The following is a 130,757-nucleotide window of genomic DNA, read 5'->3' on the forward strand; positions in this document are numbered from 1 at the left end:
GTATTTCGTATTCGCTATAAAACATAGTGAAGTGTCAATGACTTTTACACCTATTGACGATAGTTTGAAATTCTCTTTATGTAGGTCGTTTTAATATTTGGTACCACCAAGCAACAAAAAATGATAGGCCTACAGCCATTGCAGTAACAGCTCTGGTACAGACTGTTAAGACACGCTATGTCGACGCATTTGATTGCTGTCTATTGGTGGTCGGGTAATGGCATAGGAAATCATTCTCCGTTTCACTGCTGGACAACCAAAACTGACAAGCAATGGTAACATCCAGAATTATTTTGTCAGGGCTACAGTATATAGCACTTGATGTGAACGTCTGCCTACGGCACGTTGGACGACACTGAGATAAGCACAGGTGCCCGAACACTGGCTTGTTTTTTTACTTTACGTTTTGATCTTCTAAGGCCCACGCGAGTTCGGATAAGCTTCTTTTATTCTGCTTTTCATCATTGTCCAATATTATTTCGTTCTCATCTTCTGTCTAGTACCCAGCTCCGCGGAAACTGAATGCCCTCCGGAGGTAATGGACCTAGATGATCGATAGAGGGAGTGCTCTCGCCCAACACTGAACTCGCAGCGCAAGCGCGCCACTCGTCTCACTGCATGAGTGCATTGGCTCATAGTGTTCCTTGTGGACGATATAAATACGACTGTCAAGCGACCGTTCAGACACCTCCCTTACATCTTCTCCAATAGGCCGATGGCACCGCCTTCCGTGCCCTCACCCCAACCCTGCAATGCTCCCAGCACCTTCTCCAATCCAGTCTTGAGCGGTTCACCACTTGGTGTAACCAGTGGCTGCTCAAGATCAATCCTTCCAAAACCCAGGCGATCATTGTAGGCGAAAACAACCCTTCCTTACACCTCCTAGATTATTATCTCACTGTCTACGGCCGTCCAATCAACCTCACCCCCATCCTCAAGTACCTTGGCGTCACCCTTGACCGTCGCCTCTCCTGGGCTCCCCATCTCTGGACGATCCAAGCCAAGGCACGCTCCCGACTCCGCCCCCTCAAGCTCCTTTCTGGTCGCACATGGGATCTGGATCCCTCCACAATCCTCCACACCTATAAATCCCTCATCCGCCCCATCCTCTGTTATGCCCATTCCTCCTGTATCTCTGCCCCTCCTACCTTCTACAAGTCCCTTCAAATCCTGGAACATCATGCACTCTGCCTCGCCTATCACATCCACTTCCCATACCCCATGTGGCTCCTCCACGACAATTCCTTTCCCACACCTCCTCCTCTTCCTTGAACAGATATGGATCCTTTACACCTTCCGTAAACTTGATCCCCCTCACCCGCTTGTGTTTCCCATCCTTTTCCACCCCCATCCGCTGCCACGCCTGTACACCTGCATCCCACCCACTCTCCATCTTACTACACTCCATACCCTTGCCCAAGGTGGCTTCCACCAACTGCCCCTCCTGGATGCTGTCCTCGTACCCTCCATCTACCCTTCCTACCAGATTTAATCCTCCCATTCCTCCTCCTGTGTTTTTTCTCCAGGGCACCCTCTTTCCCTTCTCTCCCTCCTCACTTCCTCCCTCCTCTTTCCCTCTTCTCCCCCTTCCCCGGGCTTTCACACCCCTCATACGCTCTCCCCTCTCCCACCCATCTTCTCTCCACGTGGCATCCTTTCCCCCTTTCCCCCCTACCCTCCCATATTTCCCTGTGGCAGCCCCGCTTTTTTACGTGCAACATTGTGTTTATAGTGTGCTGCGGATTGCCATCATTGTGTTAGTGTTTCTCTTCGTCTTAGTGCAACGGTGTTTCTTCGTCAGTGCTGCTACATTCACGTGTTCAACCATCTGTCTACGTTAGTGCACTGAGCTGAACTTCCCTGTGCGACCAGTGCCTTCCGTGAAAGACTTCATTTCTTTTACATTTGTCTGTCTCCTGTTTTTATAGTACATGTACATCTGTTTTTATGTCTTCATGTTTCTTGTATGTTTTATTCTGTGGCCGAAGAACGGCTTGGATAGGACGCTGCCGGCCTGCCTTTTGTAAAGGTTTAAATAACAATAAAGAAAAAAAAACCGGTCAGTTAGTTCTGTAGCCACCTCTAGTATTGTCGGTTACTATCATCGCTGTGCTATGGGCTATTGGATAACAGCCCGGCTTGGCACTTGGTCTTTCACTCTGGCCACGATTCGGATTGTGTCTCTTGGCCTGCTGACATCGTTGTGGCGAAGGTTTCCCATATGCGGTTCATTGCTTACATCATTTGCTTTGGTCTTGTCTTTCTTGTCTATGACCTGTCTTCCATCAGTCAGTCGTGTTTAGCTCGGCTACCGCTTGGTGTCATGTTCTCTTCTGCATGTGGTCCTTACGGTTTGTGGGTTCATGTGGTTTTCACCTAGGTTCTGATGCGTGCACTGTCTGGCTGCTCGTGAAAACAGCATTGGCGCCGATGAAAAAAGGAAGTTGTTCATTAGAATGGACACTACATTGGAGTTGCCTGCTGGAGCAAGAGCAGCAGATAATACAAGAGCAGCAGCTTCAGATAGGCTTGTTATAAAAGTCGCTTCAGCTTCAGAGGGACAAATTCCGAGTGTCCGAGGTCACTTTGTTGCAGGCCTCAGTGCCCCCTACAGTCGACGCTCCGATTCGTTCTCCATTGTTTCCGCCTTTCAGTGAGGCTATGGAGGACTAGGACTTGAAAAATTTCCCTGAATTGCAGGCTTTTTGTGCCAAAATCAACTATTATTCCAAGTTCTTATCCCACGACTTTTAAAGATATGGATGATTCATCCCAGCGATCGTTATTTCTGTTTTGCGCGTCGTCAAAGAAGTTCTTTCTGCTCTGCAAATTGGTGCCTTTGTATGACCCATCGCACCCACCTTTCGTAGAACGTGCGCTCTGTTGACTAATTATTAGTTACGTGGTTGCCTCCAGGCTCGAGATTCACCAATACTACAAAGATTATGAATAATCATACTGCTTCCAGGAACTGACTTGCAAGGTCTAAGCCACAAATGGGATTTCCTTTGCTCCAGATAAGGCTGCAAGACTTCGTGTGCAGACTCCTTGATTCATGATGCCGTGGTTCAGCTGGCATCAGAACCTGGGGTTCACCCTGCAGCAGTGAAACCGAATAACCTACTGTTGGAGGACACCTTCACTTTGCTCACTAGTTTGGGATTGTGCATGTTGCTAATGAACGACATATGGCGAGGCCTCAAGTTGCTGCGATTAAAGCGCCACCATGGATTACAACCCTCTATGGGGCAACGCCCAAGTTGCAGCACCATTGTGATTCGTCATTGTCCGATGTCTCTATAGCGCCCAAGCCTCCTGTCGCCCTTGTCGATGGTCACTCACTTCATGCCCGCAGTGTTTTTGTGTTCACTTCTGAGCAGGCTGTCCAGATAGGTTGGTCTCCTGCACATGCTTTGTTACAGAGGGTGTAGAAGCCACGCAGTCCACTCCCATCCAACTCCATGAGTGCACCAGGACACCATACATGCAGTGCAGCTGATAGTTCCCCCACGAGACTGCTTCACACAGTAATTATTTCTCAAGCTTCGCATTTTTCATCAGGACGTCCGTTTCCAGGTGGACTCTGGCGCCACCGTTTCTTTGATAAACCAGGTAACATACGCACAACTGGGCTCACCCAAGTTGTCCCCATCCTTGCGGTGTTTGGTGGCCTACAGAGATAGTTGTGTTCCTCTTCATGGGCATATCTCGGTCACTTTGGCCGACAAAAGCGGTACACGCCTAATCACATTTGTGGCGGACCACCCATCTGCTATCAACATTTTCGACCTCGACGCCTATACATTTTGTGTTTTCTATTTCTGATGAAGCCACGGTCGTATCAACTGTAGTTCCTTTTCAGACACTGGAAGATCACTGCACTGCGTTTGCATATGTATTTCAGCCATGTTTGGGGTATGCCTCAAACGTTCATGCACTCATCACTCTTCGGCAGGATGCAACGCCTCGTTTTTACTGTGCCTGATCAGTTATAATTACCTTACAAAGCTGATGTGAAGGAGAAGCTTGATCGTCTCCAGGCTGCTGTTGCTATGGAACTGAAGAAATGCAACACATGGGCTACTCCGCTAGTCATCAGAAAGCCCAACGGTTCTCTCAGATTGTGTGGAGATTTCATGGTTAAAATCAATCACAGGTGGAAACTTATCCTATCTCCCACCTGGAAGAATTCCTCACCAAACTTGCTGGAGGAGAATACTACTCTAAGAGAGACCTCAACAGTTTTTTGCTCCAGTTATCCTTAGATGAGGAATCATAGAACATCATTGTCATTTACATGTTTTTCTCTTTGTACAAGCACAAGCAGCTCCCATTTGGTATTGCCTCTGCCCCAAAAATTTACCAAAGGTTTTTGGAACAGCTGATACAGCATATTCTGGCTTGCATGAACTAGTTGGATGATATTGTCACAGAACTCTTCAGCCAGGAGCATACACAAAATCCCTGTAAACTCTTTACAACCCTGTGGGATGCAGGCCTATGTTTCCAATTACAGAAGTGCAGATGTTTTTAGCTAGAAGTGCAGTATTTGATACACTGGCTCACCAAAGAGAGAATCAGGCCAACTGATCAGAACGTCACCATAGACTCCTTACCACACTTGAAAAATTTACCTCAATTGCAGGCTTTTTGTGCCAAAATCAACTATTGTTCCAAGTTCTTATCCTACATGGCCCACATTAAGGAATCTTTCAATCAGTTAAGTTGAAAGGGTGTGCCTCACAACTTGATCTCCACCTGCGGGTGGGCTTTTACCCAACTGAAAAACGTGCTGAACCTGCCCATCGCCTCATGACATTTTCTTCTGGTGGCCTGTTGGTTGTGGCAGCTAACGCGTCTGCCTATGGCATTGTTGCAGTCTTGGTGCACAGGAATGAGGATAGCTCTGAACTTCCTATAGCACATGTATGAAAGTCATTGAATCCTGCACAGTGAAACTGTTCGCAGATCGAAAACGAGTCGTTGGCCACAATGTTTGCTGTTAAAGGAATTCATGTCTACCTTTTATGAATCACAAGTCGTCCGTTTTTTATTTGAACTGCACTCCAGCCTCCAAGAATGAATACTCCAATACTTCCAGCACTGGGCCTTGCTCCTGAGTGCAAGGAAAGCCCACGGCACAGCATTCCAGTGCCGATGAACTGTCATATCCATCTGCTGGCTCAACCAAGCCAACATCCACATCGATACCGAGCAGCAACATACATGGGATAGTTTCCCAGTTATGTCTGCTCGTGTCACTGTTCTCATGCGCTGGGACACAATTTTGCTACTGGTACTCTGCTATGTGACCCTTCGCTGGCTAACTCACATCACCTTGCTGGTTCAAAAATGGTTCAAATGGCTCTGAGCACTATGGGACTCGATTTCTGATGTCACCAGTCCCCTAGAACTTAGAACTACTTAAACCTAACTAACCTAAGGACATCACACACATCCACGCCCGAGGCAGGATTCGAAACTGCGACCGTAGCGGACTCGCGGCTCCAGACAGTAGCGCCTAGAACCGTACGGCCACTCCGGCCGGCTCACCTTGCTGGTTTGCGAACGAGTTCAGCTCCTTAAAACATTTTCTCTCAGGTTCTCAGTTGTCAGTGATGTCATTCTTTTGGACGCTGAGATAGACACACATTGATTGGCCGTTAGTGGGCTGGGTTTCGCGGCAGCACTGCAGGTGCCACTCATCTTACCACATGAATACGGCTGCCCATAGCGCTCTTTGCATCCTATATAAGTGTGGACACCCAGCGAACAGTCAGTCAGTTTTGTACTCGTATCTAACACTGTTGGTTACTATCATATCTGTACTACAGATTATTGGATAACGATCTCGCTTGGCACTTGGTCTTTCTTGTGATTCAGATTGTGTCTCTTTTCCTTTCATAGGATATTTTAATCCCCTAAGTGAATCATGGTTTTTTATGTGGCTGTTTAATGTCCCTTCTGAGTAGCTTATGTGGAAAGATATTTTCACATACTGATATGAATTTATCATGGAATAGATCAAATTTTATATTGGTATTTCGTTCATTATAGATTTCATCCCAGGTTGTTTCTTGTAAACTACTCTTGAAAACATATGCCCTGTAGTCATTAATGATTCTGACTTCCACTGAGGTGTACCCACACTCTGAGGCACCATGTCATTTATCCTGACTAACTGAACATCATGATGAGAGAGAGTATTTGTTACAGGGCAAGCAGTTATTTTCTTACTTTGTGCCTAATCAAAGAAAACATTATCAAATAGGGACCTACTGTCTTTATCCACCCATGTTGGAAAGTTAACTACTGAGAGCAAATTGTAGAATTCAAATAAGGTTTCCAGATCATTTTTCCTATCAGAATCCTTTACAAATTCTACTCTGTAGTCACCACAGACTATTACCTGCTTGCTGATGTCTGACAGACAGCACATTAACGATTTATAGTTCCTCATAAATAATTCAAAATTTCCCAGTGGGGATCTATATACTGTTACAATTAAAAACGAACAGTTTTTCAGCATTAATTCACAAGTGAAAATAGTGGTTCTGTAGCCTGTTACAAACTATTTTCACAATTTTTTTGACAAAACAGGAGGTATGGAGATGAGTTCAGAACAACTTCCTTATCTCCACAATTATAAATGGGCACTATTCCTATAGTGCATCCATAATGCCATATCATGATCCATGTTACGATCATTCAGGAACTACACCCTGACTCATTGATGTACACTATATAGTAATTTCAGATAAGTGCTGTCGAAGTAGCACAAGATTTTGATATGTTCATTGAAATACCATCACAGCCAGAAGACTTATTTGTTTCTCAGTGACCAACTGATTTTTGTCATAACTGTTGAGATGGCAAAACTGATGTCTGCTGGTGCAGTATGCATGGTCTTTCCAAGAAAATCTAATTACTATTCATGTTCATTTTTTTTCTCTGTGTATTTCACTGAATTTAATGTCCATTAACTGGAGGAGGAGGACATTGGGGTTTAACGTCCCATCGACAACGAGGTCATTAGAGACGGAGCACAAGCTCGGATTAGGGAAGGATGGGGAAGGAAGTCGGCCGTGCCCTTTCAAAGGAACCATCCTGGCATTTGCCTGGAGTGATCTAGGGAAATCACGGAAAACCTAAATCAGGATGGCCGGACGCAGGATTGAACCGTCGTCCTCCCGAATGCGAGTCCAGTGCCCTACCACTGCGCCACCTCGCTTGGTGTCCATTAACTGCATTGCAGCTATTTTCATTGGGGAGTTGAATATTACTTGCCTTACCAAGTTTATGTATTTCAATGATGTTTCGAATATCCTTTGCTTTGATTTCAGAATTTTGATCATTTTGTGTACAGTGCACCACAGCAGCACTGAAACTGCAATCCATGGCATCACAGTCACTCTCTCCAGCATCTCTGTCATTTCAACCAACAAAGGAGAGCTGCTAGTCATGTGTCAGGCTATTGAATTGTAACTTCAAAGCAGTTACTGGTTTCAGAAGGGCACCTTTCTTAGGTTAGAATCAAGTTTCAGGCAACCTTTTTTGAAAGAGGTCACTATAACAGAAGAGCCACACAAGAATGCACAGGAAAGTATGGTTAGATTCTTTCACCAAAATATTAGAGGACCAAGTAATAAGGTAGAAGAGCTTCTTGCCTGCTTGCAAAATTTAACAGAAAAGATATACATCCTGTGCCTGTCTGAGCACCACATAGCCACAGAGTTAGATAAGTTACATATAAAAGATTACATTCTTGCAGCTTACTCATGCAGAATTAATATGGGAAAAGGGGGAGTTGCTGCATATATTAAGACAGAACACAAGTTCAACAGCATTGACACAAGTAGATTTTGTAGCAATCAGCACATAGAAGTGTGCACTTGTGGATTAATGCTGAAAAACTGTTCATTTTTAATTGTAACAGTATATAGATCCCCACTGGGAAATTTTGAATTATTTATGAGGAACTCGAATTCCTTACTGTGCTGTCTGTCAGACATCAGCAAGCAGATAATAGTCTGTGGTGATTTCAGAGTAGAATTTTTAAAGGATTCTGATAGGCAAAATGATCTGGAAACCTTATTTGAATTCTACAATTTGCTCTCAGTAGTTAACTTTCCAACATGGGTGGATAAAGACAGTAGGTCCCTATTTGATAATGTTTTCTTTGATTAGGCACAAAGTAAGAAAATAACTGCTTGCCCTGTAACAAATACTATCTCTAATCATGATGCTCAGTTAGTCAGGATAAATGACATAGTGCCTCAGAGTGTGGGTACACCTCAGTGGAAGTCAGAATCATTAATGACTACAGGGCAAATGTTTTCAAGAGTAGTTTACAAGAAACAACCTGGGATGAAATTTATAAAGAACGAAATGCCAATATAAAATTTAATCTATTCTATGATAAATTCATATCAGTATGTGAAAATATCTTTCCGCATAAGCTACTCAGAACAGACATTAAACAGCAACATAAAAACCATAGGTCACTTAGGGGATTAAAGTATCCTGTGAAAGGAAAAAGGGAAATGTATCCTTTGGCAAGAACAAGATGAGACCCTGCAGTAGATGCACACTTAGACTCAACTCAAAATTACTAAGAAATGTTATTAAAAAAGTCAAGAAACATGCACATAATGTCAGAAATCAGCACATCTGACAATAAAGGCAATATCTAATACAGCGAAGCAAGAGACAGGACAACCAACCACAGAAGAGGATGACATTACTAATGAATTGAATGGAAGGGTTATAAACAACAAGTCACAGGTAGCAAATGTATTTAATAATCATTTCTTAAACATAGTAGAAAGCATACAGACCAACAGTTCAAGAGAAAGATCACATCAATATGTTGAACTCTCATACAATTACATCATATGAATGTACCACCAACTTCTACTTCTGAAATTAAGAGGGTCATACATTCTCTCAAAAGCTCTTCTGGCTTTGATAGTGTTTCCAATAGAATACTAAAGATTTGTTCCAATATAATAAGTCCCATATTGTCCAAAATATGTAAGGCATCACTGACTCAAGGCATTTTTCCAGAGGGTCTAAAATATGCCGTTGTCAGTAACTTCCAACCTATTTCACTGCTGACATCATTTTCCAAAAAGTTTGAGAATATGATGTATTCTAGAGTAGCATCTCACCACAGCAACAATAATATCCTCAGCAAATCACAGTTGGGGTTTCAGAAGGGTTGCTCTACTGCGAATGCCATTTACATCTTCACACACCAGATATTACAAGCATTAAATAACAAAACAGCACTGGCAGGTATTTTCTGTGACCTTTCCAAGGCGTTTGATTGTGTGAATCATAGTACACTCCTTGATAAATTGAAGTTTTAAGGGATTGATGGTATAGACAACCAATGGATCATGTCATATCTAACTAAAAGAATGCAGAAAGTTGTACTTAGTTGTAATTCAACCAACAGAATCCAGGGACATAATTCTTACTTGGGGGGGGGGGGGGGGGGGAATCATGTATGAGGTTCTCCAAGGCTCAATCTTAGGTCCACTACTATTTCTCATATATGTAAATGATCTGCTGTCTAATGTACAACAAGCAGAATTAATTCTTTTTGTAGATGACACAAGTACTGTAATCACTCCTATTAAACATACAGAAGTGGGAGAAATGGTGAACAAGTTCTCAAAAGTATCACTGACTGGTTTTCTGCCAATGGTCTCACCCTGACTTTCACAAAGAGATATCATATTTAGTTCTGCACCTCTAGGAGTACTGCACCAGTGATAAGTGTAACTCATGGTGATGAAATAATACACAGAGTGGAAACTTCAAAATTCTTAGGTGTCCATATTGATGAGAATTTAAACTGAAAAAAAAACACATTTTGGGACTCCCAAAATATCTTAGTTCAGCCACATTTGCACTTAGAATAATAGCAAGTTGCATATTTTGCTTATTTTCATTCAGTAATGTCATGTGGAATAATGTTCTGGGGTAACTCATCTTTAAGAAGGAAGTTCTTCATTGCCCAAAAATGTGCTGTAAGAATATTATGTGGTGATCACCTGCAGTCGTCTTGTAGACATCCTTTTAAAGAGTTAGGCAATCTGACTGCTGCTTCACAGTATAGTTATTCCCTCATGAAGTTTGTTGTAAATAATCCACTACAGTTCAAAAGGAACAATGAGGTACATAACTACAATACTAGAAAAAAAAACACATTCATTACTCAACATTAAGGTTGTCTTTACCACAGAAGGGGGTGCACAACGCTGCAACAAAAATTTTTGACCACTTACCAAGTGATATAAAAGTCGAACAGACAGAAAAGAAAAATTTGAAAATAAATTGAAAAAGTTTCTCCTTGACAACTCCTTCTAATCTGTAGAAGAATTTCTATGTTTGTAATATGTAAAAGGTGGTGGGTGGGAAATGCTAACTCAATCTCTATATCTTGTTTTTATTTCAAGGAAATAATAAGAATAATAATAATAACAAGGTGATCATTATAGTACAAATAGAAGTACAAATTAATTTGAAATATGAATGTAAAGTGACTTGTTCCTCATCATGACAATTTATCATGCAAAATGATCCAGGAACATGAAAGTAACTAATCAATTTTAAGGTAATAGGCTCTTTGACTCATTATGCATTTATTCTCTCATACTGTGGTTGTCAAGGGCATCAGTTGCTCACAAATCTTGTTTGATTGACATACCCTACATCTTTAACTTTTCAACAGGGAATATGATATGTTAGACACCTATAAAAATGTGGTAGCATTTCTCCTGAAATATCATCAATCCAAAAAGCTGCCTCAGCAGCCATATAATGTGTTGATGGCTGATTTTCAATACCTAAGTAGCAAATGTTGTCTCACACATCAGAAGTGAGACTGCAGATACTGCTATATTGAGTACCATAGTAGGTAGTTTAGTTTAAGAGGAATGAAAATCCTTAATGAGGCTAATCACAGAAGTTAGACAAATGTTGATAGAAGGAAGATAACTGTGAGGAAACTTTGGGTCATGGAAAAATACTTCTATTGATAGACAAAATACAAAAATTTTCAGAGAAAGAAAAGGATAGAGCAATATAAATCACTTAGGCATGACATCAAGTGAAACTGAACTGGCTGGATGAAAAATGTGAATAAACTGGAAAAGGAAATGGTCATGAGAATGATAGATTCAACATACACAAAGTCAAAATTACGTTTGAGAAAATTAAAAGCAAGGGTGTCTACACTGAGAGAGGGAAAGAAACACCATTGTTAAATGCAGAGGAGAGAGTAAATATGTCAAGCAAATATGCTGAGGGTCCCTATGAGAATAAGAAACTGGCTGCTGACACAGTAGAATAACAAATGGGTGTCAGTTTGGAAGAAATAATGGGTTCAGTGCTAGAGTCAGAGTTTGACACAGTTTTGTAAGACGTGTGATCAAACAAGGCAGAAGGGATACCTAAGCATCCTTCATAATTCATAAAATTGTTGAGGAAGTGCGAACCAAACAAATACTCAGGTTAGCACTTAGAATCTCTGAGACTGGAGACATTCCATCAAAATTTCAGGAATATCTCACTCGCATAATCTCAAGGGCAGATAAATGTGAATCACCATACAACCAGCTCAACAGGTTATGCATCCTAGTTCATGACAAGAATAATATACAGATAAACAGAAAAGAAAATTGAGGATCTGTTGCGTGACAGTTACTTTTATTTTAGGAAAGGTAAAGTCATGAGAGTGGTGATTCTGACATTGCACTTGATCATGGAAATGGTACTTAAAGAAAACTTAATACAGTGTCATAGGATTTGCAGACCAAATAAAGAGCTTTCTACATTGTAAAATTTTGCAAGAGGTTTGAAGTTCTCATGAAAATATGTATATAAGCTGGGCTGAAAGACAAGCACAATACGCATAAGAACTGTGAGGAAGCAATGAGAATGGAAGGCAAAGACAAACGTTTTCAGACTAAAACAGGTGTAAGGGAGGGACACAGTGTTTCTCCTCTGCTGTATAAACTGAATAGTAAACATGAAATAAAAGAGAGGTTTAGAAGCCAGATTAGAAATCAGGTGAAAGAATATCAACAATAAGATTTTTATCCTTAGTGAAAGTAATGCTTATACAAATGAACAGTCTAATGAGCACAGAACTTGGACTGAGACTAAAGAAAGATGAAGCTAATCAGAAGTAACAGAAATGAGCTCAGTAATAAAATTAAGTTGAAAATTGGGGACCACGTGGTAGATGAAGAGGAATCAGTATATCATACAAGGGCCTTAGTAGTAATGATATAAAAAATAGGCAAGCAAAGTCAAAGAGGTCATTCCTTACTAAAAGCAGACTGCTGGTATTAAAGATACTCTTTAATTTGAGGAAGAAATTTCTAAGAAGTGCAGTATTGCAAGAAAATGAATAATGGACTGTTCAAAAACCACAAAAGAAAAGGATGAAAGCATTTGTGATAAAGTATTGCAGGAATAAGCTGAAAATAAAGTAGAGTGATAAGCTAAGAAATAACGAGGTTCTCCACAAAATCAGAAATGAAAAGAATATGTGGAAGACTCTGACTAGAAGAAGGGGTAGGATGATAGGACAAATGTTTGGACATTAGGGAATAGCTTCATGATACTAGAGGCAGCCAAAGAGGGAAACATTGTAGGAGAAGGCAGATACTGGTGAACCTCCAACACACAGTTGTGGACTTTTCTTGTAAGTAATACTGTGGGATGAAGAGTAGCAAATCAGCACATCCAGAATAGATCTACACCACTGTAGTTTACTCAAGTGCATGCCAGTAATACCAAACTGACTGTACCACCTTCAATTCTAAACTGTGCTCAAATGTCGATCAGTTGGGTTTCCTCTTCCAGATATAGTTTTAAGTTTCATACATTATATGAACTGTAAGGTTTCTGTCATTCATAGAAAATGGTGAAATACGGCATGTCTGTTAAGGCAACTAATGAAATAGCACAGGAGTGCAGCACATGATGCTACAGTTGGGAGATGGGTATATGTTGGTATGACCTGCACTTTAATAACTAAGGGAAACATGGGTTGGCTGAGCTTCTTGCAGAAAATTTACATGGGGGCCACCATCACATAGTGCAAGATGTGTGTGGTTACAGTTGCCAGAGATGCATCTTTTTGGGTCTGAGTCAGCATTCAGGTACTCTATAGTGAAAGAAGTTAAAATAACAGGGGAGTCACACAAAATGGTTAGGAATTCACAGAAAATGAGCTCACCAATAGCTTATTTCATCAGAATATTAGAGGACTGAGTTCAAACGTAGAAAAGTTTTGTGTCTGTTTAAAAAATTTAGTCAGTTCTGAAAAGGCAGACATCCTGTACCTGTGTGAGCACTATACAACCACAGGATTACAGAAGTTAAATGTAAAAGGTCAGACCCTAAAATATTACTCATGTAGAAATAATATGGGTGAAAGGAAGAGTTTACTGTATATATTAGGGCGGAATACAAATTAAAAAATAATGACTGATTTAAGGCTTGCTATTTTGGGATGGTAGTTTCACAACTGTATAGTATTGAGAAAACTTTAATAAATTTTTGTATTGTCCCTCTCAATTGCATGAATATACAGCTTATTGCTGCATGGTAATTGATTTCAGACTGAACTCTCATTTCTCAAACCAAACATCTTGTTCTTAAACATAACAAACTATACAACATATTGCCAAAATACATGAATAGTTTTGTACAAAGAAGTACAAAGCAACAAATATTCTCATTGGTAAGGCAGCCTATACATCTTCTGTAGTACCTGAATGATACAACCAGAATGTTTCCTGACCTGATTTCCCACCAGAATCTCAGGTTGTAGAGATTATTTGAATGTTGAAGGATATGAGCTGAAAATTTATGCTGTTTAAAGGAAAAATCAAATAAGCTAACCTTCTTCCCAATTCACGAAATTTTTGAAGGTAAGTGAATAAATATTTTACAGAAAACATTTATAATGTTTATCAAACCATTTGAGTATGAAAATAATGGACAACATAACCTATCTTTTCATAACAATAAGATTTGTTAAGAATTACGGACATTGACTTATGAGTGGACATAGATTTAAATCAACGGGGAAACTTGAAAATTGTGACTGTGATTCAAACCCAGGATCCTACTTACTAGGCAGATGCTCAGACTGCTAAAGTGGCCATCCCAACTGCACAGACTATCCTAGCATGCCTCTCATCAAACCAAACTCTCAACTTAACCACTCACTACTGTAGTGTCCTTACTCATTATCCTTATAACTTGTGGCATTTTGTCAATCCCTGTAAGAGCTCAAGTCTGTTGTGCATATGCACAGAAGAGGTCATTGGCTGTCCTTGTGTTAATTATATATATATATATATATATATATATATATATATATATATATATATATATATATATATGTGTGTGTGTGTGTGTGTGTGTGTGTGTGTGTGTGTGTGTGTGTGTGGTGTCTGTTCTTTTGGACATGTCCAAAGGAACAGGCGCCACACATTCATATAACTATGCTATGTGTCAGATGGCAACGAGCAGTTAAAAGTCTGTTTCGATTTCAAAGTAGAGTTTTTAAAGGATTATGATAGGAAAAAATGATCTGGAAACCATATTTGATTTTTACAGTTTAATGTCAGTAATTAATTTTTCAGCAAGGATGGGTGAAGACAGTAGGAACCTAACTGATGATGTTTTCTTTGATCATGCTCAAAGAAATGAAATGTCTGTATAACCAGAACAAAAATCTCTCTGATGATGATGATGCACAGTTAGTTAGGATGAGACAGTGACTTACAGTATAGATAGTTTTAAGTGGAAATCAGAATAATTAATACCTCCAGAACAATTGTTTTTAAGAATAGTTTATAAGAGAGAACCTGGGTTAAAATTTATAGTGAACCAAATGCTGACATACAATTTAATCCATTACACGATGAATTCATGTCATTGTTTGGAAATAGCTTTCAGCATAAGCTAATCGAAAACGATACTAAACACCTTGTAAGAATCCATAGAGCAATAGAGATATTAGAGAAAAAGCGAATTGTGTCTGTTGGCAACAAGCAGTAAAGACGCCACAGTAGTTGCACACTACAAAAACTACGCAACATTACGAAGGAAAGTTATTAAAACTCAAAAAACATGCAGATTACGTTAGAAATCAGTAATCTTGACAACAGACTCGAGGTTTTATGAAATTTAGAGAAACAAGAGACAAGTCAAGCAGCCAAAGAACTGGATCATATCACTGTTGACTTAAGTGTAAGCTGTAAACGAGAAGTCACAGGTAGCAAATTTGTTTAACAATCATTTCGTGAATATAGCAGAAAATATAGGAACAAGCAGTTCAAGAAATCAAGTACAGCAATGTGTTGGAAAAGTAATGCATAAAATTCAATCAAATGAATGTGTGGCGTCTCTGGTGCAGAGCGCCCTATCTTTGTGACTTTTTCTTTGGACTGCTTTGCTCTAGTTCTCACTTTTGGTGTATAGCTTGTACTGCCATGTTTGTTCGTTGTATGTTGTTGTTGTTGTGGTCTTCAGTCCTGAGACTGGTTTGATGCAGCTCTCCATGCTACTTTATCCTGTGCAAGCTTCTTCATCTCCCAGTACCTACTGCAACCTACATCCTTCTGAATCTGCTTAGTGTATTCATCTCTTGGTCTCCCTCTACGATATTTACCCTCCACGCTGCCCTCCAATACTAAATTGGTGATCCCTTGATGCCTCAGAACATCTCCCACCAACCGATCCCTTCTTCTAGTTAAGTTGTGCCACAAACTCCTCTTCTCCCCAGTTCTATTCAATACCTCCTCATTAGTTATGTGATCTACTCATCTAATCTTCAGCATTCTTCTGTAGCACCACATTCCGAAAACTTCTATTCTCTTCTTGTCCAAACTATTTTTCGTCCATGTTTCCCTTCCATACATGGCTACACTCCATGCAAGTACTTTCAGAAACCACTCCCTGACACTTAAATCTATACTTGATATTAACAAATTTTTCTTCAGAAATGCTTTCCTTGCCATTGCCAGTCTACATTTTATATCCTCTCTACTTCGACCACCATCAGTTATTTTGCTCTCCAAATAGCAAAACTCCTTTACTACTTTAAGTGTCTCATTTCCTAATCTAATTCCCTTAGCTTCAACCGACTTAATTCAACTACATTCCATTACCCTAGTTTTGCTTTTGTTGATGTTCATCTTATATCCTCCTTTCAAGACACTGTCCATTCCATTCAACTGCTCTTCCAAGTCCTTTGCTGTCTCTGACAGAATTACAATGTCATCGGCGAACCTCAAAGTTTTTATTTCTTCTCCATGGATTTTAATACCTACTCTGAACTTTTCTTTTGTTTCCTTTACTGCGTGCTCAATATACAGGTTGAATAACATCGGGGAGAGGCTACAACCCTGTCTCACTCCCTTCCCAAACACTGCTTCCCTTTCATGTCCCTCGACTCTTATAACTGCCATCTGGTTTCCATACAAATTGTAAATAGCCTTTCGCTCCCTGTATTTTATCCCTGCCACCTTCAGAGTCTGAAAGGGAGTATTCCAGTCAACATTGTCAAAAGCTTTCTATAAGTCTACAAATGCTAGAAACATAGGATTGGCTTTCCTTAATCTATTTTCTAAGATAAGTCGTAGGGACAGTATTACCTCACGTGTTCCAGTATTTCTACCGAATCCAAACTGATCTTCCCCGAGGTTGGCTTCTACCAGTTTTTTCATTCGTCTGTAAAAAATTCGTGTTAGTATTTTGCAGGCGTGACTTATTGAACTGATAGTTCGGTAATTTTCACATCTGTCAACACCTGCTTTCTTTGGGATTGGAATTACTATATTTTTCTTGAAGTCTGAGAGTATTTAGCCTGTCTCATACATCTTGCTCACCAGGTTTTCGAATTTGGTCAGGAATGGCTCTCCCAAGGCCGTCAGTAGTTCTAATGAAATGTTGTCTACTCCTGGGGCCTTGTTTCGACTCAGGTCTTTCAGTGCTCTGTCAAACTCTTCACGTAGTATCATATCTCGTATTTCATATTCATCTACATTCTCTTCCATTTCCATAATATTGCCCTGAAGTACATCACCCTTATATAGACACTCGATGTACTCCTTCCACCTTTCTGCTTTCCCTTCTTTGCTTAGAACTGGGTTTCCATCTGAACGCTTGATATTCATACAAGTGATTCTCTTTTCTCCAAAGGTCTCTTTAATATTCCTGTAGGCAGTATGTATCTTACCCCTAGTGAGATGAGCGTCTACTTCCTTACATTTGTCGTCTAACCATCCCTGCTTAGCCATTTTACACTTGCTGTCGATCTCATTTTTGAGACATTTATATTCTTTTTTGCCTGCTTCATTTACTGCATTTTTTATTTTCTCCTTTCATCAATTAAAGGCAATATTTCTTCTGTCACCCAAGGATTTCATCAATTAAATTCAGTATCTCTTCTGTTACCCAAGGATTTCTACTAGCCCACGTCTTTTTACCTACTTGATCCTCTGCTGCCTTGACTACTTCATCCCTCAAAGCTACCCATTCTTCTTCTACTGTATTTCTTTCAACCATTCCTGTCAATTGTTCCCTTATGCTCTCCCTGAAACTCTGTACAACCTTAATTTAGTCAGTTTATCCAGGTCCCATCTCCTTAATTACCACCTTTTTGCAGTTTCTTCAGTTTTAATCTACAGTTCATAACTAATAAATTGTGGTCAGAGTCCACATCTGCCCCTGGAAATGTCTTACAATTTAAAACCTGGTTCCTAAATTCTATCTTACCATCTGATACCTTCTAGTATCTCCAGGCTTCTTCAATGTATACAGCCTTTTTTTATGATTCTTGAACCAAGTGTTAGTTATGATTAAGTATGATTAAGTTGTGCTCTGTGCAAAATTCTACCAGGAGGCTTCCTCTTTCATTTCTTACGCTCAATCTATATTCACCAACTACGTTTCTTTTTCTCCCGTTTCCTACTGTCGAATTCCAGTCGCTCATGACTATCAAATTTTCGTCTCCCTTCACTACCTAAATAATTTCTTTTATCTCATCATGCATTTCATCAATTTCTTCATCACCTGCGGAACTAGTTGGTATATAAACTTGTACTACTGTAGTAGGCATGGGCTTCGTGTCTATCTTGGCCACAATAACGCGTTCACTATGCTGTTTGTGGTAGCTTACCCGCACTCCTATTTTTTTTATTCATTATTAAACCCACTCCTGCATTACCCCATTTGATTTTGTATTTATAAACCTGTATTCATCTGTCCAAAAGTCCTGTTCCTCCTGCCACCGAACTTCACTAATTCCCACTATCTCTAACTTCAACCTATACATTTCCGTTTTTAAATTTTCTAACCTGCCTGCCCGATTAAGGGATCTGACGTTCCAAGCTCCAATTCGTAGAACGCCAGTTTTCTTTCTCCTGATAACGATGTCTTCTTGAGTAGTCCTCACCCGGAGATCTGAATAGGGGACTATTTTACCTCCGGAATATTTTACCCAAGAGGACGCCATCATCGTTTAACCATACAGGAAAGCTGCATGCCCTCGGGAAATATTATGGCTGTAGTTTCCCCTTGCTTTTAGCTGTTCGCAGTAGCAGCACACCAAGGCCGTTTTGGATAGTGTTACAAGGCCAGATCAGTCAATCATCCAGACTGTTGCCCCTGCAACTACTGAGAAGGCTGCTGCCCATCTTCAGGAACCACACATTTGTTTGACCTCTCAACAGATACCCCTCTGTTGTGGTTGGACCTGCGGCAGGACTATCTGTATCGCTGAGGCACACAAGCCTCCCCACCAACATCAAGGTCCATGGTTCATGGGGGGGGGGGGGAGGGGTACGTTATATATCAGTGATTAGTAAATGCATATTCGATACTTAGTGTGTGTTACCTCCAACCCATCATACATGATAATCACAAATGTATCATCAACTTCATCCTCTGAAATTAAGAAAATTATGTCTTGCCTAAGAAAAACAAGCTAATTTGAATTTTTTGGTGTTTCTAACACACTACTAAAGATTTGTTCTCATGCAATAAGCCATGTTTTGTCTAAATATGTAATGCATCGTTATCTAAGGCATGTTTGCAGAGATACCATCATCGTATCATTGCGAGTTATTTTTGTGCTCATTTTCGTCTTTTAAAAACTTCGTGTGCCAGCCTACATTGTTTCCGCCATAATGGATTTACCAATGTCTTTCGGTGCAAGTGTAATGGATCACATTAACTACGCTTGCGATCATGAATGGACAAGTGTGCCTAGATCGAATTTGGTTAAAAGTGAGCAATTATTTTCGCCCAGCCATGTCGGCAGCAACCTAACCTTATCAGGCACAACATGGCCACCACCTAGTGTGGCAGCACGACAACAGACACAATGTGGACAGTGCAAGCCGCCTAATGTGGACGACCTTCCAGTTAAAGACATTGTGGTTTATCCTTTATCTATGTCATTATCTTCAGTATGGTTTGATGTGCCGATGAAGTGCCAGAAATATGAATCGAACATGTCTGTGAACAGAGTAGCACATTGTAATATGCATTGTGTCGCAGCACCCTCCCCCCTCCCCCCGCCATCTCGTTACTGCTGGTCGCCTCGACCGCACTGGCTTCCGTGACTGTTGCACTGTGGTTGCACCATACTGCCTTCCACTCGCTTTCATAATGGTGCCATCTGTTCCACCCATGCTGGTTACTGGGTCAGCCCCCCAGTGGCTTCACCACGACTGCCTCCTGCCTGCTGTAGGAACGGCACCAGCTGTTAAACCCGCGCCGTGTTCTTCATCGGGCTTGCAGATTGGACACACCATGCCAACTTATACGCCCGCTTCCCCCGCACAGTGTGCTGCATGCAGCCACCGCCCCATGCAGACTTTGAGCGACGCACCATTTACTGCTACTACAGTTTCAGTGTCGTAGGCGTCCTGTTCTGCTCGAACCAATCTCCATCTGCCTTTCTGGGTCAACATGTGTCATGCGGCATGTTTGCTAAGCTACCTGATTTGCAAAAAGATAACTCAGAGACTTGGTTTGCCTTAGTGGATCACCTACTGGACATCCACGACATTTCAGATGACGATGTCCATTTTTTCTGCCTGGTGAGCCACCTCCACGCTCATACAGACCTCATCAGCGAATTGCTTCTTTCACCACCTGCCTCGCCCAAATATTCGATGGTGAAAGCACTGCTTATCAAGAGCCTTCCTTGCCCTCAGGCGGAGGCTATCCACCACATTATCCATGATGAGCACCTCGACAACCACATCCCTTTGGGACCGATGACCATAGTAGTCTGGTCCCTTTAATCCCCCAACCAACCAACCAACCACATCCCTTTGCAGCTTTAGCGGCGCCTACGTGCATTAATTGATGATCAAGCATTGCCTGGCACCGCACTTTGAACATTTTGGATGGTGAAGATGCCTTCGGGTCTGCTGTCTCATGTTGCTGACCAACTAGAGGTTTGTTTAAGCATTGTGGATCAGACTTATGCTATCATTCATCACCATCACTGCCCATCACGAATGACATCTCCATCATGCCTGCACCTTCCGTTCCGTGCCCTGCTGGCAGACATCGCACTCACCTCAGCGCCTCAGCTGCTAGTCAGGAGCTGCCACCTAGCAGCCTACAGGAGGTACTGACAGCGGGCTCCTGACAGCCGCCAACCTCGCCCAAGCAGCAACCCAATCGGCTACCGGCCCAGACGCAGTCAGCTGCGGCCCTCTTCCACACTGCACTGCCCCGCCAACTGGACTACCTGCTGTGCTGGTTCCACGCAACTTACAGAGATGCCGCCCACAATTGCCACGTGCCTTGTGCCTACCCAAACAATGCTGGCAGGCTCGTTTGGGCACCACATTCCACCACGTTCCTTCACGGCGCCTATCGTCTGACGCTACACCACTCGCGTCAGTGCCCCAACGTTTCTATGCCACAGACATGTCAACGGGCATCCGCTTTCTTGTTGTCACTGGAGCCAACATTAGCGTAATCCCGGCCAAGCACGCTGCTGATGCACTATCACCTTCTACCTAGCCTTGATCGACATCAATCATTCTTCTATTGCGGTCCATGGCTCCATCAAGATGTTGCTTCACCTATCACCAGTTCATCCTACCCTTGGACCTGCAGGCCGCCACGCTCCACAACGCATCTGGCTCTACTGTTCTGTGCTTACACAAGTTCATGACTCTGCTCTCTGCCTCCTTGGCTACGCTTCCCACCTGTGTGTCCCTGGTCGAGCACATTACTACATGGTATTCTGACCTGTTGGATGTGTGCTCACAAATCGACGGATTCCGGAACACCACCTTATGCACCCGCATAACCTGTGCTGAATTATCACATGCATGGCGTACCATACATTGCCTATCTGCAGACCTGCAATGAGGCGGCCCATCACATGCCTCTATTGCATCTTTTCACTAGTCTGCTCCTGTGTCTAGTATTCCACCACCTGTTGTTGTTTTCTCACTGCCGCTGACGTATCTACAAGATTCATCTGCATATTCCACTCCTGCAGTGCATCTTCCATTGCCGACTTCTGCTGACTCTCCGCCTACGCCGCCCCACTTCACCAAGGTCAGTGAACTGACTTTACCTGTGGGTAGTTTCTTTACCCCTATTGCCAACTCTCCTCCGCGAGTATGAGCCATCAGTAAAGGCACTTCTCACAGGATTCGCACCACCGATGGCCCACCTGTTTGTTGTAAGGCCAGGTGCCTTAACGCGTCCAAACTTCTGAGTGCAAAGGAGATCGTTCAGGATTGTTGGCTTCGGGCATCCTCTGCCCCTCTGATAGCAGCTGGTCTTCACCTATTCACCTTGGTCCTAAAAACGACGGCACCTTACGCAAGTGTGGGGACTACAGGTCCCTTAATGCTTGCACCATTATTGATAACTACCCCATTCCTCATATCCAGGATTTCACACAATTACTACATGGTTCTAATTTTTTCTCTGTTGTAGATTGTTCCAAAGCATATCATCAGATCCCTATGCATCCACCTGATATTCCGAAGATGGCCATAATCACACCCTTCGGCCTATTTGAATACTGTTATATGACTTATGGATCGAAAAAGGCTGTGCAGACGTGGCAGCGGTTCATTGATTCCGTTTTGCTCCCTTTGCCATTTGCTTATACTTACTTAGATGATATGCTGATCTTTTGTTCCTCTGTTGAGGAGCATCAGGTTCACCTTGATGCAGTCAGTTTGGCCCTCGCTGCCAATTGCGGGTTGATCAATCATGATGTATCTTAACTGTGTTCGACATCAGTTACCTTCCTAGGCCATACTGTCTCGGCCGACGGCGTCTGACCAACGAGTTCTCGTGTTTAAACCATACTTGATGGCTGGTTCAAATGGCTCTGAGCACTATGGGACTTAACATCTTAGGTCATCAGTCCCCTAGAACTTAGAACTACTTAAACCTAACTAACCTAAGGACATCACACAACACCCAGCCATCACGAGGCAGAGAAAATCCCTGACCCCTCCGGGAATCGAACCCGGGAACCCGGGCGTGGGAAGCGAGAACGCTACCGCACGACCACGAGATGCGGGCATACTTGATCTTCCTCCCCTTGAGGATTATGCTTAGCTGTGTCGTTTTCTGGGTATGGCAAACTTTTACCACCACCATATTTCTCACGCTGCCTCTGTCCAAATGTCCCTCACTGACACTCTCTCCAGCAAAAACACCACTGGAAAACAGAAGTTGGAGTGGACCAAGCCAATGCTCGACTCTTTTGGTAACCTTAAAACTGCCCTCGCCAAAGCTTTCACACTCTCCCGCCCTGACCCTAAGGGTCGTGCCTCGATCACAATGGATGCCAGTCCCTCAGCTGTGGGCGCTGTTTTACAACAGCACACTACCGACTCCAGCCAACCACTCCGCTTCTTTTCTAAGAAACTGACTAAGAACCATTGCAAGTGGTCCACTTTCGACTGTGGGCTCCTCGATGTGTATGAGGCGATTCAACATTTACGTAGTGACCTCGAGGGGCCACCTTTCACGATCTATGTAGATCACAAGCCACTGGTGGGCGCTATTCGTAATCTGGCTACGGACCTTCCGCCGAGGCGTTTCCGCCAAATGAACTACATCTGTCAACATCTTTCTGACGCATTCTATATCCGGGGCATAGAGAACGTTGCGGCAGACTACCTTTCCCACATCTATGTGCCAACTGCACCGCTGAATCTGGAGGAACTCACCCGACTACAAGCCGACGAGGACGATATACAGCAAATAATATGACAACGAATCATCGCTCTCTGTCCAGCCCCATATAGTACATCAGTCGACGATGTCTGTCCTTTGTGACACCTCTCTGGGAACACTCTGCCCCCTGGTCCCTACTGCCCTTCGTCAAAGGGTCTTTACTGCCTTGCACAGCTTAGCCCACCCTAGGACGTGAGCCACATTGTGGCTGGTTACGGTGCACGTTGTCTGGCCTGGAATGAAGTATGACCATCGCACTTTAGCAACGCCGGCAGGCATACTCAACCGCCACTGGGAAAGTTTGACATTCCAAAGGGGCGTTTATGGCAAGTCCATATCGATGCCACTGGTCCCCTGCCCCCTTCAGAGTGTTACAGATACATCTTATTGATCATCGACCGTGTGACCTGCTGGGTCAAGGTGGTCCCACTTATTGACATCACAGCTGAGACCATCGCCCATTCTTTCATCTCAGTGTGGGTTGCTCGCTTCAGCTGTCTCCTGTCTTTCACGACTGACCAGGGATGCTAGTTTGAGCCTGCCCTCTTTGCACGACTCTGCGAACTCTGCAGCGTAGCCAAATTTCACACCACGGCTTATCACCAGCAGGTGAACGGACTGGTCGAATGGTGGCGCTGCACACTCAAGACCATGCTAATGTAACATAGCGGCCTGTGGTTGGAGGCCCTCCCACGGGTCCTGCTGGGTATTCGCTCGGATTATAAAGAAGATTTGAATGCGTTGCTCACTGAGATTCCATACGGCGAACCCCTCCTTCTTCCCGCCGAGTCCGTTGAGGATTCACCGTCAGCCTCAACCGAGGATTTTCATGCACTGGTCGAGCGGGTTTGTACGCACATCGCACACCTTCACCCCCCCCCCCCCACCTCCCCTAGTTTCTCTGCCCCCACTCCACCCCGTCTGTGTTCATCCACGAAGACTTTGCTTTGTGCGACTTTGTGATAGTGCGGGACGACACTGTGTGAGCAGCCATGAAGCCTCCTTATTCTGGCTCTCACCGCATGCTTCGTCATGGTACGAACACGTTCGTCATCCACCTTCATGGACAGCCAAAGACTGCATCTGTTAATCAACCAGCGTGGTCACTAACCGAGCTGCCTCCAAACGCTGCTGACCTGCCTTCGGCTGATGCGTCTCCCCTTGTGCAGCCATCGGAACCACAGGACTCCTGCACTGCTGACCCTGACGCTGGCGCCGACATTACGAATTCGTGTAATGAAGCTTCCCTCAGCCGCGCTCCACACTACTGTGAGGGGAGGGCTCTGTGGCATCTCTGGTGAAGAGTGCCCTATATTTGTGACTTTCTCTTCTTTGAACTGCTTTGCTCTGTTTCTCACTTTTGGCTCATAACTTGTACTGCCATGTCTGTTTATTATATATCAGTGATTAATAAATGCATATTCGATATTTAGTGTGTGTCATCTCCAACCCATCACACGTGATAACCACAATGTACCATCAACTTCATCCACTGAAATTAAGAAAATTATATCTTGCCTAAGAAAGACAAGCTAATTTGGATTTGATGATGTTTCTAACACACTACTAAAGATGCAATAAGCCATATTTAGTCTGAATATGAAATGCATCGTCTACTCAAGGCATGTTTGCAGTGAAATTGAAATATCCCACTGTTAATCCTCTCTGTAATAAAGATAATAGGAGAGATATCAGTAACTATCAATCTGTTTCACTACTGACATGATTTAATAAAATTTTTGAGAATGTGATGTATTCCAGAACAGTGTTCCACCTAAACAACAACAATACCCACTTCAATCACAATGTGGATTTCAGAAGAGTTGTGATACTGAAAATGTCATTTACATCTTCACTTACCAAATTTTACAAGCATTAAACAATAAAATAGCACTCACAGATATTTCCTATGATCTATCTAAGCCATTTGATTCTGTGAACCACAATAAAGAAAATGTAGAAAGTAGAAAATTGTACTTGGTAACTCAAACAATGTCTTCTGGAGATATTACTTGAACTGGGGAGAGATTATGTGTAGGGTTCCCCAAGGCTCAATCTTAGGTCTACTTTTGGTCCTCCTATATGCAAATAATTTTCATCTATTTTGTGAATTAGTTCTTTTTGCAGTTGACACTAGTATTGTAATCAATACGAGCATACATACAGCAACAGAAGATGTGGCGTCACCGCCAGACACCACACTTGCTAGGTGGTAGCCTTTAAATCGGCCGCGGTCCGTTAGTATACGTCGGACCCGCGTGTCGGCACTATCAGTGATTGCAGACCGAGCGCCGTCACACGGCAGGTCTAGAGTGACTTCCTAGCACTCGCCCCAGTTGTACAACCGACTTTGCTAGCGATGGTTCACTGACAAAATACGCTCTCATTTGCCGAGACGATAGTTAGCATAGCCTTCAGCTCCGTCATTTGCTACGACCTAGCAAGGCGCCATCACCAGTTACTATTGACACTGAATCATGTACCGTCAAGAGCGACGTTCACCATTAATGGATTAAAGTTAAGTATCCCACCAGCTACGTCCGTTTTTTCTAAATTCTAATTTCCTTGTCCTGTTCCACCCCTCACGCCAGCCTGCGTGAGCTAAAACGCGCGCCTTTCGGCTTCCTCTAGTAACACGGTGTTGGCTCTGTGCCAACCACAACAGAAGAAATAGAAAACAATGTTCTTAACAGTATGACTGACTTGTTTTCTGTGAATGGTCTCACTTTCAATTTTAAAAAGACAAGCATATTCAGCCTTGAAGATCTGGAGGTATTACATCAATGATAAGTTTAACACGCACTGAGGATATAATTGGACAGAAACTTCAAAAAGTTTAGGTGTCCATATTGATGAGAATTGAAACTGGAAGAAGCTGTTTTGGGAACTCCTTGTGGTTCACTTTTCCTGTTGGTATAGCAAGAACTCTGAAGATGTGTAATAACCCTTTATTATGACAGAATTCGATTAAGCACATCCACATTACATGGGGTCCTAGACCAAACTGTCTTTGCCATGTGGAGACACTCTGGTCAGCAGTGTTGGTAATGCTGATCTCGCTACAAGCCCATCATTCCTCGCACACTGTGTGGAGCACTTTGGGTAGTGATGGTTGGTAAGTGCCATTGGTGGCAGAGAGCATGCACAGAAGCATTTGGCCCATTTTGTCATCGTCAGCTGCAATGCAGATCATAACTGGACCATTTCTCGAGAGCTGCTGCTAGGTGGCAGTGGTGTAGAGATGATATGACACACAGCCATATTATTCTGAGTAATGCCACAGAAGTAGCTGTGTGTCAGTCAGAGAGGATTGTAATTGTATCCCTTTGTTTGTATCAATAGTTTCAGGACAGCTAAAACAAGGTAGCCACACAACAATGAAAGCTTGAGCAGTAGATTCCACTGTGATGTCTTTGATTGGCACTGATTTATCCTGTTTGAGACTTGATCAATTATTGACTATAGGTGTTTGTGGTATTCTGATTATGGGAGAGGATTGATGAAGTCGATGTGGACATGTCGAAATCGAGCATACTGTGACTGACCTTGGTACATTGGCCCACTAAACAGGTCTGCAACCAGGTGTGGCAATCTTGTTTGACACTCTGCCAAAAGAGTCGTTTGGTTTCAAGCCAGACCATTGCTCAGACATGTGGGTGCGCCAGGTTGCGGGGCTGATAACAGATCTGCTGACGCATTTATCAGGGGATGAGAGGTTGTATCCTGTTCTGTCAACCGTTACACAGGATGTGGGCATTGGTACCAAGAATCATTCATCATTCAATGTGCAAATTAGAGCTGTCCAGAGCATGGTCTTGTCTGTCCACTATCTCTACAAGTTGAGGTGGAGTGAAATAGTATTAATGCACAAGAGACAGTCGATGAGTATGTTGTTGGCACCGTATAAGTGACGTCTATTGTGTATTGTGTGATTAGGTCAATATAGCGAAAGTGGCAGGAATTCACATCCTTTGACGGATGCCATATCGCATCAGCAAGTTATTTGTGATCTGTATAGATCTCAACGTGTCCGCCTTTGATATTCTACCTGAAACATTGAACTGTTTCATGCACAGCCAGTAGCCTGTGATCAAACACAGGTCATTTTGATCGTGAGGAAGTAAGTTTCTTAGAGAAGAAACGGAGTGGCCGTGTTTCACTTGTGAGAAATAGTTGTAGAATCATTCTTATGGCTGAATTGCTAATGTCCAATGTGACCGTGAGTTGTGCGTCTAGTATGGGGTGTACTTGGGCGTCGGCTTTCACGTGGCCAACTTCGGCGCATTCAAAAGCAACTTCCATGGCAGAAGTCCACTTGCGTCCTCTTCCCTTGTGTATTCGACCTGGCGAGGTCATTGGTGAGTAGCTCCTGAATTGCCACTGCATGGAGAAGATCCCGTAAGTAAAAGTTAAGGATTCCTAGAAAGTGTCATAGGTTGTAATAAGTTTGTGTGGGTGGTAATTATGGAATTAGTTCCATCAATTTGGACATATATTTGACGCCTTCGATACCGACGATGTGTCCGAGGAAGGTCACTTAGGATTTGTACAATTGAGCTATCTCTTCGTTAATGACCACCTATATGTCATGGAGACCACTGACAACTAGTGAGAGATGTAGTTCATGATCCTGGGGTTTGACAGAAAAGATTAACATATCATTAAGGTACACATAGTAATAGCATAATTTGAAGAAACCACCACTGACAAACCATTGCTATGTTTTTCAATAGAAGAACTTCGAAGAGGCTGAAAGGTGTTATGATAGCCATCTTAGCGACATTGCCTAGATGCATTCGTATTTTGGGAATGTCTTTTTGCGGTCAGTAACATTAAAAACAGTTGCAATTGCAACTGGAAGTCTTGAATGTTTGGGATGTGGTAACTGTCATACTGCAGCAATTATGAAGACTTTTTATGTGAGTCTGAAGGTGGTGTTATAGTCAGCATATGAGCGATGGAACACCACAGTTCCGAGATGGTGATGAAGTGGGAATTTTCCCGTGCGACCATTCCAGGAGGGTACCGAGACTATCACGAATCCAGTAATCTCTGACTACTGTGGCTGGAAAAAGATCCTGCAAAAACAGGACCAACGATGACTGAAGAGAATCGTTCAGTGTGACGGAAGTGCAACCCTTCCTCAAACTGCTGCATATTTCAATGCTGGGCCATCAACAAATGTCAGTGTGCGAACCACTCAACGAAACATTATTGATACGGGCATTCGGAGCCAAGCCCCCCCCCCCCCCCTTCCCCAGGTATCCTTGATGACAGCCCGACACAATGACACAATGCCTGGGACTGTCAATACCGACATTGGACTGTTGATGACTGGAAACATGTTGCCTGGTCGGACGAGACTCATTTCAAATTGTATGGAGCGGATGGACACGTATGTGTATGGAGACATCCTCGTGAATCCATGGACCCTGCATATCAGCAGGAGACTGTTCAAGCTGGTGGAGGCTCTGTGATGGCGTGGGGCGTATGCTGCTGGAGTGATAAGGGAGCCCTGATACGTCTAGATGCAACTCTGAGAGGTGACACGTACATAAGCATCCTGTCTGGTCACGTGCATCCATTCATATCCATTGTGCATTCCGATGGACTTCGGCAGTTCCAGCAGAACAATGCGACACCTTACACATCCAGAATTGCTACAGCGTGGTTCCAGAAAGCTCTTCTGAGTTTAAACACTTCCGCTGGCCTCCAAACTCCCAGGCATGAACATTATTGTGCGTATCCTGGATACCTTGCAACGAGCTATCCAGAAGAGATCTCCATCCCCTCGTACGCTTCCGGATTTGCGGACAACCCTGCAGGATTCATGGTATCAATTCCCTCCAGCAGTACTTCAAACATGAGTCGAGTCCATGCCACGTTGTGCTGCGGCATTTCTGTGTGCTCGTGGGGACCCTACACAATATAAGGCAGGCGTACCAGTTTCTTTGGCTCTTCAGAGTATTTAAAAGAGGAAAACATATTTTTGTAGAAACCATTCAACCTTGTATCTCTCTATCCAAGGTAAACAAGCATACCTGTAACATACACAACTTCTCTGAAACAACAGTGTAAATGTAACGTGCAGTGGAGATTACATACTTCAGGCAACAGTATTCAGACCTTTTACAACTCTACCGTCCGTGTAAGTACACTTCACTGCCAGAAATTGATGTTTTGTAACCTCTAAATTGCCTTTAAAAATTGTTATCATTAGCAAAAGATGCAAGATAACTACACTACCCTTGATGTGCGACTGTGAAAAGACGTCTGTACTCTTCACCAACACCACCCATGAAAATGAACAATTCTCCACCTTAAAATGGTGGTGTGAACCATCGAAACGTTTAACGGGCAAAATAAACAACTAACTGTCACAGAACTATTTTCTTTGTATCTGCTGCAATGTAGATAGAGTATATCGATATTTGTGTATCAGTGCTCATACCTGGTAAGTAATGCGACAATGACGATGACAATAAGCAAATGAACCATCAATTTATTTAGAGTATTTATGATTACATTCTTCAGCAACATTGTTGCGTTTTTCCTGGAGGCATACTCATTGTTCGTTCTTGCCAACATTAAAAGCATGAACTGTTGTCTCATAAATGAACAATAAACACAAAAATGTATAAAATGAAGTTGAATCTTAAAAATAGTATCATTCTTCAAGATGCAAAGTGGTTTGTGTTTCGACATGACCCTCGATTTTTTTTTTTTTGGGGGGGGGGGGCATATGGGTTCAAAGTTTTAGAGCATAATACTGTACTATACTTAATGTTGGCGTACCGCAGTTCGTTTATGATTTTAGGAAGCTCCCTTTCCAAAATGGGTAGACACACATTTACGAGATATACTGGATCTCGGCAAGCGATGGCAGAATTATCATTGTGTACTTACGAGATTCTATCCCCAAATGTGCCTCAAATTACTGAGAAAGTTAAAGCTCTTGTGTGGTGTATCTCATGCTGGTTGATGCTAAAATGATGGTTCGAGAAACTGATCATAATTAGTATTTTACCATAACTAGCAGATGTTTATGGTTAAGGCCAAGGTGACTGTGACATTGTCAATTTGCAGGTCAAGGACATCATGACGACTATGGTCCAGGCCTGAATGTTGTTTGCACAATACCTTTTCTAGACAATTACAATATTCCTATGTAGAAAAAACGAAATTGATAAGATGTGTGTGTGTGTGTGTGTCTGACGATTTTGAACTTGATAGATACTAACGATATGCACGTGTAAAAAATTTTTTTTGTAGTTACGTAAGATTTCATTGGCGTCAGTATCACTCCTTGCAGATTTCATCCCCTTATCAAGAGGCTCTAAAATGGAGTGCATCTCGATAAGATCGACTTTTAGTTGGACAATGTCATTTGCTGTGGAGTCAACCCATTCAGACATAATTATATCATTATCCAGCATCCCAGAAGCAAAACATTTGATACCTATCGTATTGAAGCATAAATTATTTTTGTGAAATGACCTTTGCGAATTATTTCTTACATTCTTCCACAACCAGAGACTAGCCCTTAGAGATAATGGTAGAAAATGGCATCATAGATTTATTTTCGAGGTCTCATCTGTTTGGTGATTCATCAGCCTTATCATCGATGACCTGGCTGACCCTCATAAATATCAGCATTACATGCAACCAATATTGTGATCATTTACATAATTTAAAAATTTTAGTAAAAAACTCAACGCACCATGTGCAATCATACATTAGATTGTCTGCATGCACAAGTGCACACAAGCACACACAAACACTTATATACATATATATGATACTCCTTTATATCGTGTGGACTTCGTGGATATCGTGGACTTCGTTTTGCCTGGCGTAGTGCCAACTTGGCATAGCATGGTCTCCACAAGTTGTTGGAAGTTCCCTATTGAATCATTGAGCCATATTGCCTCTATAGCCGTTTATAATTGCGAAACTGTTGCCAGAGCAGGATTTTGTGTTCGAACCGACCTCTCAATTACATCTCACATCAGGCGATCTGTGTGGCCAAATCATTTCCCCGATTTGTCCAGAAAGATCTATAAACCAATCGCAAAAAGTGTGGTCTGGTGATGTGGCACATCTTTATCCATAAAAATTCTATAGTTGTTTGTTGACATGGAGTCCATGAATGGTTGCAAATGGTCTCTAAGCAGCCGAACATAACAATTTCCAGTCCGCTGGACCAAAGGACACTGTCGATTCCACATAAACATAGCCTGCACAATTAAGGAGCCACCAACATCTTGCTCATTGCCTTGTTGAAAATTTCAATGGATGGCTTCGTGAGGTCTGAGCCATACTCTAATCCTACCATCAGCTCTTACCGACTAAAATCGGGACTCGTATGACCAGGCCACGGTTTCCCAAGCATCTGGCATTCAATCGATGTGGCCACGAGTGCAAGAGATGTGCTTTAGGCGACGTTGTGCTGATAGCAAAGGCGCTCACTTCGGCCGTCTGCTGCCATAGCCCATGAACGCCAAATTTCATCTCGCTGTCCTAACGGGTACGTTCCACATTGATTTCTGCAGTTATTTCATATCAGTGTTGCTTGTCTGTTAGTACTGAGAACTCTATGCCAACGTCACTGTTCTTTGTCATTAAGTGGAGGCTATCTGCCACTATATTGTCCGTGGTGAGAGGTAATGCCTGAAATTTGGTTATCTCGGGACACACTTGACACTGTGGATCTCGGAATATTGATTTCCCTAACAATTTTCTGAGTGGAAAGCCAATGCGACTAACTCCAACTATCGTTATGCTTCAGACTCTGTTAATTCCCGCCGTGCAGCCATAATCATGTCTGAAACCTTTGATTCACATGAATCACCTGAGTGCAGATTATACCTGCACCAGTGCACTACCTTTTTACACGTTGTGTACGCAATACCACCCCATCTGTAGATTTCGCTATCATTATCCCATGACTTTTGTCACCAGAGTGTTTATGCCCACTTACATGTAGGGTGTCTCCCCTATGAGTCGTCAGGTGCATTTTTTCTGGTACTTCGGCAGATATTTGCAAACAAATACTATTCATTAAGTCTTTCACGCTATGCCCAGTGTCAGTGGAAAGCTTTAGTTTGTATCCAGTAAAAAGAAAAAAAAAAAAAAAAGAAAAAGAGAGAGAGAGAGAGGGAGAAAAGAAAAAGTGGAATTTTATGTGCCCATTCGGCACAGCGGTCCCAAATTAGTCTAGTGCTTTATTTGTTTTACCGATATACATTAACAGAAACAGTAAAACACGGAGAATAACCAGCATTCCAACAAGGACAGTACCAACATGGTCTGCACTGACAGCTACCACCGTGCACCAAGTGCTGCTATTTCACTGCTGGAGTACTTGATTTTTTAGCGTTTTAGTATTCATGTTAATACGCTTCGACAAAACAAATAACGCAATAGTCTAATTTGGGACCTCTGTATCGAATAGACGCATAAAATTCCTATTTAAAAATAATTTAGCTCGTAAGAGGAAACAATCCGATGCCTTTTGGTCGACATCGCATGACAGACGTGATGAGTAGGATTTGTTTGAACTGACTCCGTCTACACATTGGGATAATAGCATCGTCTCAGACCAGCCGACATCTTCTAGGGCATCTAGAACTTACATCAGTATGGTTAAAGTATTATCATTTATCGGTGCTGACAGCATGCTGCCAAACATAACTTAAAAAAAATCATTCGATCATACATACACATAAACCTTTCCCCAGCACAGACAAAGCTGCGTCGTCAAGCGTTTTCTCCGCGAGATTGATCACAGAACGTCGAGAATTAAAATTAGAATTAGAAACTGAGCCAAGGAAACGTTCAAACTTCACCGAATGACGAGAAGTTACAGATTGAAATTACCAGTCAGACTGCGACCAAGAGACACCGTCCACCTAATCCCAAGAAAATTCAAAAACATTAGACGGCATCATTAAATGAAGCTAAAGCAATTCCTTAGAAACAAAGTCTATTTGACGGCGAGTATAGTGGATCCTTTCACGAACAAGAGCTAAACCAGCACGTTGCTTGATTCGATTGGCGACAGAAGAGTTAATATGATGCGCAACCTTAGCAAATGTCGGAAGCACACTATGATTTCGACACTTCAATAAAAACGATGATGCACATTCCAACCTTACTCTACTGCTGCTAGCAACGATACATTGCTGTACTCAGCGGAACTAAGGAATAATCACGAGGCACCGTCAATGGATTGAGGAGTCTAATACACTGTCCAGTCACATTAATGTGGCCACTGCCTATGTTGAACATGAACTTGCAGTAACCACTCGCAGTCCACAGCTCGTGGTCGTGCGGTAGCGTTCTCGCTTCCCGCGCCCGGGATCCCGGGTTCGATTCGCGGCGGGGTCAGGGATTTTCTCTGCCTCGTGATGACTGGGTGTTGTGTGCTGTCCTTAGGTTAGTTAGGTTTAAGTAGTTCTAAGTTCTAGGGGACTGATGACCATCGATGTTAAGTCCCATAGTGCTCAGAGCCATTTGAACCATAACCACTCACAGATGGCAGGTGGTAGCACTATCAGTGAAAGTGTCGGCGGGGGATGGGGGGAGGGGGAGGGGGGGAGCAGAAAACCGTATAATCGTTGTCGTAATGAGAAAACGAAATATATCTGACGTCCAAGCGGGCATGGTCATGGTTTTCGGACCAAGGGTAGAAGCATTTCCGAAACGGCTAAGATTGTAAACTGTTCAACGGATGAATAGAGGTGCAGTTGAGCACTCACATGAGCCAAGCGACTACTATCAGTGTCTCCCCAATGATCGTTTAACTAACATTACTGTGTATGGGCATCCGCGCCTGGTTCATGCGCCCATGCTGACGGCTGTTCATCGCCGACGAAGACTGGAGATTGCAAGCCAGTATCGCAACTAGACGACCACTGAGTGGGAAAAGTGATCTTTTAAAATGAAACATGTTTTATGCTCTGTGTCCGTCGGCGTGTAATGTTTCTGAATTTTCTGGGGATTGGTTCAAATGGTTCAAATGGCTCTGAGCACTATCGGACTTAACATCGGAGGTCATCAGTCCCCTAGAACTTAGAACTACTTAAACCTAACTAACCTAAGGACATCACTCACATCCATGCCCCAGGCAGGATTCGAACCTGCGACCGTAGCAGTCGCGCGGTTCCGGACTGAAGCGCCTAGAACCGCTCGGCCACCGCGGCCTGCTCTGGGGATTAGGTGAACGGTGTCTCTTGGTCGCAGTCTGACTGGGAATTTCAGTCTGTAACTGCTCGTCATTCGGCGAAGTTTGAACGTTTCCTTGGCTCAGTGTCTAATTCTAATTTTAATTCTCGACGTTCTGTGATCAATCCCACGGAGAAAACGTTTGACGACGCAGCTTAGTCTGTGCTGGGGAAAGGTTTGAATTTCGCACCGATCGCCTAAGAGTTTGCCAGTCGTTGATTTTATTAGTTCTATTGAACAAGCTGCTTATAAACTACCTTCCGAAGCTGCGGAAGAGGTTAAGAGGGAAGCTTGTCGTGTGTTAACTGGGGCCCGTCCACCCAAGTGTAACGTTACAGCAGCTGAGGCGGCTGCCTTACGTTCACTCAGAATGGATCCCGGTGTTGTTATTTTACTGCGGACAAGGGAAATGCCACGGTTTTGTTGAAAAAGCACGTTTACATTCAAAAGATGCAGTGCCTACTTTCTGATTCGGCGTATCGCAAAATCGGTGCTGACCCTACTAAGAGTGTTGATAGAAAGATTAATAACCTCCTGAAGAAAAGTTCTTTGTCACTGGAGACTATCAAGAGTCTTAATTCTTACTGTGCTGTACCACCTAGCTTATGTGACCTCCCTAAGGTCCATAAAGAGGCTGTTCCGTTGAGGCCTATTGTTTCTAATATTGGTGCTCCGACATATTGTGTAGCTAAACATCTTACTAGTTTGTTGAGTCCACTAGTAGGTAGGAGTGAACACCACATTAAGAACTCTGCAGATTTCTTACTTTGATGGCAGGGATTGCGTTTGAAAGACTCTGATATTTTAGTCAGTTTTGATGTGGTTTCTCTTTTCACACGCGTTCCTCTCTCTGATTCGTTGTAGCTAATTGAGGTTAAGTTTGGTGTCGAGTTAACAAATTTGTTTCAACATGTGCTGACTTCCATTTACTTTTTATTCAATGGTCAGTACTACAAACAGACTGATGGAGTTGCAATGGGAAGCCCTTTGTCACCTATTGTGGCCAATTTGTTTATGGAGGACTTTGAGGAACGTGCATTGGAGTCAACGACCTAGATACCTTCGTGTTTTTTCAGATATGTAGACGATACTTTTGTTGTTTGGCCTCATAGTGGTTTTTGGAACACCTGAATTCAATCCACCCGAATATTCAGTTCACTATGGAGGTGGAAAAGAATGGATGCCTTCCCTTCCTTGATGTGTTGGTCAAAAGGATGACTGATGATACGTTGGGACATTCTGTTTATTGGAAGCCTACTCACACTGACTTGTATCTGCGAGCTGATAGTTGTCACCATCGAGCTCAGCGTGAAGGAGTACTTCGTACCTTGGTTCACAGGGCCCACGTTATCTCAGACCCAGAAAGTTTGCCACCTTTCGTCAGAATGGTTATTGTGAGAAGCAGATCAAACGTGCGTTGCGCTATCAGCCTTCTGTGCAACGGATGAGTGATGATAGCAACGAAGTGGCACCTAAGTCCAAGGCCCTTTTGCCTTACGCAGGAAGCATTTCCAATAGGATTGGCCGTATTTTGCGGAAATATGATATGAAATGTGTTTTTCGATCACTGTCTAAGATTAAGGCCCTGTTGGCGTCAGTAAAAGATGATCTTGGTTTGCGTAAGGCTGGTGTCTATCGTATTCCTTGCAGCTGTGGCATGTCATATATTGGTCAGACAATCAGGACTGTGGAGGAGCGGTGTATTGAACATAAACGGACATACGCTTACAACAGCCAAGCAAATCCGCTATTGCAGAACATTGCCTTGACACCGGTCATCCTATGGAATACAACAACACGGAGATTCTGGCTTGCACGTCCAGCTATTGGAATAGTGTTATTAAGGAAGCTGTTGAAATCAAACTATCAAGCAACCTTATAAACAGAGGTGGATTCTGTTTAAATTCTGCTTGGAATTCGGCTCTCTCTCGTCAAAAAACATAGGGACAGAATTAGTGCTACCTCACCTGTTGATTAATAGTCACTATCGATATATCTGATGTTGGTTATCTTCGGTTGTGTGTTGACTCTGCAGTTACTTGTCCTGTGTGTGGTGTCTTCCTTGTTTCTCCTCTGTGAACCGAGGTATTAAATTCCCTTGCACATTGCTTCCTTCTTGCAGTTGTGCCTTGAGAATGCCAGGGTGTGTTCCTGTCGAAATATTGGCGGTGGTCGATGAAGTGACCCGGCAGCAAACCAGTAAGTTATTTCAACAATATTGAAATTGATATATTTTCACCCTACATTTTATCCTAGTCCTTTTTATTTCCGTCATTCGATGCACATGCTGAACAGTGAGGGGAAAAATCCATGCTCTTGCCTTGTGCGCATTTAAGCCGAACACTTGCCTCATGGTCTTCCATTCATATAATTCCCTTTTGTTTCTGGTACATTTTTGTGTATTATCTGTCTTTCCCTATAGCTTGCACCTGTCATTCTGAGAATACAAAAAATCTTGAATATCTTGTCATCATAATCAAGGGCAGCGCCAGCAGTGTCCGTTTGATTCCTCTATGTTTCCTTAAGCGTAACTGATCGACATCTAGCATATTCTCAATTTTCTTTTGTATTCTTCTGTCTATTATTCTTGTCAAGATCGTGGAAACATTTATTTGAATTTTCTATATTGGTATTGTGTGGATAATTCTGTTCCGAAAAGATAATGGTATATCTTAATTCTCACAGTTTTTACACATCAATTTGAGCAACGGTTTGCTTGCCACTGCCGCCACTGATTTTACAGATCCTGTTGGAATGTAATCTGTGTCTTCGGTATTGTTTATTCGTTATTTTTCCGAAACTCCACAAAATCTAACTCTAACGTTGACCGTCCTATGTGTTTCAATTTGCCACTCCGTTTTGTCACGAGCCTTTGCATCGCAGGGGCTCTCAGGTTGCTATTTTCACCTATCCGATCACTATTTTGCGTTTAGAAGTGGAAGTCTTTCTACACTCTTAATGTTGACACCTGTAGTTTTAATTTCATATTTCGAAATTTTGGATTTTTTTGTGCAGGATCAGTCCTTCCGACGACCATTTTCTTTCCGATTTTTTCTTAATTTTGCTAAAGCTATTTTGCCTTCGTTTCCCTGCGGTTCCTATCAGTTTCATTCTTGAGTGACATTTTGTGCTGCATATCATTTATTTCGTGAAACTTTTGAATTTCCTTCTTGCATCGACCAAATGAAGCATTCTTATGTTACTCAAGATTACTTCGCATATACTTTCCTTGTACCATGCGGCTGTTCGACGTTCACATACTGTCTCTTCACGATGTCCGTCAATCGACAAACTGTTCCAAGACTAATTGGGTCGGTATCACCGTCACCCCTTCCGAAGAAAGCCGAGCGAGGTGGCGCAGTGGCTAGCACATTGGACTTGCTTTCGGGAAGACGACGGTTCAATCCCGTGTCCGGCCATCCTGATTTACGTTTTCCGTGATATCCCTAAATCGCTCCAGGCAAATGCCGGGATGGTTCCTTCGAAAGGGCACGGCCGACTTCCTTCCCCGTCCTTTCCTAATCCGATGAGACCGATGACCTCGCTGTCTGGTCTCCTCCCCCAAAAAAACCCAATTCTTACGAAGAAATACTTTATCCTAGCAGGTTCTTGCTTAATAGACAAGCGAGCATTAATTGCTTATCTGTAATGAGTAAATCTGCTCATAATATCAAGCAATTACGTATTTTTCACACATTAACATAGAGTTGTTGTCGTCCGTTGCTAAGACAACAAGTGATATTAGCACATGCAACTCATCAATCACCAGCGCAATTATTTAACTCATATCCCTGAGCTGACGTTAAAAATTATGGCGCTTTTTCGTTTTCGAAAACTCTAGATCACTTAAACAACTTGTAACAGCCTTTCAAAATGATTGTAGATGTTAATATTGCCTCCAACACCCGATGTCACTTACCGAAATTCATCCGTCTCCACTTCCCTCTTTCTCAACCTCACTCAGTTATCAACACGGCTTCTGTTCAATAACCACTGTTGTGGACTGGCAAGACAGCCAATCCACAGTGACGGGTAACCGAAAGGCACGCGCTTAAACTCACGCAGGCTGGCGTGAGGTCTGAAACAGGATACGTAATGAATGCTATAAAGAAAAGTACGTAGCTGCTGGAATACTTAACTTTAATCCACAATTGGTGAACATTGGTCTTGTTACTGTACATGCTTCATTAGATACATAGCAAAGGATAAATGGCGCCTTGCTAGGTCGTAGCAATTGACTTAGCTGAAGGCTATGCTAAGTATCGTCTCGGCAAATGAGAGGGTAATTCTCAGTAAAACTTTCCTAGCAACGTCGGCTGTACAACTGGGGCGAGTGCTAGTACGTCTCTCTAGACCTGCCGTGTGGTGGCGCTCGGTCTGCAATTACTGACAGTGGCGACACGCGGGTCCGACGTATACTAATGGACCGCGGCCGATTTAAAGGCTACCACCTAGCAAGAGTGGTGTCTGGCGGTGACACCACAACCACAAACACTCTTACAACAATAACTTCTCAACACAGATTGTAAGTAGGCTGTTTATGTTTTCTTATTGGCAACGTTACGTAGCGGTCTGTATGAAAATCACTGGCTGTGCTGTGTGCAGTCTGTGGCTAGTTTGCATTGTTGTCTGCCATTGTAGTGTTGGGCAGCGGCAGCTGGATGTGAACACCGCGTAGCGTTGCGCAGTTGGAGGTGAGCCGCCAGCAGTGGTGGATGTGGGGAGAGAGATGGCGGAGTTTGGAAATTTCTAAGACTGGATGTCATTATCTGTTATGTATATTATGATTTTTCAACACTATTAAGGTAAATACATTGTTTGTTCTCTATTAATATCTTTCATTTGCTAACTATCCCTATTAGTAGTTAGTGCCTTCCGTAGTTTGAATCTTTTATTTAGCTGGCAGTAGTGGCGCTCGCTGTATTGCAGTAGTTCGAGTAACCAAGATTTTTGTGAGGCAAGCGATCTGTGAAACGCATAGGTTAATGTTAATCGGGGCCATTCTTTCGCAGGGATTTTTTGAAAGTCAGATTGCGTGGCGCTAAAAAATATTGTGTATCAGTTTAAGCATAGTCCTGCACAATTTTTCTAAGGGGACGTTTCATATGTCGACCCTTAGCCGAGCATACCTCACTGGAATCTTCTGATTTTTTCCTTGTAGTTTGTGTAATTATTAGTGTAGCTTTTGTGTATTGCTAGCGCGTAATTGTAGTGAGAATCTCCTTTGTAGTTGCAGTCTTTCATTGTTGTACAATAAAACAGTTGTGACATGCATGTAGATTTGCACCAAGTATTTCGCAGCTGCGCTTGCAATTAAGTAGACATTATTTCCATTTCTATGTTAATGTGTTATCTTATTTTGATCTTCAAATTGTGCTTTTCTGTGTTATCGTGTGAAATATTGTGACAATAATGGCGTGTGAAAAACGTAATGCTAGGCTCCAAAGTAAACTGAGAAAGGACAGTGAAAACGAAAGCAGTGTGTTAGCGCCACCGAGTAATGAATTAACTGATGTTCAAAGTAGTAATTTGGTAATTGTGCATAGGGAAATGGAGCGGGCTGCAAACAATGGTGTAGACAGTGAAACAATTAGTGAACAGGGAAGCGTTATCGATCGATCGGTCGGCAACAGCTCGTCTCAGGAATCGGGAATGACAGAACACAATATTGCAAATACTGCAGACTCAGGTTTTGGGTTCTCACCGTTTTCTCAAATGAGTCAAGACACATTTTCCGCTTGTCAAAATGTGAATGTTGCCGGTGCAAATTCACTGCCGAAAAGCACTGAGGAACATGTTTCAGACACCAGTGCATTGTTATTACAATTAATGCAACAAATGGGACAAAGGCTTCAAAAGTTAGATACAATGGAACAAAATCTTCAAAAGTTAGACACAATGGAACAAAATCTTCAAAAGCTAGACAAAATGGAACAACACCAGAGACAAACACAGCAACAGTTAGACGCAATGGAAGAAAAGCTTCAAAAGTTAGACTCAGTGGAACATACGCTTGAACAAACACGTGAAGATTTAACTACTGAGTTACATAACATCGAATCGAAATGTCAAAAAGTCTGTAATGAGGTAAAAACTCAAATTTGTGAGCATTTTCAACCTATTTTTTCGCGGCATGAAAATGCATTACAGAATCACGAAGCAGCCATAAAAGAACTGCAAATTATTGTTCATGAAAATCATGAGACCTTGCAAGCTATAATTGACTCAGTTGCGTCTACCGATTCGGTTATGCAACTTGCAAAAACTCAGGAAAACTTAAAGGACACAGTAGAAAGACACATATAGGAAATTAGTACTTTATCAGAGAAAGTAGTTGAACTTTCGGATCAGCTAATTAATTTATCTACGAAAGTAGATGATAATCTGAATGACACAAAACCGGTAGTCTTTAATGACACAGAAGAGTGTGAACAAATTAGGAAATTCAAACAAAATCAGAATCAAATTAATACGCAACACCAAAGAGAAATCCGCGAAGTACAAGATCAGCTGACACAGGTAGTACAAGAATTACGTATTTCAGAGGACACTCGCGCCCCAATACGGGAAGAGGGACATAGAAATACGGAACAGCCACAAAACAATAACACAGCGCATTTCGGAAATTATGAAAGAAATTGGCAAGGTGCACCGAATTTTGAAATGGAACCGCCAAAACGACGTAACAATGACCGATATGCGACTCGCCGACATGATGATTTTGACTATAAGCTGTTCATTACTACACGTAAATTCAAAACCTTTAAGAATTCTGCCAACGACATTCATCCACAAGCATGGCTCCATCAATTCTCTCATTGTTTTCCTCCCAATTGGTCGTTAGAACACAGATTAGAATTTATGTGTGGCTACTTAGAGAATGAACCAGCTGTAAGAATGCGATCGGTCATTCACGATTGTCACAGTGAAGGAGATTTTTATCATGCCTTCCTCTCAGCATATTGGTCTCAAGCTACACAAGACCGAATAAAACATAGCATCATAATGATGAAACGTTTCGAACAATCTGAATTTTCCAGTGTTATGAAATATTTTGAAGACATGTTGCATAAGAATCAGTATCTTTCAAACCCATACAGCCCCTCAGAACTCATCCGCATTTGCTTAATCAAATTGCCTGAACATTTACGGCATATTATTTTGGCAGGACGTTGCAAAGACGACATTGAATCTTTTCAAGGACTCTTACAAGAATTAGAAATTGACACAGACAGTCGCCGGATGCGAAAACAGGAAAATAATCACTACAGGTCACATACGTCACAATTCCGTGACGACAGAAACAATAACTGGACACGACAAGGCTATTCTTACAACGCAAATCGTGACCAAAACAGACACCACCCATATGACAACCACTGGCAGAGTAATAATAGTTACAGAGAAAGATCGCATTTCTGTAGTAATGACTATCACAGAGACAATCAGAGAAACAGACAATATGGGAACCAAAACAATTATTATCAAGGGAGGCAGAATAACTTCAGACGCAACAGTTCGGCGCACAGTTACGATTCAGGGAGAAATTCTCCACCTCGTGACCGACAAGAAAGAAACTATGGAATCTACCGACATGACGACAGACGATATGATCGTAACGACAGACCTGAAATGCATCAGAACTGGCGGGATTTAAACAGGGCAGGGCCTTCTCCGCAAGGTGAATTTGTAGAAGTTAGGTCTCCAAATCCCAATAACGACGCGCGCCAACAAAGGGACAGACAATGACTCGCACCGCAGGCAGCCGCATGCGCCGGCTGGTTCAGAGAAAAATAACATAGACGCTAACCTTGAGAAAAAATTCCAGTATTCTTTACCGACGTATAAAACATGACATTTGCTTTTCAGTTGAAACTCTGCGTACTAGGAAGAGTAAAGGTTTACACCACATTTCACATGTAAAACCGTTTATTGAAAGATAATCTGCTTTTTAACTTAGTCTTTGGTATAAAACTTTTCACTTCACATTTCTAGTATGCTTTGTCAGACTTAAGAAACTGTTAACATGCAACAATGTTTGAAGTTAAATATCCAGTCTATAACCTAGGGAACATTTTTAAACAGAAATTATGAATGCATTGTTATAATGAACAGACGTCACAGTGTTATTGTGTGTGTACATACTTGCTTGTTAGTTGCACGATTATGTAACGACTATAAGGCTCACATACTTAGAACATTTACTGGTACTGCTAATGAGATTTTAATGCAACATTTTGGTTTACTTGAAATTTGGTGTATCATCAGGTAAGTACGTTGGCTTCTGCAGAACTTAGCTTTCGGAGGACGATAACTACGACACTTCCACAGAGATTATCTTACAGCAAGACGCACATTTAGCGCTACAGGACACGTATTTGAGTGATTAATTTCGCACTTAAAACATGCATTTTTAAGATATTTGAAGTACAATGATACAAGGGTTTTCCGTGATATATTTCATTCCATTGCTGTAATCTGTAACACCTGAGGGTATAATTACATTAATCCTCAGGGGGGTACACGCCTACTTTGTGTACCATGTGTTTGGCAAGCACAAGGAGCCCTAGCTAATATGGTATTTGCTTATACAACTTTACACATCGGTACCATATTTCTCTAACACACAAATTACACAGCTATCTGATCATTTAACTGAGAGATAAACATTTTTTTTACTACATCAGTGACACATGTTTACGCAATTACTCAGTTGGGTAACTTCACACTTACGAAATGGTATTTTGTCTGTAGTTTGTGAAATGCTCATATTTTTCGGAACCATTGTGATACTATGAGAGCTTTGAATGATGTATTTGATATGGGATTATGATTTTTAAAGTACGTTTGAGGCAGATGACACTTTTGACATGAGCAGAGAATTTTTTTTAGGTTTTGAAATTATTGGAGGAAGCTACGACGATTTTGAGAGTTGACTGCGGTGTTATGATGTTATTATTATGATGACTATGTGTATTATGCTGTTGTGGTATGTTTATGATCAGTAAGCTGATGCTATATGAGTTATTTTATTATGCTACGTATCTGTTATGATGAAATATTGAAGAAGTGTTGACGAATATGTATATGTGTAATAAGGTAAGGAATAATGAGTACTGGTTAGGGACTCTGGTTTGTGAAAAAGAATGTTGGAAACCAAGAATCGTACTTTAAGAGTTATGAAATGTGTGCGTATGCGTGAATGTATCACAATGCTGGCGAAAATTTTTTGGACGCTGTTATATTTATAGGATTTTGTTTCTACAGATTTGTAACCCAAATTCTTGACCTGTGAAATATTTTTATATGAGACTGTCACTGTGGCGGAAACTGCCGTCGTAAATATTTCAGCAAGAAAGGTAAGTGACCTTGGTGTAATGCGTTTTGGGTGCCCAGCTGAGAGGTAGACGCCTGACAACAGAAAGCCATTAGGTGCAAAAAAAAAAAAAAAGTGAGGCCATTATCCTCGCTATTGACATTCCTTTGTAGAAAGCATCGCAAATACGACACGCTCGAACTTGAAAACATATGATTACACTGTGGAGCTCTTAATTTATGATATTTACTAAAATGCCTAATGAAATGATGAGAAACATTTTACATCCATTGTCTTTCTAGTTGAGAGATTGCTCATTTTGTTTAATATCTAGTTTCTAGCGGCACTGCAGCATTGGTTAAAATAAAATTTTATAGATGTACTAATATAAATATTTTCTGTCTACAGATCGAGAAAATAATAATTTTTTTCAAAAAAATGAGGGAGCACAAAAAGACATTTACCTTCACAGGAACTGCATTCATAATTTTCTTTTCAAGTACTTAGTCATTTCTTGTAGAATTAGTTTTTGTGGTGCACCACTTTAATTACATAGTCATTAAGATGTGAATAGACATTTCCCTTATATGCAGTGTTGTCTATAGTGTACTATTTTTTCTGCTTGAGCGTTGTCATGTTTAGGTATAAGTTATTTCATTTTCTGCTACTGTTTGCCAGGCATAATGTTACTGAATTTGACTTTGTATTACTCTGCTAAGCCAGTTTACTACTGATTTATTTTTCTTGTTTGCTGCTCATTGCCTTATGTTAGTTGTAATTTATGCTGCTTGCTTTGCCTTTTGTATTCTTTATCATTGCTGTTTGTGTTAATTGTTTTGTGCTGCTGCATTGCCTTGTCCCTTAGTTCAGCATCTGAGCTCAGTAGATTTAAGTTAGCTTAAGAGAGGGTAGACTATATAAGAAACTAACTATGATGAATTGGAAGAAATGCATTGAGAAGATATAAGAAAATGGTTTGGTCAAAAAAAGTAGTGTGCAGTGGAGAAAAACTATTTTGAAAGAGGATGTGAACAGAATACAGAAAGCAGGCTTAGATAGTACTTTTGGGAATAATGATGAACAAAGGGAGATTTCCATGCAAAATACTGCAGTAAAACAAACCCTGTCCTTTCCTTTTGTGTCATCCCTCTATATGTTTGTGTACCCTTGTGTATTTGTGTTTTTCTTGTCTTTATATATTTAGCTGATATGAGTTATATTGTGGAATTTTTCTAATACTATGTTATTTACTTTGTAAAGATGTTGAGACATTATTTATTCTGTTTTGTTTTAATGCTCATGTGTGAAGTTGACGTTTCGAAAGTTATTCTGATCTTTTATGTATGTACTCATGTCATAATTCCTGTAACACTGACGTATATGTCTATTTCTATTCTTTTGTAACGCCTGTTTTACTACAAATGTTATCTGTATTGTTATGTTCTTTAATGATGTATTTTGTACCTTTGTTATTGTATTCTTGTGTTATATAATTGTATAGACACCAGTTCTTCAAATTAAGTTGCATTTCACTGCACACGTTTCTGTTGGTCATAGTATATGGACAATATGTGAGAAGTAGGGACTGATAGTGTTTGCACATGTGTTAATAATTCAGCAAGGGACTGGATAACAGCATTGCTGGTTCTAAGGACATTTCAAAAAAAATTTTCTGTGCGTGCACAAGTAATGGTTTATGGACTTGCTATATTCTCTGCAAGACTCTTCAATGGCGATTGTGTACCTGCACAGTCACAACAGATGGCTGCTGGCCATCTCTACAAGGATTACAGTGGGTCTACACCTTTGATGATTCATCAGTACCATTATTTCTACAAGGACTGTAGTGGATCTGCACCTTTGGTGGCCCACCAATACCGTAATCTCTACCAGGACTACAGTGGGTCTGCTCTGTGATGACCTACCTACCAATATTCTTCAACTGTGACTGACTCTACTGTGGGTTTGCTCTGTTGTGGCCCATTACATGTCAGCATGTCAAGAGTCAGCACTGTCTTTCCGTTGGAAGGACAACACTACTTCTTCAAGACTGCATGGAAATCCACTACTTCTGTGTGCATTGTCTTTTACTGCTCAGACTTTGAGAAAAGAAACGGCAGTTTTACTGTGATGAATGATCAGGACTGTCTGTATGGACTGTGAGAAAATTTTAGCTTTTGACCAACATTGTATCAATAAGTGTGTGCCTTTGATTTCTTTGTTATTGTAATTATGAAAAATTTTATCAACTCATTATTGGCCACTGCCCAAAACAATTTGTAAAATTTTTTGTGGGGAGCATGGGGGCTATATAAGTAGGCTGTTTATGTTTTCTTATTGGCAACGTTACGTAGCGGTCTGTATGAAAATCACTGGCTGTGCTGTGTGCAGTCTGTGGCTAGTTTGCATTGTTGTCTGCCATTGTAGTGTTGGGCAGCGGCAGCTGGATGTGAACAGCGCGTAGCGTTGCGCAGTTGGAGGTGAGCCGCCAGCAGTGGTGGATGTGGGGAGAGAGATGGCGGAGTTTGGAAATTTCTAAGACTGGATGTCATTATCTGTTATGTATATTATGATTTTTCAGCACTATTAAGGTAAATACATTGTTTGTTCTCTATTAATATCTTTCATTTGCTAACTATCCCTATTAGTAGTTAGTGCCTTCCGTAGTTTGAATCTTTTATTTAGCTGGCAGTAGTGGCGCTCGCTGTATTGCAGTAATTCGAGTAACCAAGATTTTTGTGAGGCAAGCGATCTGTGAAACGCATAGGTTAATGTTAGTCAGGGCCATTCTTTCGCAGGGATTTTTTGAAAGTCAGATTGCGTTGCGCTAAAAAATATTGTGTATCAGTTTAAGCAGAGTCCTGTATAATTGTTCAAAGGGGACGTTTCAAGATTTTAAATTTATATTAATAACATCATCTGTTCAGTTTTTATTCGTTCTTCATAATGCATTTGTATCGCCAACGTAATAAAAGAAACTTCGGTTGCTCACACCTACGAGTGCTACTTAAAGCTGTGGAAACAACTAGACAACAAGTGAAACATCAATTAAGATCATATAAAGCTATTTTTCTTTTTTATTTCTACAATACAGTACAATACACTGTGGTGACAAAAGTCATAAGACACCTCCCAATATCGTGTCGGACTTCCTTCTGCCCAGCGTTGTGCGGTAACTCGACGTGGCATAAACTCAACAATTCGTTGGAAGTCCCCTGCAGAAATATTGAGCCATGTTGCCTTTATAACCGTGCATAATTGTGGAGGTGTTGCCGGCGCAGGATTTCGTGCACGAACTGATCTCTCGGTTATGTCCTATAAATATTCGATGGGATTCATTTCGGACTATTTGTATGGAAAAATCATTCGCTCGAATTATCCAGAAAGTTCTCCAAACCAATAGCGAACAGTTGCGTCCCAGACAACTAATGCACTTCCATCGATAAAAACTCCAACGTTATTTGGAAACATGAACTCCATGAATGGCTGCAAATGGTCTCCAAGTTGCATAACAGTTTTCAGTCAACGATCGGTTCAATTGGACCAAAGGACCCAAACCATTTTCATGTAAACACAACCCACACCATTATGGATCCACCATAAGATTGCACAGTGCCTTGTTGAGAGCTTGGTTGGTTGATTCGGGCGTAGAGACCAAACAGCTATGTCATCGGTCCTATCGGATTAGGGAAGGATGGGGAAGGAAGTCGGCCTTGCCCTTTCAAAGGAATCATCCTGTCATTTGCTTTAATTGACAGCTTGGACCCATGACTTCGTGGGGTCTGCACCCATGATCAGCTCTTACCAACTGAGATCGGGACCAGGTCACGTTTCTTCAGTGGTCGAGGGACCAACCAATATGGTCACGAGCACAAGAGAGGTGGTGCAAGCGATGTCTCGCAGTTATCAAAGGCTCTCGTCACAGTCTTCTGCTGTCATAGCCTATTAACGCCAAATTTAGCCGCTCTGTCCTAACGGATACGTTCGTCGTGCGTCGCAAACTGATTTCTGCGGTTATTTCAAGCAGTGTCACTTGTCAACTAGCACTGATAGCTTTATGCAAACGCCACTGCTTCTGTAGTTAACCCTTTCGTGGGCACGTTTTCCTGAACTTGTTACATGTGACAGTTGATGGTTCAATGATTGCTATGAAACACCTGTGCCATACCAAGCAACAACAAAAAAAATCGCCCATTTTTTTTGAAAATTTGCATGTAAAGATGGCCTCCCATGGACCGTGAGATGATACTATCAAATTCTTTAGAATTTTTTTATTGTGAAAATGGACACTGCAAAACAAAATAAAAAAAGAAAGACTGATGGATTATCTTTTATTCACAAAATACTAGGGGAAATTTAATTACTGTATGTTATGGAACAGTCTGCCACATGGATCTAAACAGAAAGTGACTTTAGAGTTTGAGTTTATTATTCTTGTTCTTTTTTCCTCTTTTCTTGTACTGCACGTACGACAACCAGTATACTTAACAATTTTCCGTCGTTTACTTGATGACAATCCTGACAGTAATTCCCTTGCTAGTTGTAACCGGAATATTAGCTGCGCTCCTGCGAGTCCTGTGTGCATTATGAACGTATTCACAATGGCAGCTTCAACTAAAAAGTACATTCAGTGCCACCGGTTTCGAGATCGGCATTAAACTCCATATCGTTGTTGCCTCTGATAAAAGAGATCCGCACGGCCCATTACACTGTTGTACAAACGTATGGCAATTGGACAAGCTACGCTACACATAGACTAATCCCTTCCTTTCCTGGAAACGAATGATACATCTTTGGGATATCTTGATGTCTTGCCACGTTATTGCAACGACTCAATCTTTGATCTGCGCCTTGAACTCACTTCGTGAAAATTTGATGTTTTTCATCGTCATTTTCAGGCGACCTTTTATGTTGACTCTGTCAGTACTCACAGAATATATTTCATTATCCACAAGTGTTTTCATTATGTCCTACGAAGTTTAATAATTGTCAAGTGCATCAATCCATTTACTCTTTTTAAAAGGTGAACACAAATCAAATACAACCCTTGACCAACAGGAATATTGGCGTTATTGTCTTACACTTTTCCACAACAGATCTGGAGCTTCAGTTGATAGCTCGCCTTAGCTTCAGCCAGGCACTAGAACTTGTACCCGTTTTTTATATGCTTCATGGGCATATATTGTTTTATGATCGATCTTCCCTGGAAAGGTGTCATAACTTCATCGATAGGTAATCTGCCTGAATGATTAGCCTCTACGAAATTAGTATTTAGGGCTTCAGGCCGTGGTGTCACTTTACATAACCAGGAGCACCCATCCCTACTGACTTTGAATTGTCGTTGAGATAAAGGTTTTCTGAAAGGTTTTTGATGCTTTTAAAAGTCACCACTTTCGACACTCATTCAACGTATATCACATTATTTGTGCTCTAGTAATTTGATAAATATTGCAATTTATGGATGACGACAATGATGAAAAGCTCAATAAAAGCTTTGATTTTACATTCTGTCGTATCCATCCAGTTACTTGTTGTTACAGATGTGTTGGAGCTCAGTTGAAAATTTTGTCGCTCTAGGGATGCATACAAATTTGTTTGTTCAACGTATCATTCAGAAAGATAACAAGAAAGTAGTCATATGGATGACTTGTTTTGGAGAATGCTTTCTTTGGCAATGCTAAACTTACTGTAACGGAATCTATGTCTAAACACAGAGGCAGCTTGGGGCACTCATCTCTGTCATTCAGACCTGGAATTTTTGTCGACTCTGTGGGAGAACATGCAGAGACCGAACACCCTACATGGACTGAAACATTGTCCACTAATGAGGGCACTTGTTGAAGAGTAGCGGGAGGCTGTGGATGGATGTTCAATGTATTACTTTTCTCATCTGTTGAAGTACCGTCTGATTCAATGTCAGAAACTGACTCATCCTCAGGAAGTGAGAAGAGATACTCTAGCATGTCTTATCACCCAGAAATACCTCAACTAAGTGAATATGCCTAATAATACCTCAGTAAACAGGTATATTGCCTACACTAAACGTATGGAACAGTGCTAGACGTTATGGCCAATTTGGACCAGGCGAGCAAGTATTCGCACATGTTTACAACACATTTTTGATGTATTAGAATCGACTAGAAACTTTCTTTCTTGTATTAGCATCAAGAGAATTGCATAAAATAAGTAATAAATTCCATGGAGCTACATAAAAACGCCACTGTCTACAGATATACAAACAAAACCACAAAATAACACCAAAACGACATCATCCTGCCGCCACGTTGAGCACAGCAGTCACATAAGACTCCGTCTATTGTTGCCAGTGCGACTGCTGGCAGTGGCGGTTTTTTTCACTTCGTTTCTCATACTGATCTACATATGGCAGCACCACATAGTCATGGTCCTCGTATGACGCTAAAATATATCGGAAGAAGGCTCCCATGACGTACTCTTCCCGCTGGTGAATCCAACTTCGAACATAGAACACATCTCCGGACGTAACGCGTGATTGGTCCACCTTGGAGCCCTATCCCAGATGTGACGTGTTGTGGATCCGCATCCCAACATCGCTCCGGATATAACGCGCGGCAGATCCACCTTCAAATCCTATTCCGGACGTGGTATATTGTGGAACCGTATCCCAACATCGCTCCGATGGATCCATACTCGAACGCTAATTCGGGTCTACTGCGGGACCCGGGATCCATCTGTGACACATCCATAGAGACAGACACACAGAAAACAGAACAACCGTGCTGCAACTGTAGAATATGTTGTTGGAGGTGACTGGATACATTCCAGTACAGTGCTATACTATGCAGCCCGACTAGAAAAATAGTGAATCTGCGCTAGGTGTTGCCATGTGTACTACATTTACAAGCAATTTTAGGACACGGAACGAGAAGTGATGTCATGATCGCATGGATAGAAGTGACGTAAAATCGATAAAATGACGGAAAATACGTATAAATTGAGGGAAAAATATGCCTAAATGCAGAGCAATTGAGGGAGTACTTGCATGTCTTCTGATTGGTGCAGAGAAATTCTTGTAGATGGGAACGAGTATACAACAGCAAGAGGAATATGGGGAAACGCTGAGATGGAAGCACCGGAAACCAGGGAAGCAGTCTATTATTTTTAGTCTTGGGAACATTCTACTGTTTGCCTATTGAGGTAATAGTGATACACGAGATAGACTGCTGTCTTTGATGTTTTCCTGAAAAAAAAAAAAAGAGAACCATCTGCCTCTAAACTTACTTGCATATGCGTTAAAGGATGACAGAGAGTGGATGGAGTGATAGGGTGCGATGGAGTTGTAACGAGATAGGATTTAATGGTAGACTGATGATGCATTGCAGAGAGAGAGAGAGAGAGAGACATGGTGCTGCTGGTCATTTGACCATTTTTTCCGTTGTTCTGTCGGGATGCATCAGTTGTGGGACATAACTTGGGTTCGACTCACATACAACTGCGTGTTCTGTGTGTCAGCAAACCTCTCGGTCATCAGAGGACTTCCTTCCTATTTCGACACATTGCTCTAGACGAACAAAGATTTATGCGACGTACTCCATTCCCCTGACACATGTTGAGCATAAAATCGAGTCTTCCGGTTCATGACTACGGTGATTCTAAGTTAGCGAGAGGTGTTTGTGAGGTACTACAATCCCCGTGTGTATATCTGCTTGACAGATGTCCTATTTATGGAGTTAGTGGCGGCATGATGTGTAATGTCACATGTCAAACACCGCTGGTATGCTTTTGTCTCTTTCTTTGTAAGAGGCGTTCTCCGTTACTAACTATCATTTTATATATTGACTGATGTGAGCACAGTATAATTTCTGAACCGTGATCGGACGTGAACAGTGGGGGCCATACACCTCTGGAAAGCTATATTGTACATGTATCACAAGGAATCGATGTTTTACGGAAGTAGTTCTTCATTTTAAAGTTTGTCACCATAGTTTATTGTAGAGAAATCTGCAAGGAGAATGTATATCATGCACTGGAAATATATTTCTTACATTGGGATAGTAACAGCGTTGCATTCCATATGACTAAACGGATGGAAACCGCAACGATCTGACATTATAGCTTGTTTTAAGTGCAGAACTTGGTAGCCTTAGGGTGCATATGTTTATGTTCTCTCTTAATAATACCTTCTTGGACACCAGACGCCAGAACCGTACTTTAGAAGTGATAGGGAGATGATTTACGTAAAATGCAGCAAACTCCTTCCGTCTGGAACTCAATCAAGCATAAAAACCATCTGTTATATCATCTCAACAGATTCATATCTACTATACACCGATAAGGGGTGCCAACCTCCTCGACATTCGCGCATCTGGAGAAATCTTGTGCTCTTCGACTGGTGCAGGACAGCTGTTACAGACTCGGTTCGCACTGTTCCTTCACGAAACATGGATTGTAGCGGTCTACTTCTGGTCAACTTCTGGTTAAATCGGTGCCAGTGTTGCAGGTAGCGCTGGTCAAAGACAATACGAGGAGATCTTGAGGTCTCTAACTTTATCCTAGGAATGCGAGAATGCCCAGTGACACCCATCCACATAGAGAAAGACTGTAAATTACGCACTATGATCGAAGTGCTAGAAGAGATATGTAGGTTGCTGTCTTGTACACTTTGGTGTATATGTTCAAGAATTAACAATGAGTGAATATACTGCACAGTCATCTATTTACATTCGCATTTGTTCTCGCAAAGTAGTCGAGGGGTTGTTTAGCGATGATACAGAAATCGGTAAGCATGCTGCCGCGTCATTGGGCAGTGTTGAAATTATGATAAAACGGCTAAAACTGATCGCACTATGAACTATGATGCTTATTATTACAGCACACCGACGGTGTCTTTTCCACCCCAACTGTCCACTGATATGCTGTTGCTTACTACATGATGATTGACTGACATCGCTTGTTTGAGATGGAGAAAGAGTCTTGGTGGAGAGGGCAACACCCTCCGGGAATGGCTAACACCGAAACAGTGAGAGCCTACATGGCAGCAATAAGAGGAATCAATCAAATGGAACACAGTGTCATCAGCTATCCCGTCACTATGAATGATGAGTTTAAATGTAGAGGTCGTCAGTCACCTTCGGACAGCAGTTTGGAAACGCTCCACAATGCCTCAAAACTCTTCCAGTCTTCTTGTGTTGTGACTGTCTTCTACTTCAGTCACACAGTGTGTGGGTGTGCTGTGAAGTTGGCAGCAATAACATCATTTACACCGTGCAATGTCTAGCTTTCTGGGGAAGCCAATGGACCAAAATGTGTTACTGTCAGCTTAGAACCTGACAGAGGTCGAAGTTGTGACGGGAAAAACAATGTGTATGGCAGGGTACAAAGCGTGTCATAGCAGAAAAAGCAGTGTATCAAACAACGAAACAGGTGCCCTCTCCTGCAACTGATAATCTATGAGAGATGGTCATCGTACAGTACAGGCGATGAAACTTTACACCGGTCTGTGAAAACGACGTCGATCACCGGCTGCCTGCTCCAATAGATCAATACCTGTAAATTTAATAGGCACGCAGATGGTATTTGTTTTCGATGTATCAGAAGAGAGAGATGCAGTAAAAATCTATCAGATGAAGTTAGCAGGGTTTTTATAGTTTGTAATTTTTCTCTGTTGGATGGTACAGAATAACACCAATAAGCAGCATTTACAAAGTGCTCCACTTTACTCTGTGCCAACTGCGTCCATGTGGTGTCAGTTAACTAATAATTAACAGAACAGTTGCTCTGTTGTGGTGAACAACGTTCTGCAGTTTGCCTACTGGGATAATAAGAACACCCGAAAATTGACTGGCGTGCAAGTAAATCTACAGGACTCACAAGACAGTGAAAAGCTTGCAAGTTATGCTATGTATGCATACAGTTTTAATTACCTACCTGCAAACTACATGGCGGTTCTTAACTCTGACTCCAACAAAGGCGATATAAGTATTACGCAGAAGTTGAAAGGTGGCTACACTGAGCCACAGCGCCAGAGATTGCGCCAAAGAGTATTATTCAGCCGCCTCCACTGACAGTTCTTGTCGAGAAGTCGTGGTGGAGAGTGCTTGTTGAGATGTAGCAGTAGCGAGTCGTAGTTGAGAAGTTGCGGTAGTGAGTGCTTGTTCAGAATTTGTAGTATTGTTTTGATGGGCTAGACACCAGATGTTATTGGATTGGGAGGTTGTAATGATTAGAGTGTGCTTTTCGTCAATATATATGAAGGTAAAAAAATTCCGTTTTTTTTATTGTTTCAATGTCTTAAACAATAATGCCTCTTGGTCACAGGTTCAGTCAACAAAGCATCTGGCTCGTGTTCTTGTATTAGACTGTATTTCTGGTTTCTACGTGCAATTATAGTAATTCAGGTTTTTTTAAATTACTTCAGTGTAAATGGTGTTTAAAATATCTGGTCTTATTGAGGAGGAACCGTGCCAGATGTGTACGTTGAATCACACTTCCACACACAGAACAGCTACTCTTGTGCTTGTTGTTTCGTAGGTTTTATAGTTGCTGGGGACTTAATTAATTAATTGTGTTAACGGAAATTTCCTTTCATTCTTTGTTGTTATTCTATGCAGTCAGATTGCGTACTAATACCAGTCAGGGCCAACCGTTTACGAGACTGCGTAATCGGACGCACAGCTACTAAAAATATTTGCATTTTATTTAATTAAGCCCCCATGCAAAGTGTAATGTTAAAGCAGGAGAAACTTATTTTTCTCAGTCTAGAACACTGTCCTCCACAGTACCGTCTGATATAGACATCGCCGAATTGAGACTGGTTCCTACGGATAATGTTATACCACAAGTCTTAAGTAAAAGAACCAATGTATCAAACAGACTTAAACCATTCCCCATTAAAGAAATCACTCCTTTATGGGCAGTTAATGTATTAAGAGCACAGAAAGGAAAACTGGAAATGGGGAACCTCAAAGCAAAGAAAAGGAAACTGAAGAATATGGAGAAGACAATTGTCACACAGGAAGAAACGCACTGTATGGAAAAATCTGGCTATGAAGGGGGAATACAAAATAATAGCATTTACAGTAAACAGCAATGGAAACTGGTCACGTGTTGGAGTACTGGCCGAAATCAATGGATGCAAGAACGTTTACTGTATTAAGGGATACATGACAAATATCTTTTTAAGCTCAATTTGCATTTGGATCGGCTTAAAACAGATAGTTATATTCCTTCTAAGAATGGAGAGCTAGATGTTGCCCACCTAGCAACAGAACAGAGGTTTTCCGAGTTTAAAACTGATGGAATAACTACGTTTAATGGACACTCGTTTGTAAAAGTTGTAAACTTAAAGCTCTATACAGAACTCTCGCAAGAATGTAGAGCAGAAGAGTTGCCAACATACACACAGGGAGATGTGGAATGGTTAACAATAGCGTCATGGAGAAAATAGAGGAAAAATTAAAATCTCCGAATGCTCTCGCCTAGAAGAACTGCAAGAAGGAACTGAGCTAATAGTTAAAGCCATAAAACAAGTGTTTTACAGGAAGAAAATTAGGTATGTATTGGAATTCGAGAATATATCTTCTCTGTACTTATCAAATTACTGGATGGAGAAAGAAATATTTGATTCAGATGTGGATTTAAGTTATATGTTAAACATTAAATTGGATATTATTACTGGTTATCACTGTTAGCATTCAACCGCGATTCTTATACATATATTTTAACAACGCATTTCAAGAGACAATGCTCCCATCATCAGGTTGTAAAATCTATGTCATGAAATTAAACGGACTAAAAAGACAAAATACCATCACAAATAGTTGGGAAGTCCATATAGTAAAACAGAATTAAAAGTATATTGGACCGTGGCTCCTCGTCTTACGTTGAAGTTGTTGACACAAGTCGATGGCCGTCCCATAGCTACCAAATATGCTGTCGCACTGTGCCGGCTCGGGAGCTGTTGTGGACTGACGTGCCTAGGTGTTGTGGCGTGGTTACAGCCGTGTGCTTGACGGTAACGCTATGCTATTGGGCGCCTGATTTCCTTATTACATTGGTCTGCCATCGTTAGCCTCTCGCAACTCTGTCAGTGACATGCTACAAGTTTAAAGTCGCATACCTACCCTAAAATAATTCTAAAAACCCGCTAAAAAATATCATTTCTTTAAAATTATCTTGTGCATTTAGAATATTGCTTTGTTTCTTTTCATGGATAGCTATCTCGAATTCCTCTAGTAAATCAAGTTTCCTCCCCTTCTTTTCTACATGCAATATTTCTACGTAGTCTTCTATGCTATTAAGGGGATGGCCTGTTTCATATATATGGTTCGCAACAGCTGATTTGTCATAATTTCCTAACCTGAACGCATCTTTATGTTCTTTATACCGGATCGCGAATGATCTTCCTGTCTGCCCTATATATTTTGCATCACAAGTTCTGCACTGAATCTTATAAACTCCCGATCTTTCAAACTTATTTCTCTTCTCGCCAATATCGCGCTTATGGCTATACCTCACTAGGTTATTAGTCTGAAATGCTGTTTTAACATCGTATGGCTTAAAAATATTTGCTATCTTTTGTGAGACTGTTCCGTAGTATGGCATCGTGATAATTTTCACTTTCTCTCCATCAGGTTTATTCTTTTTGCGCTTATTACTTTTGCGTAACAGTTTTTTAACCATATCTATTCTGTAACCGTTGTTCATCGCTATTCTCTTAACGGTATTAATTTCAGTCTCCCTATGTTTTTCGCTCATAGGTATATTGATTGCCCTATACACGAGACTACGGAAAGCAGCTTCTTTATAAGCCTGCGGATGGCATGAATCATTCGGGATCACGGCATCAGTCGTAGTTTGTTTTCTATAAACGGAGAACGCGTGTTTGTTGCCCTGCTTTTTTATATTCAGGTCGAGGAACTGTAAACAATTGTCAGTTTCATACTCCACGGTAAATTCTATTTTATTATGTGCGTCGTTGAACTTTTTTACTATTTCCTCAATGTCGTCACGGGAACCATCGACGAGTAACAGAGTGTCGTCTACATAACGTTTGTAATAAACAATTTTATCCATAATGTTATCGTCAGAATTTAGAACTTTATCTTCAAGGTCATTGATAAAAATGTCCGCCATAGTTCCTGAAATACTGGACCCCATGGCTAACCCATCGTCCTGAATATAAAATTTGTTATTAAACGTAAAATAATTAAAACTTGTAATGAGCTGTAGGAGTTCAATAAACTCAATTGTCTCTTGCGTTGAAATTTTACCGCAAGAGAGAATTGAATTTATTGAACTCCTCGGCAAGACTCACCGGAGGAGAAACACCCCTCTGAAGATGTCCAGCGCAGCTCTGGACGAAACGTTAGGAGCTGAAGAGTTTCATGGACCACGACCTTACATCCCGGAAGGTTTACCAGACTATACATATTGTTGTGTAATTAGACCCAATCTTTATGACTTATTACATAATTAGTACCCATCTTCAGTTTCCTGACCAAAATAGATGCTCACTAACCTTCCTCTCCTGCATCTGGACAGTTCCCATGTGTTGGGGGCGTGCATTTGGGCCTTCCATCCACTAGAATCAGGTTTTGAGCCCCAGAAATGGCATCACATTTTTAATTTCCCATCAATTCCGAGCACCTCTGGTGGTTTAAATGTGTTAGGGGGGTGCACTTGAGGTTCCCGTCCAGGAGGACCAGGGTTCGAATCACGGGAGGGGTACCGCCAATTTTAATTTTCCACCTTCCTAGGTGGGAAGGGGTGTGGGGTAGGACACCAGCACAGCCCTGTGACAAAGAAATTCCAGCCAAAATTCGAAATTTCCATCAATGAGGTAGGTTGAGGAAGGGGGAGGGGGGAGTGGGGAGGGGCCTGGGGGCCAAGTGCAGGCTGAGAAAAACACATGACATCATCGAGGGGTGGGGGTGGGCGTGGTCGGGCTGGATGGTCGGGTTTGGGGGTGATTAATTGATCAACTTAATTTATTTGCATATCAATTTGATATCAAAATTGGACTCGTAATCCCATCTCTCTATACTTGTATGTTAACCTACCACGATCAATCTGTATAGCTATGTTCACCTTCTTCGTCTAAACTGCCTTTTGTGCTACCGATTATCGCAGTATCTACAAGCTCAGTGAACTTCAAACGCACGTAATCATTTCTGAGTATTTTGGTATTGCATTCCTTTACACATTGGTTCTTCCTCATGATTCAACCGGCTTTTCATGATTACAAAATTTTTATATGAATCTATGTCTGCTCCTGCGTATGCCTTGCCATCCAATGTATATCTGAATTTATGCCTCACCATGACTTAATCTAGGAGGCATTGAACAGTGCATTTTCTATTATTAACTAAAATTCATTGTAGAACTCAAAGAATCTTCAGCCCCTCTCATTCCTGCTACGTACTATTGTCTCTTAATTCTGTCTTACGTTCCCGGCACCATGACTGTAATCCTTTCAGCTTCATTTACACATTGAGTTACCCTTTCAATTCCTTCAAATACTCTCTCTCTTTCTTCATCTTCTTGATTTTGTGTTAGTGTCATGAGAACAATCCTATAAACTATTCAGTCCTACCTTTCCATTTATAGTGAATCCTACTCCCGTTATACCGTTTTCTGCTGCTGTTGCCGTTATACCATTTTCTGCCGCTGTTGATATGAACCTATACAAGAGTGTGAGCCGTGCGTGGCTCGTGTTCCCGCCATTATGTATTTTACACCCTGTTTTTAACGTACTTCCACCTCACTACATTAATTTAAAATTACTGCTGTCACTGAGTTGCTGCTTTGCCTGACCGTCAGTGGCATTAGCAGCGAGTATCGATAAATCCACTTTCGTAGTATCTTTGCTCGGCTGCTATTACTTCCCGGTTGTCATAAGTCGTGGAGTCAGTCGGAACGTGCGAGGAGGAGAGTTCACGGCGGCAGTTCGGGTCGTGAGTTGGGCCCTGCCAGGGAGTTGCAACGCGTCTGTAGCGCTGCCCGGGCCAGCCAGTCGCCGGCTGGCAGCAGCAGTGAGTCCTGCGTGGACATCGCCCGCCCGACCGTTGTCGCCACGCATCGCGTAAGCCGGGTCTGACTTTTGGTGGATTGTTGGTCGGCCGATTGGTCCGAGGACATCTCCGTGCGTCATAGTCGACTGGGCCCGTTGGCGGTATCTGCGCAGTGTCGGACTGTGTCTGGAGCTGTCCGATCGGTACGAGCATCGTCGCTCGCCGATACAGGAAGTGAAGGTTGGGTGGTTTTGAGCATTACGTTGTTGGTTCCGGCGTTGCTGTTGTGGAGGTTTTCCTATGAGCAACAACGAGTGAAGTGTTCGAGACAGCCGCCGTCAGGGGGAATTGATCAAATTACTTTATCCACAGTCAAGTGCACCAGCGGGATTTTCTGCCCTGTGGCCGTTAATGTTCTGGTTACCTGTCCTTGCCGCTAACGTATTTTTTAGGCAGTGTCTTTTCCTCACCAGTTGTTGCTGTCCAACATGGTGTGTAGTTTTGGCAGCTCAGTTCACATGCGCGTTTGTTTCGGGATAGTGATACTTGTAATTTTTTTTTTTTTTTTTTTTTTTTGCCTTGAATTCTCGTGTACTCCGTCGTGGCAAGCAACCGGTTGGTTGGTCGGTCCGTGACTGTTCCTTGGTTGGGTTCGCACGAATTAAGTGTAGGTGGACTCACCACCAGTCTCGCCTAACTGAACGAGGGCAGACCGATCCACTGGAGACTCCTGAGTGCCATTCTCTTAGTTATCCTTTTGGCAGTGTTAATGTTGTTGTAATTTAACTGTATTTTATATTTTTAATTTGGCAAGGTTAGTTGTGGGTCTTCAGCCCTGGAAACATGTTCTGAGAGTTTCCTTCAAGTCCAAACACTATTGCCTTCTGCTATTGAAAGGTTATTGTAATTTCCTCTGAAAGATTTTACGAGTTATTGTGGGCTTTCCGCCGTTGGTGTTGCAAAAGGAAATTTGTAAACTTAATGTATTGTTTTACCGCTTGTTGCAATATATATATATATATATATATATATATATATATATATATATATATATATATATATATATATATCCTTAATTTTTAGAATTTAACTTTGCGGCCTTCAGCCATCTTATTGCGTTTGTTTATCTCTTTCTGTGCACCATTGCGGGCCATCAGCCCCTTTAGCATCTTTAAACATTGTGACCTTCTGCTTCCAATAATCACCATAGTATATTTTGAATTTTGAAGATTTAATCCGGCGGCCTTCAGCCGCTCCGCACGCTGATCTGAAAAATGTATACGATTTATCTTATTCGGTAAATTTAACTGTGTGTCACGTCTTTTCAAAATTGAACTTATTCTAAAGCATTTGTTTGGAGACCTTCAGCCGCGAAGCAAATTTAATTCTTTCAAAAGTGTATTTGTGAACTAAATGAAAATAAATTAAATTGTGAAATGAATCCGACCTCAACTCCCTTGGCCCTTTCCACAATCCTAATTACCTGTTAGCTCTGCGTAATTTAGCGGGCGTTTCAGTGTGATCAGAAATATTTACCTTCCTTCCATTTAATTTCATTCACTTCTACTACATCTAAAGTGAACCATTATATTTCCGTTTTGAAACTCGTAGGACAGTATCCTGTAGTTAGTTTTTCAGTGCTTTCTTATGGTCGTATGCCCCCTTGACTGTCCCCTCCAGCACTTGTGAATGGGGCAATAATCTGGAATATTTTGCTGATAAAGAGATGCCAGTTGCACGGAATCATGGAATCTTTGTCGTGAGTATCAGTTATGCGTACTTACTGCAGTGGTTCCTATTGCCTTCTGCTTCCTCAAGCATTATTGATTAGCCCCAAAGCGAGATACTTGCACTGAACTCTATGCACCCCTTCCATGTTTTGGACAAAGTTGCTGGTAAAATGAGAGTGACTTTTTATACCACAAGTGGCTCCGTGGACGATATGGAACATGAGGCGCCTAACATTATGGTTAATAGTAAAAGACTCTACCTCTAGATCAAAAGAGAAAAAGGAACTTAGAGGAAGGTAAATGACCCAATGAAAATACTGAAATTTGTGCTACTTACACATCATAATTTTTATCAACGTCTTTCCTGGTATGCTGATGTAGCTGAAGGATGTGAAAATCTGGAAATGTTCTTGAATTAGGTATTCTGAGTGTTAATCTCCTAAATCAAAAATAAATGTAATTTTTCTGAAAATGAAGTGAATGTAAAATATGTCGCTATTATTCAAAGTGGAGCACGTCTGTTTGTGTCACGCTAACTGCTGGGCCAATTAATTGTGTAGTTTATCTATTTAATTATTGCTGTGTTATATGTGTTTGTGGTAATAAATTTAATTATAGTAGTAGGACAAAGACTGTTAGCCTTTAAAATCAGTAGTACACTAAGTGTAATTCAGTCAACTCAGGTACTTTCTGTCAACCCAGGTGCTCTATGCTAAGCAATATTTTGTAGTAAATCGATGTTTTCTACAAGCATTGCATCTCGCTGTTGATAGTAGGTAAACAGTATCGATTTAATTAATTAGTACTAATGATGCAAAATTTCCTGTGTTCAATACAGCTGACAAAACAGTGTACATACACAACTGTGAGTATGAATATTTTCCTTGCAACGTTTTTGTTTCTTGCTGATCTGCTTGGTTTCAATGCAGTACCAGAATTGTATAAAAAGAGTGTTGTTTCGATTTTTGTAGGTGATATTTAGTATAATAACGTTGTACGAAGTAGTTTAATGTTCAGTTTTTAGTACCACATAGTATCACATTAATTAGTTGAAAAGGCACCATGTATGTAATGCTGAAAGGCTACATAAGAGAGTGGAAATATATAGTTTTCAGCTGTAGTCATGTCTTGTCTACTAACGAAAAAATCGTCAGCTTCCTTTCCTTTTCTGCACAGCGCTTCGTTGCCACTACACTCGTTCACGAATTCATTGATTTGTATTTCAGTTTAATGAACACACTTACACAAACTAAGATGGTCTTGAAAACACTCTTCACACCGAAACACGAACGATGCGTATGTGTACAACGCTTTCCATCGGGTTGCAAACCCTTCAGTGCTCCAGGTGACAAAATGTACACTGAGGAGCCAAAGAAACTCTCACACCTGTGTAATATCGTGTAGGGCCCCGCCGAGCACCCGGAAGTGCCGCAACATAACGTGGAATGGATTCGACTAATGTCTTTAATAGTACTGGAGAAAATTGACACCATGAACCCTGCAGGGATGTCCATAAATCCTTAAGAGTACGAGGGGGTGAAGATCTCTTCTGAACAGCACGTCGCGTGACAGTGTTCATGTCTGGGGAGTTTGGTGACCATCGGAAGAGTTTAAACTGTGAAGAGTGTTCCTGAAGCCACTCTGTAGCAATTGTGGACATGTGAAAAGTCGCATTGTCCTGTTGGAATTGCCCAAGTCCTTCGGAATACACAATGGACGTGAATGGATGCAGGTGTTCACACAAGATGTTTACATACGTGTCACGGGTCAGAGCCGTATCTCAACGTATCAGAGGTCCCATATCACTCCAACTACACATGCCCCACACCGTTACAGAGCCTCCACCAGCTTGAACGGTCTCCTGCTGACATGCAGGGTCCATGGATTCATGAGGTTGTCTCTATATCCGTACACGTTCAACCACTCGATACAATTTGAAACGAGAGTCGCCCGACTAGGGAACATGTTTCCAGTTATCAACAGTGGAATGACCAGGGCGAGGCGTAAAGCTTGGTGTCAAGCAGTCATCAAGGGTACATGAGTGGGCCTTCGGCTCCGAAAGCCAATATCGATGTTTCGTTGAATGGTTGGCACGCTGACGTTGATGTCCCAGCATTTAAATCTGTAGCAATTTGCAGAGGAGTTGCACTTCAGTCACGATGAACGATTCTCTTCAATCGTCGTTGGCGCCGTTCTCGCAGAATATCTTTCCGGCCGCAGCGGTGTCGGAGATTTTATGTTTTATCGGATTTCTGATATTCTCGGTATACACGTGAAATGGTCCTACGGGAAAATCCCCACGTCATCGCTATCTTGGATATGCTGTGTCCCATCGCTAGTGCATTGATTATAAGACCACGTTCAAACTCACTTAAATCTCGATAACCTGTCATTGTATCAGCAGTAACCGATCTAACAACTGCGCCAGACACTTGTTTTCTTACAAAGGTGTAGCCGACCGCAGCGCCGTATTCTGCCTTTTTACATATCTCTGTATGTGACTACACATGCCTATACCAGTTTCTTTGGCGCTTCAGTGCAGATGGAGAAAGGGGTAGAAAAGAAATTAAGATAGTTTTTGTTTCATAATTTATTGGTCTTAATTTAAAATTGATTTGACCAACGCTCTTGACTTGCTATGTGGGTTCTAGCTGATCCACTGGGCGACTAGCTGCGCAATCCTCTCTCGGGCTGCCGTCAGCTGTGGGATGTCCAGAAGTGACGGGGAGTACAGGTCCGAGCAGTGAGACTCGTCTGTAAACAGGAAACAACACATCAATTCGAGGACTGTAGTAGTAACACGAAACATTTGTTATCAGATATTGTGATTCGCAGTGGAACATTGGACCTCCAAGAGATTCACCAGTGCACTTTGTTGTTTGTTACGACTTTTCATTTTCCCATGTCTTAGTCAGAGATGACACTTCCCGGTCTGTAGATCTCCCACATATAACCAAAAGTCTGTCTCATTTCTTGTGTAGAGGCCTAATCGAGGGCGTTCTTTGCTGAGAATACTTCATCATCTCTGTGAGTGTCGAATTATGTACTTATCATCGAACCGTAAGTATACAGTTTGACGGTATTTTATGGTCAATAACAGTGTACGACCGGACAGTAGAAGTTGTTTGTATTTTCACATATACGCAAATTGCGTCTGCGTGCATTCAGGAGTGTTTATATATACACACATCAAAAAAAGTTTTGCATCACGTCCGTTCCGAGAGTTCCGGAAACTGCACAGAAAATTGGAATAGAAATCAACAGATACATTGTTTCCGCCTTTTCTATTGCCCAGGAAAACCACACATTGCATGTTGTGCCACCATACAGCGATACCTTCAGAGGCGGTGATCCAGATTGCTGTACACACCGATGACTCTAAAATCCAGTAACACGTCCTCTTGCATTGATGCATGCCTGTATTCGTCATGGCATACTATCCACAAGTTCATCAAGGCACTGTTGGTCCAGATTGTCCCACTGCTCTACGGCAATTCGGCGTAGATCCCTCAGAATGGTTGATGGGTCATGTCGTCCGTAAACAGCCCTTTTCAATCTATACCGAGCATGTTCGATAGGGATCATGTCTGGAAAAAATGCTGGCCACTCGAATCCTGAAGGAAGTCATTCGCAAAATGTGCACGATGGGTGCGCGAATTGTCCATGAAGACGAATACCTCACCAATACGCTGCCGATATGGTTCAATATCGGTTGGACTACGGTATTCACATATCGTACAGCTGTTACGGCGCCTTCCATGACCACCAGCGGCGTAAGTCGGCCCCACAGCAAAACAGCAGGGAACTTCCACCTTGCTGCACTCACTGGACAGTGTGTCTAAGGCGTTCAGACTGACCGAGTTGCCTCCAAACACGTCTCCGACGATTGTCTGATTGAAGGCATATGCGACACTCATCGGTGAAGGCAACGTGATGCCAATCCTGAGCGGTCCAGGACGGCTTTTTGAAACTAAAGTAGGAAATGGAAAGGGCTGGTCGATAAGAGCCAGACTGGTTTGCGCACTGTACAGCGAAAACGCTGAGATGTTGAACAATGATGTAAAGATCTACCTATTGTGCTTCTTCTTTTCTGTGACGTTACATCTACGAAAATAGGGAGGGTCCTGGGAAGAAGAGGCACGAGGCCTGTTTTCGGACCAGCTAAGAGGATGGAGGAACTGTGTACGTTTAGGGACAATCTGGCTCTCAGGGTTCTGGAATTTGCAAAATTTCTTGAGCTGCAGAAGCTGTACTCAACGCCAAACGTACAGAAACTCGATAACATGAGAAATGATCAGTTGCTGAGCACAGTCTCACAAATAAACACAGAATAATGCGTGATGGAATTAGAATTCTGTCCCACTCTTCTACATGCTAGTATTATGTTGTTACAGAACCACTAGAAGTTAGAAAATGCGAGAACAGCTTCAACTGGAACAGCGGAAGTAATCTTAGTGACGCGTGAAAGGGAGCTCTGGACGCTGAGCAGTCTCAGAGAAGTGCTCTGGCTTGTTTACTGTCCTACGATAGCGGTGGCACTGCCAGCGCGTAAAAACATGGGCAGTATATCTGGTAGCATTACGTAATGATGACGTACGCCGAACACCCTCAATCTATAGGCTATGAATAGTCACCATAACAACAACCTCGACAGTCAGTTGTTTCTGATGAGGATGACGGAGCATTTCGACTTAAGCTCGAGTTCTAACCTAAATTTGACACTGTATGTAAACTGAGAATGGTTTATGCAAGGATTTTGCCGCGAGAAACTTCGATCTCAGACAACAGAGATATTTCAGAGAATTCAGCAGAAGTTTTTCTCTGGCTTGTGAGGTATGCTCTACGACTGTTGACCTACTTTGAAAAGTTACTGTGAGTTTCAGCTGTAGAAAAATATGTACACTCCGAATGTTAGTCTCTTGCTTCAGAGAGCTCAGTTTTGCATCCCCTCCCGTATGCATAATTTTCATCAAAAAAATCTGAGATACCCGGTGCATGTTTTATGGTGAATGTATAACACGATCATACACGAATCATTAAAGTCTTATAAGATCCTGACTTGGAAGTGGGATATCGGTCGAAATTCCCTAATAGATTATGCAGCCAGAAACGGACTTCTTTTAAACATTCTAGTGCGCATTCCGAGTACGAATGTAAATTAATCACAGAACTCGGACTAAAGTTAAGCTATAGAAATGTATACAGTTAATTATATGAATACAGTGCTGGTGTGAGATACTAACACTCAATGACGATGGCTGGAGACGACTCGTTGATGTCCTCGAGGACTCCCAGTCTGTGCCACGGGTCCAGGCCGCCGTTCACGAAGGCGACGTTAGTGACGTCGGGGTTGCGACCCCCGTACAGCAAGTTGGCGTTCGTCACGCCTTCCTCCACTCGCTCCGCCGTGTACCTGAAACAGTAACATCATGGAAACGCTGTGTCAAAGTTACTCGAAGGGTACCTACACTTCACCTATTCCCTATCTAAACATGATAGTTGACAAACTTCAGTTTCTAGGCGGCACATGTCTACCCCAAATCCCGGAAAGTCTGTTGTAATGTTATGAAAACGGAAAATACTAGCGGCATCTTGAAAACTGCTGACATACTGACCAAATATGTGTACAATTTGTTTGGAACCCCATAAAAGAGACTTTTGGGAACTCTGAGCACAAATATAAAGCAGAACTATGAAGTAGTACCACAACGGGATCTTCAATATCGGGAACGTATTCATTTAAAATGGAAGAGTTTGCATTAAGTTTGGTACATGTGTTTTTATGAAATCACTGAAAATACAGGACAGGTAACAAAGTTGAAAAAAAAGTGCGTTCGATCAAGCAGTCGAAGTAGGGAGCAATAGTTCAATGCTGAATGCACTATATGAGTTACTGTAGGAGCCATGTAAGAACCCAGCCTTATAAAACATATTACAAAAAAATTTGACAAACAGTTTAAGAATAATAATTGGCGATACTTCACGGAACTTCTTCCCGAAGAAAACCGATTTACCCTGTGACATGACTTGTAATTTTGAAACTATTGAGGCTTACCTGTTTGTGAAATCTATAAACGTAGACGAATACAGATCAACTTTGTAACAGTCTTTTGAAATGAAGAAGCACTTTCACTATAACAATGATTAAAAGCCACTTAAACAAATTTTTGGACAATTTTCAACAAGAAGATTTTCAAATGAATTGTTTGTATAACGTAAAACTACTCCGCGGATTAGTTGAAGCTAGATGATATCTGCATTTTGATCACACAATTAAGACTTTCACGCCGGCCAAGCGGTTCTAGGTGCTACAGTCTGGAACCACGCTACCGCTACGGTCGCAGGTTCGAATCCTGCCTTGGGAATGGGTGTGTGTGAAGTCCATAGCTTCGTTAGATTTAAGTAGTTGTAAGTTCTAGGGGACTGATGACCTCAGAAGTTAAGTCCCATAGTGCTCACAGCCATTTAAGACTTTCACGACTGATTGTCTTGGTTGCTAATGGGCCTTCTTGGTTGTAAGGTTGAAGTCTACTAAACCTGTTGTCTGGTGTCGTCCAAAGATCACATTGCCACACCATAGTCGACACCGCACATCGTTACCACAGAAGTTGGCGATGTTTCGCAATAAATCGCAATGACGAAGGGACGTACTCCTAAGGACCACGCTTCTCTCAGCACAGCAGTGCCATCCCACAGAGGTCAATATACAGCCAAGCATGGAAATACTCTGCTCAGTGTGTCACCGCAACTGAAGCAGTCAAGATTATCGAGTAAGACTGCAGCGCTATTCAAGTCTCAGATGGAAACATACTTTTCTAAGTGTTGAACATTGTACTTCCAGAGAACAGTTAGCAAGTGCATCAGGTGATACTTTAATAGCAACTGACACTTGTAGATTATCAAGCACTTCCGTGGCAAAGGATTGAATCGAGTTAAGTAATTTTTCTATTCATTCATATGGTAAAGCGAACTACTATTTCATATGTTGCGGTTCCAATGAGCCATCTCTCACAGCAATCAAAGAACCCACAGTTATGGCCAGTCGATTGTGGTTACGTCTGGTCATATCATTTTCATTCCTAGTTTCGTCCATAGCTGTGTTGGACATCTTCAAATGAACCAGGAGAACATCTGCAGATGTCCAACGCAACTGTGGACGAAATGTTAGAAACAACAAAGTCTCACAGACCATGACTGCACAGCATGGAACATTCACACTTTCACGGGTATATATGGTCCAGAAGGATTGTACATGTCGATATCTTTACGAAACAGAGGATGAACGCCGCCAGATGCTTCTGAGAAAACATTTACATAAAATTACACAGTAGCCACAATTTTTCACTGGCGATGTTCTAATCCCGATTCGTCATCGTTTCTGTACTGCTCTCACTGTTTATAGACTCAAGAATGTAACTGATCAACTAGCTTGTCTGATTTTTTAATTACGGCCGCCATCACTTTTCCAGAAGATTGTACCATTAATTTCATTTGAAGCTCAGTTGTGGCAGAGTTTTCACCTGCTTTGGCTAATGAATCTTCCGTGAGTATTGAATCTTAGACGAAATCGAAGACTTTGATTGGAGTAGAAGGGACGAGGGAAGCAAGGTTGTAGTTTGTCTCGTCGGCATTGAGGTCGGTAAATTGGGACTATAAGCTCGGGTTGGACAAAGATCACCCTTGGTTAGATAAATAAATTCTTCCAGTATTCACTAATTACCGATGGACGTTAGGCCTCTGTCACTATAAAATTTTGGATCATGAATGTGCAGCAGACCGCACATAGCAACATGAGAATGACAGAATACTCTCCGTCCTTGAAGTATAATAAACTGGTTGATGTGAGGGTGTTCCATATTTTATTCCCTAGTTGGTGTTTTCAACTGACCAGAAAAAATTCAAACTTGGCAGAAAGAGTCACAGCCCTGGGTATTCATGTTTACTTGAGTATTTTCTAGTGACTTCTCTCTGTTTCTTTATTTATCCCAAAATCCTTGAAACAAGCGCTTTATTCCTCCCCCCTCCCACCACAACCGCCACCACCACCACCTACTTCCTTTACATACTCTCACGCCCAGAGAGCACAGTGATAATACTGAAATTCAGTAGCACATGAAAGGCTGTTGGCAAAACATAGAACGACTGCTCGGCAGTGTCTCACAGATGCAAGCATGATGTTCCATCTTCCCACTTGCTAGTCATCAGGTGCGCCGCTGAAGACGGACACAAGTTTTGTTTCATTTAGTTCTCATTTCATTGCTCCATCATGAGGGCAGGCTGTCAGTTGCCTGTATTTCCCTACCAGATTTTGAAAATATTCAGTATTATCTGTAATATTCAAACCAGGTTAAAATAATAGAGTGATCTTCATAGTTTTATTGTCATGTGCAGCAGATAAATCTGCTGTTACTCTTGGTTTGTGTACGTACGTGGACGAGTGTGGTGACAAGGGTAACAGATGCCTGGTGTTGGTTTAGTAGGAGAGCTGGAAATGAGGTTATAAGTGGATTTAAATATGGAAAGAGAAACCGGAGCACAGTTAACAGAGAGGGAGAGGAAACGGAGGACTGGCTAGTAGGAAGGATTATTAGCGCAGTGTTCGAGTAAAACCATGGTCACAGCATTAAGGATATCCAGTCTACGTGGTGACACGTTCAGTGGCTTCTGTGGTGAAACTGCAAAACTCACCTCACCGTAGCGTTGCTGGTTCTCTGCCACTCGACATAACCTGTTGTTTTCGGGTTGAATGAGTGATGGATTTGAATTTGTTATCCGACCTGTAGCCGGTATCACGATTCACAAGATTTTCCGCAGTGTGTATTTCCACGGACTCTTTAATAATGGAGTCTCAAAATGATGAGGCCGTTGAAAAATTGTTTCCTCGTATTCCACTGAATGTCCTGTGGAGATACACATATCGATAACAGCAGATTATGTGGTCTGAAAAAGATGAGTCCAACATCGATACGCAATACAACGCTTTTCCACGAGTTCTGCTGGTGTACTATCCTTGGTATACAAGGACAGGTCCTGGTTTTAACCTGACCTTTTAATCTGTCAGCCATTTTCCCTGTATTTAGATGGACGAGCTCCTTACGCAAACTATCTGAAATTGAAACAGTGTGTGCTCCACGCACACATGTTAGAAGCACACCTGCTTTTTATGAGAGGTGATAATAAGTTGAAGGCCAAAAATAAATATCAGTGTCAAGTGAATACCGCAGAGCTATCATTCTTCCGTTTGGCCGTAACATCCACGGAAAGCAAACAACAATCGTTCTCTGTCTCCATGGTGATCTGCATATTATTATAAATTGAGTTAAAATGATGTGATTTATCTTCTGCATAAGACTGTTCATTGACTGTATCGTCGACAGATTGTATTCTCAGAAAACGATTGTTTTAAGGATACTGATTTCAGAGCTTTCTGCTGAAACTCGTCGATCCCGACATTATACTAAAAAATATCTTGGTTGAATATGATATGATAGAGGGAAGAGTATGCGTGAACGAAGTAGTGATCTCTTCCTGATTATCAGAGACTAAAATAACTTTACAGAGATGCTCTAACATCTTACGTACGTCAACGACCACGTCTGTCGCTAGAGAAACGTGCTGTTTCAAAAGGAATGGAAATGCCTCGACGTTTAGGTACTGCGATGTTACTGGGATACTGTCTACTGAGAAGAGAAACAACCAGTCTGTAACACTGGTGGCGCATACTTACTCTGAGCCGTAAAGTAAGGCACACATGTCAGTGAAGTAAGGCAGCGTCATCCTGTTGCCGAAGGGCTGGTTGGCGGAGTCCGTGGTCTGATAGTAGCCGAACTCTGTGCACGTCTGCCACAGCCACTGGCGCACTGAAACACAGTAGAAGTCACATTCTCTCTCCTATCAGACCACTCCAAAAGGTAAACCTCCACGCATAAACGAATAAACGGAAACCAGGTTATAATATTTGTGCGAAATACAGGAAGTAGTGCAGAATATATGGTATAGTTTTATTTCGCTGAACATAACCAGTACAAAATGAGAGATGGAAAACTACAATCTCATGTAACGTAACTCCACAAGATCCCCAGCAATCGTAACAACCATACTGTCCAGTCACATCAATGTGACCACTGCGTATGTTCGACGTCAACGTGCAATAACCACTCACAGACGGAGGTGGCAGTACTAGCAATGGAGGGTACACAGGGTGTTACAAAAAGGTACGGCCAAACTTTCAGGAAACATTCCTCACACACAAAGAAAGAAAATATGTTATGTGGACATGTGTCCGGAAACTCTTACTTTCCATGTTAGAGCTCATTTTATTACTTCTCTTCAAATCACATTAATCATGGAATGGAAACACACAGCAACAGAACGTATCAGCGTGACTTCAAACACTTTGTTACAGGAAATGTTCAAAATGTCCTCCGTTAGCGAGGATACATGCCTCCACCCTCCGTCGCATGGAATCCCTGATGCGCTGATGCAGCCCTGGAGAATGACGTATTGTATCACAGTCGTCCACAATACGAGCACGAAGAGTCTCTACATTTGGTACCGGGGTTGCGTAGACAAGAGCTTTCAAATGCCCCCATAAATGAAAGTCAAGAGGGTTGAGGTCAGGAGAGCGTGGAGGCCATGGAATTGGTCCGCCTATATCAATCCATCGTCACCGAATTTGTTGTTGAGAAGCGTACGAACACTTCGACTGAAATGTGCAGGAGATCCATCATGAATGAACCACATCTTGTGCCGTACTTGTAAAGGCACATGTTCTAGCAGCACAGGTAGAGTATCCCGTATGAAATCATGATAACGTGCTCCATTGAGCGTAGGTGGAAGAACATGGAGCCCAATCAAGACATCACCAACAATGCCTGCCCAAACGTTCACAGAAAATCTGTGTTGATGACGTGACTGCACAATTGCGTGCGGATTCTCGTCAGCCCACACATGTTGATTGTGAAAATTTACAATTTGATCACGTTGGAATGAAGCCTCATCCGTAAAGAGAACATTTGCACTGAAGTGAGGATTGACACATTGTTGGATGAACCATTCGCAGAAGTGTACCCGTGGAGGCCAATCAGCTGCTGATAGTGCCTGCACACGCTGTACATGGTACGGAAACAACTGGTTCTCCCGTAGCACTCTCCATACAGTGACGTGGTCAGCGTTACCTTGTACATCAGCAACTTCTCTGACGCTGACATTAGGGTTATCGTCAACTGCACGAAGAATTGCCTCGTCCATTGCAGGTGTCCTCGTCGTTCTAGGTCTTTCCCAGTCGCGAGTCATAGACTGGAATGTTCCGTGCTCCCTAAGACGCCGATCAATTGCTTCGAACGTCTTCCTGTCGGGACACCTTCGTTCTGGAAATCTGTCTCGATACAAACGTACCGCGCCACGACTATTGCCCCGTGCTAATCCATGTATCAAATGGGCATCTGCCACCTCCGCATTTGTAAACATTACACTGACTGGAAAACCACGTTCGTGATGAACACTAACCTGTTGATGCTACGTACTGATGTGCTTGATGCTACTATTGTAGAGCAATGAGTCACATGTCAACACAAGCACCGAAGTTAACATTACCTTCCTTCAATTGGGCCAACTGGCGGTGAATCGAGGAAGTACAGTACATACTGACGAAACTAAAATGAGCTCTAACATGGAAATTAAGCGTTTCCGGACACATGTGCACGTAACATATTTTCTTTATTTATGTGTGAGGAATGTTTCCTGAAAGTTTGGCCGTACCTTTTTTGTAACACACTGTATAAAGAACGTAGGGGAGACGCGGAAAACAGCGCAGTCGTCATCGTAATGTAGAAACGGAGCGGTTTATCTGACGTCGAAAAGGACGTGATCAGCGCGGATATCGGGCCAGGAGTGTAATCATTTAGGAAACGGTTAAATCTGTAAACTGCTCGCGTGCCGCAGCGGTTTAGGTATACCGTGCATGTGAAATAACGCGATCCAAAATCAGCACCGAGGCAACTGTATTACGCCACGGGCGAAGGGGCTGAACGACGGCTGAAGAAATGTGTACGGGCGAATGGACAGGCAACTGTTGAAAAACTGACTGCCCAGATGAGTGAAGACTCTACCAATGGTGTCTCTTGGGCGACCGTTCAGTGAACGTTGCAGTTGCGTACGGGCCTCTGCAGCAGACGTCTAGTTAAGGCACTGCTGACGGCTGTGCACCGGCGACGAAGGCTGGAATTTGCACGCCAGTACTGCAAATGGACGTCCAGTGAGTGGTGACAGGTGGTCTTTTCACGTGGATCACTTTTTATGCTCCATCTGGTGCATGGTCATTGGAGTGTACGGCTTGAAACGTCTGAACACAAACACCCTACTACCGGGAAGGTACGTTTATGGTCTGTGAGACGTTTACGTTGCATTCCTTGAGTGATCTCGTCATTCTGGAAGCAAGAATGGATCAACGTAAGTAATCATCTATTTTTGGGGACCGTGTACACACCTACTTGCAGTTTGTTTTTCCTCGCCGCAAAGGCATCTACTAACAGGGCAATGCAACTTGAAACACAGCTAGCAGTATACGTGCGTGGTTTGAAGAGCACCAGGATGAGTTAAGGTACTCCCCTGGCTACCAGACTCCCCGGATTTAAACCCAATCGAGGATCTGTGGGACCACCACGAGTGGGCTGATTGCGCCGTGGATCCTCAACCGAGAATATTAGCGCAGATGATCACAGTACTGAAGTCGGCATGGCTCGACATCCCTGTCGGTACCTTCGAAAATCTAACCGACTCTCTTCCTGAACGTCTCGCGCTGAAAAGGATGGTTATTTAAACTTTTGACTAGCGGTCACATTAGTGTGACTGAATAGTGTCGAGGGCTAGGGCTGTAGTAATTAATTTTCCTGCTGAGCTACTGAACAACGAAGTAGAGCAATTGACTTACCTGAGAGAAGAGAAGTCTATGAATATTCGAGCTATAAAATTTGAGCATTGTTACCTTTTATTGAAAAATTCTGTTAAATGTTATAAAGGAAAAAGTAGCAATTAAGAGCAGAAAATTTTTTGGATATCAAGGAAACGCAAAGCAATTAGGAAAGCGATATTGGCACTGAGCACAATTTTAGAAAGAATCGACACTGACAGAAAAATTTCCCAACGTGTATTGACCTTGAGAAGGCATGCAACAAAGAAGACTGGAACGCTCATCTTGAGAACCGAACAAAACTAGAAAACAAAACCAAATTGAACGAAAAAAAGAACGACCGATAAAAAGAACGAGTGTTGAACCTTTGATCAATGGGTGGCACTGAAATGCCATTCTAAAACGCTGCCGATTCAGCTGCGCTTGCCGGATTAAAAAAACTGCGTAACTTAAGTAAATACAGTCCCTCGGAAAGGTTCCAAGCTGATTTTTCTTTTGAAAACTTGTGAAGAACATTAACAACCTGATTCACGTCACTTTTTAACGCTGTGTACGGGGCAGGAATCAGCGTCGGTCATTGTCACACTACGTATTAACAGCGGAACAATCAGTGCCCAACAGTATACAGACTGGCACAATACACGATTTTTGAAATAAAATTACGTAATTGAAGCATAATTACGAAAAACGTTGATGACTGTTAATACATTAGAATACCTTGAAGTTTCATTTACAGTGCCATAGTAATAAGATAACTAATAAGCAAGTAGGACCTACTTCCAACAGCGTACCAACACCAACGTACGTGTGCTACGACTGCTGACCAACCATCGCGTTTGTGTTTGTTTACATCAGGTTTGTTCTTATGATAAACAAAGTATGGTAAAGACGTCTTCACGCTTCTTTAGGCTTCGTTCGCGTTTTGCTAGAATTTTGCTTCGTTGGAATCTACTCTGCAGCTTTCTCAACTCTCGTAGTACACTACTGGCCATTAAAATTGCTACACCATGAAGATGACGTGCTACAGACGCGAAATTTAACCGACAGGAAGAAGATGCTGTGATATGCAAATTATTAGCTTTTCAGAGCATTCACACAAGGTTGGCGCCGGTGGCGACACTTACAACGTGCTGACATGAGGGAAGTTTCCAACCGATTTCTCATACACAGACAGCAGTTGACCGGCGTTGCCTGGTGAAACGTTGTTGTGATGCCTCGTGTAAGGAGAAGAAATGCATACCATCACGTTCCCGACTTTGATAAACGTCGGATTGTAGCCTATCGCGATTGCGGTTTATCGTATCGCGGCATTGCTGCTCGCGTTGGTCGAGATCCAATGACTGTTAGCAGAATATGGAAACGATGGACTCTGGAGGATAATACGGAACGTCGTGCTGGATCCAAACGGCCTCGTATCACTAGCAGTCGAGATGACAGGCATCTTACTCCCGTGGCTGTAACGGATCGTGCAGCCACGTCTCGATCCCTGAGTCAGCAGATGGGGACGTTTGCAAGACAACAACCATCTGCATGAACAGTTCGACGACGTTTGCAGCAGCATGAACTATCAGGTCGGAGACCATGGCTGCGGTTACCCTTGACGCAGCATCACAGACAGGAGCGTCTGCGATGGTGTACTCAACGACGAACCTGGGTGCACGAATGGCGAAACATCATTTTTTCGGATGAATCCAGGTTCTTTTTACAGCATCATGATGGTCGCATCCGTGTTTGGCGACATCGCGGTGAACGCACATTGGAAGCGTGTATTCGTCATCGCCATACTGGCGTATCACCCGGCGTGATGGCATGGGGTGCCATTGGTTACACGTCTCGGTCACCTCTTGTTCGCATTGACGGCACTTTGAACAGTGGACGTTACATGTCAGATGTGTTACGACCCGTGGCTCTACCCTTCATTCGATCCCTGTGAAACCCTACATTTCAGCAGGATAATGCACGACCGCATGCTGCAGGTCCTGTACGGGCCTTTCTATATACAGAAAATGTTCGACTGCTGCCTTGGCCAGCACATTCTCCAGATCTCTCACCAACTGAAAACGTCTGTTCAATGGTGGCCGAGCAACTGGCTCGTCACAATACGCCAGTCGCTACTCTCGATGAACTGTGGTATCGTGTTGAAGCTGCATGGGCAGCCGTACCTGTACACGCCAACCAAGCTCTGTTTGACTAATTGACAGGCATATCAAGGCCGTTATTACGGCCAGAGGTGGTTGTTCCGGGTACTGATTTCTCAGGATCTATGCACCCAAATTGCGTGAAAATGTAATCACATGGCAGTTCTAGTACAATATATTTCTGCAATGAATACCCGTTTATCATCTGCATTTCTTCTTGGTGTAGCAATTTTAATGGCCAATGGTGTACCTTTCGCGTTGGGAACGTCACAAGGTTTATTGGAAAAAAGATTCGTGGAGGACACTACAACTAAACATTCTTTTGAGAATCTCTGAATACGAGTGGAATACTCACTGCCATCACCACTCCAGTCAGTGTTCTGATAGTCTTGGTAAGAAGCTTCGTAGTCGGGATCGACGCAGGATGTTTCGCCATCGAACCCCAAGTAGTTGGTGAGGCGCTCCAGCGCCGAGTCCCCGCTGGTGCTGCGCAGGGCCTCGCAGTACTGCTGCACGGTGCTCATTCCGGTGCTGTCGACCGCGTTGTACTGCACCAGCCCGGAGAAATTGTTGGCGGCGAAACTGATCAGCCCCGCCACATCGTACTCTTTGGACAGGTCCAGCGGTGAGCAGAGCCTGCGCAGAGTCAGTGGTCAACAGTTAACTCCACCCCATTGTACTCGAAACACTTACAGTAAGGTCCTCAATGTCCCCAAGCGCTTACGTATAGTAGTCAGAATAACTGTTACATATTATCGAAACTTCTATATTGAACGTTATGATCCAGGAATAAGTTAAGATATCAATACCTATATATGAAGGTAGTATCTGATCCCGAAAGGACAGATACTATTGATGACCGTGTAGCTTCTCTAGAAAGAAATGATACTTAAACCGACACCCTAGCTGCAAACAGGAATTGATATACATCATTGGGGACATGTTGAAAATGTATGCCCCTACTGGGACTCGAACCCTGGATCTTCTGCTTAGATGGCAGACGCTCTATCCATCTGAATCACCGAGGGCACAGAGGATAGTGCGCCTGCAGGGACTTATCCCTTGCACGCTCCCCCTGAGACCCACATTCCCAACATGTCCACACCACTACATTCGTAGTGCGCCTGACAGATGTTTGCCCATGTATGTATGTTGTTTGACGTATCTCAACGCCTGTTTGCAGCTAGGGTGTCGATGTAATTATCATTTCATTCTAGAGACGCTGCACGGTCTTCAATAGTATTTGTTCTTTCGGGAACAGATACTACCTTCGTATATAGTTAAAATATGGCTACCCGGCCATTGACCTTCTTGTGGGAACGCACGCACTATGCCCCAACTCGTACGGGACTTGGGAGATTAATCTGACACGAGTAATGAGTCTGATGGGCAAACATCTATCAGACGCACTACCAATGTAGTGGTGTGAACATATTGGGAATGTCGGTCTCCGGGGGAGCGTGCAAGGGATAAGTCCCTGCAGGCGCACTGTCCTCTGTGCCCTCGGTGGCGCAGATGGATAGCCGGCACGGTAGCTCAGCGTGTTCGGTCAGAGGGCTGATTGGCCTCTGTAATAAAAAAAAAACAACAACTAAGAAATCGACGATCAACTTTAACGGATGTCTTGTGAAGTCTGCCTAGACCAAACGCAACGAACTATATCTAACAAAAAGGAAATAAAAAAATGATGGATAGAGCGTCTGCCATGTAAGCAGCAGATCCCGGGTTCGAGTCCCGATCGGAGCACATATTTTCAACGAGTCCCCAATGATGTATCTCAACGCCTGTTTGCAGCTAGGGTGCAATTATCATTTTATTAATACTGTAAGTAGGCTGTATAGGTTTTTTTACTGGTAACGCCACGTAGCGCTCTGCACGAAAATCACTGGCTGTGCTGTGTGCAGTCTGTGGCTGGTTTGCATTGTTGTTGGCTGTTGTAGTGTTGGGCAGTTGGCTGTTAACAGCGCGTAGCGTTGCGCAGTTGGAGGTGAGCCTCCAGCAGTGGTGGATGTGGGGAGAGAGATGGCGGAGTTTTGAGAGCGGATGATCTGGACGTGTGTCCGTCAGAGACGGTAAATTTGTAAGACTGGATGTCATGAACTGATATATATTATGACTTTTGAACACTATTAAGGTAAATACATTGTTTGTTCTTTGTCAAAATCTTTCATTTGCTAACTATGCCTATCATTAGTTAGTCCCTTCAGTAGTTAGAATCTTTTATTTAGCTGGCAGTAGTGGCGCTCGCTGTATTGCAGTAGTTCGAGTAACGAAGATTTTTGTGAGGTAAGTCATTCATGAAAGGTATAGGTTATTGTTAGTCAGAGCCATTCTTTTGTAGGGATTATTAAAAGTCAGATTGCGTTGCACTAAAAATATTGTGTGTCTGTTTAAGCAGAGTCATTGACAATTTTTCTAAGCGGACGTTTCAATACATGGGTTTGTGTGCAATGTAATTCTAACAGAAACAGACGACGAAACTGCAGTGAGGGGGCAATATGTGCAGTCTATGACAACCGTGTCATCTGCAAGCATCGCAATACTTGTGCTATGGATCTTTAAGACAGTTGTGTCCCTTCAAGATGGGCCCGACAACAATAACGTATGATCAGAGTTTCTGTACACTCTCTGTAAGGGATGCCGCAGAGAATGTCGCTTTGAGTCAAAGTAATGTCTCCAGAATCTGGAGCAAGTTTCTAGTGGCAGGGTTAGCTGAGAATAGGGGCGACAGTTACCGAGGAAGAAAAACAACAGATGCGTATATCTGTATATAAGAGCACGCAGAAGCCATAAATACAATGCAACAAGTTTACGGCGGCAGTTCCAAACAGCAACAGGAGTGCAGGTGTCAACACGAACGATACGAAATAGGCACCATGAGCAGGGATTAGGTTCCGAAAAACCTTTGAAAGCTCTTCCTCTAAATCGGTTTCGGAGAGAGGCTCGTGTCGCACGGGCGCGAAACCAATCTTTGTGGATTGGGTAATAGTGGGGCACAAAGTCACAGTCTCCACTCTGACAATATTAATATTCCAGAATGAGATTTTCACTCTGCAGCGGAGTGTGCGCTGATATGAAACTTCCTGGCAGATTAAAACTGTGTGCCCGACCGAGACTCGAACTCGGGACCTTTGCCTTTCGCGGGCTAGTGCTCTACCATCTGAGCTACCGAAGCACGACTCACGCCCGGTACTCACAGCTTTACTTCTGCCAGTATCTCGTCTCCTACCTTCCAAGCTTTACAGAAGCTCTCCTGCGAACCTTGCAGAACTAGCACTCCTGAAAGAAAGGATATTGCAGAGACATGGCTTAGCCACAGCCTGGGGGATGTTTCCAGAATGAGATTTTCACTCTGCAGCGGAGTGTGCGCTGATATGAAACTTCCTGGCAGATTAAAACTGTGTGCCCGACCGAGACTCGAACTCGGGACCTTTGCCTTTCGCGGGCAAGTGCTCTACCATCTGAGCTACCGAAGCGCGACTCACGCCCGGTACTCACAGCTTTACTTCTGCCAGTATCTCGTCTCCTACCTTCCCGGTATCCTTTCTTTCAGGAGTGCTAGTTCTGCAAGGTTCGCAGGAGAGCTTCTGTAAAGTTTGGAAGGTAGGAGACGAGATACTGGCAGAAGTAAAGCTGTGAGTAACGGGCGTGAGTCGTGCTTCGGTAGCTCAGATGGTAGAGCACTTGCCCGCGAAAGGCAAAAGTCCCGAGTTCGAGTCTCGGTCGGGCACACAGTTTTAATCTGCCAGGAAGTTTCAATATTAATATTCGTATACGGATTCAACGAGGACAACGGTTACACCCTAACTCCCGTATACCACCGCTATTATCAAGGCTGTTCAGTCATATTTTAGCGTGGAATCATGTATGGTCGCAGGACACCCTTTGTGCCACATGGGAGGATGACTGAAGTACTGGTACGACATATTTGCACGGACTGTGGCTAGATTTGGTGTATATACTGGAGCACGATTCAGGTTATGGACGACAATGCACGCCCTCGTCGTCATAATCTTGTGAATGCCTTCCTACTGGAGCATAGAATCTTGCGGATGCAACGGTGTCTATATTCTACAGACCTCACCTGCATCGAGAATGCATGCGTCATGATAAAACGAACGGTTTGCAAACCGTCCTGTCCCACCAGAGACCTTACAGGGCTACAGGACCTCAAAGAGGCTGCTATGGAGGAATGGGTCAATATTCCACAGGGTTATCGTCACAAGGAATATCCCTAACTCCAATTACGAGGAGGGCCAACTGGTTCATAAACAATGTCTCATCCAAGATGACAGTGAGATTAAACTGTAGCATTTGCAGCGTAATCTTCTGTAAGTTTTTTATGTTTGTTGTTGTTATTGTGGTTCTCAGTCCAAAGACTGCTTTGATCCACCTCTCCACGCAACTCTATCCTGTGCAAGCTTCTTCATCTCCGAATAACTACTGCAACTTACATCCTTCTGAATCTGATTAGCGTATTAATCTCTTGGCCTTCCTCTACTATTTTTGGCCCCCACGCTTCCCTCCAGTACTAAACTGGTGATCCCTCGATGTCTCAGAAAGTGCCCGACCAACTGATCTCTCCTTCTTGTCAAGTTGTGCCACAAATTCCTCTTCTCCCCAATTCCATTCAGTACCTCCTCAGTAGCTACGTGATCTACCCGTCTCATCTTGACCATTCTTCTGTGCCACCACATTTCGAAAGCTTCTATTCTCTTCTTGTCTAAACTGTTCATCTTCCATGTTCCACTTCCACACATGGCTACACTCCATAGAAATACTTTTAGAAATGACTTCATGACATTTGAATCTATACTCGATGTTAACAAATTTCTCTTCGTCAGAAACGCTCTCCTTGACATAGCCAGTCTACAATTTATATCCTCTCTACTCCGACCATCGTTAGTTATTTTGCTCCCAAAATAACAAAACTCATTTACTATGTTTAGTATCTCATTTCGTAATCTATTCTCTCGGCGTTACCTGATTTAATTCGGCTACTTTGCTCCCCAAATAACAAAACTCATTTACTACATTTAGTGTCTCATTTCGTAATCTATTCTCTCGGCGTTACCTGATTTAATTCGGCTACATTCCATTATCCTCGGTTTGCTTTTGTTGATGTTCATCTTATATCCTCCTTTTCAAGACACGTTCCATTCCGTTCAGCTGCTCTTTTAGGTCCTTTGTTGTCTCTGACAGAATTAGAATATCGTCGGCAAATCTCAAAGTTTTTATTTCATCTCCATGGATTTTAATTCTTACTCCAAATTTTTCTTTTGTTTCCTTTACTGCTTGCTCAATATGCATATTGGATGACATCGGGGTAGGTTACAACCCTGTCTCACTCCCTTCTCGACGACTGCCTGCCTTTCATGCCGCTCGACTCTTATGGTTGCCATCTGGTTTCCGTACAAATTGTAAATAGCCTTTTGCTCCCTGTATTTTAACTCTGCCACCTTCAGGATCTGAAAGAGAGTATTCCAGTCAACGTTCTGAAAAGATTTCTCTAGTCTACAATTTCTAGGAAGGTAGGTTTGCTTTTCCTTAACCTATCTTCTAATATATGTCGTAGAGACAGCATTGCCTCGCGTGTTCCAGCATTTCTACGGAATCCAAACTGATCTTCCCCGAGGTCGGCTTCAACCAGTTTTTCTATTCGTCTGTAAATAATTCGTGTTAGTATTTTGCAACCGTGACTTATCAAACTGGTAGTTCGGTAATTTTCACACCTGTCAACACCTGCTTTCTTTGGGATTGGAATTATTATATTCTTCTAGAAGTCTGACGGTATTTCGCCTGTCTCATACATATTGCCCATCAGATGGAAGAGTTTTGTTACGACTGGCTCTCCCAAGGCTATCAGTAGTTCTAATGGAATGTTGTTTACTCCTTGGGCATTTTTTTGACTTTCAGTGCTCTTCACGCAGTATCATATCTCCCATTTCATCTTCATCTACATCCTCTTCCATTTTAGAATATTGCCCTCAAGCACGTCGCCCTTGTATAGACCCTCTAATACTCCTTCCATCTTCCTGCCTTCCCTCCTTTGCTTAGGACTGGTTTTCCATTTGAGATCTTAATATTCATACAGGTTGCTCTCTTCTCTCCAAATGTCTCTTTAATTTTTTGTCCCCTAGCCATCACTATTTCGCAGTTTTGTACTTCCTGTCGGTCTCATTTTTTAGACGTTTTTATACCTTTTCGCCTGCTTCATTTACTGCATTTTTATACTTCCTCCTTTCATCAATTAAATTCAATATCTCTTCTTTTACCGAACGATTTCTTTTTACCTACTTGATCCTCTGCTGCCTTCACTGTTTCATCTCTCAAAACTACCCATTCTTCTTCTGCTGTATTTGTTTCCCAAATATTTGTCAATTCTTCCCTAATACGCTCTCTGAAAGTCTCTATAACCCATGATTCTTTCAGTTTATCCAGGTCCCATATTCTTAAATTCCTACCTTTTTGCAGTTTACTCAGTTTATATCTACATTTAATAAACATTAAATTGTGGCCAGAGTCCACTTATGCTCCTGGAAATGTCTTACAACTTAAAACCTGGTTCCTAAATCTCTGTCCTACTATTAAATAATAAGTGTCTCCAGGCCTCTTCCATGTATACAGCCTTCCTTCATGATTCTTAAATCAAATGTTAGCTATGATTAAGTTACTCTCTGTGCTAAATTCTACCAGGCGGCTTCCCCTTTCGTTCCTTACGCTTTAGTCCATATTCACCTACTACTACTCCTTCGCCTCCTTTTCCTACAATCGCAGCATTCCAGTTCCCCAAGACCACTAAATTTTCGTCTCTCTTCCCTGAACATCGGCGATGTTCTGCACCCCGTTTTCTCGTCCTTTATGGCATGGGCTTGGGCTTACATTCCAACAAGATAAGGCCTGCCCACACACGGCGAGACTTCCTGTTGCTTATCTTCGTGCTTGACAAACTATGTCTCGGCGAGCACAATTGGCGAATTTCTCCCGAACTGAGAACGTTTGGAGCATTAGGGACGGCACCTTCCAACCAACTCGTGATTTTGACCAACTAAAGCACCAATCGGGCAGAATTTGGTACGGTATCCCTCTGGAGAACACCCAGTAACTCTCTCAATCAATGCCAAGCCGAATAATGCGTGTCTTGGGGGATTATGGGTGCTCAACTGTTCAAGCGGATTAACTGCTTGCATAAAGTCAGAAGTGGACCAATCGGTTATTGACTTGCTCAATCTGTAAAACTCTTCTCTTGAATAAATCATCCAATTTTTCAAAAATTTTTATCTTTTGTTTGCCTGTACATGTACATTACATCTACTAATGTCGTCGCATTCGGATAGTTCCTTCTGGCGCGTCTTTCGAACTTCATCATTATTATTCTACCAGAAGTAACGTATATGCACGATTTCCATCTGTACCCCAATATGAAAATCTCTAAACAAACTTTTGGAACTTGAATAACGATAGTTTGTGTACAGAGCCATCGTATGCTACTAAAATTTTCTGCGGTGCTAGTCAGGAGCAACTAGTAATCAAATACTACCACTCGCTGAAGAGGTCAGTGGAATCAGCAGCCCCAGCCCCACAGTGTCCAACTCACCCGAACATCTCGTTGATGGAGGAGACTCCGGCGTCACTCTGCAGCAGCTCCTCAAACTCCTGTGTGGCTTCGGCCACAGCAGACACACACTCTGAGTCAAACGTCTGCATGCTCTCGGCCACCACTTCCAGGTACTCTGCAACGGAAGACACGCCACGTCATTCACCTGAATGCATTCATTCTGTAGCGTTTTGTTTACAGCTGCCTTCACTCCAACACACAACAGGATCTCCTTACTTTGTGAATGGCTTTACAAACTAATGCTGCATTTATTTTCGTCATCGCTGTGTAGCAACGAACGATCAAAATTCTACATAGGTAAGTAAACATGATGTTGTGCTTTCTTTTAGAAAAGAGAAAATATTGTGTTGGCAAAGTGAAACAATGGCGCTAATTCTAAGTTTTTTTGAAGAGGTCTTGTGGGGCGGCAGGTGGAATAATTGTTATTTAAATGTTTTGTTTTTATGCTGTTGTTTGCCGTTCTCAACACTGGCTCTCTAACTACAATATTGGCAACCACAAAGTGATTTGCAAAACGTGAAGCCTGTAATTAGAATTCCTAGTGCCCACTTCATCTGAGAAATACTTTTATAGCTACAACTTATAGCTCTGAGGGATTAGGAGATTGTCTGAGATTCATAATCAAAAACCATTCTCTCTAAAATGTTCACTATATTCTGAAAATCACAGACTAAAAAGAATCCACACAATCCAACTACCAGAGCAGTTCAGAGTCTAATGCGCTGATGCAACTATACCTGTTCAAATTTAATGTTTAAGTGAATGCTCGCCATAATTTGATGATAATGTTCATCAAACGCCACGCTAAATAACGGTAGAATGTCTCTCCCGCGGCGGCACGTGAAAATACGACATACGCAAACTGAAGATGGATCATTAAAGTCATCCCAGAATTAACACTTCACTCGAAAACGATTTCATGGTTACGCATATCCCTAGTAACTTATTACGGCATCCAAGGCTGTTTATAGCAATGATACCGACGCGACGCCTGCATCTCGTGATCGTGCGGTAGCGTTCTCGCTTCCCACGTCCGGGTTCCCGGGTTCGATTCCCGGCGGGGTTAGGGATTTTCTCTGCCTCGTGATGGCTGGGTGTTGTGTGCTGTCCTTAGGTTAGTTAGGTTTAAGTAGTTCTAAGTTCTAGGGGACTGATGACCTTAGATGTTAAGTCCCATAGTGCCCAGAGCCATTTAAACCATTTTTTGAACCGACGCAACGCGACTCCCGGCACAGGTGGTGCGCTAATCAGCGTCTGGAGAGAACTGGGGCCTTTTTCTCTCGCGCAGCATTCTTACATATAAAGCCACGGTGCGGACGGCTGAGGGAACGCCTGATCAAATCCGCTCTCTACACTAGCCGCTGGGCTAGTAATGCACCACTTTAAGATATTGAATAAATCATTGCTTCCTTTGCTGATGGCCGATGAAGCTCTCAATTTAAATGTGCAATCAGCACACAGGTAAGTAATCATAATAAAAGTCTGACGTGACTAAGTCAAATATTTTGGGCGAGAGAATTAATTTAATTACACTACACGCAGTAGATGAGCTCTGAACTTGCCATTTGGAGGTACACTATCGCTATAGTTTGATAGTTGTTCAGTTGAAACTTCTCACATCTTTATGATTATAGCGGATCTCCCTTCTACTTAAATGTAAACATCATAGCTTTATTTATTCGCCTACTTAATCTATCTTGCTTCCTTAATTTCTAAGACAAAAACCAGAAAATCATGAATTTCAACTAAAATTTTAATTTGTGAGATCCAGAATACTGTTTCTACTAAATTATTATGAAAAAGGAATCTAAATATAGATTTTTAAGTTTCTAGCTCTTTTCTGTTGCGCCAATGATTTTTGCAGAAAAACGTCCAAATTTCGAAAATGGTGTAAGTTATTGAACTGATATTCAACACATATTGATTTAATGTTACTACTGACATGCTAGAAGCGTTTCAGGTTATTTACTTGATTTTTAAAGTATTGCGCAACATTTATGACGTCAGAGCTAGTTACAGCGGACTAGGCTGGCACACAATGGAAAGACTGATGTGAATTTTATACGGCGTGAGTAGGCTGCTTCCCTACAGCCTCTTGGGGATAGTCTGGACCTAACACTAGATTTAATTCTTATAACATACTTACGTTGCTCTGAATAATGTCATTGCAAGTTTCTGTATCAAACAGCGATTTAGTAAATCGAAACATGTACAATGAACTAGTTCTTTTTTCAATTTTAAATCATCATGTATACAGCAAATTTAGCTAACTAAAGCTCTTCATTACTTCTGACATGTAGGTTTTCCACTTGTTAGTGATCTATGTGTTCACCTACCCCCAAGAACTTGCGGCTCTTGGTAGTTGCGTGGTCTGGGGTGCCTTGCCACGGTTCGTGAGGCTTCCTGCTTCGGAACTTCAAGTCCTCCCTCTGGCATGGGTGTGTGTGTTGTCCTTAGCGTAGGTTAGTTTAAGTTAGATTAACTAGTGTGTAAACCTAGGAACCGATGATCTCTGCAGTTTTGTCCCATAGGAACTTATCACCACCACCACCACCACCACAACAACCACGACCACCATCCCAAGAAATTAGTCCTTTCTACTTCATGTATTTCATTGTTTGAAGAAACTATTTTAAAGCTAGGAGAGTTCAAATATTTTCAAATATTTTCTTAGCAAAATTTTCAGTAAAGGAACTGGTACTGATTTTTATTCTTGTTTTGTATATAATGCAAAAGGATAAAACTGACGCACTCTGATAATCCTAGTAAAAGTTCAGTTATGTTTATCAAAAACGATAGAAGCCACAACAGAATCCTGTGGTACACTGTACCTCGTAATTTAAATTCTGAGTGCCTATTGCTATGTGATCGACATGGAACTGATATTCTCTGATTTCTGCGATGCAGAGAAGGTGAAAACCATTAACCTACTGACCTTTTATTTCACAAAATTTAAATTTTTCCATGAGGTATCATTGCAGGTCACAAATTATTCTCAATGATACAAATTACTTATTTACTGCAGTATGTCATTCGTCAAGATAAATATAATCTGTTTAGTAGACAGCCCTTTTTGATATCAAAACTGTTTGCTTACTAATCGTGTTTCTCTGTATTCTGTATTTAAAAAGTCCATTGTACATTTTCTTCTAATTATTTTGAAAATATTGGCGGTCATCAGATGAGATGGTAATTCCTTACTAACATTATACATCCTATTTTTGTGAAGAGGTCTGGCAACAGTATTTTTAAGTTTGCGTCATTATGAAGAGATTCTTTATGGGACTAAGTTGATATAGAACGGAGCTTACCTGAATAACATTTTTCTAGTTATTGGGCATAATCAGGTGTCACTTGCTCTTCAAGAGAACATAAGAGTCTACCCTTCTTAAGAGATATAGGATGTTGTTTAATTTTATCCAACTTGTTTTTGTATGCTTCAGGCTATCTACTAAGGAAATGTTTCGTACATTATCCAGTACTGACAGACAATTTTGGGATTAACTTTGATCAGTTTACTGATCTCTTTTTCCTTTTTTAACATGTTCGAAACAGATCTTATACAGTTTCTGGAAAAGCTTCTTATTCTGATATTTTGATGACATTGTTTATAATGTTACAGTGTAATTTATAGTGTGATTTAACTCCGATGTCATCTATGTTGATTGATACTAAGTAGCACTCTCTTAATGTTGCACAACATTCTGCTTCCATTTGTATTCCACTTTTCAGGATTATTTGATCTGCTTCAACATTCTTAGGACAGTAATGTTCAAAGTAATCCATTATTATGTTACATAATACATAACATATTTTTTAACATTGGGTATATAGTATATATCTTTCTAGAGTGTATTTCGCAAATGCTTTTTCAATTTCTCCAGTCCTTTTTTGTTTTGTTTATTAGTCTTGCAGTTTACCAGTTCACTTTTTTATGTTATGCACCTTTAAATCAAATTTAATCTTTTGACCATTAGTATCTGAGATATCATTAACTATATGAATTACACTACTGCTTAACACTCTCAATGCACCAATAAAAATATTATAAGTAACCTTACAGCTGGTTCCCATAACTGATGCAAGTTGTGTGAGGGGAATTAGAATATATGAAATGTTAGTAGAGCCAGTTATTCTGCTAGAATAGGTATCCTCTATTGAATGTAAATAAAAATCTGCTGTTAGTTGTATCTCATTTTGTTTGGAAGTTAAGATGCGTAATGCTGCATTAATTTGTTGTACGGCGGGAGTAACTATTACCATCATTCTACTACTGAAACACAAACTTCAAAATGATGACCACTGAAGTATCTGTGGATATCAAACTATGTGGCAACTCTTTGTTTCTCCATACCTTACCTACAGTAACTGGATGCAAAGTTATATCCATCAATCTTCATCATATCTGTTTCACGGCCAAATGATATTCGGAAACAAATATTGCATTTGTACTATTTTAGGGCTGCAGTTAATTGATTATTTAATCCTCTAACATTTTGGTGCAATAAATTTACTTTAACTTTTCTGTTTTCATTTGATTTAGGATCAATATTTTACAGTATATTTACTTCTTTTAATACTACAGCTTGAAATCTACGTGCACTTTAATAAATTTACAGCCCTGACGTTAGTGACTGCGAGACTATGCCAGTTGGTGGCAGAGTGCCCCTTTAAAGATTATACTGTTAACACAGCCAATTTCCCCTGCTATTTCCCACTGAGATGTAGACCATGATTCATAAAACGTCACCTGCCAATATCATTAACAGGAACAAACCAGCCTTCGGTCTACCAACTGACACTAGCAGTCGGTTTAATTCCATGCCACCCGTCACACAAAACTGCTCAACCATAACAATCCAAAACAGGACCAGCAGGGCCTTCCTAGCTCTGATTTTTTCTTCGCACCATTTGCGAGTGGAACAGGAAAACGGATGATTAGTATCTGTACAAAGTATCTTCGCCATGAACTGTATAGTGGCTTGTGGGGTATTTATGTACGAGTAGATGTAGATGTAGACTGTGCGATAAGCATAACCGATGAAGGATTTCGCGGCTTGCCAGAGTGATCTCCATCAGCAGCTATAAAGTGCTGGCTGTCCACCCTAAAGATTGGCGGAACAAGCTGTTATGTGAGGAAGAGCCACCATGGCCAGCCCGCTCTCGTCAGAACACGAACTCGATGGGGAGCGCATACGGGATCTAACCTACCAGCTTGACGAGTTCATTAGTACTGAATAGCCGCAGCTGTTACACTACAGGCTTTCTAACAACATTCGTCTACTGTTACCTCATATCGCGAATTACAATAGCTTGCCTCCTCCGTGACCAGTAGTTTCAATGATGAGAAAGCAAGTAATCTTTACTGCTGCAGGTGGGGCATATAGGAATGCTGAAGTACTGCTCTTGCAGCAAATGTTTGATGTATTTGGTTGATGACTTTCTTGAGTTCTTGTGAATCATTAAAACGCAAGAAATTTAGAAGACATTTGTTGAATAGCATCAAGCCGAGAGTAACATATGACAGAAGGATGTGTCTCTGTCCAAAAGAAGAAAAACGTTTATGAATTAATGAATGACACAGGCGCACTGTCCGGTGTTCAGGGGCTGTATGCTAGCACGGTTGTGTTTCTTGTCAACATAAAATTACGTATGAAAACATATTTTAGTACGAGGTTTCGAACTGGCTGTTATTGAACAAGTTGTAACCACACTAATGTCTGCTAGTAATTTCAGTTGAGAAGAAATAATACTTCTGCTTCCACTGCTATAATTCTTTTCAGTGTAGTGGTTCTCCTCGTCGTCTGTTATGTATGGTACACACTACATAGGGTTTCCGTCAACCGAAACTGAAGATCTTGATGAAATAATTTACCAACAGCCGTATATATTGTAGAAATTTATTTTAGTTTATGAACTTCTATGTGCTACCAGTTTCGGCATTAAATTGATGCCATCTTCAGGCCCCACTCGTCATAGTCGTAAAATCGCTAGGCACGGAAGGAGCCATATAACTGCATCCGTGAATCAAATCGTCCTGCAACAGCTCTTGGTGCCCAGGCGACACAGCCTGTGTCGCCTGGCCACCAAATGCGAAATGTTGTAACCAACAGTCCAAAGCGTTCTATGAAACAAATTGAGACTATAATGTGAATGTCCATTCGTATTTTGCGCAGAATTTAACGCAATGCGAACATATGAGACATACGTTGTGCAATAGTTAAATGAAAATGATTATGAAAAGCGAATGACTCTGTACCCTGAACAGTTGATTAAAATTAGGGACAAAGAGGGCTTCTCAAATTTATTATAGTTGAGTGACGAGGCACATTTTCATCTCAGTGGTTATGTCAACAAACAAACGTACCGTTACTGGTGCCAGAATAATTCTCACGAACTCCGTCAACGCCCCTTACACAGTCACAAAGGCACTGTATAGCGTGCTGTCTCTTGAATTGGTATCATCGGTTCTTTCGTTTTTTGAGGATTAACATGGAGAGCAACCGCATTCACGTCATAGCGGTATGCTGCCACGATTTCAGCAGGATGGTGCTACGGCTCGTTGTCCTCAAATTTCAGTGACAGCCGTGCGGAGAATGTTTGGTAAGCACGTCGTTTCTGGGAATGGGGCCTCCCAGACCTCCCAACTTATCGGTCTGTGATTACTTCCTCTGGAGGTTCCTCTAACGCAAGGTATGCGCTAGAAGTCTACAGAAAATCGTGGAACTGAAAGACACCATTTATGCCGAAACACGGTTTACATCGCAGATTGTCTGAATGTCAACGCAACAGTGATGGCCACCTAGAGCACATCATTTTCAGAACATGAACTGTGCGTGAAATGACAGTGAGCAGAAGTTTTGCTGCTGTGATTCAAACTGTTTTACAATAGAATCATCGCTATATTCAAATCGGACCTTTCTTCTGGCACATACTGCAGGTTTCTACTGAAACTAATCATCTATACAATTGTCGTAAATTGACAAGTTTCTCATCATTTCGATAAGACAGCAGTTCAAAAGATGCATGGAACGTGCAGCTAATTAATGTACAACAGTGGATCTAAATTATTTTTAACGGAGCTAGAGTCCTGTGGGTTGCTTTCTTGAAATGTGTTTCACGAAACACGTTACTATACAAGATGACGTCAGGGAGACCATACCCGCTCATACAGTAAACGGGGACCGCAATCTTGAAACTGCTTAGAAATCTTTAACTCTGAACTTCAAGCAAGTGTTTAGGAAACATCATGCAACAAGTAGTACAAGAAAAGGTCGTTTTGACGATAAGTGCTAACCCTCATTGTTCCTGAAGAAATTATATTCTAGGTGGAAAACGAACAGGAGTTAAGCATGTTGCGTGGTCTGATATCCTGGATAATGTTTCTATTGTAAAGAAATAAGGTAAGAAAATCGAGAAATCATTTTGGGCAAATACTCCATTGTATTGGTCTTTTCTCTTGTATCAAATGGTGCCTGGGTTGCCTATTTGTCAACATCGAAGAGATATGTAACGCCTCAGATCCCTGCCATTGACAGGTGATTCCCACTTCAGAAACACACTGTACCATACGAACTTGTCGCGTTTCAAGCAAACTAAATGAAACAATTGCACTGAAAACCTGATTCTTTCCTTTCCGCACCTTTTAATATGAGATTAATCACCTAAATGTTAATCAAAGCATGCATGACGTTATCGACTGGTTACGATTCTAGCACAGTGAGTGACAAAGACTGCTCAGATGAATTCATACGTGATGCATGGCAGCGGCATGGACCGTAGCACTTTCAAGAGAAAGGCCTAGTTGCTTCCAACAAAAATATGGATCCTGCATTAATGATGAGGATTTTTGGTTCCTACGAATATTACTTTTTTATTATTTTAATCATAATGCTTTCTAACAAGTCCTGTAAACGTTCTTCAAGTGTAGGATTAAAATGGTCCGAGAATTCATGAAATGTGCAATCTTCATGAAGCCATATTAACTAATATCTCTTGCAAATACTGACCTGGCTGAAAATTTTCGTTACTGTATTAAACATGTGTACCAATTGTTTTCGCTGAATAAAAAGTTTCAATTCATCTTTTGGATCATCTAACGTCTTCAAAAATTCGTTTCGATCTTGCATAGCGTAATAATTCACTGCAAAGTGCTCAGAATAAGAGAATTCCTCTTACTCCACACATAGATCATAGATGCAGTGAGACTTCCCCCGAAAGTCCGACAAGTACTGTTTAACTGAATTGTTTGTTTGGCTCTGAAAGGGCTGTCCAGTTTAACGATTGACACCAAAGAGCTACTGCCGAGCGCCAAACGCCCGCAAAGCTCACGGACACTCCCTTTGCAAACAAGCGGATCTGTTCTCGGGTTCCAGCTTTCTTGACAACCCAGGAGTTCAGATAAACACTTGTAGGGGTTCTCACCAGTTTACACAAGAGAATGTGATACGGATGCGGCTAAGACACCTGCAGACCACAGTGTTAAATGCCGCAACGCGAAACAGTGTGGGTGTTCCCTTGCTACACTTCAGTTGCCGCCAAGGTACTTTCCGACTTGGAAGACCGAAAATTCTAGGTTTCTGCAGGAAAACTATTAGGTAATGGTACCCAGTGCCGACTGATCATTTGTTGAGGTTGCAAACTGAGTCCTGCAGTGATGAAGAAGATGCAATGGAAAATTCAGAATGGAGCAATATCAACAAAACGGCGGAGCAGGTAGCCTAGGGAACGATCAGCGAGACGAGGACCCAGAGATGCCCGAGAAGAATTTATTTGAATTTCATTTAGGTGGCTTATCAGCCTATTGTGGTTTACCGTTAATGTTTCGAGAGCGTAGATTCCTAGAAGAGTAAAAAATGTGTAGGTTTGTTCTAAGTATATTTCACGAAAAGACCGTGAGACTACAGCCCACATGTAGGCTTACTGGCAATGGTTCTTCCGACAAACCATTTGCGACTGGAGCAGGGAAGCGGGGAAGTGACAGTGGTGCCCAAAGTGCCCTCCACCACACACCACAAGGTGACTTCCTGGATATAGATGTAGACTGTCGTCTCAGTTTTTACAGTAGGATCCCTGCATTCACTCTGATGTGTGTCGTCACTTTGTGGTGTCCTAGTTTTCCATTTCATGACAGATGATATTTCTCATGATTCCGTTCTTGAAATTTTAAACATCTGCAGCGCGGGGTAGCCGCGCGATCTGAGCCTTCTTGCCACGGTTCGCACGGCTCCCCCCGTCAGCGTTTCGAGTCCTCCCTCGGGCATGGGTGTGTGTGTTGTCCTTATCGTAAGCTAGTTTAAGTTAGATTAAGTAATGTGTAAGCCTAGGGACCAATGACTTCAGCAGTTTGGTCCCACAGGAACGTACCACAAACATCTGATTGTGTATCCCATTTCACTGTCTGTCACTGTCGTATTATTTACGTCGTAACACTTCCTCTGAAGCTTCTAAAAGACGCATTCAAAAACAAGTTTTATGAAATGAAACTACATCTCATATCTCCAAAAGACGGGCTGAATCGTAAAAAAAAAAAAAAAAAAAAAAAAAAATGCTCAGTTTGTTGAAATACATAAGTGGTAAAACAATAAAATGTTATTCAGGTGAAATTTGTTATGTACTAACTTAGTTTTGTAAAGAAGTTCTTGAAAATGCTGCTTTCTCAGACAGACTTACATATACTGTTGTCAAACCACTTCAGAAAAATAAGATTAGTGAAAATAGCATTAGCAAAGAATCACCGTCCCTTCTTATATTTGCCAGTATTTTCAGAAAAAAAAATTAGAGAGTCATGTACTGTAGACTTTGTAACCACTGAGTGCAGAAAAACACAGTAAGCAAACAGTTTCAATTTCGAAAAGGTCTTTCAACTAAACAGGTTACATTTATCTCGAAAGATGACTTGCTGTAGTCAATAAATCAGTAATTAATGTCGTTGAAAATATTTTGTGACATACCATATCTTCATGCAAAAATTGAAATATTGTGGAATAAAAGTTATAGTAGGTTCATGGCTTTTACCCTTCTCTGTATGACGCAAATGAGCGTATCACATTCAAAATATAGTACCTGAAAAAAATGTGAAACACCATGAAGACGATCGGACGTCACTGCAACACTGTATATGCACACGTCAGCGTATATGAAAATGATTAGAGCTGCAATTCTCTATAATAGGTACAACATCCACCAGACTGCGTTGTGTTATTCGTGTGTAGTGTTTATTATGAGGCCCGATAGCATACATAAGAGCTGTGAAGGCGTTAGGTATTGAGTGGTCACTGGTAAGGATGCGGAGATGCCACATACTGATATGAGAACGAGTTATCACCACCTGACAGACTTTGAAAGAATCTCATTGACGGTCTCCATTTATCTGACTGGTCAACCGCGCAATATGCATATTAGGCATTCACATGTGACAGTGCCCAGATGGTGGACTGCGTGGGAAAGTGAGGTTAGGCATATTTGTCATCAAGCTCCCGATCGACCATTACTGACTCCCACAAAGTAGGGTCCCATATTATACACCAAGTACATGGTAACCACTTCACATTTATATCTGCCATTCCAGGTAATAGGCTGCGAGCAACACTGCGTGTCATCCCACAACAATGGTTGGAAAGGTAGCACCACAACACTAACAGCGCATCTTAGTGGTGTCGTGACTGGGAAGCAAGGACTGTCATTGGCTGTGTCACACTGTGTTCAGTGAAGAACCGCAGTGCCGTCCTATTCCGGACGAGTATCGCCGGCGAGCACGGCGATGAAGTGAGGAGAGGTCCCATTCTTTCACTGTTTAAGAGAGGCACAGCGACGTTACTAGCGGCATCATAGCGTGGGGGAGCCATCAGGCATTACCTCACGTCACGGCTGGTAGTGACTGAGACAACTCTGATGGCGTAACATTATGTCATGGATATTCTGCGTCCTCGCGTGTATCGTCTCATGCGATAGTATGGACAATGTTCGTCCACGCGCTCGGCGTATCTGTAAGAACCCTCAGCATCATGTTGAGGAACTCCTGTGACCATCAAGATCCCCAGTTCTGTCCCTGACAGAGCATGTACGAGAACAGCTCGGACATCAACTCTGTCCCAGTGCCAGTGTCCAGGATATCAAGGGCCAGTTACAGCAGCTGTGGACCGGCTTGTCTCAGGACAGTACAGAACTGTTTTATGACACCGTTCTCAAGCGAATCTGTGGATGCATAGAGGCCAGAGGGGGTTAAGCATAGCACTGATAAGTGGGATAATACCGCAAATTTGTTTAAAAAGTTTCCTCGGTTTGCCGGCCGCGGTGGCCGTGCGGTTCTAGGCACTTCAGTCCGGAACCACGTGAATACTACGGTCGCAGGTTCGAATCCTGCCTCGGGAATGGATGTGTGTGATGTCCTTAGGTTAGTTAAGTTTAAGTAGTTCTAAGTTCTGGGGGACTGATTACCTCCGATGTTGAGTCCCACAGTGCTCAGAGCCAGCCATTTCGTCGGTTTTCTAATCACTGAAATAACATCACATACCCCCTCAACACGTGAAATTTCAGTTTGTTTCCTTCCTACCCTTTTGGGGCCTAATTTTTTTTTGTCAGGCAGTTCATTACATTGATGCTGCTCATCGAAGACAATAGACAACGTGTATGTGGGAAAAAACAACGCCTTGCCCACCGGACAGCGTCTCCATGGAGGGATTAAGCCGATTGTTAACTAGCGGAAGAGGGAAGGCATTACACATCAGAGAGCGGTACCTATCGCATCTGCTGCCCAAGCTTGCACCTATCACCGACTCCGTGCTGTGACGAGATAAAGTGGTTCCTTCGTCCCCAGCTTTCGCAATTCCTGACTCGTGATGAGGGGGACCTGTTTACTCAGCACTTTCATTTCTACACAGCACAATTTCCCATTTTGTGAAATGCGATGCTTATATTACCTAAAATCTACGAAAATTGGTTCTACGTAGTTTCGGTCTATTGATACAAAGTCTTTAGCAATCTCACTGCGACAAACTCACGTCTTTGAGCAGTTGGTTTGCTCTCGACCGATAGTATTCGTTCACGGCGGTTGTGAGACATGTAGTCCTTCTCGTTTGGGAGTAGTTTGTCATTATTCTTGGACAATTTTTTTTCGGGACTTGATATGGTAAAGTCGAAGAGATGCTTTGTGCTGCGTTCCGACGTTGAGAAGGAAGCTGTCTTAATGTATTGACTTTGATGAAGGTTAGTTACACGTGGCGGGGTTAGCTTGGAAGTGTTTGCTTGTATTATTCTGCGTTTAGGTACCCAACTGCGTGTTTCCGGCAGAGTAATAGGTGTCCCTCTTACGAACTGTTTGGAAGCTGGTTATCGTGTCACCTATTTCTCTACTTCACTCAGTGCCATTATGAATTCAAAGATGTTAACCAATCCTGAATTGTAAGATTAATTTTTCAAGAAATCAAAACAGTGTATTGCTTTGGAAATTTGAATTTTAGAGCCGGCCGCGGTGGTCTAGCGGTTCTAGGCGCGCAGTCCGGAACCGCGCGACTGCTACGGTCGCAGGTTCGAATCCTGCCTCGGGCATGGATGTGTGTGATGTCCTTAGGTTAGTTAGGTTTAAGTAGTTCTAAGTTCTAGGGGACTGATGACCACAGTAGTTAAGTCCCATAGTGCTCAGAGCCATTTGAACCATTTTTTTTAAATTTTAGAATTGTGGGTTGGCGTAAGTCTATCGGGCTGTGAACGTTTTCTCTTGCATTTAAAGTTAATATCTCTCTTGCTAAACTCGCTTCCTTTGAACTGATTTCGCCCAGAACCATATCACTCTTTGTATTTAATCTACTTGAAAGTGCTACACTGGCTGATCGATTTCTTGTTGTCGTACATAAGTTTACTACGCTAGTCACAGCCACTTTGATAAAAAGCCTCTGGACTGCAGAGTCGGCACCGAAAATTATAAAAAATAATAAGTAGTTAGATTCCCTGGTGCTGATAAAAGGTTGTTCATCGTGTGCTTGACTACTGACTGCTGCTGTGAGACTTCGTGTCGTATCACCTAACTTTTCTAGTACTATTTTACACACGACGGGCATTAGGATTTTAAATGACCACTCTTAAATTAGCTATTTCATCCTTTCTGAATACATATACTGGTAAACCAGAACGTAATGACCACCTGTCTAATAGCCGGTATGTCCAGCTTCGACACGGGTAGCAGGGGCGGCGTGTCGTGGCATGGAAGCAATGAAGCCTTGGTTGGTAGCTGGAGGGAGTTCGCACCACAAATATACACACAATGAGGCGTAGCGCCGTATACCGATCCTGCCTTGGAGGCGGTTAAGTGGGAGATGTGTCTCAGAGCTGGATAGTGACAGATGGTGATGCTAGACTGGACGCGCACGTAGTTTATGTATCAGCCGATAGAGGACAGTATTGGATAGGGGGACTGTGATTTTAGTTTCGATTGTGACCGCTAGAGTGCCCTAAAGTAATAGAATGTTTTTCATAAACTGTTCTAGTATTTTCATAAAGTGTTATTATTTCCTTTTTTAATGTAAAATGTTATAAATATGTTTTATCAGTATGAATGATGCGTCAGTGTGGTTTAATGTTAATATGAAGATAATTGTTTAACGAGTTATGTAGTAGGATTTAGTGTGGGAACATTTCAAAAAATATGGATATGAAGAAAGGGGATTTTTGTAGAATAGATTTGTAAAGTAAGTTTATGGTAAAGGGAAAGTTAATTAAGGTATAAATAACAACAGTAAATAACTTTATGCATAAGCAAAACTTCAGCATATCAGATAATTACGTCGGTAAAAAGTGCAGTCGTTAGATTTACTATTTTGCGATTGGTTATTGATGAAAAGCGCGGACTGACGCGGGAGAATGTTGTTTTGGTATTGGCTGTTGAGTAAACTGACCAATGGTAAAGCATTGTTCTTCGCGCGCCTTTCTCTGCTGGTAGAGAAGACAGAGTATTCTAGAGAGGAGTCGAAGCCTAGCCATGAAAGAGATCGGACGCGTGCAGTAGTAGTTCCGATGGACATATACGTTGCCGGATCTAGCAGTGTTTCATACATCAAAAGTGTTGGAAAGTGACGGCATAATTATTCCGATGTGTGTGTAGAAATTTAGGAATTTTTAAGTGAATTTTGTGACAAGAGAAGGCATATATTCCGCGTGGCGTATTGAGCAGATCGGTGGCTAAAAACTGTGACTGCATTTGGTACCGACAGACTTAATATTTGGCGAGCATTATCGATCTAAAACAATTAGTATTTTTGTAGCTATTACGTTTTCGGGAAATGCAACACCATAAACTTGCTAACGTGAGTGAAAGGGATTGTGAGTGATTGTGTTAAGACTAGCACGGGCTTGGCAGTGATACTTGTTTACCTAAGTTTTAGAATATATTAATTGAGGACAAAATTTCCAAATTTTCATTTCGTGTTTCTCCCGAAACGTAGATTAGTGACTTAAATTGCAGCCTGGATCACGTCGAAGTACAGTAGGTTTCACTCGGCTTTCCTGCTGATGATCTACTGAGACAATGTTCACAGACAGGTGCAGGTTCGTCGTAAAGGGACGGAAAGAACCGCGCCGCCGCGAGTCACGTAATTCCCTTACATTTCGGGCAATGGGCGATGAGCTCTGACGCCACATTCAATCACATCCCAGTTGTGATCGATAGGGTTCAGATCTGGTGAGATGGAGGACAGCAGATGATTTGAAACTCGCCACTGTGTTCCTCGAACCAATCCATCACACTCCTGGTCTTGTGACATGGCTCATTATCTTGCATCTTGCTGAATAATGCCGATGACTTCGTGAAACATAATCGTCATGACGTAGTGTGCGTGGTCTGCATCCAGTGTACAGTACTCCTTGGCCGTCATGGTACCTTGCACGGGCTCCACTTGACCCATGGATCACCACGTGAATGTTTTGCAGACCACAACGAAGCCGCCGCCAGCTTGTCTCCGTCTCCTAGTACAGGTGTCAAGGAGCTGTTCCCCTGGAAGACAACTGATTCGCGTACTTCCATTGGCATGAGAAAGTTATTGGGATTCAAAAGCCATGAAGAGCTCTGTCGCTCTGCGACCTCCAGAGACGATGGTCACGTGCCCATTTCAGTCGTAATTGCCGATATCGTGGTGTTAACATTGACACATGCAGGGGTTTCCGGCTTCGGATCTCCATCATTAGGAGTGTTTGGTCCACTGTGTGTTCAGATAGACTTGTACTCCGCCCAGCATTAAAGTCTGATGTTAGTGCGGCACATTTCTCCGCCTGTCCTGCTTTACCAGTTTGCCCAGTCTACGACGTCCGACATCTGTAATAAGGGGTAGCCGCACAACCCCACGACTTCTGGACTTGGTTTCACCCTAGTTTCACTTCGAGCTGAAGACACTCCCCACAGCACTCCTAGAACACCCGACAAGTCGTGTCGTTTCCAAAATGCGAGCCTCCAGGCCATCACAATCTGCCCTCGTTCAAACTCAGATAGATCGTGCGCCTTCCCCATTGTACACCCGGACGGCAATCTCACTGATACTAAATGCTCCGTGCGTGTGTCCGACTAGCAGTCATTCCTCACCAGGAGACGATGCTAATGCCTGGGCTGGTTTATATCGATAGTATGTCGGTGGTCCTAATGTTCTGGTTGACCAGTGTATGTACACAGCGTGGATACAGCCTACTGCACAGCTGGAGACAAGAGGCGGAAAGGTAACACTTGTTCAGAGTGTGATGAGATAGGTAGGCTCCACATGTTTCTTTGTGCCGAATTTTAGGAAAGTGTATGTTGTATCAGTGTTTTCTAAGCCTGGTCACATTAGAACTAAGTTTGTTTTCTTGGGTATTAGAAATACGCATTCTGTATATCTTCAAAGTATCAGGGTTTATTTGTCACTGACTACGAGATTAATCTATGCTATTTCTTTCACACTCAACCTTCAGTGTCTATGCCAAATAAAATCGTTCCTGATACTATATTTGTATTGTTGATGTGTTAATAATAATAATAATGGAGCTGTGGGGGAGTCGCTGGCGTCATTGATTCTATTATCTAATAGGGACACTAATCCCGTTCGTTCTGGCATGCACGTTCACTCTTTGGTTTTCCTTTTCTGGCCGCTATTTAAGCGCGGCACTTCCAGCTATTTTCTCTTGGTTTCCCGCTCCGGGCCCCTAGTGGTCGTGCTTGCCCGTTGCTTGGTCATATGTTGTGTTGGCGAGTCTGGAAGTGACCGTTACGGAGGAGCGTTGGTTGCTCGCGGAGCTATGTTGTGGTTTGAGGAGTGTGTTGACGGAGGGCTGGTGGTGATGGCCTCCCATGCACCAGCATGTGTGTATATTGTACAGTACTACCTGATGTTGGATACCTATGTGTGGATTCTCGTCGTTTGCTGCTACTAACGGTGGGTTTCTGCTATTTCTTTGAAGTTGTGCATTGTGTGTGCTTTGTGTGTGCCGGAAACAGTAATTTGTATGTTTATCCCCGCCGTGGCGGGAATACGGAATTCAGCCTTGGTGCCAGTATATGTTGAGTAGAGGTGTCAAGAGTGTAAAACACTGCTCAGTGACGGGAGTACTAAGCTTTAGTAGTGTGAAGGCTGCATGAGTCATTCTAGGATAGTGCGCAGGCCATGTTTAGTGTGAAGACAGTGTGCTGGTAATTTTACTTGAGTATCTTATGATTTATTCTGTGGTCTTAATTTGAAGGGGCCGTGACTTTGGTGTCTTGTATTGTTGGTTTTTACGCTCTTGGTTGCGCAGGCCATTAACTTCTCCAGACCGTATGCTTGTTATTGGGGTCTGCCTGTAAGAGTAAAATATTATGAGCTGTTAGAAGTGAATAATTTTTCATGCTATTTGTTTGAGGTCTTGCATGTGATAAGGGTATTAAATTTAAAAGGGGCCGTAACTCTGAAATAAGATAGTTTGTGTTGTGTCATTTGGTTTGGTTGTCTGTCTTGTTTTTTTTTTTTTTTTTTTTTTTTTTTTTTTTTTTTTTTTATGTTCCAGTGTGCTACGAGCGGCGGGCACAATCAGTTCCGGACTGACCAGTATAGGGGACGGCGCGTTGATTGAAACATGTTCGGACTGCATTAGTTCGGCCAGCTACGTCTTGCTGACGCTCGGCGCTACTTGGCTGTATCCTGTCAGAGTCGCTGCTCGCCCCAGTAGTTGACAGAAGTTGAGTATTCTCTTTTGTAATTATTTGGAGATTCCTGTCGTTAATGTGTTCAGGCTGCGCCAAGGTGCGTCCCCTGTTCCTAGTAGTTTGGTCACTCTTGTATCAGGGTGGGTCATCCGTTGGGGTGTGCCTGCTGTTGCGTGGAGCTTAAACTGCCTGTTAAGATAGCTGTCTTTCTGCCTAAATATAGCTATCATACTTCAAAGGGATTTCACGAGTGAGTTAAGTGGAATAAGTCACTATATAATTGGTGGAATCCCATTGTTTTATGATCTGTCTATTGGTCTAAGGTTCCCGTTGGGGAATTTGCTCTTTTACTCAAAATTTGTTATTTAATATTCTGTCCTGTTGCTTGTTTCACCAATGGGGATTTAGTCCCGGTAAATTCCTGTTAAATTTGTTGGCAATTATCCTTGTCATCTATATTTATCTTGGAATATTTGTTATTTAGTTAAAAGTAAGGATCTTTACTTATCTTATTTCATTCCATATAGTCTTGTAAAGACTGTATAAGGCTTTTAGTTTGTTTCATTCCATATACTCTTGTAAAAACTGTATAAGGTTTCTAATTATATTTGTTATTGGTGACTATTGGAATGCCGGTTTTGTAAAAGATTTTGTAAAACTGTTTTTGGGGGTAGGTGTAACAAATCTTTGTGAACTACAAGCCTATGTTTGAGTTTTCTTGTGATTGCCTTCTGTGACTGGCTTAAAGATCGTAAATTCACGGCGCAATAATAAACATAAATGTTTCCATACATTTATCATTCCTCTGTTAAATTTACTGCATTTTGGTGCCCAATGTGGGGCCGCTTGCGTATCAGTTCCTCAATCACTTTGCCGAGCCTGTGGTGGCTTCATTGGCTACTCAGTTTCTCAGTTAAGATCAATACAATATATGTGTAGTTTTACACTTGTCTTTCTACTTGATGAAAATACCAAAAAATTGGAAGAAATATCACTTGACTATTCTTTTCTGAATCCCGAAAGCACTCCTGAAATTTGAAATACAAAATGAAGAATCATAACGACGCAGGCAGCTGTTGCTAGCGCCCAGAAGTCTACCTGGGAAGTTGGCCTGTGCGAGGACGGGTCCGCTGGAGGCGACGGCTCCGTCGATGATGTCCGGGTAGCGGAGGCGCGCCCAGGCGGCCAGGTTGCCGGCGTACGAGCCGCCGAACACCACCCACTTGGCGGCGCCCAGCTGAGGGTTCTCCTGGCGCTGCTGCCGGATGAAGGTGGCCAGGTCTTCCAGTGCCTGCGTCGAGTTCAGGTAGCGCAGGTTCGCCGCGCTCGTGTCGCTGCGGAAGTAAGTATAAGCCAATGGAGCGACTTTGTCTTGTCAGTGACAAAATTTAATTATTCTGCTCGTATCTGATAAGGACACATAGCTAATGGTTTGGCAATAAATGTATCTAGTGTTTCCGTGAAATATAGGGTTTTCATAAATACCTCTGGGGTTTCAGAAGACACACAGAAAAATGATGCGTATCAATGAACAGAACATTTCCTCAAGTTTCGATCCATAATAGGCACTGTGGCGTAGTTGCTCCAGTAGGGACAGGCGTGCCAGAACATGAAGACATGATGTTCACTCCAACTGCCGCATCATTTAGTATGCGGCTGCAGAAAGGCAACTGAATGAAAAGATTTGCATAGCGGGCTGCTGTCACCGCGCCAGAATGACCTGCACACGATTGTTGACTTTCCCGACGTCACAGATCGCCCTCGTATTGAACACCTGTAATACATCTACATCTACATCCATACTCCGCAAGCCACCTGACGGTGTGTGGCGGAGGGTACCTTGAAAATCTCTATCAGTTCTCCCTTCTATTCCAGTCTCATATTATTCGTGGAAAGAAAGATTGTCGGTATGGGCTCTAATCTCTCTGATTTTATTCTCATGGTCTCTTCGCGAGATATACGTAGGAGGGAGCAATATACTGCTTGACTCCTCGGTGAAGGTATTTTCTTGAAACTTCAAGAAAAGCCCGTACCGAGCTACTAAGCTTCTCTTTTGCAGAGTCTTCCCCTGGAGTTTATCTACCATCTCCGTAACGCTTTCGCGATTACTAAATGATCCTGTAACGAAGCGCGCTGCTCTCTGTTGGATGTTCTCTATCTCTTCAATCAACCCTATCTGGTACAGATCCCACACCGTTGTTCAGTATTGAAGCAGTAGGTGAACACGTGTGCTGTAACCTACTTCCATTGTTTTCGGCCTGCATTTCCTTAGGATTCTTCCAATGAATCTCAGTCTGGCATCTGCTTTACCGACGATTAATTTTATATGGTTATTCCATTTTAAATCACTCCTAATGCCTATTCCCAGATAATTTATAGAATTAAATGCTTCCACTTGCTGACCTGCTATATTGTAGCTAAATGATAAAGGACCTTTCTTTTTATGTATTCGTAGCACATTACACTTGTCTACATTGAGATTCAATTGCCATTCCCTGCATCATGGGTCAATTCGTTGCAGATTCTCTTGCATTTCAGTACAATTTTCCATTGTTACAACCTCTCGATATACTACAGCATCATCCGCAAAAAGCCTCGGTGAACTTCCGATGTTATCCACACTGATGAGCCAAAATATTAGACCACTTGTTTATCAATTTGTTTCCCCATCTCTGGAACGAAGTACATCACTGATTCTGTATTTCATCGATCCGACAGTTTATTGGTAGGTTTGTTGATGTATGTAGCGTTAGATGTCTACGCGCAGGTAATGTAATTGGCGTAAATAACGGGCCGTTGATTTACGTTGGCGGTGATGGCGTCCGATGGTGGCCCAGATGGATACTACAGGATTTACTTCAGGCGAATTTGCTCACCAAGACATCAACGTAAGTTCACTGTAATGACCCTGGCTCCGAGACATGGACAATTATACTGTTGAAAGATGAAATCCCCGTCAGAGAAGACATAGAGCATTAAGAAATGCAGATGGTTCGCAGCTGTCAACGTGTCTTCGATTACAGCCATAGGTCCCATGCAAGCGCGGGAGAATGTCTCCCATAGCATATTACTCCTCCCACGAGCCTGCGACCGTGGCGCGCTGCACGTTTCGAGCCGCCGTTCACCTCGATGACGGCGTTTGTGGAGACGGCCTGACGCCGTCAGCAAAACTGTGATCACTCGAAGAGCCGACACGTTTCCTCCACTGATCGATGGTCGAATCCCGAAGGTCTCGCGCCAACTGCAGTCGTGATTAACGATGGTCCTTGCATCAACATTTGAACACGTAGGGGTGATCTGCTGCAGAGGTCCATGTTCACCAATGTACAGTGAACGGTGTGCTCCGAAGCACTGCTGCGTGCACCAGCATTGTGCTCTCTTGGCAGACATGCCACAGGTCACCCTATATCCCACTTTACAGAGTAGAGAAGCCTCCGAACCCCAAGTTCTGTGAAGAATAGTGAACGTCCAACCATTTAGCGCCTAGTGGTAGTTTCACTGTCCTCCCACCTCTTTCCGCAGATGCTCACGCCAGTAGCACGTGAACATTCGACCAACTTCGCCATTTTCGAGATACTTGTTCACAGGCTCTGAGTAATAATAAATCTGCCGTTTGTCAGAGTCGCTTATTTCAATGGATTTTCCAATTTGCTGTCCGTATCTTTGATAGGGTGGTGCCCCGTCCGTGTTTGCTCCACTTACAAATGTTTGTTATCACGTCACGTGCCCGCAGCTTCACCAGGCGGCATTCAGCGTCGCGGTGTGCAGTGATCATAATGTTTTGGCTTATCAGTGAATGAATTAAAACTTGTAGAGATGTTCTGTCCACTGATATGTGTTATTTTTCTGTATGCGTTGCAGCCATCTTCTGGAATCCCACAAGCACTTACAAGTAACTCTCTACGGAGTCCTCCAGAAAAATGTAAGCGTACTTTAAGAACGAAAGTATTACTTACGTGTTTATTTTACATTTAATAATTGATCAGACATGTTGTAAATTTGGAAGTTTGTGGTAAGGTATTATGGGAGCAAATTGCTGAGGTCATCGGTCCCTAGGCCTACACACTACTTAATCTAACTTACGCTATAGACAACACACACACACACACACACACCCATACCCGAGGGATGACTCGAACCTCTGACGTGGGGAGCCGAACGGACCGTGACAAGACGCATCTGACCACGCGGCTACCCCGCGCAGCAGACACGTACAATCTTCAGTTTAGCACATGGTTACATCAAATGTTCAAAATGTTCACCATTGGCAGCTACACACATAACGGAACGACGAGCGGACGCCGCAACTACGTCAGTCAGTGTTACAGTGGAGAACGCTGCACATGTCGCTGTAATCCCCTGGCGAAGTTCCTCCAGTGTGTGTGGCTTACGTCGATAGACGTTATCTTTCACAGTTCCCCACAAGTCCATAGGTGTTAGATCTGACGACCATGGAGGGAACTCAGTGGGTCCTCTTAGTCCAATCCAATCCCCCGGAAAATTGTGATCCAGGAAAGCTCGAATTGACAAGGTGGTAGTGAGGTGGCGCCCCGTACTGTTGGTAGTACACCTCTTCATCAGCTCCATAAAGCGCATGTATACCTGGCAAAATTGATGAGCGTAACATTTCCAGGTACACTTCTTCAGTGACAGTAGCATCAAAGAAAAAGGGTCCTACTAAGCCCTAGGTGATAGTCCACACCACACATGAAAGCCTGGTAGATTGACCGCTTTATCCACATAAACATGCGGATTTTCCGGTGCTGTTATGCCGATTCACGGTTCCATTAAGTTTAAATTGTGCCTCGTCACTCCACACTATATTTGTCACAAACTGTTCGTCGTCAGTTTCCCTATTGCTGCTACCATTCGCAAAATTGCTTTCGGCGATCAGGATCGTCATCATTAATCGCGTGCAGTAATCCAGGAATGTAAACTTTCCACTTTGCAGCTTTCAGAATTCTTCGTACACTTGTACTGCTAACCCCCATTCACGTGCACATTGCGTAGCAGACTTCTGTGAAGAAGTAACAAACGTTTCCAAAACGAGAGCCGTCGAAGCACGACTTGTAGCTGTACGTTGTCTCCCTGATCTTCCTTTGTGAATATCACAAATCGTTCCATGCAACTGAAACTTGTCAATGATGCGTTTAATTGCTAGCCGGCCAGTGTGCCGAGCGGTCCTAGGCGCTTCAGTCTGGAACCGCGCGACCGCTACGGTCGCAGGTTCGAAAAAAATAGTTCAAATGGCTCTGAGCACTATGGGACTTAAGTTCTAAGGACATCACACGCAGCCATACCCGAGGCAGGATTCGAACCTGCGACCGAAGCGGTCGCGCGGTTCCAGACTGTAGCGCCTAGAACCGCTCGGCCACCCCGGCCGGCCGCAGGTTCGAATCCTGCCTCGGGCATGGATGTGTGTGATGTCCTTAGGTTAGTTAGTCCCATAGTGCCATAGTGCTCAGAGCCATTTCAACCATTTTAATTGCTAGACGGTTTGGTGGTTCTGTTTCAAACTCCCGACTCCACTGATGCTACACTTCAACGGCATAATCAAATTTGAAAAACCACTTCAAAATACATTTTCGTTGCTCGCATGTCAAGCGTGCTCCAGCCATTTTGTTTTCTCAATACCGAGATGAAAGTGTGAGATACTAACATCTATCGAGCCAAAGACCACCCTACAACAGAATGGCTCTGAGCACTATGTGACTTAACTTCTGAGAGGTCATCAGTCGCCTAGAACTTATAACTAATTAAAAGTAAATAACCTAAGGACATCACACACATCCATGCCCGAGGCAGGATACGAATATGCGACCGTAGCGGTCGCTCGGCTCCAGACTGTAGCGCCTAGAACCGCACGGCCACTCAGGCCGGCTCACTACAACAGACTCGTAACTCAAATCGAACGACAATAGCGATGTCTGGACAGAGCATAACAAAGAGTGTATACATTTTTCTGGCGGAATCTGTATTTTGACACGTGTGGCTGCATCGTACCCCGCTGCAGCTGGCCTTCAACACAGTGATGTCCTATACCGTAAATTTAGGGTGTCTTAACTTCGATTTACTTTTCTGCAATAAAACATATATTAAAAGCTGTGTACGAAAAAAGGAGACTTTTTTCCTTCCGGTTCGTCAGTTATGTCCCTCTGCATTTATCCTGAGCACAAAGTGAAGCCGATTCAAGTATATTTTGGGCCAGGGAATTAAAAAGAAGTCACGGGAAATCAGATTACTCGAATAGCTGAGGAACCACTGAAACGCCTTTTCTTGCCAAAAATTGGTTGTTGAAGACTGCCGAGTGACAGGGTACATCGTCATGCTGTAGTACTCAGGTGCGTGCAATATCTGACATTACACCTGCGTACTTCAGCTTGAGGCTTTCAAGATCTTTCGATAAAAATTTGTACACAGTTTATCCTGAAGGTACAAATACTTTCTGGACTATACTCTGTCGGAAACCAAACAAACATTCATTTGATTTTGGATTTGCTCATTATTGCTTACTGAGGATGGGGAGACTTGCTTTGTGCCAATCTCGACTTTGCCTTTGATCTCGGGCACGCAATCGAAAATACACGCCTGAGCGTCTGTGTAATACGACTGAAAAAAAAAAACTGCTCGTTCAGAGAAACGCGCAGTGAGCTATCTTGCGAGATAGGGAAGTGAGCCGGACACGGGTCGCATCCGCGCAGTTTATTAAGGGCCGTGGGAGGTACACAGGGCTGCCTGACTGCGGGTTTTAGGCGGTTTCTCGCATTCGTTTAGGCAAATGCTGGACTTTTTCCACAAGTGCGCCTCAGAGAACACGATACACAAGCAATTGGACACGATTCGCTGACAGCTAATGCACACGCCTTGTCTCCCCTAAGGTGATTCTGCACGATGCCTTTTTGGTGATCAGCTTGGCGCGCTTGCATAAATTTGCAATAGAACAACTATGCTTGCGCGTTTGTGCATGCATAAGTTCCTGGAAATGGAGACCGCGAGTAAAGTAAATTGCCGCCTGATTCAGTAGGAATCCTTACGCTTTGTAGTAATTGATAGGAATCTGGGACCCATGAGTGTTTGATTATATAATGCGTTGCGGTCACGACGGGAAGCGATTTATTTGCAATAATGTCTGGTGATTCCAAAGGAAGCCCACTTAAGTTTATACATGATTACAAACAAAGAAAATTCATATTGAATACCGCTTATAAAGAATATTTGAATAAAAATTTGACATTTTATGCCCTGAGCGTCAAGCTTCAAGTCTCCGATCATATTACTGTAAAGTTACAGTAAGTTTAGAAGTAACAGAAAAAAAAGAACAAGCCAGAAATTTATGAAAGGTATGTATAAAAGCTGTGGCCGAATATTCAAGCTTTGGCGCCTTAGAAACATAGCAACAGTGGAGCCTGACATCTGAAGAAAAGAAATGATTGGGTATATGTAGCTCCTCAACAAACTACTAGAAACAAAAATGAAGTACATTGATAATGCAAAAAATACGAAATTGAAAAACATAATGTCCGTTCTAGTGGATGATGGCGTCTATGAAATTCCCAAATTTATCGATTCCGAAGTTGTTAAACTACACATCATCTTTCATGATTAAATCCAAAGACGCATTAAAAGTTAATTAACATTCTTGACTAGGAACCCCGCTTAAGTATTTATCAGTTTCAGTAATAATTGCTGAAATGTTTTGTTTTCAAAAGCGGTATAAGTAGTTCAAACTGGTACATAAGTCCCTGGTTACTAGCTGACGAAATTTTATTGCGAGCCTCATCGGTGCAATTTTCCAAGCAGAAAATCTGAAATGTCGCTGTGACCTCCTTCTGAAATTTGCAAACAAAACGTGGCCATCCTTTGGTATTTCTCGTAGCTCTGTTATTTAGAACCTTGTTTACCTACAGTAGCTTTTGCACTTTTTTCTGTCACCTTTTCTTCACACTAAACTCATCACAAGCAAAGAAGTGGATTCATAACAGACTGTTTATGCAGTACGGCAACGTGTGAACAAGAGATCGCCCATGTGTAGATGCGTTCTTTCCACAAATTTTTGTGTGTGCCCTTTTATTCCCGTGCGTCTGTGATTGCGCACGTCGAAATAGGTATCGTGTGGACATACCTTTAGGTTACCTTCATAACCGTGACGCAAGGAGGGGCATCCGGCCACGGAGTTAAATGATGAAATAAAATTTGCCGATTTCTGTACTTAACAGAATATGCGCTAAGGAAAAAGTGGGAAAAGATAAAAAAAAAAAAATTTGGCTTCCTCTGAAGGCAATCGAAAAAATCAGTGTTTACATCCTTCCAGTTATTTTATAATCAGTCATGAAGTTATTATACTTGATGGATCTCTATATCCTATGCTAAGATTTCACGAGGTATAAACAAGGTCAAATTTAATTCTCTGCTGATCAGCGTCAATTGACTACCTAATTATCATAGGACAATTCACTCTTTCCACATTGCCATCCATTTTTGAGGCTGGAGATCTCACCTCAAGAGATTTGTCTACTACTTCCTCTCCTCCAATTTAAAATCTTGTGCCATCTGAATACTTCGTTAGGAGCCTGTCTGGGTAATGGGGCTGAAACTGCTGACTGTCCTGTATCCATAACAGTTGGCGTAAATTTCGCTTTGCTGCCAGCCTTGGGCCTCAATTTTGGCACAGTTCTGGATATCCCGCCTGAAACCTTGACATCAAATATTGACGCGTGGCGTGACCTCCACTGAAGAGCTTACAAAGTCGTTAATAATCTTTTCTTTTATTGAACCATCATCAGCTTTAGTAAGCCCGAAAAAATTTTCGCTTCTAACATTCACACAGTCTGGCTTCAGAGCTGAGGCGACACCGTGACTGACTGCCATGCAGAGGACTCGGGAAAGCAAAAGGAGGGTCATCAGTCCACTGATACAGACTTTGTCTCGTTACACTTATTCATATTAGTTTGTCCACCACTACTTGTTCTGCCGAGTAGACTACGTGTAGTTCTAAGCTATGAATGCTGCACAATAGGAGTGTAGTGTACTCACGACGTGGGCCTACTGGAACCATAGTAGCGGTGCTCCAGTTCGAACATGAAGGCGCCATGTTGCACGGCCAGCTCGTACATGTGGCCTCCAGCCAGCCACGTGTCGCTGGCTTCAGACTCCCCGCTGATGAAGAGGAAGACGGGGCCTCCAGGGCTGTAGTACTCGCCGTTGCTGTAGTAGAGCTGCAGAAAGCCCCACAAGTGATCACACAGCAGAAAGGCTTTCTAATACGAAATTATACTTCATACCTTGTGACATAGTTGAATAACAACAAGATTTGATTGGAAGGCAGCTGAAGGAGACAGTATTGTAATGAGAGGAACATAAGTGTGCACAGTTACAATACGTGGCAAAAAAACTAACTTCGTTACTCATTGTTAACATCAAAGAGCCAAAACAGTATCTAGTTGTCAATGCCACGTAATACACAGTGATCAGCCAAAACATTAAGACCATCTACCTGATAGTCGGTATGTCCATGTTTGGCACGGATAACAGCGGCGACTCATCGTAGAGTGGAAGCACTGAGGGCTTACTAGGTCGCTGGCGGGAGTTCACGCCACATCTGCTCATTCAAGATACGTAATTCCCCTAAATTCTGGGGAGAGGGAAGTGAGCTCTGACCCCACGTTCAGTCATATCCCAGATATGTTCGATCGGGTTCAGATCTGGCAAGCTGGGACCCCAGCACATCAATTGGAACTCGCCACTGTGTTCCTCCAACCATTCCATCACACTCTCAGCCTCCTGACGTGGCGCATTATCTTGTTGAAGAATGCCGACATCGGGGAAAATGATCGTCATGTAGGGGTGTACGTGGTCTGCAACCGCAGTACGCTACTCCTTGGCCGTCATGGTGCCTGGACCGTGGACGCCCACGTGAATGTTCACCAGGGCATAACGGAGCCGCTGCCAGCTAGTGTCCGTACCGTGGTATAGGTATCAAGGAGCTGGAACTCGCCACTGTGTTCCTCCAACCATTCCATCACACTCTCGGCCTCCTGACGTGGCGCATTATCTTGTTGAAGAATGCCGACATCGGGGAAAATGATCGTCATGTAGGGGTGTACGTGGTCTGCAACCGCAGTACGCTACTCCTTGGCCGTCATGGTGCCTGGACCGTGGACGCCCACGTGAATGTTCACCAGGGCATAACGGAGCCGCTGCCAGCTAGTGTCCGTACCGTGGTATAGGTATCAAGGAGCTGTTCCCCTGGAAGGCGACGATTTCGCGCACTTCCATCGACATGATAAATAAGGTATCGAGATTCATCAGACCTTGCAACTCTCTACCACTGCGCCAACTTCCAATTACTACGATCACGCGCGCATTCCGTCATAGTTGCCGATATCGTGATGTTAACATTGGCACATGCATGGGTCATCGGCTGCGGAGGCTCAACGTTATGTGTTCGGTGCACTGTGTGTTCAGACCCACTTGTACTCTGCCCGGAATTAATGTCTGGTGTTAGTTTCTCCACTGCCGATGTCTGAACGTATTTCGTCTTGGTTTCGCAACGTGTTGAGGACAATCACAATGGCACTTCTCGAACAACTGACAAGTCGTGCAGTTTCCGTAATGCTCTTGCCTTGCCTCATTTCCACCACAACCTGCTTTTCAGTCAGACTCAGATTGATCGCCCGCATTCCCCATTCTACACACGGATGGCACGCTCACAGGTACTGCATGCCCCGTGCGTGTGTCTGATTAACAATCGTTCCTGGCCAGGTGACGCTGCTATCTCCCGGACAGGTTTATATCGATAGTATCTCGTTCGTCACAATGTTCTGAATGATCAGTCTATCGCTGATAACGGTATGTGAAGACATTGCAACTGCGAGTGATAATTTTTTTCCTCTTTCTGTTAATTCGCCTGGTTTCACTGTGTATGTATATCTTTGATGATTTCGAATATTTTTTGTTCTGCTCTGTGGTCACTATGCCACTATGTTTTACTTAATCTTGCTAATTGAGTATACGAAATTTCAACTCATTTTCACATTCTTTGTAATGCTTTTGTTAAATTAACCATGTAAAAAATGTGATACGCAGAACTATTTTCGAACTGTGATGCGAGAGAGATATCCGCAGCTGCACTTGAACGGAGAGATTCTATGGGCGTGCAATTACGAATATGGGCAGGTGCGCTGTGTCTAACAGGATACTACGGTGTCAGATAAAAACACGCGAAAATATACGCTGTGCTCACATTTCTTACAAGGTCTGAACTAGACATCGGCGTGATAGTTACGACAGAAAATACAAGGCTGTTTGAATAGTACAAACTTCACAGAATCTTCAGAATAGCAGTCCAATGGTTCAAATGGCTTTGAGCACTATGGGACTTAACTTCTGAGGTCATCAGTCCCCTAGAACTTAGAACTACTAAAACCTAACTAACCTAAGGACATCACACACATCCATGCCCGAAGCAGGATTCAAACCTGCGACCGTAGCGGTCGCGCGGCTCCAGGCTGTAGTGCCTAGAACCGCTCGGCCACCTCGGCCGTCAGAATAGCAGTGACAATGCACTCACGACTGATTGTCATTATTATAACCGAGTTGTATAGAGTAATCTATTTTAAAATTCTTATTTTATTTGAAATTTAATGAAATTCCATACGAATTAAAACATTAACTGTTGCTGCGGAAACATTTAAACTACACACATCAAAAAAAGTTTTGCATCTCCCGGTTCCCAGAACTCCTGAAAACAGACGTTGACTGTGGGTATCGTATCACAGACACAGTCCCTTTGACTGTTTAGAGCCGGCCGGTGTGGCCGTGCGTTTCTAAGCGCGTCAGTTTGGAACGGCGTGACCGCTACGGTCGCAGGTTGGCATCCTGCCTCGGGCATGGTTAGTTAGGTTTAAGTAGTTCTAAGTTCTAGGGGACTGATGACCTCAGTAGTTAAGTCCCATAGTGCTCAGAGCCATTTGAACCATTTTGACTGTTTAGAGATGTCACTAAACCCGCCCAAAGATTTAAACAACAATGCATGAGCAGCGCCTATTAGACGGAGGGGGTCCGACAGCCGATCAGTTACAATCACTCCACCACGATGGAGGTACACGGCTTGTGTTGTCTGTAGTTCAACCACGCCTAGACGGCCAATACCGCGATTCGATAGCCTCCGCATTGTTACTTTCTGCCAGGAACGGCTCTCAACAAGGAGAGTGTCCACGCGTCTCGGAGAGAACCAAAGCGATGTTGTTCGGACATGGTGGAGATACAGAGGGGGGGGGGGGGGGACTGTCGATGACATGCCTCGCTCAGGCCGCCCAAGAGCTACTACTGCAGTGGATGACCGCTACCTACGGATTATGGCTCGGAGGATCCCTAACAGCAACGCCACCATGTTGAATAACACATTTCGTACAGCCACAAGACGTCGTGTCACGACTCAAACTGTGCGAAATAGGCTGCATGATGCGCAGCTTCACTTCCGACGTCCATGACGAGGTCTATCTTTGCAACCACGACACCATGCAGTGTGATGCAGATGGGCCCAACAACATGCCGAATGTACCGCTCAGGATTGACAATGTGTTCGCTTCACCGAAGAGTGTCGCATATGCCTTTAACGAGACAATCGTCGGAGACTTGTTTGGGGGCAACCCGCCTTAGACACATTGTCCAGCGAGCGCAGCAAGGTGAAGCTTCCCAACTGTTTTGGGGTGACATTATGTGGGGCCGACGTACGCCGCTGGTGGTCATGGAAGGCGATGTAACGGCTGTACGATACGTGAATGTCATCCTCCGACCGATAGTGCAACCATATCGGCAGGCTTGCATTAATGCAAGATGACGTGCTACTGGGTATTAGAGGATGACGTGCTACTGGGTATTAGAGGTACCAGTGTGTACAGCAATCTGGACCACCACCTCTGAATGTCTCGCTGTATGGTGGTAAAACATACAATGTGTGATTTTCATGAGCAATAAAAAGGGCGGAAATGGTGTTTATGTTGATCTCTATTCCAATTTTCTGTGTAGGTTCCGGAACTCTTGGAACCGAGGTGATGCATAACTTTATTTGTGTGTGTATTTAACATACGAGGAACTGGTTCGCCAAATTTTGAATTCGTGAAAGTCATGATCATTATGAAAAGAAATAGCCCGACTGTCGCTTCGCAAAACTGCTTCAAAACTGTGTACTATACGTTAATAAGAGCATCACGTGTGCAAGAAATCTTGTAGTGTTGCATATATGAACTTCGACTTACATGGGAACATTTACATCCAACCAGTCTGTGACCAAAGGAATATGGCAGAAGGTAGAGTTACCAGCAGGCGAAAGGGCAGAGTTACTGGCAGGTGAATCACGTTCGAATTCGCGACTGGCAGTTACTTAAGTTGCATTACCAACCGACGAGCTGCTGCCGACATCACGCCTCCCTGCCTAAGCAAAGATACGCTGCAACGCAGAGCTCTCTGTCTGTAAAACCACTTCAGACAGTTTAAACTGTAATTTTCTTTTCTTCGTAATGAACTTCTGGCCACCATTGCACTTTCAAAAATTAATTTTATTTTCAATGAAGAGTGGTCGGAGTTAGTGTTGACACTGTTGATAACACTATCAGCAGTCGTAATTGCATTTTATAACCTACATCTTTCCCTTTTATTTTATGGTGCTTGTTATTGCAAGTGTTTTACGTGTCTTTTGGAGGGGTATGCTTTTATATATGTCTGCGCTATTTCCACTAGGCAAATTTACATATTTGATTATGGAATGTGGAAAATCGCGTAATACGTGGCATCTGCCGTTAGCTTCCACGCTCCTACCAACAGATGCCAGGCTACTCGCTTTTCATTGGTGCAAGGCACCAATCGGTGGGGACTTTAAATCTGACAGCTGTCTAACTACGAGTACGATGCTTACATTTTGTAGATCGTCGTATTACAGCATGCCTAGGACCAAGTCTGAGTTTATTTGGTTTTCGTAATTACAACTGAGCAATATTACACAGCCCGTTGCACGATTATTTACGGCGTAATACATATATTTTTGAGTTTGCTATCCAAATTCATATACAATTTATTTCAATAACTTTGGCTGCTGATTTCGGGTTTAAAAATAATTAATATTTATTTCTTTACCTTTACAAATTAAACGTTCAGATAAATTCATGGTCAAAATTTCGCAAAGGAGGTATCTTCGAAACGTTTTCTTCACATATTGCTCAGTTCTGTGACAGGACTGAGTAAAATGATACTTTATGGCTTTTAATGGGGCCTTGTTTTAACGGAACATTTTTTTTTTAATTCTGTCTGGAAAAAATCTGTCAGTCTTCAGACAATAATTTAGAAATTTCGTAGAATATGTATTTCATTTTGGATTGTTTTATTGTTCTTGACGATCAGGGAAGATGAACGGATAGCTCGCAATCAGAAGTAGGGAAATGGAAAGAAGAAACAACGCCTCTTACAGACAGCATAGGTGAAGTATCAGTTATTAAAATAGAACAGGACATCAAAGGAGAAGTTGATGAGAAGGGGGGTGCAGACAGCATAGGTGAAGTATCAGTTATTAAAATAGAACAGGACATCAAAGGAGAAGTTGATGAGAAGGGAGGAGTAGAAATCACGCTTGAACTGCTGTTGATGAAAATAGAAGACCGGAAGAAAATGAGGGGGCAGAGTAGGAATAAGTCAGTGAACAGACAGAAAGTGTTAGCAAACAGAGAGAAACTATTAGCAAAGAAGCAGAAGCTCTTACAAAAAGGTCTGTAAATAATAAAAGGAAATGGAAGAAGAGGTAGAAAAGCTAGATAAAAAAATCCAGAGCAAAACCTGTAGAAATTTAAAGAGGATTTGGAAGCTGGTTTGAAACAGAATATTTATGAGGTTAAGTTAGAGGTAAATAAAGTTTCTGAGAAATTCAGAGATGAAGTTAAAGAGAAGTTTGAGGAAACAGAATCCAAAATTAATGAAAAAAAGGAAATTGAAAATGGAAAGCAAATGGTACAACATTTGGATAAAGACACTAAAGTCCAAGCTCTTGAGTGTAAACAAGGGAAGACTGAAACGAAAGACAATTCTGAACGAATTTTCCAGGAATATAGCAAAAGACTAAGGCAGAAGTGGAAGGAATTAAAGTGACCACTTCTGGGACCGAGAACAGGGTAGGAAATTGTTTAGGAACGACAATAGTAAATAAAAATTTTACAGCATCATAGGTGGTAGTGGGGATAAGAGATCATATTAGTTTTAACAATATACTTTCTGCTCCTAATGGGAATGTGCATCCTCTGTGTTTTACAAACAGTTCGAGAAATCTATTTACTGCAGACTGGGCAAAGATCGATAAACTGAAGAGGGCAAATGCTTGCTTGAAGGAAGAAAATTTTGATTCGCGTGCAGATGCACCAGATAAGTATGAATCTTTGCGGACTTTGTGTCAGAATTTCTGAGAGAGTACTGGTCGAAAGAAACACGTACTGTTGTTATAAAAGCTTTTTAATTCTCCATCGTATGATAGAAGGAACTAGGGAGTGGGAAAGAATATTGTGAAAGATGGATCAGAAAACTGAAACATTTGGATAGCCCATGGATTGAAAGAGACACTGTAGACACACTAATGCGGATGTTGCCTACTAATAAAATATGTGGATTGGTAGGACACAATAGCAATATTAAAAATTTTCTGAATAGCGTTTATTTTATAACGGCAGAAATTCTAAGATATCAGACAAACTGATTGAACCAAATGAATGTGAGATGCATAGGAGGAAGAGTTTGGGAGAATTTTAGGGGTAATAATAGAAGTCATTAAAGAGTGGAAGAGTCCCAAATGGGAAACAAGCCCCTACAACAGTCAGTACCTGTGCTAGGATCGGTCAAACTTTCGGACCTACCAAGGTTACAAGTCGCCATTGTGTAGCAGGAAGCTTAATGGTTTGCAATAATAGCAATATTAATTATGGTGATGGAATATGTGGTACTGAGATCCAGGTGAGTGAAGAGAATATACTTGCGATTAGCTATAAAATCAATGTGGGATCAGTGGGGTCTTGCATGTAAATGATTTCCCAGATTTATGGAGAAGTTAAAGAATATATGAAGCAGCAAGGAGATGGAAGAAATAAGAAAATTGAAGGGATAAAAGTGATGAGGAAGATATTCCTGATTGTAGTGGAGGAAGAGGAAAGAACACAAGGAGATGTATTTCTTTTATATAAAGGTTTGCAAGAAGGAGATAAGTAATAATATTTTCTGGACCTATTCAAATGTTCCACACATCCTGCAGCCCAGGCAAATTAAGCAAATCGATTGGTTCTTTTGCGTTAGGAGGAGGAGGAAGAGAATAGTGTTTAATGTCCCGTCGACAACGGGATCGTTGGAGACGGAGCACGAGCTCGGATGCGGAAAGCATGGAGAAGGAAAGCGGCAGTGCCCTTCTAAAGGAACCATCCCGGCATTTGCCTTAAGCGGTTAGGGAAATCACGGAAAGTCTAAATCAGAATGGCAGGATGAGAGTTTGATCGCCGTCTTCGCGAATGTGAGTTCAGTGTGCAAAACATTTTTTGCATTAAATGTGGTCTAGGGTTGACTTTAGGAGGGTTATAAAAGCACTATTTGTTCGTGGACGGTTCCTGAGAAAACCCCAAAAAGCCACGAGTTTTGGCAGATAGTTGAAATTTTAACCATGTGTTCTTAAGATTGTATTCTCTGGGAACTTCGAAACTTTTTTCAATATAATTGACTGTTACTGAACTCTACAAGTTCAAAGTTACTACACTTATGCAGAAAATCTAAAAAACTATTTTTAGCCCTTTTTCGCATGGTGGGATTCTATTATCTAAACACCTCACCATAGCATATGGCTCAGATTTTAACTGTACGTTCCTTAGACATTCATCTACAAACACCTTTTTTCCAGTTTTCGAAAATCTGTATCCGTTATCAAGACACATCCTAAAAACCATGATTTTTGGGTACCAAAAGTAACAGTGCACTAAAACTTTTTTCGATACCATTATCCGTTACCGAGATCCAGAGCTTCAAAGTTACCGTACTTGGGCACGTAAAATATATACGTAATGTCCGGTCTCAGACGGTAGTGAACACATGGAAAGGGTCCTAGGATCATAGCAAGGGTTTAGGGTCACCAAACTATGTGTTTAATAAGAATATTTTCAGCAACAAGAGTTTACGATGTGGTGTATCTATATAGCGGACACTTCACTTCTATACAAATATGACCAAAGTAGTACAACAGAGACGAAAAATGGGCTAAAAAGAGACTTGCGTGTCTTACCATGTTTGAAAAAACTTAAAATGACTGCCAAAAATTATCTAAAACTGGAAAGACTGCAAATTTAATAAGATATTTCTAATAATATTTTTGCTCTTTTAAGACACGAACTGCGATCGATGAGGAAAGTATCCACAAAAAATGTATAGCAAACGATTTTCTGTAACCTTTTATGCTTACTTTCTTGTTGTTTATTTGTGTCAAAGTATAGAAATGTGTCGAAGTATATAAATAAACTCAAAGCCTTACTGATCTACAGAACTCGTTTTAGCACATCCTTGTGCAGCGGTCAAACAACGGTTTAAATCCTCATTCCGTCTTCCTCTTCAAAAATTTTGACATGCAAACATATTCGCAGCCTTTTTAACACAGAACATTCTAAAATCTTTTACCCCGTCTCCAGTATTTCCTTGTTGTTAAGTCTTCGTACTTTCATCTCCCTCTCACTGTCAGTACAGTGAGAGGGATATATATATATATATATATAATATATATCCTTAGGCTAGTTAGGTTGAAGTAGTTCTAAGTTTCAGAGGACTGATTACCTCAGATGTTAAGCCCCATTGTGCATTTGAACCATTTGAAGGGGGGAATGAGGACTGAAACAGCTGCTTCCCCACTTTTGTGTCACAGTCCTTTAAAGAGAAACATATTCGTCTGTTTTGTGCTCCGACAGGATCATTGCTGGTAGTATATTTTTTGACGGCATTTGCAGATTCATGTGAAAATCGGTACAACGCTCGTTAATGTTTGCGTTCAAATTTTCTCACAAATATCTGATAAATGTGCAAAATTTGAAAAGTGCAAGGCAGTTGGTTTCGGCTACTGTGGGTTTAACACTTGCAGTGGGTTTTTCATTCTAGGCTCCTTCGTTGTATCACGCCTTATTACTCTTTACTAGTTTCCACGAGAGCAGTTTATTTACACACACATATTTGAAACAGTTTTCCTAAGCCCAATTTTGATGCAGCAGAAGTTAGCACATAGTGGTATAAAGCAGGCCCAAGAGGAAATACGGTTTTATGTTACTGGCATATAACGACGGAGTCCGGCGTGAGAAACCCACTAGGTGGTGTTTACAACGCAATAGGAAGTTCGAGCCGCCTTAGCTTCCAGTTTCCGCATATTTCTCGGTTCCTTTCGGGAAATTAACAGGTTTTGTAGCACTGTAATCGTCTTCTCAAGAACTTTCGAATGCCGTTAAGACGCCAAACAGGAATAGATTGCGCTGCGTTTCCGTGGTGTCCTTCTTATCCGATTTACGTACCTGATTCCAGGTTGCAGTGTTGGTAGAATCGAAGTGGTCCAAGACTTGCTCGAACCACAGCTGTTCGATGCCAGCTCTGGATGTGACTTGTGGGGGACGGAGCTTCCTGCGCATCCAATCAAACGTGGGGCGGCGTCGTGGGCGGCTGTCCGTGGGGGCGGCGATGCACAACGCCAGCAGTGTCGCCAGGGCGACCACAAGTAGCAGCACTCTGCCCATCATCTGCAGGCAAACAAGTATCTCAGTATAGCTAATGACTGTGGCTCCTGGAAATGCTAGGTGGGAGGGTTCGGTAAGGTCTTTGGGCTGGAGGATGTTGTACGGAAGATATTGGATTTGTTGTTGTTGTTGTGGTCTTCAGTCCTGAGACTGGTTTGATGCAGCTCTCCATGCAACCCTATCCTGTGCAAGCTTCTTCATCTCCCCGTACCTACTGCAGCCCACATCCTTTTGAATCTGCTTAGTGTATTCATCTTTTGGTTTCCCTCTACGATTTCTACCATCCACGCTGCTTGCTCGATGTACAGACTGAATAGCATCGGGGAGAGGTTAGAACCCTGTCTCACTCTCTTCCCAACCACTGCTTCCCTTTCATGTCACTCGACTCTTATAACTGCCATCTGGTTTCTGTACAAATTATAAATAGCCTTTCGCTCCCTGTATTTTACCCCCGCCATCTTCAGAATTTGAAAGAGAGTATTCCAGTCAACATTGTCAAAAGCTTTCTCTAAGTCTACAAATGCTAGAAACGTAAGTTTGCCTTTCCTTAATCTTTCTTCTAAGATAAGTCGTAGGGTCATTATTGCCTCACGTGTTTCAACATTTCTACGAAATCCAAACTGATCTTCCCCGAGGTCGGCTTCTACCAGTTTTTCCATTCGTCTGTAACAGAATTCGCGTTAGTATTTTGCAGCTGTGACTTATTAAACTGACAGTTCGGTAATTTTCACATCTGTCAACGCCTGCTTTCTTTGGGATTGGAATTATTATATTCTTCTTGAAGTCTGGGGGAATTTCGCCTGTCTCATACATCTTGCTCACCAGATGGTAAAGTTTTGTGAGGACTGGCTCTCCCAAGGCTGTCAGTAGTTCTAATGTCTACTCCCGGGGCCTTGTTTCGACTTACGTCTTTCAGTGCTCTGTCAAACTCTTGGATTATATATGGTAAAAAAGTGATGGAAGATATTTGAGTATCTAGGGTTCATTAGAGGTGTCTGGTGGAGCGGAGGGGGTGGGGGTGGGGGGACTGTAATAACTGGAACTAGACAGGGAAAGAATAGGTGAGAGGCTTCTTTGAGGTGGGACATGTGTCTTATGACTGTTATGAAGTGCATATCAATGAGAAGATTACATGGTGTGGCAGCACGAGCAAAATTGTCGTTGGGGAGGGCTAGGAAGTGTTTGGAAGTGAATAGAAGGTGATATGAAGTGATAGTGTTGCCGCAGTTATTTAGTGTTCTTCGGCATGGGAAATACAATAGGGTGTTGAGAATCGAGTGTGTGGGAAACATGAGGTAGGCGAAGGCATTCTAGGTATTTGAGGAGGAGTGGGAATATTAAGGATTGTTGGAGGTTATGGGCTGGAGAAGGCAATGGAATATAAAAGGTGAAAGACTGAGGTGGAATGCGTGAGGTTTAAGGACTTAGAGATAGAGATAAGACTTAAGGACCAGACGTCTGTGCTCCATTTACATAGACGAGGACGGGTCAGAAGAGAATGGTGTAGTTTGATGCTCGTGGGGATTAGTCCCCACGTTCGGTCCCTTAGTAATAATAGCCTGCTGTGAGCTTTTCTTTGCTATGATTAACAGGCTCAAATTACAGGTTAATTTTTAATTGAGACTTAGTCCGAGGTAATTTAGTAGTTGGAATAAATGGTTTTCAGTTGTATGGCAGAAGTCACCAGGACAGAAATCTCCGACTTTTTCTGTCGGTTCGCATGCGACAGCATGCACTACCTAATATTTTCCAAAACGCAGTGGATAAAAACGGGATTTTTGTGGGACTCATACCTCTAGTTCTGTTTGTTATAGAAAGGTATGTTCATGTGTTTTGTTCAGCCCTTCGGATAGGGACCATTTGTCACTACAGTGTGGTTAGTAGTGTAGACTGGAAAAGCTGTGTAATGAACTATAACTGCAGTAGCTTCCTATTTCAGTTATAACTCTTTCAACAACTTTTGACGGTTTAAAATATGTTTCATTTGTATTCTGAAATAATCTAACACAGCATCTGACCACTTCTAAAGCGCCATGTGCAGTGGTTTAAAATTTTGACTTAAAACGTCGCAGATGAATTCTCCTTATTAAGGTCAATAAGATGTAAAAAGTTTGTGTATCACAGGTCTACTACACGGCATTTGAAGTTCTCTCCTCATAAAGTGAGCAAAGTCTAATGTATATTTCTGCTTCTTTTTCACTTCCTACTTTTACACTGAATCAGTGAGTGTAAGTGTATTGTTAGTTATAAAACAAATCTTTGATCATACAAGACGACTGAGTACAATCCTAATTATTTTCCATGAATTGTTAATATAACTGATCGTTGAGTTTCGTCACTGTCCACATCGAAAACACCGTCACAGTGCGAACAACAAACTGGATGTACAACATTTTGTATTTGTTATTTTTGTGGGTTGCCTAATCATGGAAAAGTCGCAGAACAGTAAGGGATGTTGAAATCTAAGTCAGGAAAGGTTAACAGTTATTTATTTGTTCTAATGATTGTCATAAATCACAGTAAAATGAATAGAGAGGAAAGGTGTTTACAGTTCAAATCAAATTACAAAATTTCTCTAACATTGAAGCGAGGTGTCAAAAAGTGTTGAAGACTGTATGGAGGAACACAAGCTCTGCTGATCTGGGCAGCTGACGAAATCAGAGTTAATGATACATCACGATGCCACACATTATAACAAAGTTAAGCAACATATGTTTTGTGCCAAAGTAAGCAAGTAACGAGCTGCCCAATTTGTAGATCACACTACCAGAGCTTGCGATACTTCCATTTTTCAAAATTAAGTAGCGTGCACCAATCAACACCATACAGCAGCCGTGGATGATTCCATCTGAACGATGGCCCAGAGACGAATGGTCAGAATCTACGTTCAAAGTGCTCCACTCTCTGCTTTAAAAAAACTGTAGGACGGGAATGACTCAAGGTTTTTGACAATGTGACGGATGAGAATATCGCTTATTTCATGAAAAAATGGGGGCACACAGCAGAAACTTCCAAGAGTTCTTAATTCGATTGTTTAACCAAAATTTTAGAGCTAAAGGAACGGTCATTCTCACGTCGGCTGAGAGGTACTGCGGCAGCACGGTCCCTGATGTCTGTACAGAAAAGGCAAAAATATTTAACTCAGTTATTCTCTAGTGATGGCTGTGGCTACATGGCACCCCTTCCCCGTGGCTACGCTAGGGCAGTAACTCTGCCCACAACACCATGAAGCAGGCAGCCGCCTCACTTCCTGGAAAACTACTGTCTCTCTAGGGACGCGCCTCTCCTAATGAGATTCACCGACTGCCATCTGATGACAGCGGAATCCTGAGACCACACTAGCAGTGCATCATGACAGTGCGATAAACGCGAAGCTTTTCTCCCAAGCATAAATGTCCAGTACTCACAAAATGACAACCATGAAATAGTGGTAGAGTATGAAACAGTATCAGATACTGATATGTGACAGTTATGTCACATTCTGATAGCTACATTGCTGCGTGACTTTAACTAAGGCATTTAAGTTGTTGAATATATCCTCTAGTTCATCAGCATCTTTTAGAGACCTTCAGTAAATGCAGTATATGACGATACCAATTAAAAGTGCATGAGAGATGAGTGCAGTACTTCACCATCTGGGTAGAAAAAGACTATCAACTGACAGTCAGATAACTGTGTTACCAGATGAAACTCCAGTATTTCGAGTCATTCTTCTGTTAACTACGGCTTTTATGGTACAAAAGGAGTTCAATAGTGCCGTGTAAACTACTGAAAATATTTTGCACCACAGTCAAAACTTGAATTTTTTTTTCTGAATTCTCTTCCTAAATACTCTTTTCATCATAGGGAATTACTTGCACAGCCACCCGTTTGATGGTTGTTCTAAGTAAATAGCATTGTCAGTGCATTTCCGTACTGCACGCTATATCTCCAGGACTGGACAATGTGTACACAGTTCACTGCATCGACATGCCCTGAGAAGCTGTTACCAACCTACCATAGGTGTCGCGGCACTTTACAGCAAGAACGATTGTAAGGCATGGGATGTTTACTGTCGGTACGGTGCACTTAATAGTGCCATCATTCAAACATTCAACAGACGTGGTGAGGAGCAAAACAATGCAAGATCCGTTATTTTCAAATTATGTACGGTAGGAACACCAATTATTGTACCTGTGGTCTAGAGGTACCGTCCTTGACTAGTAGTCAAAACGCCCTTGTTTCCCAGTTCTAACCTTGCCACTGATTAAACTTTGACTAAAAGTCATCTGCAATGACGGCCAAAGACTTCGAACGTAAGAAGTGACTCATTCTCCCAACCGCGTTGTCAAAGTTGTGGAGGAGCAGAGAGACGTTTATGGCAGTCTCTTGCTCTTAGGGTGGGAAACTGCCCGTAAAAGGCGGAAGAATCGACAATGACCAACGGCATGAGAATGCAGAAGACAATGGAAACCTAGCAATAAAGACATATAATATCTAACCATGGGGCATGTGGCCGTAATTTAAAAAAATGTCTTGATGATCTCTCCATTGGTAAAAAGATTCTGGACTAGTACCCCATTCGGATGTCCAGGAGGAGTTGACAAGGAGGAGTTGACTATGAGAAAAAAGTTGAATAACCAACGAAGGATAACGTTCTACAAGTCAGGGGATGGATTATTAGAAGCTTTAACATGGTAGGGAAGCTATAAAATGGGGAAAGGGGAGTTCTAAGGCTCAGTCTAAATATGATGGTAGGGAGGGGCGGGGGTGTGGGCGGGTGGGTGGGGGGGTTGAAGGTAGTTCAGCGAACTGAAATGGAACGAAGACGAGAATTTCTGGTCATACGGGAATAGGGTAATATCAACAGCAGCAGAAAACCGCATAAAGGAAGTAGGATTTGTCATGAATAGGATGGTTGGAGAGAGAGAGAGAGAGAGAGAGAGAGAGAGAGAGAGAGAGAGAGAGAGACTTACGGTGAACAGTTCAGTGGTAGCATCATTCTCATCAGAACCGACAGCAAACCAACACCGACAACAATAGTTCAGGTATACATTCCGACGTCGCAAGTAGAAGCTGAGGAGATAAAGTATGGAAGGATATGAAACGGCTAATTCAGTGCGTAAAAAGCGCTATGAAAATCGAATAATCATGGGGGACTAGAATGCGGCTTCAGGGGAAGGTGCAGAAGAAAAGGTTACGGGAGAACATGCGCTTGGTAGTAAAAATGAGAGAGGAGAAAGAGTAATTGAGTTCTGCAATGAATTTAAGCTAGTAATAACGAATAAACGATTCAGGAATCACAATAGGAGGGAAAGGCAATGAAAAGGACGAGAGATAGGGAGAAAGTTCAGGCAGATTACATCATGGTCACGCAGAGATTCCGAATCAGATGCTGCACTAGAAGGCGTACTCAGGAGCAGATACAGATCCATATTACAATTTAGAAATAAAGAAGAGTCAGTGCGCAAAGAAACTGGATATATAGGTATTAAGGAATGTTCATGCCTGAAATTCTCTGAGGCTATCGATAGTGTGATATTGACTAGTTCAGTAAGCAATTCAGTCGAAGAGGAGTGGACATCTCTAAAGATCAATCAGACAAGCTGGAAAGAAAAACATAGGTACAAGGAATGCAGCTGTGAGGAAAACAAAGGTAACAGAAGAAATACTTCAGCTGATCCGTGAAAGGAAGAGGCACAAAAATGTTCAGAGAAATTCAGGAATGTAGGAATACAAGTCACATAGGAATGGAATAAATGGGAAGTGAAGGTGAGCTAAGGTGAAAAGGCTGCATTAAAATTGTGAAGAAATCGAAAAAGAACTGACTCGGAAGGACTGTCCAGCATATAGAAAAGTCAAAACGGCCTTCGCTGAAATTAAAAGCAAGGGCGATAACATCAGAATGCAAAGAGAAATCGACTGTTAAACGCAGAGAAGAGAGTGGATAGGTGGAAAGAGTACACTGACGGCGTCTATGATTCGGGAGTCGATAGGGAAGTATTAGACAGGGAAGTATTAGAATCAGAAGTCAACAATTTTGGATGAATTAAGATCAAACATGGCAGAAGGGACTGATGTATTCCATCAGAATTTCTAAAATCATTGTAGGAGGTGGTAACAAAATGGCTATTCGCGATGATGTGTAGAATGTATAAGGCTGGCGATATATCAGACTTTCGGAAAACATCATCCACACAATTTCGAAGATAGTAAGAGCCGACAAGTGAGAGAATTATCGCACCATCAACTTAACAGCTCATGCGATGAAGTTTGATGACAAGAATATTATTCACAGGAGTGGGAAAGAAGATTGAGGATCTGTTAGCTTACGATCAGTTTGGTTTTAGGAAAGATAAAGGCACCATAGAGGCAGTTCAAAGTTGCTGGTGTTAATGGAAGCACGACTGAAGGAAGATTTAGATATGTTCATAGAATTTGTCGAGCTCGAAAAAGCGTTTGACAGCTTAAAATAGTGCACGATGTTCAAATTCTGAGAAAAATAGGGTTAAGCTATATGGAAAGAAGGGTGATATACAATATGTACAAAAACCAAGAGTGAATAATAAGAATGGAAGACCAAGAACTAAGTGCTCTGATTAGAAAGGGTGCAGTCCATCGCCCTTACTGATGAATCTATACTTTCGAAGAAACAGTGACGGAAATAAAAGAAAGGTTTAAGAATGGGGTTAAAAGTGGAAGTGAATAGATATCAATGACAAGATTCGCTGATAATATTTCTATCCTAGGTGAAACTGAAGAATAATTACTGAATCTGTTGAATGGAATAAAGTGAAATGACTACAGAATATGGATTGAAACTAAATCGAAACCCGAAAGTAATGAGAAGTAGCAGAAATGAGAATGCCGAATGACTTAACATCAGAACTGGTGATCACAAAACAGACAGAGTTAAGGAATAATCCTGCCTAGGCAGCAAAATAACCCATGTCGAAAGGAGCAAGGAAGAATGGTTCAAATGGCTCTGAGCACTATGGGACTTAACATCTGTGGTCATCAGTCCCCTAGAACTTAGAACTACTTAAACCTAACTAACCTAAGGACATCACACACATCCATGCCCGAGGCAGGATTCGAACCTGCCACCGTAGCAGTCGCGCGGTTCCGGAGTGCGCGCCTAGAACCCCTAGACCACCGCGGCCGGCGAGCAAGGAGAAAATCAAAAGCAAATGGCAATGACAAGAAACGCTTTCCTAGTCAAGAGAAATCTACTATCAGGTTACCTTCCATTCAGAAGGCTGTTGCACGCAGTGAATGTTATATTGACTTGTAGATAATAGGTTTCAGCTAATAGATTTCAGCCATCAGTCGTCCTTTTTAAATTTTGTTGGCAGATCTAGATTTCAGGTCGAAACTAGCCATTCTTAATGCTAAGAATACAAGAGGTACATAGTTAGATGATATCATAAAAAAGTTGCCATTAATGGCTTAACTCATCTGGTTTGTCATTTCTGATCACTGCACGTAATGCCTGTTGGTCGGGTTTCGTCCACAGTTCATTGAATGCTACTGTTTGCGGAAGGAGGGCTGTATGGAGAACACATCGGTTGGTTACATGGCGCCATCTATGTGAACTACGTATAAACCTCAAGGGAAGTAAACCACTTCAAGTTTAATTACTTAAAATGAAACATAAGTAAAATTCTTACATTGTCATCCGACTTATTTCATATTCATCATCAAGTAATAAAATTTCCATGTTCACTCCTTGTGAATCCATTATTAGTGTTAAAACATTTAAATTACGTCAGGTAGGTAAAACTTTTTTAAATTTTTAAAAGCTTTTTTTTTGAGGCCAGCACTGTGTTTTACAGGTACAAGAAACTCAGGATAAAGCTGGCGGTCACCATCCAGCTTATAGCATTTAACAAAATGTGCATTTCTAAAAAGCTCACGACGAGGTATGTACGACCACAGTTCAAAACAAAAATACAAACAGTCGAATGGCACGATGTAGGAGGAAATGTGAAGTAGTTATAATGAAAAGTGAGATCAGGGCTCTGTTCGTGAAAAGACAAGTGATCTGTGACAGTTTATATCGATTACATTTTGAACTCGCTTGTGAACTTTCACCTTTAATTTTCGATTCAGTGCTACATAGTCAAGATCCAAGAATGACAGCGATGGAGCAACAGGGTACAGAATGTAACGTATCGGCAGACTTTCATTTCACAGACTGACACTTTTTAACAGACTGCCTTTATTTTGATTAATGTTTTTTTCACATTCTTGTTATTTCACAGTAACTTACTATTAATATATTAAGTCACATTCTTTCATTTCTGTTCCCTTGAATCTAAGCGCAGATAAGTCCGCCGACGTGCAGGTGGTTCAAAACGCGTTCTAAGTCATTTATTACGAGATGATATTGCACTATCCTTGGCTTAATCAGACAACACATTTCCTTTAACTTGCGAGTTTGCTGTGTGTCTCAGATGCGTATTTCCTATATCTACATCTACATCTACATCCATACTCCGCAAGCCACCTGACGGTGTGTGGCGGAGGGTACCTTGAGTACCTCTATCGGTTCTCCCTTCTATTCCAGTCTCGTATTGTTCGTGGAAAGAAGGATTGTCGGTATGCTTCTGTGTGGGCTCTAATCTCTCTGATTTTATCCTCATGGTCTCTTCGCGAGATATACGTAGGAGGGAGCAATAAACTGCTTGACTCTTCGGTGAAGGTATGTTCTCGAAACTTTAACAAAAGCCCGTACCGAGCTACTGAGCGTCTCTTCTGCAGAGTCTTCCACTGGAGATTATCTATCATCTCCGTAACGCTTTCGCGATTACTAAATGATCCTGTAACGAAGAGCGCTGCTCTTCGTTGGATCTTCTCTATCTCTTCTATCAACCCTATCTGGTACGGATCACACACTGCTGAGCAGTATTGAAGCAGTGGGCGAACAAGCGTACTGTAACCTACTTCCTTTGCTTTCGGATTTCATTTCCTTAGGATTCTTTCAATGAATCTCAGTCTGGCATCTGCTTTACCGACGATCAACTTTATATGATCATTCCATTTTAAATCACTCCTAATGCGTACTCCCAGATAATTTATGGAATTAACTGCTTCCAGTTGCTGACCTGCTATTTTGTAGCTAAACGATAAAGGATCTATCTTTCTATGTATTCGCAGCACATTATATACATATGCCTAAGATATATTATTTCTTCTGAAAAGAACAATTTCCTTGTGACCTGTTAGTTTTTTCAAAAGACGGTAGAAATTCGCCTGTAAATTCCACGTAATTAGGTTTACAGTTAGGTTTAACAGCCTACACCGATTACAGCTGATACTGCTGTAACTGAATTAGATAGACCCACGTCACTTCGCACAACAGATTCGTAGCTCCTACGAGGTCATGCAGACAGATTTGCTGTGGAACTCACTCATCAATTGTTATGGATTGAATACTCTCAGAAACTTGCTTACTGGTAGAACAGGGTACAACGTTATTAACAAGGCGCATCATCAGAATCGGAAGTGGCGTGTAACGCTCCTCACGATGTATGACAGAACCAGTAATGTCCACAATGTGCAGCACTAACATAACAGGCTGCCTTTTTACTTGTGTGACCCAGTTTGCAGGTGACACAGTCGTATACGCGGTGGTCAAGTCACTTGAAATGAAACTAGAGGTAACATACAGAAAGACTGAAAGATGGTGACTGCTTGACGCTAATACTGGCGCCTGACCGTCAATGTACATAAATGTAACAACAAATTTTAAACTGGATGGCAGTCAAAATGGCCACAGTAGCCATCGATTTGGCATAGGGATATAGAATTCCTGTCTAACACACACTTCCAGTCACGTAACTGTTAGACCAGACGTTCCCGATCTCACAATTCTCTAACTAGATATTTAGAACCAATATCTAAAAAGTATCAACGACTCTTCCGTTACCCGTCAAAAAGCTCCCATGTTTAGTAGTCCGTACTACAATCACCGAGATAATTTTAGCCGTCTTTGCCGTTACGTTGATATCGTAAAATTTTGTGGTTTTGAAATGAATATTACTTGCCACATTCTCACTGCGTAATATTCTGTTGTGTAACATTTTTCACAAATCCGTCATTGGAAGATGCCAATGAATGTTGGTGTACTTTAGTTCAATGATGAGAGAAATAAAGCTAAGGACAAGACAAGTGATGGGGTTTATCAGTAAGCTTTTAGCGCCTTGTGAGCATTTAGCACCTCATGACACACTTGGTTCGTGTTCGAAGAAATGTCTTCCATGCAAAGGAAGTAATGAAACATTTTTTCTCATTTGTCAGGAAGTGAGCATTAAGCGGGGGCGTTGCAAACTACCGCTACTCTCACAAATACGTTAACTAAAATAGTTTATTGTAACTGAATGAGTTACTGAAAAATTAAAACAGAATATGTTAGTAAAATTCTACTTACCATTAGGTTTGTAACTAGTCTCACCTTACGGTTCTCGTCGCCAGAACATATATATATAGTCAAAAGGCTTATCAGAAAATCTTGAAGAACTATAAGATATCATTTATATCGACCCATTCAGCTGAAGGACGGTCGTTATCTCAAAAGTGGCGCTATTTATTCGTTCATTAACCAAGATTATGAAAGTTCAGAGGCAAAGGTATACATCGCCTCCATCCTCCCATCACAACCTACTGCATGCAAATATGGCATAGTGCTTCAGATATTCTTTGCTTAGTCCAAGTTAGATGTAATGGGAATTTGTGAACTGCGGTGACAGAAAGAACAGGACTTCTGGTCGGGTCAGTAGAAGATTATCAACACGACGTCAAACAGCAGTATTGCAGGAGAGGGCCTAATATTAAATAAGGAAATAGTAGTGCAGGTGAGCTAATATGATCAGCATACCGAACGCATTATCGTCGCCAAGGCAAACACACAGCCAATATCCAACGAAAAAGGAAGGCGGCTGGTAAAATTTGGCACAGAGCGTAATTTAATCATCGCTAATATTGTTTAAGGATCGTGAAAGGAGGTTGTGTACGTGAAAGAGACCTGGTGACACAGGAAGGTTTCAGATTGAATATATAATGATAGGACGAAGATTTCAAAGACAAAATTTAAATTGTGAGACACTTCCAAAGGCAGGTGTGTAGTCTTACCACAACTGGTTTGCTATAAACTTCAGATGAAAACTGAAGAAATTGCAAAAGTGTAGGAAATTAACGAGATCAGGCCTGGACGAATTGAAGTAACCCGATAATTCTGAGATTTTCGGAGGTAGCATTGGGCATCAAATGATTAAACCATGGAAAAGGATTACAACAGAAGACGATTTGTTATCCTTAAGAGATTGGATAAGGAAGGCGGAATAGGATCACACTGGTAAAAAGACAAGGCCCAGTGAAAATCTTTTGATAATGCGGAAGATACCGAATTTAGCTGACGAAACGAGAAAAATCAAGCTTACAAAAGTATATAGTAGCCTAAAAAGCAAAACAGAAAGTTTAATGTGGCTAAGCGGGAATGGGTACAGAACAGATGCAAAGATGTAGAAGGATCCATAACTAAAGGGAAGATAGACACCACATATAGGAATTTGAGAGAGCTCTTTTGAGAAAAAAGAAACAGCTAAATGAATGTCAAAAGCTCAGACAAGCCAGTACTAAGTAAATAAGAGAAAACTGAA

The 130,757-nt window shown here is 42.3% G+C and overlaps 1 protein-coding gene across 1 annotated transcript; it reads right to left on the bottom strand.

The window, feature by feature from the left end:
- Positions 1–63,186: 63,186 nt before the first annotated feature.
- Positions 63,187–119,118, bottom strand: LOC126481883 (putative serine protease K12H4.7). The gene is made up of 8 exons (XM_050105843.1): positions 118,900–119,118; positions 109,376–109,557; positions 101,441–101,676; positions 83,185–83,320; positions 75,943–76,223; positions 70,267–70,399; positions 65,783–65,952; positions 63,187–63,293 (listed from the first exon to the last, which is right to left on the bottom strand). The coding sequence occupies exons 1-8, from the start codon at positions 119,116–119,118 to the stop codon at positions 63,187–63,189; spliced, it is 1,464 nt and encodes a 487-aa protein (XP_049961800.1).
- Positions 119,119–130,757: the final 11,639 nt, after the last annotated feature.

This window comes from Schistocerca serialis, chromosome 5 (genome assembly GCF_023864345.2).
Source record: "Schistocerca serialis cubense isolate TAMUIC-IGC-003099 chromosome 5, iqSchSeri2.2, whole genome shotgun sequence".
NCBI lineage: Eukaryota > Metazoa > Arthropoda > Insecta > Orthoptera > Acrididae > Schistocerca > Schistocerca serialis.

What these genes read in the sequence shown, in the direction of transcription:
- LOC126481883 (XM_050105843.1), bottom strand. Translation starts at nt 119,118, where the DNA reads ATGGGCAGAGTGCTGCTACTTGTGGTCGCCCTGGCGACACTGCTGGCG. An exon ending in GGTTCCAGTAGGCCCACGTC is followed by an intron (nt 101,677 to 109,375) that starts GTGAGTACACTA and finishes TTACTTCCGCAG; the next exon opens with CGACACGAGCGCGGCGAACC. An exon ending in TGACTGGAGTGGTGATGGCA is followed by an intron (nt 70,400 to 75,942) that starts GTGAGTATTCCA and finishes ACTGTGTTTCAG; the next exon opens with TGCGCCAGTGGCTGTGGCAG.